General features: G+C 45.1%; 1 protein-coding gene across 1 annotated transcript; it reads left to right on the top strand.

Moving 5' to 3' along the window:
- The first annotated feature begins 16,801 nt into the window (after window positions 1-16,801).
- On the top strand, window positions 16,802-93,193 carry FNDC1 (fibronectin type III domain containing 1). The gene is made up of 20 exons (XM_064446967.1): window positions 16,802-17,013; window positions 46,053-46,262; window positions 47,963-48,061; window positions 49,904-50,018; window positions 51,252-51,439; window positions 52,091-52,198; window positions 55,493-55,681; window positions 56,479-58,845; window positions 60,634-60,749; window positions 62,517-62,628; window positions 63,588-63,968; window positions 68,735-68,800; window positions 70,627-70,791; window positions 72,809-73,039; window positions 74,513-74,621; window positions 84,148-84,227; window positions 86,320-86,349; window positions 88,599-88,760; window positions 89,821-89,943; window positions 91,415-93,193. Exons 1-20 carry the CDS (start codon window positions 16,926-16,928, stop codon window positions 91,528-91,530), a joined length of 5,055 nt encoding a protein of 1,684 aa, XP_064303037.1. The 5' UTR covers window positions 16,802-16,925; the 3' UTR covers window positions 91,531-93,193.
- The last annotated feature ends 44,317 nt before the right edge of the window (window positions 93,194-137,510 follow it).

Here is a 137,510-nt window from a genome sequence, read left to right as displayed (position 1 = left end):
TGTGTGTATGTGTGTGTGTATTATACACAGACTGGGCCAGCAGTTGGATAATGTATTTTTAAGTGCTACCCCTTCCAAGTATCACCTTGGCACACTCCAGATGTCTATGTTCACTTGCAAACCAAAGGAAGACTGATTCGTCTTGAAAATACGTTTTCTAGACACTTTAAAATTGCAGCTTACGAAAACACACTCCTCCCAAGGATGTTTCTTCATTTATAATTTCACATTGTGTAGATGTTTTGTGGATATGCCTTCTTGTAAGAACACTGCAACCGCTTGTCGGATGTGCCAGAAACAAATACGTGCCAGAAAAAAAATGTGAAAAGGGCGGGAGTTTGCACCACGGACAATGCAAGAGCTCGAGCACTCTGAAGCAACAGCAGATCTTGTCCTTCTGTTTCTACCCTGCTTATCAAACTAGTTGATTTAACATAATGAGATTGTTGTACCTACTGGGAAGGCTACTCACCATTGTGATTTCTTCTTTGTTGCCATGTGTACGTGGAGGAGGACCCTGAAACACTCATGTCTGCTTATTTTCAGCTTCAAATCCTTCCTTAAAACTTTTCTTTTTTATAGTACTCCCAAGAGACTTGACAGTGATTAGATCCTGAGTGAGATGGCCACCTCTTGGGCTGTCTCCATTTCTTCATGCTCTTCCTCATCTCTCTAGAGTTATTCCATGCCCATCCCATGTTGATGGTTATGGGTCTTATTTGTGGTATTTGTGTAGTTGGTTAGATGGGCTTTGAGCTACTGGTTCAGTAGTGGTTTATGTGTGTCTTTCCTTGCTCAAACATACCACCTAGTTGCTTTGTACTTCCCAGTTGCTCAGGAATTCATTTATCAGCAGGGCAGATCTTAATGCACAGAGGTATGATGAGCTGGGCTGCCACCATTTGCGATGATGTTGCCAAATGAGTTGCAAACCCTTGGTAGCTGGAAGCCGTGGTCCCCAATGCAGGAGCAGGGTGACAGCCCTCACATGGTGGGGCTGGACACACACAGGTTGGGGCTCCTGCAGCTGCTGGCCTGTCAGCGCCCACCCTGCCAGCAGTGGGGCCGGAGCCAGACCTTAGGCAGCTCCTGAGCTGCTCATCCCTGTGTATCCGCTGGCTTCTGCTGTGCCTTGGATGGGAGGCAGGAAACCCCTCCCCTGCTCTGACCCTGTTTCCATTTTTGGCCTCTCCAGGGCCTAACAGGCAGCCAGGGGTCCTCTCCTCCAGCCCTCCACTGCCAAGCTGCCCATGACATACTGTGGCTAAATTCAGGCACTGTGCTGTTAACGGAAAGCTGACAACATAGCTGAGCGTAGAAGGTGACAGTGCTATGGCCCCAGCAAAATGTAATGTGTTGTAACAGGCCTTTTGTGGGCTCTGACAGGGTAATACCTGAGTGCATTAGGACACCCTTCTTCTCTCATGGAAACCAGTTTGTTGCTTAATGTGTTCCACTCAAGGACAGCAATAAAAGAGGTTTCTCCTGCTATTCTTCCTTATTGTCTCTCCTCCTTCTCTTTTCCTTCCTCTTCATCCTTCCTCCTCCTCCTCTCCTTCCCCTTTCTCCTTCTCCTTCTCATTCTCATCCTTATCCTCACCCTCATCCTCTTCCTTCTTTTGTCCTCCTTTTCATCCCTCTCCTTCTTTCTTCTGCTCCTTCTCCTCCCCATCCTCCTTTTCCTGCTCTTCATCCTCCTTTTGTTTAATCTAATTGACCCTGACAAATGTCAAAGCAGTCTCTGTCATCTTCATGTGAAAGAAGCCTTCTTTTGCCCCCTCCATACCCAGCCAGTTGCCACCACTGCCACCACTTCCCTGGTGCACGGAGTTGACGCATCCCCTCAGACAACCAGCAGTTCTGTAGCCACTGATGTCTTCTCTGCACCAGGATCTGCACCATTAGCTGTCTGAAAAGAGGGCTGCCCTGCTCACAATTCCCACCTTTCTTCCTCATACATGCATAAAACCCCTTTCCGAGACCTGCAAAGTTAGCTCACTGGTGTTTCCAGCTTCCTGCCCTGAAAACAGCCCCGTACAGGCTTCCAAGCCAGCAGTACAGTTTTGGGTGAGTGGTAAGGGGAGGTTGTCCTGAGCAGCAATGCACCCTTGCCCCTGTGCCTTTACCTTCTTATGCAAGTAGGATGCAGGACGGTTCACCTTGGCGGCCCTTGACCTTCTCCTGGTACCTCCTGGCTGCCGGCACTCCCTGGGAAGGGGAAGCTGTGGCTGGAGGAAGGGGCAGCCAGGGCTCCCCAGCTGCAGGGCAGGTGCAGGCTGGTCCAAGGTGCTCACAACAGCCTGGGATGTGCCAGGTGGCAGGAGGAGGTGGTGGATAAGTGCAAGGAGAGGCCCAGGCTGGTGGTCGGCGAGGTGTTCAGCTGCCCATTTGAGCACTTCTTCATGCTGCCCATAGCTCTGTGCTGTCCAGACCTGGCGCTCTGGTTGGGCCTCTATGCGTCAATTATCTACATCTTTGCTGAACAGCATCTAAGGGAGGAAGTTGGTGACACAGACCTTGTTGACAATCCAGGGACCCCCACATCAGCAATATCTGCTGGTCTCTGCTCCTGCTCCAGTGTGCAGAGAAAAGAAGTTGTTAGCCATGAGCAATGCAAAGCTTCAAGGCTCTGGGGTGTTGCCTGGGGAGCTTCCCCTGTCCTCAGAGAAACTTTAACATTTCAACATGCATTTTTGTTCACTTCAATGAAATGAAAACATAAAATACTGAAATGTTTTGTGCAACGAGGTATTCCAAACTGTTTTGCTTAGGGACAGTTGAAACATAAAGTTTATTTTGTAGTATGACAGTTCACACCAAGTGAATAAAATGGAATGCATCATTATAAACCCACTTGAAATAAAACACTACGATCCATTTTAAAACTCTTTTGTTGACGCTTTGATGAGGATCAGTGCATTCTTCTGAAATATTTCAAGTGTAGTTAAGGCATTTTTCTACTTCAATACTATTGTCTTGAAAACTTGACCGTTTTCATTTGGCCTAGAGCGTTGCCTCTTCCTGCAATTTAGCCATTCACCAGAAGGTGGAGCTTAATGCCTTGTAAGTGAACTAGAATTTAAAGAATTTTTGCAAAGCCTTCTGGATACGAGAGCTTGAAATGGGTTTTCTCTCCTCCCTGTTTTGCAGAGGAAATCCTTCTGGAACAGCATGACAGCTCCCCAGGCCATAAAACCTCAAACTCGGGAGTCTTAATGGTCCCAGCCTGTCTGGTTCCAGCACAATTTCATTAAGCCAAAGTATTATCACCACAGACACATCAAAGTCCGGAATCCTTGTACCACGAATAAGAATCATTGTGTCCATGGAGATGCTACTGGCTTTCTTCAGGATTACTGGGAAACTAATGAGTGGGAGAGAGAGGAACGTTCACCTCACGTTTCTGCCCCGGTCTCAGCAGGCGCCTAGCGCAGTCCCTGCATAGCTGCGGGCCAGAAGCTGGTCAGCTTGATTCCTGGGTGGCAGGTCGTGATGCTGTGCTCTGTGTGCCTCTTGGCAATCTTGGGCTCACATGAGCTCTCAGGAAGTCTCTTTCTGGCACCTAAACCACTGCTGCCTTGCAGTGGAGAGTGCTCATGTACTGAGGTGTTAACTCATCAACTGCAATCGTTACGCTGCAGTAGCTTTTGCATAGCATGGACCCAAACCCCACAGTGCCTCAGGTGTCTCTGATATTGAACCTGAATCAGTTCTCTGTGAGGCCATGACAGAGCAACAGGGGTGGATGTGGTGGCCTGCAGTGACCTGTGTTACTAGGATGCTGTACAGCAAAGGGCTGCACGAGAAGGAGCTTTCTCCTGGTTTTCTGCTTAGATACAAAATGTTGCTTAAGTCCACTCCAGGTCATGCTACGTGATGTTTAGGTAGATAACTGGAAGCTGGTTAGCTTTGGCTAGCTGCTTAATGGATGTGCTCAGGACTAAGACTTCATACCAAACAGTACTTGACTGAAAAACATCATGTCCCTCAAATTTCCTCAGCTGTGGTTTGGGAGGAAGGATACCTGCCTTCCCTGCATAATGCAGGGATTGTTTAACTCAGAACAGCCCCTGTTGATAGTCCTCTTTTACAGGCCAGAAAGATACAGTTTGGGTTCAGATATCTTCAGTGCAATTTCATTTAGATCCTTTTCTTAGAGGATGTGGGCGGGATGAGGTATTGACACCTTCCCGATTTGTGAACTTTCTACTGAAACTGAGTGACCAGAGCAGCTGCTTTCTGCAGTGGCACCTCACACAACAGCCACAGAAATGTCTTCTGTGGGTCACACCAAAGTTTCACCTTGTTGTGGTGAAGAAATAGACTCTATGGAGAAAATTAACTCTATCCCAGCCAAAACCATGACACACCTAGATCAGTGTCCTGTCTTTGGCAATGGCCAAAGGCTGATGCCTAGGGAAGAGGATAAGAATAGAGCAAATGTATAGTAATTGTTCCCTGCAGTACTCCTCTGACAAGCAGTGATTTCCAGCTGTGGGATTCATTGAACTGGAGATGATGCCTTTATATCTGATTACCCTTTAGGACTTTGCTCAGTTCTAGTGGGCAGTTTTCCTAGGCCCTGTTTGTCCTAAGGCTAAACTCCCATCATCTCTATTTAGAGAGAATTTTGAAAACTGTTTAGCTGTAATGGACCCTTTAGAAATTGCTTCAGTGTTGAATGCATCAGGTTCTTTTAGTTAGCCATCTAGATGCTGGCAACACTGATTAGTGAAGAGCCGGTTCTTTCAGTTTTACACCATTCCAATGAATGGTGCAAAACCATTTGCTCAAGATAGCAAAACCCAAGAGAGGTGGACAAAAATTTGGCCTATTGACTCAGAATGAGTGGTTCAGTGGCCTCTCATGAAAAAGAAATGATAAACCATTTTCTGCATATTCTATTTCAAAACAATAGTTGTATCTTTATTTCAATTAGCGTGTGGTTTATTAACAGTGAAGGTAGTCCCACTGCATGTTCAAAACATTCCTCTCTTTTGCATCCTGAAAAGCAATCAATAGACTCATAGCAATATTTGGCACTTAGGAGAAGTTAACCACAACTAAGAGTGAGGTTAACATGGCAAATCCACTTGCTCAGGAAGTTCTTGAGACAAATCTGAAACACAGTGTTCCTGCCTGGCAGCAGAAAACAAATTAAGCATTTTTCTTAGCTCTTAAAATGCATTTAAATGCCAGCATTCTCATGGGGAAAATTGGTTTCTGAAAAGAATTTGCGTAAAAATTATCTTTGTACCCACTTCCCTAGAAAAGAGTTGGTAGTCCTTTATTTTCATAACCTATGTGCCAAGTATCTCAACTATGAGGAAACACTGAGTTCTGCATCCTACTTGCAGCAGTGGTTTCCCTTCAGGCAGCCTCTTCTCCTGCCAGAAAATTGATGCCAGTTCCCCTTGCAGTACAGTTTGGATGGGGTACTGCCACCCAGTGCAGCCCTGACTCTGAGGCACAGCAGCTCTAGACCTTGTTAATGCTGGTGCCACCAGAGCCCAGTGGAGGTTGAGGTCTTGTTCTTCTAGGTGTTACACAGCAGGACAAAAGAGATTAATCCTTCCAAGAGGTGCCTACAGGCAGAAAAAGGAAAGACATACAACAGCCAGGCATTGGAGATTGGTGAGAAGTGACCATGATGTGGCAAGGGTCTTTCAAAGGTGGGTGCCTGTGGAGGTAATCTAGATTACCTGCAAGTATAAATGTGAAGGGAATTAGTTAAAATCTCATCTCAATCTATCTGCATGGGTGTTCTAATTCAAAGAGACGATGACTCAGTTGTTTAAGCCAGTTTCACTTCACAATTTTTGTGAATTTTTCTGAGTGTCCCAATGTGGATAGGCCATGGTACAACTCTCTTTTCCAAGACAGGGCTAGAGGAAGGAAGGACAGAAGGAGGAAGAGTCACAGAATCCCAGAGTCACAGAATTGTAGCGGTTGGAAGTGACCTCTGGAGATCATCTTGTCCAACCCCCCTGCTTGAGCAGGCACACCCAGAGCAGGGGGCACAGGGGCGCGTCCAGGCGGATTTTGAATGTCTCCAGGGAAGGAGACTCTCGGCAGCCTGTGCCACTGCTTTGTCACCCTCACAAGAAAGAAGTTTTTTCTCATGTTTAGGTGGAACTTCCCGTGTTCCAGCTTGTGCCCATTGCCCCCTGTCCTGTCATTGGGCATTATTGAAAAGAGCCTAGTCTCATCCTCCTGACACCCACCCTTTAGATATTTATGGGTATTGATAAGATCCCCCCTCAGTCTTCTCTTCTCCAGGCTGAACAAACCCAGGTGTCTCTGCCTTTCCTCATAAGAGGGATGCTCCAGTCCCCTGATCGTCTTGGCCGCTCTCTGCTGGACTTGCTTGAGCAGTTCCATGTCCTTCTTAAACTGGAGGCCCAAAACTGGACACAGTACTCCAAATGTGGTCTCACTAGGGCAGAGTAGAGGGGGAGGATAACTGCTCTCGACCTGCTGGCCACACTCCTTTTAATGCAGCCCAGGATACCATTGGCCTTCTTGGCCACAAGGCCACAGTGTTGGCTCATGGTCAACTTGCTGTCCACCAGCACTCCCAGGTCCCTCTCAACAGAGCCGCTTTCCAGTATTTCAGCCCCCAGCCTGTACTGGTGCATGGGGTTGTTCCTCCCCAGGTGCAGGACCTTGCACTTGCTCTTGTTGCATTTCATGAGGTTCCCCTCGGCCCAGCTCTCCAGCCTGTCCAGGTCTCGCTGGATGGCAGCACAGCCTTCTGGTGTATCAGCCACTCCTCCCAGCTTGGTATCATCAGCAAACTTGCTGAGGGTACACTCTGTCCCTTCATCCAGGTCATTGATGAATATGTTGAACAGGACTGGACCCAACACAGACCCCTGGGGATCACCACTAGTTACAGGCCTCCAACCAGACTCTGCTCCATTGATCATGACTCTCTGAGTTCTGTTGTTAAGCCAGTTCTCTGTCCACCTCACTGTCCACTCATCCAACCCACACTTCCTTAGCTTGCCTGTGAGGATGTTATGGGAGACTCCCAGGAAGTCATTCTGCTTAGACAGTATCAGAAATGAGAGCTGAGTGCCTTGTTAAAGAGAAGAGCCCTGAGTAGAGATGAGACCTTCACAGAAATTTTTCACAGGCAGAAAGTCTATATGGGAGAAAGCAAGGTAATGTCAAAGGCTGAAGGATGATAGAGGCTGAGAATGGTCACCTAGGAAATGTCTGAAAGGTGAAAAGAGAAGCCTTTGATAAGGCTTTGATAAGGAGTCAGGAGGTGCTAGGCAGCAAGAGGGCAAAAATAGAGTTAAGAAAATGATTTAGAGTAATGCTCTGAAGGGAGTGGGTGCAAGAGCAGACAAAACTGGAAATGAGTCGTCCCAGGCCAGGTGTCTCAAATAAAAGTACCTTGTTCCTGTGGCAGAGTAAGAACTTCATCAATGCAAAGCTGAAGGGTAAAACACCCTGAACAACACAACAACTGCAGAAGAGCTTTGCCAGGGTGGTGCTATACTGTGTTTCCAAATTGGTGCTTCAAGTGTGCAAAGCCATCATACATTGGAAAAATCTTTCTCCTGAGGCAGCAGCCGCAGAGCTGTGCCCTTCACAGCATGGTGGTCTCGTGTTCGGCAAAGCATCCTCCTTGTTACCAGGCAGAGCTGGGGCATGTTGGTAGCATCTTCCAGTCCCATCCGGCAGCCCCAGCTGTGCCTGGGGGGCATGCTGCCCTCCAAGCTGTCCCCTGTGAGATCAGTCAGGCAATGCTGTGCCACTTCGGGGCCATCCATCTGAGCCTACACATCTGACAGAGATGATAACTGCATGGTCAGGGAAACCTTATTTGGGCGACGAGTTGCAAGAGCCAAATATCAGCAGTTCCTGCTGCCGAGCAGTGTAGCAGGAGTACCCGGCTCTTGTAGGGTGGCATCCAGGGCTTGGGGCAGGGATCTGGCCTTCCTCACGGTCGTGGTGACAGGAAGACCATTCATGAAGAAAACAGGCACGACCATTCAATGTTTTGGGAGTTGGCTTGTGCAACAGTGGTATTGTTTCCAGTCGCCAGGCTGACATGAAGATTTAGGCAATTGGGCTGCTTGGTGGCAGGGCTCTTTCTGAAGAGGAAGGGGAAGCACAAACATCTCACTGCTGCAGGAGACTTGCTTGAAGCATGTGAGGAAACAGGGGGGCTCCGGCTAATTCCTGTATACAAAATGAGTGGGAGGGAGGAGGCCTTGGCCAGGATCCCCCTTTAAAGCTAGCTTTAAATAGTCTGCGCTCTGCATGAGTCAGAGTGTATAATAGGTCTGAACGATACTCTGTCTTTATGCTTATCGTGGAGCATTTTGTAAAGCTCTTTGGGAAACCTTGACTTGAAAAAATATATAACATTAATTTTTTGGTGGGACGGGGAATCATTTTTTTGGGAAGATCTGTTGACCTCAAAAGAGTTCATTTGTTCTTCTTATCTATCTAATTAATGAAAAGTCATGTCTGGTCAACACTTTTTCAATTATCTGTTTAAGATCTGCAACCACAAATAACTCCAAATATTTTAAGTCTTTGTGAATCACCCTAGAGGTTGAAAATCTTTTATCTTTCTTCCAAATGTCAGTAGATACACCCACAGTTAATTCCAGGTATTAAATACCACAGGTTCAAAGTCTCCTAACTCTGCAGATCACCATCTGCACTTTACCATGTTTTTGGGATGCTGTTACTGAGGGATAACATGACCTCAATGATGTGAATGGCAGCAAATTTATGGGGTCATGCTGTGTAGCAACTGGAAGAATTAGTCTTGACTAGTGAGATGCCTCTCTGCCTTGTAGCTGACAAAATCAAACACTAGTTTGAAATTCATTGCATTGAGTGCCTGCCAGAAAACGCAATGCGATGCAGTTTATTTGAATTCCAAGTGGTCTGAGTAGGGCTGAAGCTGGAGTAAACAATATCCCTAAAAAAAACCACTGTGAGAGCAAAGAAGTTGCATTTATTAAGGAAAAAGTAACGCCAAGACATTGATCGATCTTAGTTTTTTTCTTGCCAAACGGACACATAACAATAGCCTGCTTTTTTAGCAGAAGGACCACAGAGAAGGAATATGCTCTACTGCTGTAAAAAAATAGTTGTCTTCTTACTCCTGAGTTTCCATGAACATGAATTTCTTGGAGGTGACTATCAGGAGCAGGCTGTCACTTGCTCCCTGGTCGGGGAGATGGCGAGAGTGAGGGAAAACGAGCTTGGACAAATCTCAAGTTTATAAGGGTCCAGCAGACTTATTAAAGTTGGGAGTTGAATCCTCAGAGGCGCTCATCTTTGCAAAGCATGCCTGATCCTCTCACAATCCCTGCAAGTGCTGAGCCTGGTAAGAGCCCTTTCCTCACAGGCCCAGACTTCCCTGTCCCCAGCTCTGTCCCTGTTCCTGTTCCCGTTCCTGTCTCAGTCCCTGGGGCTGGCAGCACAGGAGCTTCCCTGTAATCACCCCTCTGAGCTGCTGGCCATGGTGTCACCAGGCAAAGAGGAGCAGCCAGTAAGGGCAGCCCTACCCGTGTCCTCAACGCTCCTGATTGCTGGCAGAGTGCTGTAGCTCCTGCTGTAGGAGTTAAGAGGAGAGTGAAAATGGGGGTCTAGAAGTCCTAAACTCTCTGTCAGGTAGGCAGGCTGTGCTGCAGGGGCTGTTCACACAGCTCAGATGCCATCTACCCCTTGGTGCTATGGTGGAAATCACCTAATTTTGGCACAGTGTCACAAGTCAGGGGTTCATTCAGATCCGCAACCAATGTCTCCACTTGAGGCTTTTCTCCAGTGCAGTGTCTCAACATTACCACCAGCTGCAATATGGAGGAACAAAAGCCATGCAGGAACTGCAGCTTTGAAACTCCACGTGCTTTCCAGTTCAGTGATCTCCTGTTGTGGGGGCTCAGTGCAGAGGGATGAGGCATTTTTTCCTGTTCTAGCAGCAGCCATGATTGTGTCTGATTTGGAAGAACCCATGGTAAGAGCGGCCAAGCTGACACACTTTGTTAGACTGCTGCTTGCCAAGATTAAGCTTTCAGGACTGTTGTGGTTTAGCCCAGGTCAGCAACCAAGCACCACGGAGCCACTCGCTCACTCCCCTCTGGTGGGACGGGGGAGAGAATCGGAAGAGTAAAAGTGAGGTAACTCATGGTTTGAGAGAAAGACAGTTTAATAGGTAAAGCAAAAGCTGCGCACAGAAGCAAAGCAAACCAAGGAATTCATTCACCACTACCCATCGGCAGGCAGGTGTGCAGCCATCCCCAGGAAAGCAGGGCTCCATCACACGTAACGGTTACTTGGGAAGACAAACACCATCACTCCAAACGCCCCCCTTTCCTTCTTCTTCTCCCAGCTTTATATACTGAGCATGACGTCATATGGTATGGAATATCCCTTTGGCCAGTTTGGGTCAGCTGTCCCGGCTGTGCCCCCTCCCAGCTTCTTGTGCACCCGGCAGAGCATGGGGAGCTGAAAAAGTCCTTGACCAGCGTAAGCGCTACTTAGCAACAACTAAAACATCTCCACGTTATCACCACTGCTTCCAGCAAAACTCCAAAACATAGCCCCATACTAGCTACTACGAAGAAATTTAACTCTGTCCCAGCTGAAACCAGGGCAAGGACTCAATACTTTGTGCTGACAGTGAGCTTTAGTAGTTGAAATGGTCTTGAACCAGGTCAGCCAAGGTTGATTCTCTCATGGTGCCCATCATCGATGTTCACGTCAGTTAGTTCTTCTCCTGATAGTCCTCAGGGTGTGAACATTGATGTCCAGGCATGAGACTGGCAGAGGTCAGCTTCAGGCAGTCAACAGCGCCCAGGTTTGACAAGCTTCAGGGCTTGCTTCATTTACCCACCGTTCTTTTCAATGAGTTGTCAGTCCCACGGCTGGGCTCAGGCTTTTTTATTGCTATTTTATTGCTGACTAGTTGCAGTGCTGAAAGGTGTCTGGTGAAGCAGCAAAGGCTACAACTCTGTGGCTGAATTACATTAACTCAGTCTTGCCAAGAGATGAGGAATGGGGAATCATGCCATCGTGTTCCTACACTCACTGTTCTGACAAAATCACATTGTAGAGTAACACAGTGCTATCTCCATATCCATAAACAGTCCAAGGAAAACATCCATTTGCACTAGAAGCTGAGGCTGTTTAATGGGGAGGAGCAGAAATCTCTTACTGACACCCACGCTCAACAAGTCAGATAATTAGTCTCTATATAGGCAGAGTATGGGAAAGAGAAAATGGAGAATCAGGATTTGGAGGTGGATGTATTAATTGTAGGAATAACTGAGAGACTCCTCCAGAGGCAGACCGATAAAAAGGTGAGAAAAATGACCAAATGAAAAAATCTTAGAATAAATAGGCTGATATAACCATCTTCTGGAGGAGGCAGGCTGGGGTGCTATTCCTTCCCAAGGATGTAACCCCACAAACCCCCAGCTCCCAGCGCTCTCTCACTGTAAAACTATTGGTCTGAATGAAGCCAACTGCAACTGCCCTGCTCGCGCTGCTCTGCTTCACGTGGTCGCCTCAGCCTGCACCACAGCCCTCTTGGCTGGGTGGCCTGACCAGATGTCTGAACAGCCATTTTCATGGGGTTTGCTCTCTGGACCAAGGTGTGCTTGCACAGCACGTGCAGACAGAACAGCCCCTGCTTGGGGGAGAAGATAACAGCATTTGATGGCACAGGGCTGGAAACCAAACCGCCTTGCCTTGGCTTTGTGGGAAGGAGGACCTGCTAAAATGGAGCACAACAGAAGTAGTGCTGGGCATTTTGCCCCTAAAAGTCAAAACATTGGCATTTCAGTGAGGGAGATGGCATGGAAAAGACATGGTTTCAGACATAAACAACTCAAGAAGCAAGGAACACCAGCTCTACGGCTGCCTGAAAAACCTTAGTTGCTCCTTGTTTAAGTGCAGGCATTTGTTAATGACATAATCTCCTCTTCTTTCATTTTTGTTTATATGAGTCTACCAGATGGGCATACAAGAATTCAGACTGCATTGACATTCATCTGGTAATTTCATTTAATTCTAACTTAATCAACATTTCAGTTTCTTCTGACAGTGTTTTTGAACCTGTACCTAGAATAATTTTATTATTAAAACAATGGAAATCTTTCTTTTTGTTTCTGTGGGGGGTATTAATTAACAAATACAGTAAAGAAACTGTTTACAGACAAGTAAGAGCCAGAGGAAGAGGCAAAATTCAGCAAATAAATTATTGGCTACTAGTGATTTGCCCATAACAAACACATATCCTACCTGGTCTTCTTTTTGAAAAATGAGCGTTTATTTTATGTGATGCAGCTATCTGTGCTTCTCCCAACCTGTGCACATGCTCACGCTGAAACACGACAACGTGCAAGGAAGAGGGCTGGTTACCAGGTGCTCATAGGAGTTTTACATGGCTGGAAGGCATTTCCTGGCTCTCTTTCAGCCTCTTTTCTCTCTGTTAGTGGCCTTCAACAGAACCGTACACTTCAATTCAAAAGCATTACATGATTAATATGCTTAAAACTGTTTCTGTTCATCTTGAAGTAAAATAGATGCTTAGGCTTATGCATATAAATAGTCCTTGCGCTTTGTGCAGGTTTAATGTTAAACATGCAAAATGTTCACAGGACAAGGGTCTCAAATTATTTAAAAAAAGATGTGGAGTGATGATCGCCATTAGAAAAAAGTGGTCAGGAACTCCCTTACCAGTGTTTAATGCAGCATTCCCACTTCTGTAATGTAAAATAAAGCAAATGTCACCAGAATTTAGTGAAAGGCTGCTATGTTTTCACCTGGATCCAAAGCTGTGATTGCCACTTGTGTGGAAGCTAGCTCCGTCGACACTTGTCACAGCAGATGTGACTTTAGCTGCTGGGTGCTGAACCATGCCTGTATCACAGCCCATGCTACCACATCCATACCTGTACTGATGCTGGGGCCGGATCCTGCTTGCTTATGTCCAAGTGAGCTGCAGCCCATGCTCCAGATTGTGGAGGAGGGAAACTCTCTGTACAGAACCCTTGAGGTTGCTTATAAATATGTGGGCAATTTGGCTTACTAAAATTCTTCTTTTACATGCTTCTCTCTGTCTGTCTCTTCCATTTATAAACCTGCCTCTGCAAAGTGGTGGGATTACCACTTCTACCCCAGAAGCTGCAGCTATCTTCCCTTTGCATTAATGACAAACATTCTGGAAGTCAAGAGCGAAGAAGTTTGTTTGCCGAGTGCAAAAAGCTGTTTCATTAGCTGGTATAATTAGCAGAGCTCAAAAGAGGATGAAAGGAGATGAGGCAAGGAGCTCTGCTAGGTTGTGGCAGTTGAGGACCTGCTGCAATGAGTTTTTAAGAAATCCAGAAAGCAAGCTGCTGGTATGCTGCATCATCTTTGCTTGGGGATTCTCCAGCATACAGTGATTATTTGTCTGGCCCCATGTGGCATTTGCATACACAAAAGAGAAAGTATCAGCAATCCCAAATATCCCTTGTTTTGGTTTGGGCTATAATTTAATCTTAGATGTTACACTAATGTCAGATAGGCTGATTGCAGAAAATGCCTTTCCTGGAAAAAAAAAACCAAAACAACCGATTTCCACATTACCATAGGAACAAGTCCATACTCATTGAAACATTGTATCTTGGTAGTTTCATCCAGGCGGATGGCTGCACTCCTGCATATTCAATCCTCTCTCTCTCCTGGATGCGCTTGCACAGGATGGGCTGTCAGGAAACAACTGAAGGAAACATCAAACCTTTCAGATTTGTGAACTCTGCAAGGATTCACCCTTTCCAATGCATCTATATACCATTTTCCCTCCAGCTGGAAATTGCAGTGTTTTGCCCTTTTCAGAGGTATTTTAAAATGCTATTTTAATGGTATTTTAAAAGCAGCAAGTGGGCTTGAGCCTGCTGAGTGATGTCAGCTCCCACGGAGGGTGCCTGTGTTGCCACTGCCACCCATGACCAGCCTGGGGGAGATGGGGCGGCATGTGAATGCTGGAGGGGCGTGCTAAGGCTGGGCCTCCTGCCTTGCCAGGTACCCTTTGCTCCTGAGAGCAATTTCACATGTCCCTGTCGGGGATTACTGGCACAGCTATGTTGTTCAGTATCTACATCCACTGCAATTCCCAAATGGCCCCGTGTTCAATAATACCTTCCTCAAACAGAAATGCTCTTGCTACAGATTTTAGGCAGGATTTGGTTTTCTGTAGTGCTGAGATCCCAGACTCTAATAGATCTTTACTCAGTTCCATTTGTTAAAACTTTTGACCCAAATATTCAGATCTCTCAGTCTGGGTGGCTTTGTTTCCCCTAGCTGTCGTGCCTTGCTAGTGTAGTTTGCCTTCTCTCGGGAATAGCTGCTTCCCCATGTGAGAATTGCATATGTAGTTAACTAGTCGGTGTTCAAGTCAGCCCTTGACTCATAATCCAGAAAAAGCCTTTAAAAGTTGCACTCAGGACGCAGGTGGCATTTCATGTACAAGGTTAGCTAAGCTCAATACACCACTGCATGACTGACACTATTGCACTGCAGGCTCCATCCTTGAGGGGGCCCCTCACGAAGGGGAGAATCAAAGCTGAAGAGGGATAACGAAGCAGTGATGCTCAAGCAACAGGGGCAGCAGGCAGAGCAATGAGGGGAACAGTGAAAAGTGAGAAGAGGAGAAAGGTACCAATATTGCTTGTTTCAATGTGGAGCCAACAGGCTACAACAGGCAGCAATATACTGAACGTGTGGTATTATAGATGTGACCTACCTTGAGCTGTCTGAAACCCTGTCATCTAGAGACTCCCTCTTTTTAATATGCTGCTTTGTTTTTAAAACCCTCTCCCAGGCTGTAGCACTCAGGTTCTGGGAGGAAATACTTCAGGAGTGGTGAAAGACAGTCTTCTGCAGTCTTCTGGAGACCCCCACAGCTAAGGGCTGGGACTGGCTCCCTTTGCTTGCCATGGTGTGCCTATGCCGTCACGCAATTTGGCTTCCCGCTTCACTTTTGGGCCACCTTGTGCATAGCTGCTCAAGTGTCAGCCTGCTCCAGGGCTCCCGACCGGGATGCAATGGTCACCTTGCTCTGAAACAAAACCCAGGTGCAGTTCTGCAAGGGGCTGCCCCATTCCCAGTATGGATCAGCTGGCACCAGGTTTGGCTCCCTGTGCCCCACAGAGTCCCCCAACACCACTCCCACTGTAACATCACCAGGGCATGCAGCCCACAGCGTTTTTCTATGAAAGCACCATTCAGCTCGTCAGTTAACACAGTTATCCTCTCATTTTGGACACCACGAACTGATGAAAATGCACACATGTAACTGCCAGGGCCCAAAGGAGACTGCGTGCCCACTGTTAGCAGCGCAGACGGTGCCTGTGTGCTCCCGTGGGCAGGGGGTGCCTGAGCAGCTTGGGCAGGAGGGCTGGAGCAGTGAGCGGGGCCAGAGTCCCTGGAGCCGGTACGTCCAGTAGCAGAGGTGTAGCCTGAGACTTCAGATCCGGCTCTGTGCCAGCCCCCCACGTCTCAGCCATGGGGCTGTGCAGCAGCATGCCAGGATGGGCATCTGGGCAGAAGCAGGTGCAGAGATGGCACCTGCCAGATTCCTGTGTAAAGCCTGCCCATGTTATTTGCCTTTCTTTGAATTGTGCTTTTGCTTGTTTTGTCTGTTTGTTTGTTGGTTGTTTGTTTTTTTGTTTTTTTTTTTGACAGGAAATGTGGTGTTTATTTTTCCCAGTCCCTGCAGAAACTCTTATATCTTACCTCACCCTTCATAGCAGGCAAGAACTGTAAGGCCCCCTTTTTGATTTTTTTTTTTTTTTTGCCTAGTTTCTGCAGAGAGGACATTGTTGTGAAAATACGGGTCTCCTTCAGTGGTGCAGCCAAACGTAGATGGGGGTTGGAGGAAGCCAAAGGAGCCTGATTGAGAAGTCTAAGACTGGACTGAAGCAAATCTCCTGAGCAGGTGTGAGGTATAAGTACAGAAAGAACAAAAGATGATACGAAGAAGGAAAGACACTGTGTAGAAGTCCTGTACAGTCATTCATATTCCAGCTGCAAGGTGGTGGTGGGGGTACCCCCGGGCCTCCCCACTCCTGCAGCAGGAGAACCAATCGTTACAGCTCTGTGACTGACGTGCCGCTGCCAGGCAGCTGCTGAGGGCGCAGGACCCACGGGGGAAGGGGAAGGAGGTCAAACCCAAGCCAAGGCAGGGCTGTGCGGGCAGCGCTGCCATGCCACTGTGCTCCCCGAGGAGAGGCTTGGGCAGGACGTGGTGTCCACGCTGTCACCTTCACCCAGGCTTAAGCCCAGCCTCATGTGCAGCCTCGATGGATTGGGCAGGATGCGGTGTCCACGTTGTCACCTACACTCAGCCTTGAGCCCAGCCGCGTCGATGGCTTGGGCGGGAGCCCGGGGGCAGGTGGGAGGGATGGGCACCCAAACCGTGCGTAGAAGGGTGTCAGGCAGGCCATGCCTGCCTGTGCCCGCCTGGGTCTGGGTACCCACCCGGGCCGGGAGTGCGCGGTGCCGCAGGGGACGAGACAAAAGGGAGACCGGTGCGTGTGTAACACGCGTGGGCCAGCTGCAACTCCCCTGGGTGCTGAGGGAGAGGCTCAGAGCCGGCGATCTCGCGGGGAAAAGCTTGGTGCAGGAGCCAGGTGAGCGCACGCAAGGGCGGGGGATGCTGCCGGCACCTACGGCCGGGGCGGGCCCTGGGGTGCCGGGCGGGCCGGGGCCGGGGCCGGGGCGCCGCGGGGGGCGGAGGGCCGGCGCTCGCCTCCGCGGGGCCGCCCCGCTGCAGTCTCCCGGCAGCCCGGGAGGAGGAGACGGCGGGGCGCGCAGGAAGGAGCGGGGCAGCCCCGCGGAGACGGACGCCGGGCGGGCGGCAGCTCCGCGCCCCGCCGCTCCCGCGCCCCGCGCCCCCCGGCCCCATGGCGGGGCCCGCCGCCCCCCGCGCCCCGTCGCGGCCCTGGGCCGCCCTGCTGCTCCTGGCCGCCCTGCTGCCCGCCGCCGCGCCAGGTAGGCAGCCCCCCGCTCTGCCCGCCCGTGGGTGAGCGCCTGCTGGCCCACGCGTGTCGCTGCCGGCCCCTGCGCCTGGCGTGCCCTGCTCGCCCCTGTGGGGTGCCGCGCATGGCGGGGAGGTGTGCCGCGGGGCTGTTTCGGGGTGCTGCGGTGACGGGCGGCCGGGTGCTTCGGGGCGGCGCGGCGCGGCGCGGCGTGGGGATCGCCCCCCGGCCCGGGGACGGGCGCTGCGGCGGCGTGGCGGCGGGACATCCCGCCGAGCCGAGCCGGGCCGAGCCGAGCCGAGCCGCCTGGCCTGCCCCGGCAGAGGCACCTGCCGCTGCCCCGTGTTCGTGCCGGTCCCTCCGCTGGCGCCGGGGCGGGCGGACCGGCAGCTGCAGCGCTGCCCTCCCGCCGGCCGGGGTGGGAGACCCGAGGGGTGTGTGTGTGGGGGGGGGGGGTGGGGTCTGCAGAGACGGGGCGAACCCGGCAGCGATGGTTTGGGGGACCCCCGCGGGTCTCGGACAGCGGGACCGCCCGCGGGTCAGCCCGCGGCGGCTCGGCTGCGCTGGGGACAGCCGCGGGGCTGCAGCCTGCAAGGACCTCCCGGCCGAAGGCGGGCTGAGGGCGGCGGAGGGCTCCTTCCCTCCTGCCCTGAGCCCGTGTGTGCCTCATTCCCGCCGGCACCGGCTGCGGGTCCCGCCGACCCCTCCGGGGTCGGCTGAAGGGCCCCGCTCGCTCGGTTGACGAGGCAGACACCGGGCAGCCCCGCGCTGAGCATCTCTCTGGGAGGTCGGACGAGATCCCTCTTCCCTTCATTCCCGCCGCCGGCGGCCTCGGGATCGGATCCTGGCCCAGCCTGGGCGAGGCTGGGGCTGCTGTCAGGATTCCCCGGTCTCTCAGCCTCTGGTTTAAACTCCTCTGGAGGTGGGGTCGTGGTGTGGGGTGGCAGATCTTCTCCGTCCTTTCCCGCGTGGAAGCGGTGCGCGTTAACCATAGCCCCCGCGGCGCCGCCTGCACCGCTGGCAATGCCGAGTCCCGGATCTGCCCCTGCTTGTGCCCACAAGGTCTTTGCACCAGAGCACGGCGAGAGGCAGGTTATGGAGAGATATACGGAGGCATTTCAGCATTTCAGCGCCAGATTTTAACTGCTGGGGTTAGAGTGGCCAGGGCAGTACGGGGACACCTGCTCCCCACCCTGAACGCAGTGGCTGCCCCATCTCCAGCCCAATGCTGTAGCTGCAGAGGAGCCAGTCAAGGATGTTAGCATCTCACCCCCACGGCAGCTCAGGTCTGGGCAGGACCTAACGTCACCTGTGGCTCCTGATGCGTTTTAGTGTGCAGCTAGACAAACTGGAAAGATCTGTTTAACCTGGAGCAAGGAAAAGATCTTCAAGCCTGCTTGGAAGACCCTGCACAGCCCTCTCCTCGTGGGCTGCTGAAGGAGCATGGCTCGCAGGGAGTGCAGTTGCAGAGTAGTGGCAGAGCACATTTGCAGGAGTCTGAGAGCAGAGCAGCTTTGCTGGCAGGTGCCCATGTATCCACTGCTGTCTCTCCTTCTGTGATGTGCTGTGCCCATCCAGGTTAAGCCTGGGATCACTCACCTGGAGGTGGGTTTGTAGTAGCTCTGCTCTGTGGCAGTGGGAAAAGGAGGGGGAACCAGATCTGCTGTACCTGGGGCTGCCTTCTGGCAAGCAAGAGGAGAAGGAGGGAAGGGAGCAGGGGAGTTTGTGTGCTGATGGCATGGGCAACATCCATGGGAAATGTCATAGCCTCTGAGGAGAAGTTAGCTGTTGAGCACAGGCAGGCTTTTGCTCCTCTGACTGTGTAATGTCTAGAGCGAATCTAGGGGAGTCTGAAACTTTATGGATGTTACATCCAACATTTTCAGTACAGTCTTTCTTCATTTGCAGTCCCACACCAATATGCTGTAAAACCAAGCCAATTTCTGAACAAACCCAAATGTCTTGGCATAGTACTGTGCAGAGAGCTGTGTGCTTCCCAGCTACGGATCTCTGGAGCACACCAAAACCTACTTGAGTGGAGACGCTGCACTGTTAACCCCCAGAGGGGCTGGACAGGACTTGCGTGTGGGCTGCTCCTGCTCGTGTGTTCCTTGTCCCTGGTGGTGAGCTGGCCGTGCTGAATGGGCACCGCTTTCCTTCTCCAATCTGGGGTGGTTTTTAAGCGACTAAACCCAGACTGTGCCCTGAAGAAGTGCAGTCTCAGGCAGGAGAGCTAGTGGGTGCTGGAGTCCTTTCTCAGGAATTAAAAGCTGGGTGCCTTTGCTGCCCTTGGCCCTGCTTTCTCACCTTCTAGCCATGTTTTAAATGTTCCCTTCCCATTCTCCTTTCCTCGCCTTCCAGCACCCGCTCTGTCTAGGTGACCTGTCCCAAACTCACTCAGCACTTTGGAGCCTTTGCCTGAACGCCACGCCTAGGAGATGGGGAGGCTGCCTTGGCTCAGCAGAGGGGCTCTGACAAACAAAGTGAAAGAGCCCTTCATTTTCGTCTGTGGAAAGAAAGAAAAGATTTTTCCCCAGTGAGGCTCTGGCACTGGGCTGGTGCTGTCATTGACTTTGCTTCTGTTTATCAAAATGGAAAGTCAGCGTGGGGCCTGCGCCCAGGATTGCTATGTGCAGTCTCTCAGGCCAAGGAAGCGTAAGAGAAGGGTGTTGTGTTGGAGCCAGTGTAGGGGCAGTTCCCATTTGTGTTTTGCCAAGAGAGATTTTTGTTGCTTGCTGCCAGATCCCGCATGTGGAAGGATGTAGAGCACATACTGACAGCGGAAACCAGTCCTCCTGCAGAAACCCTCCTCGGTTGCTTTTATACAAAATATATTCAAGCACAACCTGTGGCCAGTGGGAGAAATTCAGGAGGAAAGTTAAGAACAGGCTGAGCTCAGAACAAGAGCTTTGCTGACAGCAGCACTAGCTCTCATTTTCCCTCCTTGTCTAGACTGTGTGACAAACAGAGAAAGCAGAAGGATCTCCAAGGGAATTTTCCACTTCATTTAGCTCTAAGGAATGTATCTTCTCAGTTATTTAGGACAATGCTGTAATGGTCTTAACTGTATAGCTCTGTACCAGCCTCTGGGTGTGTCAGAGGCATGAAAGCCCTTGTGCTGTCCAACTCTGTCTTTCCTGCTCTTCAGACAGCACATGGACCAAGGTTCGCTGGACATGTGATTAAGGTCACTAGCAATAGAACGAGAGGAAATGGCTTCAGGGTGCATCAAGGAAGGTTTAGATTGGATATTAGGAAAAATTTCTTTACTGAGAGAGTGGTCAGGCATTGGAACAGGCTGCCCAGAGAGGTGGTAGAGTCACCATCCCTGGAGGTGTTCAAAAAATATGTAGACGTGGCACTTCAGGGCATGGTTTAGGAGACATGGTGGTGTTGGATTGATGGTTGGACTTGATGGTCCTAGAGGTCTTTTCCAACCTTAATGATTCTATGATTCTATTCTAAGAAGATGCTTTCAGAAGCTGAGCTATACAAAAAGAAAATAGAGGGGGGCTGAGTAGACCATGGAGCAAAAGAAAGATGTGGCATGCTTTCTAGCTGCCTGCAGAGGAAATGGGATCTTGTCTGTATGACCCAGTGCTTTGAGTGAGCATTCATAAGCCCAAAAAAGATAGCTCCCTCCCCAGATACATTCAGTGTTCAATTGATATTGACATTTCTCATGCAGGACACTGAAATGGTAAATGTGGCTTGCGAGTCTCAAGGTAACTGAGGCTGGACTTAATGTCTGCTGCAAGTTGTAGCCATCTGCTGGTGGTCCATTATCTTCAGATCAATAAAGCAAAGCAGTTTTTTCACCAGGCTCAATTCCTGTTGCTCTTCTAGGACCCAAGGTTTCTCCAGCTGGCAGCTGTTTCACTGTGTCACCCAGCTCTCTCCAGCACTAGGGGAGTGCTCAGGTGTGTGGCTAAGGTGGCATCGGGATGTGCTGGCGTCAGGCATTGGGTCTCTTCAGTTTACACTGCTACAGTTCTGGTGTAACCAGGTTTGGAATGTTTTCCTGACCAAAGACCTCCAGAGTGAGCCTGTATTTGGTAGCCTGTGTGTGAGCCCAAATATTCAAAACCCTGCAGCAGAACCAGTGTTTTTTCTACTAGTTTTGAAATGTCAGGATCCGCTTATCTTGTTTAACTTGAGTTACCCATCTTCCTAAATTAGTATTCCTTAACCCCCCCTCACCTGACCAAGCAAACTGTTCATAACCAGGTGCATGCTTGTATCATGGGATCATTTACCGCTTATTGTATGTGTGATTTCTGCCAAGGGCGAGGGGGGAGTGTGGATGTTTAGCTATGCCTCCCATAGACTGCTAATGCACTAAGCAGGTGAAGCAGTCACTTCTCCAGAGGGGGTGGCGTAGAGGTTGATGTGCCTTCCTCTCGGGAAGCTCCGGGCTGCTGTTTTCTCCCTGAAGCGGCAGGCAGACTGCACTCTTGTGCAGCCTTGAGAGGGCAGTCCCAGCCCTGCAGACACTGCGCTGATCCCTCTGGCAGGTATCAGTGCTCCCTGTTGTGCTTTTCTCACCCCTCAAATTGCCACTTGTCTTTTCTGTTTTACTGCCCCGTAAAGCAATGATGATTTCACTGGTGTGTTGCACTACAGGATTGCTTTTGTTTCTCTGAGTGCAGTTGAAATTGTATTTGGTTGGAACTATGAGTGTTTTTGTTACTCCCCAAGATGAGACATCACTTCACCCCTGCAGCCTGTGCCCCTGCCTGGCATGGGTGAGAGGGATGGATGACTGCGTTGTGAGGCAGTGAAATCCAGAGTGGAGCGGCAGACCTTGAAGCTGGGGAGATCCTTTCCCTCTGGCTCATGAGGACCCCAAGTATTTTGTTTCGTTGTGGGCTGAGATCTTGCATTTTGGCTATGTTTGCACTGACACCATAGCCTCTGAGGAGTGGTATGGCTGACATTTTCAGGGCAATAGAGGAGTGATGGGTTTCTTGAAATAGGAGGTAATCTGGAACATCCTTCCCCATGCATGATCCAGTATAAAGCCTTTGAAATCACATTTACATTTTCTTATATTTGTTCGCTATACTGCTGCTTATTCTACTGCACTGTTGGCTGCAAAACCTACAGTCTGTGTTGAACAGTCTGTTCACAAACTGCAGTGCCAAAACAAGCACTGCCAGGATCAAGACAGTGGCTTAAAAAGCACAACATTTAAAAAATAAGAACTGCTGAAATCTTTTGATTTGCTGTCTGTTCTCTCAGTATCCGGGACACACGTCTCTAAGCTTTCCTCCACACCCTCGATGTTTAGAGATTTAGAGGGACGGTATGGTTTAGTCTGCATCTCCACTGCCTGCTTCTTACCAATGGGACATTTAGACCAGTGAGGGCATTTTGCACAGAGTCTGTACCTGGCTAGTTGGACTCCCAATACTCTGATCCCAGCTCTTGCATTTATTCTTACTTGCGGGCACCAGCAGCGTTTGCCTGCAGCACCTCCTTCGCTGGATTAGTTTCCTTTGGGGACGTACAAGCACCTGGAAAGTGTCAGGTTTCCCTGGTTCCTCTTTAAACTTCAGACAAGCTTGTAATAAAAAGGAGCTTGTTCTATGGTGGGCCACACAGTTGAGTGCTTAACTACTATACGGGTAGCAGAGTTAACAAGAGCAACATCAAACAGTGTTTACATGGTGGCTCCTCCATTGCATGGTCTTGGCTTGCCCGAGGAGATGGGAGGTTGTGCTGACAGCTCGTGGCCTCTGGACCCCAGCAAGGCCCTTGCAGGCTGCTGAGCTCCCTCTGCCTCCTTAGTCCTGGTGGGATCCTCGTACCCACCTCTCTCCAGACCTCTTGACCCCTGTCCTGCCCTCCTAAGGCATGCGGATCTGGGTTTCTGACATACGTAGCTCTACAGGCACCAGTTCCTCCTCCCCTGTTCCCCAGGACTGCTCTCTGGGGTGTAATGTAAAGCCTCCTCTCCTCCTCTGCCCCTCAGAGTTTCTGCAAATATATGTTCAAGATGCAGCATTTTGTACCATTCACAGCATTTTCAGAATGGTTAAAATCTGCATAGGTTATATCATGTTTCCCAAGAAGCAGTCGTCGTACCTCATTCTCATTGAACTCGTAAGCCCTGTCCCGCCATTAGCTCTTCATAAATTACATCTGCGCCAAGGGGTGTGGGAGCTCTTCCCGTGTGCGTAGCCTGGCTGTGTCACAACCCCATGCTGCGGTAAGAGCTGACCACACTCTGAAATCGGTCTGTGTGTGTGGCTCCATTTTGATGTAGGTGCTTGCATTTGGCAGAGTTGGTCTATATGTAAAGCAAATAGCCCCAAGGAGCGGAGAAACAAGGAAAGGTGGAAGAAAGATTCAAATAATGTAGAAATTGTGTGCTCTAAGAAGAGATCTTTTCCTAAACAAAAGGAATATTGATGGTTACATCAGATGAAATACTGAAATCCTGTTGTCAGGAAGGTAGTCCAAGCGTCTGCTCATCCTGGAAGAAAACCTAAAAGGTACACCCAAATTTAACTATGCACATATTAGAAAACAGTCTGGAGAAGTGTGCATTTTAAATCACCCCTCTTCAGCGTGTAACTTGATCATCAAATCAGCTCTTCATTAAACAGAGCAAATTATCCTCCAGGGACTGTGGAGTGTGTGCATATTTCATTGTTCCAGCACAGCTATTTCACTATTACTCAGTCATCAAGTCCTCCTGGGCATCTTGCAATGGTCCTGGTTCCAGCAAATCTTTCCGAATGTTGTATTCTGGTGTTAAACTGATTATTTTTCCACTGGAGGAGTCAGTTGTTCTTATTATATACATCTGCTGTAAAATAAGAGGCAGCTCTTCAAATGGTTATTTGTCGTCATGTTTACTGTACAGTTGGCTGTAATATTTTGGCTGGAACTTTTTTTGGGGGGAAAAAGTGCAGAACTGCTGGAGCTGGAATGCTAGTTTTTCCTCGTCTCTGAAAAAAAAAAAAGACAAAATTGAGTAATCAACATAATTTCTGTGGTACTTTGTAGTGAAGTCCTTTATCCCTCCTCTCGGAGTGGCATCCTTGGAAGGGCGTACATGATGGGAAGGGGTTTCGTTGGTAACAGGCAACAACTACTGAGTTTACCTTAAAACTCCCACAACAGAAAGCAGCAGATGAGACTGGCCAACTATGCTGCTGTGGCTGGCGGCTCATGATGTCCAGCGCCCAGCCTGAGCCCTGCCACCCGCTTGGCCAGCCCTCGCAGAGCCTCTGGATGCTTCTGCTGCTGAGGGAGGTGAGTGAGGGAGCAGCACGCCTTGCCCACCCCTGCCACTGCTCCGGCAACATCGGAAGCAGGGAGCCCTTGGGGTTTTGCCCTCTGGTCCCTGCTTTCCTGCACCAGAAGTAGCCAGGCCTCATGTTTTCAGCCTTGGGAAGCCGGCCCTTAGTTTTGCCTGCTGAGGCCCTTGGGCCAGAGCATCACAGCATGCAGGCTGTAGCCAGATAGGTGGAGGGCTGGATTTAGATGCTGTTATTCCCGCTGGGTAGTGTCTTGCTTCACATGGCAGCCCCACTGAAATACCTAACAGTGTCAGAGTCCAGCCCTGCCTGAACAGTTGAGGTGCACTTTCACAAAGTCTGGATGCCTTTCCCTTTCATTACCTTTTGAAGCCATATTGAGTTTGGTGACATAATTGTGTGGTCTTTAGCATTGGATGCTTTGGAGATGGCCCCGGAGCTCATGCATGGAGAGGCTGTAGCAGTGTGAAGCCGACAGCAGTCCAGGGACTTGGCAGAAGGCTTGCTGCACTTTTCAGGAGTGGGTGCTCTGGGTTATGTGTTTGCAGCCTTACTGTCTGTGTCAGCTGAGCTTCATGTTGGCTCCTCTCCTCCCTGTGCTATTGGTTTGATGTTTCTTGTCTCCCAGAGTAAATATATTATAAGCATTTTAAGATCAAATGGCAGTGATGGAGAGGTTCCATCTGGCTCAGCTGGACTGAGACTTCAGCCTGATCTCAGGTTGCATGTATTTTTAATATACGTATTTAGTAAGTGTCTGAGGTCTTATTAATGGGGAGGTGGGTTGAGGACCACAAGACCTGATTTCATTCATAGGTCCAAGGCAAACTTTCAAAGTGACATCTCAACTTTCCTGGGCTCCATTGCCCCTGTTTTAAAAATGAGTTGCGTGCTTTATCCACGCTGTGGTGCTGGAAAACTGCCCCAAATAAGCCACTCTTCTCTTCTACTTGAAACTTTTCAAACAAGAAATAATGACTGAAATCTTTTGTGAGATGCTCAGTAGTATCTCCACAGGGTTTTATCAAACCTCAGTGAAAGACTGTTAGTTTTGTACTGTTGTTGCACATAGCGTTCCTGCAAAGCAGTGAGTTGACTGTCCCCTGTGTTGGAGAGGGGTGCGTGGGCTCAAGTTCCCCTCTGTGACTCAGGACATGGGTTTTGATGTTGTCCCTGCTGTAGACTCCCTCTTGTCTATTGTGTATCGGGGTTTGATTTGTGATTTGCTTGCACATATGCTTATCTGCTATGTGTGCTGGTACTCCCTGAAATCACTGGACATGGCTGAAGGAAGTATATGCACATTATTTTGCTGTATCGAACAGCAAATGAAATTAAACAGGAAAATAAGCTCTTCTGTGATGGCACAGCAACAGTGCTGAAAACCTAGAAAGTCTAAAACTTAAATAGCAATATTAGCAAGCCAAATTTTCATGCTAGATCTGTATAGTAATGAATTTTTTTGTTTGCCATGTGACGATTGCTGTGCTAGGGTGCTGAGTTCCTGTTCTTCACTCTTAATTGCTACCGTAAGTCAAACTGGTCCTCCGAGTGCACACGTAATTTGGTGTCAGGTCACTGACCCCTCAGCGGGCACCATGTGCATCTTCATGAAAGCCCTTCCCAGTCAGGGTTAGAGCTGCTGGGTTTCAGCTGCTGAGTGCAAGGTAATACCTGTTTATTGCCACGAGATGTCTCAGACCGTACGTGCTCCTCAGCTGCCCTCCCAGCTGTCCAATCCCCAAGTGCAGGATGTGCCGTGCCCTTGGAAGTGCTGATTGCTGAGGGCCAGACACATCCACAAACACACTTGCTTTCCTCTGCAAAATAAGCTGCTTAAATTACCCTCAGGGAGGGATGACGAGTGGTACAAGGCATTGTGGTGTCCTGGTTGTGTTTGGTATCCTGCTGTGCAGGTTGGGCTGGAAACCTGCAGCTGATGATGTGACTTGGGAATGAGAATGAGTGTGAAACCTTGGAGGGGTGGAAATAGATTTCAGACCACCGCTTTAGTGAAGTTAAAAGAGAAATGGTTTTGTACTGGTTTAAGTCGTTCCTTGTGGTGGTGGCAAGGCAGCTGCCCCGTGTAGCACTAGCACAGGGCAGTCGTAGCTATGCGGGAAGGCTGGTGTGGACGGAGCTGTGCCTGCACAGTGCAGAGGGAGCATGTCTGGGAGAGGATGGTTTCCACACTCCCTGTTGGGAATGGAGGGAAGGAACCATCCATGTATGTGCCGGTGGAGGTGAGGGAGAAGGAAATACAAGAGAAAACAAGTTTTTTTTTCCTAGCACCAGCAGGGAGAGAGGAAGGATGTCAGCCCAGTGAAGAGAGCTGAAGTGAGAGCTCAGATAATTGGTGGACCTCAGGGTCTGGTGGGGGCAAGCATCAGAGTAGCTGATGAGTTAGTATGGATGTCTCTGAAAGAAGGTGGTGTGCCTGCAGACAGGGGGGATTATTTTTAGGACATTCCCACCATTCTACCTGTTGCTTTCCTTGGGGAGGAACAAGTTTTTTCTTAACACCAGAGCCTTGCAGAACAAGCTACTAATAACTGCAGTAAGGGTGGCAGAAACAGACCCTATGAATCCAAATATAAGGGCCTCCATAAAATTAGCCATAGGGTTTGCAAGAGTTTTGGCAATGAGAAAGGAGTCATTTTGCTTTTTCAGCAAGAGGGGCCTCCTGCAAATATATATTTTAAGCTGCTTGTGCTGTATAAATATAGATTTTTTAAAAACCCCACTTTTGTTATGGTTGCAAGCAGACCCTGTAAAAACTGAGAAGGCAAATAGTGAAACTTTGAAATGTCCGTAGGAGCTTTTGCATAATTTGAGGCCCCTTGTATCGAAGGAAATCACTGTGTTTCAGGAAGCTTTGCTGCTTTTAACAAAATGTTTGTGCTACTGAATGGTAGCAGATGGCTGACTGAGGAGACAGTAGCGAGTTGCTTAAGATACTTGTAAAGTGGTGCAAATTTCTTTGCCTTGCTAGTAGCAGCCAGCTTTGGTTTGAGGGATCCAAGCTAGGGATTTGTCTCTGCTGTCACTGCAGGGCTGCTTCCCCATCATTGGCCACACAGAACATCCAGATCCAGGCTGCCCATAACTCTGTTGAGTAACATCCCATGCATGCTGTGCAGGACTATTTGAAGCCCTGTGACAGTAGAAGATGCTTCTGTCATAGAAGTAAGGGCTGGTTTTCAGCAGGAGCTCATTATAGGGACTGGCCAACATTGGTGTCGGGATGTTCAGAGCTGACAAGCAAAGCACGCAGTTCTGGATGGGCGTTTAGGTATTTGAAAGCTTCATTCCTCTGAACTGCACTAGTACCAGCTCAGTGTCAGAGGGTCGCCTAGCAGCAGTCAGAGAGCGTACTGTATCAGTACACCCTTTCACTCCACCCGTTCTGCAAAATCTACCCCTTTGGGTGTTCAAGCAACAATCCATGAATAACACAAAATAGGAGTCCATGTGCACTGATAATGTATGGCTCCGGCAGGCTGCTACCTACGGCATGTTAAAGACTTTGGAAGTCTACCATGGTCCTTCCTGAGACTTGCTTTCCTGATTTTTGCAGAGGCTTCGTTGACTTGAAGGTTCATTTTCCTCCCCAGATGTCCCTCTTGCTGTATATTCCTCCATCCTCATGCATGGGAAGAAGCCGCAAGTTTTGCACCTCAACCTTGGAGGCCAAACTGTCAGTTGCTTTGTAAATATTTGTATTTTCAGTTGTAGATATTCCTGGGCTAGACCTAGGAAGGTGGCATGAATTCTCTTTTGCAAACCTGCAGAGCTGTAAGTGCGTCTTTTTTATATGTTCAGCTGCTTTTCAAGGGTATCAATTGGTAAAATCTTCGCTAGGCATCCCAGCTAGTAGCTGACCATGATGTGTAAACTGATGTGGTGACTGCGTGTGTTTGCTGCCATTTGCCTCAGTCATGTCTGCTCAGCTATGATAGGGGTAATGTGTAATGGGTAATGTGTAATACAGCCCAGGGCTTTGCATGAAGACATTGCTTTGAATAAGACTGCAGAGATTTGCTTTTTGAAAATGAAACGAGATAAGAAGTTCATTTATCAGTAATGAAGAACTGTGCGTAACCATTTCTTACCTGAGCCCAACCTAGTGCAGAGGTCCTAAGAATAGTGACACTACTATTCTGGCCATTTCCTTGGCATGCATTTTATCTAGTATCTATGAGTTTTGCACTTTGGGAGATTTGGAGTGTGTGCTGCCAGCTTCCCTTTCCAGGGTACAAAGCTACGTATGTACTTTTTGAAAGATCTTTTATAATAAATAATGTGGAATTATTATGTGTTATTTAGAAGAATCAAGACTGGTGTTATTTCAAGACATGAATTTTGAACAGTTTTATATTACAGGTAGATAAATACTGCTTTAGTATTTTTAATTTGCATTTTCCGTGAAGAGGTAGAAGCAAAGGCTGTTATTTTAGAATGTAGTTTTGCAAACCCTTGTGAGGAAACTTAATCTCTGAGAGATGCTAATGAAAGAGCAGAGACCAATGTTGAGCCAGTGTTCTGTTCTTAACAAACCTGTATCTTGGGAAACTCTCAAACTTTTCTGATTTATGAAAGGTTTGCAATGTGAAATAAAAATGGAGAGTTTTAACTTTTTTCTTCCTTCAATGCATGATGAAACTTGAATTCCTATTCTCTGACTTTGTGAGTCTGAGGCATTTTTGGCAGTTTCTAATGGAAAGTTGAACGTGCACTTGAACTAGAGATGGAATGGAAAGACTTTACGTAAACATGTGAATCTCTATTAGATAAAAAAAATCTGTGCTACTTTACAGGGTAAGGGAGCAGGTTTAGATATATTGAGGTGGTTTTGGAGAGAGATGTAAACCAACAGCCCCGCTGGCAAGTAATCCAGAGCCCTTAAGGCAAATGATTTGGTGAAGCCTGTGATATTCATAAAGGAATGAACCAAAAGCAAAGCCATGCCATCCAGATTGCCAACACTTTGGATTCAAAGCTAATCTTTGTTTCAGAAATATCTCACTGACCCTCTTTGTGGTTTGTTTTGTTTTGTTTTGTTTTGTTTTTTTGTGTGTGTGTATGTGTGTGTGTATGAAAGTCACGGTTTTCTGGGATTTTCAAAATCCCAGGTATCTAAAGAACAGTTGAAGCCATGAGTTTTTGGCTAGTTGTGTCTTGGTTAACACTTGTTGATGTTTCCGCAAGTGACTGATGTGATCTATTTGGTGGGTGTTAAAGTGTCCAAGATGAATGGATTTTTCAGAGGCTCTGTAGAGTGGAGATGTAAAGGTGAAGGTGACTGAGAATTGTCAGTTCCCCCCACAACCCAACACCTCAAAGCAATACAGAGAAAGCTATCATTTGTCTCCTGCTTTGAGGATCTGCCATAAAACGCCCTAGCAGCCAAGAGCGGAGTGAGGTTTGGAAGGAAATTAGGTGTTTGAATAGGAGTATTGAATTAAAAATACAATTCACATATAAAGTGAATGATACGAACTAAGCATATGAAGCTTTGTGCTGTATGGATGTGGGTAACCACTGCTTGATGAGGTTGGAGTTAAAGCTGGTGCAGAAAGAGAACTGTGCTGCCTGCTGTGACTTTCCATAAGCCTAGTCCATATCTCCCACCAGGATAATTACGCACAATGTTTTCATCAGCCTTTGAATGCGCAGGGCCTCATTCTTCACTTCACTGCCTCTGTAACGTGCCACTGATTTTAACGAGATTGCACTAACATGAAAGCAGAGCAATGGAGTGAAGATTTGGGTTCATAAGAAGTAGTCCAGGTGCACAGCGTAAAGATGCTGCCATGGTTTAGTTAGCATCCTAATGAGCAGTGCAATTTTAGTAGGTGTGTTTTCCTCCCTGGAGTTCTATGGCCATACCTGCAGGAAGCAGGACAGAGGTTGGCCCACCAGAGCACATGCTATGGCTCTGACTTGTGTCCCCTGCCAACCCACTTCAAAGCTAGCTCAGGCTTCTGGGATGCAGGGAGGGGAGCAGTGGTGGAGGGTATGCATGACAGCCTAGAAACAATACTCTCTTTTTTTTCACCACCTCGCCTGCGGGCATCCTTTGAGGCCCACCTAGAGGGGAATAGGCTGGCTTACCTCCAAGCCATCCATATGGAGGTGAGAATAAATGTGAGCAGGCTGCAGTGCAGTGACTCCCAGACCCAGGTCCCATGTCCAGACTGGGCAGAGGGTCATCCTGCAAGCTCCATGCTGGTGTCTGTGCTGGAGAGAAAGGCACCCCTGGGCTTGTGATCCTGCACAGCTGGGTCACCCTTCCCATCTAGCCATACCTGTGTGGGCATCAGCTGTGGGTAGAGGAGTATCAGTTTCATCTTCAACTTAAAGAAAGCTCTACATTTGTTCCTTCATGTGGAGACCTCTAAAGAAAGCCTTCCCTCAGTGCCAGCTTCACAGAATATGAGAAAGCCACTGAGATTAAGTCAGTCTGAGCAAATTTTTTGCCTTATTCTATGTTTTCCTGAAACCATCATGAATTTCAGATAAACAGAGCAGTGCTAGCAGATGATGTAATTTTTTTCTGCTGCTATGGTGGATTTTACCATGTGCATTTGTACCAGGGGTCAATTCTTTCTAATAGAAATAAGTGTAGAGGTTATGTCTCAGAAGTGGCAGCTCTCAGTGTGAGAGTGAGTATATTTGACAAGAGGAATAATATCCATCCTGGTGTAAGCTTTGTGCTATCTTCATGCTGCCTTCTGCTGTTGTGGACAAAATTGCCCAGCTATTAGAGGAGAATGAGAGTGTTGCTGCACATCATGGGTTGTGCAGCCAAAATCCTGCCTGGGTTCCAAGGAGCATTTCCAGCACCCCCATGACCCTGACAGCCTTTGAACTGTTAGGAAGACAAGGAACAGGCTGGAGCAGTGGAGAGCAAAGGGGAGCCCTGCTTTTCAGGAGCTTACAGTGGAAAGGCCCGTTGAAGCCCATGGGCTTGTTCTGGACACCAGTGACAGATGGGTCCTGCCCATGCAGGCAGATGCGCTCGTGTGTGTTCCCTTGGGTCTGCCCTGAGGAGCCATGGAAGTGCTCAGGGGGATTCTGCTGCCTCAGAAGTCTCTCAGGGAATTGTTTCTTCTCCTACCTTCTTCTCCTGCACTTAGAGAGGGCAATGCAAAGTGGGCTTAAAGTCACTTTCTCTCCACTAAGGAAAGTGTTACCCCTTGTGATGCCAATGGGCTGCTTTAACATTGATTAAACTGTGCATCCAAGGCCAATGCAGTTGAAGGCCCCAGGCTTTGTAGAGACAGCTGTGAGAAGTCCATAAGGATGGTGCATGCAGGCAGGTGGAAGTCAGGGATGTCCCAGGAGAGATGTGACTTCTGAGTATTCAGCACTGTGTGGCAGATTTCTCTTCTGTGGTGTCCACCTCTTCTCTTCAATGGACAGTGTATTTTCAATGCCTGAGTTGACAACAAAATATGCACAAAAACACAGTATGAGTCATGTGACCCTGATTTTAAAGAGGAGACTAACCAAAATTGTACGTCTGCTAGTTTTGCGGCAATGTTATACTTGCTTTTTACTTTCCTGACATGGTTTTGAGGTACAGTATGCTTCAGTTTAGACTGTCAGAAACATAGAAATTACCTCACTTTTGAGTAAATAAAGAATGTGAATATGAAAACAAGAACAAATTGGAGGTGAAAATAATGTGGAGACTACAGTCATGAACACAGTGTGGGAAGACACAAGCTTTGAAGGGGTGCATTTTGTTCCAGACAATGCCTTGTCACAGCATGAGCAGCTCGGTGTGGGTTCACGGTCTGATTTTTTCAGGCAGGTTTCCTTCCTGTCACTGAACTTCTGACTAGGGCTAGAGAAAAGGCTATACAAGGATTATCTAGAGGAAAACAAGCTCAGTTAACTTTATCCTGTGCTTTTGTCATGCTTGTGATTGCAGTCAGGTTAAATTAAGAGTTTACTACTTAAAGTGCCCTAAGGCTCTGACTTATCTCAGAAACAGGGCTTAAGATGTGGTAAGTTGATATTTGTGATATTTCTGCAATTGAATATTTACTGAAGACAAGGAATGTGAGTTCCTTGCCCACTGGGAAGAGTTGGAGCGTCACAGGAGCCGTCAGCTGAGACAGCCAGGAGTCCTGCGGTGCAGTTCAGTGCCAGCACTGGGAAACCTCAGGTGCATCTTGGGGAAGAAGCACTAATACTCCTTCCTTCCTGAGGACAAGGGACTGAAGGGATGTGCGTGGAGGAATCGGTTGAGATCAATGGCTTTATTAGCCCACTGACAGCTCATGCTATTCCTCTGTTGTATGGACAGTGTAAAAGAAATAGGTTAGCTTTGCTATAAACTTGTATTTCTATTAGATCAGTGAGGGTCCCTTCTTGCAAACCGAATTTCCAGTGACAGGCATGTTAAAGGAGAGGTTCTCACTGAAGCCAGGGAACTTTGGGTCAAATCTGGAGTACCACAGAGGTTCATTCCCTCCTTATCCCCTTTCATTTTTAAGCCTGGAAAAGGTTAGACTTAAAGTCAGTAAATAAAGATTAAAAGGATACTTGTATATACATCTGAAACTCACTCAAATGTTATAGACTTGATAGCTGTTTGTTATCAAAAGCTTAAAGGCTGTAAGCCTAATTCTGCTGACGGTGCCACCTAATCCAGCTGTTTTGCTGGATTTGTTTGCTGGACTCTTGAGGAATAGCTGGAGTCAGAGTTGTGGCTCTGTCCTGCATGGGAAGACAAATCCTTATGTTGTCTGTTGTTTTGGTAGTACCTCTGGCCGATATGGTTGGGCCATGTCAAAGAGAGCAATACATCAGAAATAAAATTGGTTTCGCCAGGTGAAGAACTTCAAACGCTTCAAACGTCAGGACCTTGAAAGATGCATTGAGGAGAATCCTAAAGCAAAATTAGAAAGAGCAGTTCTAGCAGGAAAAGCTGAGTAATACCAATGTGAGTTAGTATTAGACAGCCAGGTGGAGATGTATTTAGATAAAGGGATAGTTCGAGTGGCAGATTTAAAAGCCACTTTCCGATGCTGCTTTTGAAGTAGTCACTTTTAAAAACACTTCCAAAATGGGTCTGCCAAATGTTCAGCTTTTTCCATTTTTTGTTTATTAGGGAGTAGAGAATAATTAAACATTTTATGAGATACAAAGTACACTCTTCACTAAATGTCACTCCATTTTCTCCTAGCAATTGAAGATTTTATTGTAGAAGGGTTACAGCTCTACATACCGTATGTGATTTTACAGTCTGTGCTATATCCATCCATCTCTATCTCACTGCCTTATGCTTGGAATTTTTCAGAAGGCCTGGTGCTGGAATGGGTTTCACGTTTTATTTTCCCAGAAGTGGCTGGTGAGTCAAAGAGGGGGCTGTAGTTCTCCAGGAACTGAAACAGTGGCCTGATGTAAACCATGTGTTCTGGAGCTTGGGCCATGCGCTTTGTGTGGGTGGCAGCAGGGAGCTCTGGGGGCTGGAGCCGTGCAGCCAGGACAGCTCGCAACCCTCCTGCTCAATTCTTCTGGACTGTCGGGGTGGATTTTTTGTTGTCTTGATGGACCTGATGGAGAAATGACTTGCTGCCGCTGCCTCTCCCTCTCTCTCCAGAGTGGGAATAGGTTTCAAAATAAGCTGGATTCAGAGGGTGCTACCAGGGTTTCATCTGGGAGTGCACCAAAGAGCTTTGGATGAAGTCTTGATTCAAAGAACTTAAATGCACATGGTGAGGGATATTTTTAAGTGCTCGTGAGACAAACGTCAGACTCCAAGTGACGATCATAAGTTAAAAATACATGCTGTAGTGACACAATTAAGTAAAATAAAGCAAAGGGGCTTTTCTTAAACCATAGCTCTCCACAGCGTCTCTTGAGAAGAGTGTGAAAAGGGAAAGATGGAAAACACAATTTTTACTTTTTTTTTTTTTTAAATCATAACAGTGGTGAATCTGGGAGCTGTATGGCTCAGAACAGATGGTTTTTGCTGCTACTGCTTCAAGCCCAGTTGGAGGAACTGTTTCTATGAATTTTTTTGTTGCTTGGTTTATGCGTTCACCAAAGCACAACTTACTGAGTCTCAGATCTCCCTTGCCGGCTGTCATGTTTTTACCTTCTTGACACACTAGCTGTTTGTGAGATGTTGTCAATGCCTTTTGTAGTTGTCATTGGGCAGGTAACCAGAGGTGGGCTTTGATCCATCACTGTGTTTCTGTGGTTGGTACATTGTTGTTTGTGTCTGGGAGTCTTGGCTGACAAGCCCTTCCCAAGGCATATGCACTGGATGGCCACGCTGATACAAATGAAGCTTTTCCAACTCCTGTGATGACAGTTCAAGCCAGCCAGTCAGACCTCTAAGGCAGCAGGTTTAGAGGGCGGCTCGATCCTCATGGTGACTGACAAAAGGAGGACATCCTGCCAAGGAATGTGTAAACCACATACCTGTCGTCTCTGCGTCACGTGTGGTTGCAGTGACTGTGCACGTTATTGTTTTGATGCTGCTGTTCGGTTTGATGGTGGCAGTTCTTTGTAGTGCCTGTACCTGCCTGATGCGCAACATGGTCGCTGATTTCTTCTTGCAGTTTAAAGTATTTGGCTGTATAAATACACTAGCAGGGTTAGATGAACGACATCATGATTGGGAACAAGATACCAAGGGCGCAGTCTTCAGGGAGAAGAGACAGACAATTAAAAACCAATAAATCAATAGAAAAGAGTGACTTCCCTGTCAGGATGTGTGAGTTCCATACTATCCCTGTAGGGCATAGTATGGAAAAGCAATCTGACACCTTCTGTGCTTGTCCCTCAGGATCTAGCTTGGTTCTGCTAGCTCAGAGAAGCACGAGTTGTTAATCATTAAATAATCATGTTCAGCTTGAGATACAGACCATCTTCAGTAAGCCTGGAAAGCTATGACCCTTAAGCAGAGAATTTCCAAGGGAAAAAGAGCAAATCTCCAAAAAAATTACCAAGGAAAGAAATGCCATTTGGCATTACGTTTTCAGAGACATCCCATAGTGCCTCAAGTCCCTGGGTGCTGTGATGTTTCCCCTCTCTTTTAGCTCTGCGGTCACGTTTTCTAGATCTTTTACGATGTTTATAATTCTTCTTTTGACTTCCCTCAGTGGGCCTCTATCTTTCTTAAAACATAGTGGCTGGCTATGGGACACAGTTCTTACAGCAGTGAGTTTTCACTGCACAGTAGAGTAGAATAATGTCTAACTGGTCCAGTCAGAGTTACACTGATTTTTTTGGACAACATTGCGTTGTTATTTTGGTTAATCTGCGAGCAACTACAACCACCAGATCCTTGCCTTGAATACAACTGCTTTGATTGATGTTGTCCATTTGATGTTTACTTCTTTGCGGTGTGTTTTTTTTCTTTTTGCAGTTTGTATTGTCTGTTTTAAATTTTATCTGTAAGTCATATATCTTTGTTTTAAATCCACGTATATATAAATATAGGGAATATTAAGCCTGCAAGCACACACATATTGCTAGAATATCTTTATTATTATACGTATATCTTATTTTTCACAATTGTTAATGTTAAAAAGCCTTAAACAATAGAAATTCAGGACACTCAAAGTCCCCATGGCAGTGCTGAAATCCAGAGGAGCTAGGAACATTAAGTCCTCTGCCTGCATTAGAGGGAACAGCCCAGCACAGTTTCTGCAGCAGACCTAGTGGAAGCCTGTTCATGTGGCTGGTTAGTTAAGTAAAAAGTCAGTTAAATTGTTAAATTGTTATGATGATTTATGGATCAGCTACCAAGGTCTTTTTCATGGTCTGGAATAGTATTTGGAATTATTTTTGCTGGTAGATATTAGCATAGTAAAAGTATGTACATCTATCATTTCGGACGAGTCAGGAAGGGCAGGGATGAAGCTGGCGTCTGTACAGATGCCGTGGCATCGCACAGAGCTGTACCGCTCGCAGGTCTTCTGCCTTGTCCTCCAAGCTTACTGATGTCGAGCCATTAGGAAAACATCTTGGTTAAGGGCATGTGTTTGGCAATGGAGATAGGAAGCTTACAGAAGAGGACACAGACTAGTTTTGACTTTGAACTTGACTCCTCTGCCATGCGTGGGATGAATGAAGGTAATGCCCAGGGCTGGTGTATAAGAAGGGGATCTGTGATGCAAAGTATTTTGAAATACACTGGTTGTGGCCCTTTTTCCCATCTGCCCCTATAGCAGAAGTGCTTCTTAATCCCCCAGCTCAGCCCGGTACCGAGGTCGGCCACGGTCAGGGCATCCCTGTGCCTTTGCCGGCTGGTTTTGCATGCTCTGTCCCTGCAAGGAGCCCCCAAAGGTGATGTCACTCCAGTACCACCTTTCCTCCAACTCACTGAATGGGCAGGTGTTGGACAACACCCCAGATGGACACTTGCAGACCAGGGCCACAGCTGTGGTGTGCAATCGCAGCCCCTTTGGGGTTGCTGGGAGTTTTCACCACCACAGTGGCTTGGTCACCCAAGAAGCCCAGACAGGAGGTGTCAAAGGCAGCAGGTGTGAGAGATGAGGGTACCCCAGGCTCAGTTAGATAACTGAGTGTCCTTCAAAGGGCACTGATGCAGAAGGAATTCTGTGCATGGATGTCAGTGGGAGGATGTGAAGCCTTCAATAACTCACCGGCAGTTGTTTGTAAGTCATAATACATGTATTAATCATATAGAAATATGTTGTTGAGTTTGGAAAATGCCCTAGACCTGCTGTGCTTAGCATTCAGAGGGCTCTTCAAAGGGAGCACTGGAAACTTCTGTTGACGCTGTCAATTTAAAGAATGTCCTTCGGATGCCAGGTAACTCTTCTACAGATGTATAATGAATTGCTTTGCTTAAAGCAGACATTACCATTGGATACTGGTCCTCTGCCCAAAACTCCTGGCTGGAGCCTGGTGAATTATGGCACACTTTCCTTTGTGCTTTGCAGGAACTAAAGCGTTCCAGTCCCCGCTTTCTGCGCCAAGCAGAAGTGCGTGGAAATGTGCTGAGCGATTATATATTTTCTGCAAGAAACAAAGGATTTATGTGTCGCTTGCCTCCACTGCTTTAACTGATTGGCTTATTTCCAGAAGATCTGATGCTGAGTGTATAAATTAGTGGCATTAAAAAAGTTGATCACTCCGCATAGGGACAAGGTTGACAGTGCGTTTTAAAATGCTAGGAGACTTACCAACCCAGTAAGCCTGAGGCTGGATTTGTTCTCCCATTTCAGTCCTGCTTTCTCTGATCGTATACTTACACTTTTACATGTGTTAACTGCTGCAATCCTACAAAGAGCCCCACTAGACCCACTATGCTCTGTGCCATGGCTGGTCTGAAGTAAATCACTGAGCCTAGAGTCCTCTGGAGTTAGAGCAGTCAGCACATCTCGGTTCAGAGGGCCACATCAGCACTGTTTGAGCTGGCTCACCAACTGCAGGAAATATCTTTGTAGAGTGAACTCTTCTTGGGATGGCCCTGATCCAGCTCTCATTGAAGCTGGTGGAATTGCTCCCATTTTCTCAACGGAGCTTGGATCAGATCATCGACTTAAAAAAAGAATCTAGTAATACTTTGCCAAAGTGACACGGTGCATTAATTTTTGGGTGGAAAACAAGTATCTTCCTGTGATATTTTTGTCTGTCCACTTTCTTCTTTAATTTTCTGCTGATGTGGCTTTGGGATAGCTGTATGGAGATAGGTAACAGTGAGAGTATGTGAAGGCGAGGGGCAAAGCAGCCACCCCTATGTGATTTGTTGGAGGAGAAAGTTGGGGTGTTCCCTTTCCCTTGTGCCTCTCAGTTATGGTAAAATGCCGTTTTTCTTTTCCTGTTCATGAATAACAACTGAATTGAAATCCTTGAGTTGCACAAAGAACTATAGAGCTTTAGATGCCTGTGTCTGCTAGTAAAGCTCTGCTTTCTCCTTTTTCAAATACATTCTGTTTCATAATCTATTTCAAATCAGGTAAAAAAATAAAACAGTGTATCAGAATTGTCCCAACCCTTAAAGCCAATGCAGAAAGTGATTTACCTGCTGGAACATGGTAGAGCACCTTGCGGAAAACAATGCCCATTGTGGCATGAAGAAGGATGGGTAATCATGTTGCAAAGTGTTTTGGAAACAATAAACTCTTATCCTGGCCTGGACTGGCCACGATACATCCCTTGGTACATGAACACCGCTGCCTGGGTGCGGGGCTTCCCCCGTCTGGCTTCTCTGGTGCCTCCTGCAGGGCTGGCATCCCCCAGTCTTTCTGCATACCTGGGCAGATGCCTGTCCTGGCTTCACAAGTTGCCAAACAAGCACAATTGTAGAGGTGCCCAAGGATGTGTTTGCCACATGTGCTATGAACTTGAGTGTCACCACTCAAGCAGTTGCATTTAGGAGAGGCAAACACAATAGGTTTTAGGAGTGTGGATGTTTTATGAAGGGTCTTAGCTCACAAATGGAATAAATTTTAGAGTTGCCAGCTGAAGAATCAAAATGTAGGGGCTCTTTTTTTCTCTTCACTTATTCAGTATCATGTTTTGCTACAAGCACAGCTGACAGCTTCATGGTGGTAGGACTCAGACACTTATGAAGGTGCATGGTATACAGTAGTGTTATATCCCAAAGAAATAGCTCAGAGATCTAGGAACTGTAGCTGGCTGAAGTACTTTTCTAGCCCTGGTGGTGGGTTTTGTGGGAATGCTGCAGGATATTTGTAAACTGAGTTGCTGAGCACTGAAACTGGATTGCTCTTGCAGATTGGCAGTGGTGCAAGGTTATTTAATCAGAGGACAATTTGTTGTGCTTAGGAAGCAGTTAAGGACTTCTTAAGACAGGGATCTACTCTTTGAGGAGGGTGAATGAACTGAGAAGTTTGGCACATTTTATTTAATCTTCCATACTCTTTTGCCTGGTAAAGCAGCAGTAGTCTCAAACCCAGGTACAGAGTCAATCACTCTGATGCTTAGAACTTCATTTTTAAACTAACAAAAAACCTCACCACCCCCACTCCCACCAAAACAAAATAACAAAAAAAAAAAAAATCCCACCAGTTTGCTGTTGCAGTGTAGATTCTGATGATTTTCGGTCGAGTTGCTCATGACAGGATTTCGTTTGCTAGTTAGCATTTTTGGCCTTTCCTAATGAAAGCAGTTGATCACTTTCTGATGAGTTCGTTATCTCTAAGCAGCTACAGCTTCTCTCTTCAAGCTGTTACTTTGCCCAAGGCTAGGTCACTGTGCTTAACCTCCTGAACTTCTGCCTGAAGTGAAAAGAGAGGTTGGTAGATGTTTATAGACTATATGAATGTTGTCTACTGACTGTGCCAAATAGGTGTTCTCCCTGAAGCAAAACTCATTTTATAGGTCAAGTTTTCCAGTCCTGAAATAATGGCACATAGAAAGAAAATGTAGAAAAGTTTTTGCTGACCGGGGAAGGCAAAAGCAAACATTTTGTGCCTAGACTTGTGGTGTGAAATTGAAGTGCCTGATTTTTTGTGACCTCATATTTCAACTACTTTTTTGCACTTATATCTTAATAGGTTTGAGTTGCTTGGGGTATTTTCCCCCACAGTTCTAGAATGATTACTAGGGTTCAGTACTTCCCTTTTCTTCTGGAGATATTTTGTGTTTTCCTTTGCCAGATAATTGATGAGGCCCTCTGAAGAATCTGTGTGATTTGGCAAGTGCAAGCTGCCTCCTTGTGTGGTTGTTTAGAGGATCACTCCGCTTAGACCTCATGCTCTGGGCTTACATCATTTGTAAAATGTTCTCCCACGGTCCTGACACACAGAGAAACTTTGGCTGTACTAGTGGACGTTTCAACTGTAAAAAGTCAATACTGAGGCTTTAATCAGCCCTGCATTTTTGGGGCCAAGATGCTATACACAAATGCCTACAACTGTAGGTATGGTTGGATTTCTACACTGAAGAGAGCACAAGGGAGTGACCGTCTCTTTTTTCAGACTGTAGAAAAGGACTTGATTTTATTTTAATTGCAGGTGTCTCTTTAGATGAGGTCTGAAGATGTTTACCAGTTGATTTAGTTTGGCCAGAGCAAAGGTCCAGAAAACTGTTGAATCAATTTTGGAACAAAAAGTGAAAAAACCCTTAGTGATATTTACAGGGGCAAATAGCGGAGAGATGGGGAATAACCAACATTCAGTTCAATCAAGCAATTGGTAGCTGTTCCCAAAATTTACCAGGAAAAAAAAGGGTTTGGGAGTGAATGCATCTGAAGACTTAGCTTTTTCATTGCTACTGGTTTGGGACCTCATCCAGATTTTGCTGAACTCCAGTTGTGTTCCTGGTGTGCCAGAGTAGGTGTTAAATGGGGAACAGGCAGCTGCAGCACTGTATGCTTCCATAAAGGTCATATCTACTGTCTCCGATAGGAGAAGCCACAGGCACTGTAGTAGCTGCCAGCTGTGCAGCTTTCATGCTGATCCAAAATCTTGTCTTGGGACCTGTTAGGGCCATCTTCCACTGAAGATTTGGGCAACCTGCCCAAGTTTAGACTGTTGCAAAAGGTAGGGAGAGATGCCTGGCAGGATCAGACTGCAGCCCAGGGAAGCAGTGGAAATGTTCCTTGCTGCTCAGGGGCTCTAAAGTGTCTGGTGTCTTGGGCCATTTCTGGATGCTCATTTATCTGGGTTGGACTCAGCTGGCCTGGAAGGAGCTGTGGTATTGATGCTGGGGGAGTGAGCAACAGTGCAACGTATCCATCCTGTGACATGGGTTGTGTTATGCCAGGTAGTGAGCAAGATATTGGGTTTCTGTTTGTGCTTGGTCCTCCTGTTGGTAAATCTACCACTTTCTGTGTCCCTGGAAGTGCAAACTCCCAGATACAATCTGTGTCTTTTCTCCCACTGGGAGGATGAGGTTTTATTTACAGATCTCTGCACCACTGTTACTGAGATTGGTGTACTTGTATACCTAGTGGGTATTTGTGCTTAAGTGATGCAATTTTTATTGTCACATTAATCTGTTTGGAGGAGGCTGGAGGATTTGTGCAAGGTCCTGTTGAAGGTGGATGAAGGCCAGCATCCAGTGACTACAGCTCTGTCAAGTCCTTCCCTTATTTCCACCCATGATACTTCACTCTTAGCTTTTTCTCTGTTTCAGCACTAGATTTCTTCCCTGTCTGCATCAGATTTCCATATGTGTTCCTATTCCCTTGTCACCTTTTATATTATTCTAGTATTTCTTTCACTGACTTTGATCTCCCCTGTTTCAACTTCTCTCCACCCCCACCCCCTTTCTCTTGGACCTATTCTTGTCTCCCTTGGTCTAGGATTGAAATCATGCCTTGATTTTTCAAGAGGTTTTGCTTTCTTTAGCCCAGCATGACAAAAAAAAAATCCACTGTGTAGTCTCTTGAGCAGGTTCAGATCTTTCCATCTCCACATTCACATCCAGCACATAAATGTGCAGTGAATGGGATCCTAGTGAGGCAAGAATATCATGGGATGTCCTCATAGTGCTTGACCTGTGGTGACAGCATCATCTAATTCTTTTTTTATTTGCTGTGTGATGTTCAAGACTATTGTTCCTGGGGAGTTCAGTGTCCCCACAGGAAGGGGCTACTTTGGGAACTGAATGACTTGAACAATGCATGGGATTTATTTCTTCCTCCTCCCACCCCTTCCATGATAAGTGTAGCTTGTTTAGGACAATGTTTTTGATCTTTTTTTTTTTTTTTTTTGAAGATGAGTGAGCCTGGCCAGCAGGACCAAACTCTGGTCTTTAGGACACAGTGAGCTTTTCCTGTTGCTCAGCCTCCACAGTCCCAGGGTCATCCTCCCTGTGGAAATCCAGGCTATTTCCTGGGGCCAAGAAAAGAAAAGGGGACCTGGGCAGGAGAGTGCACAGGTGTAGGGGCTGTGACAGCAGGAGGCAGTGGCTTGCTGTCCCATGGGGGATTTAAGGAGTGGAAAATGTCCTGACTTGGAAACATTGGTCCTATGGCATAGCTGAGCCCAGCGGGACAGCAGCCCTGCAGCTGCTCATAGGAGGTGGCACAAGCCTAGCTTCACCTTCTGCCTCTGTGTGGCTGAGATCAGGGTCTTCAGCCTTACCCCAGATCAGGCCGATGGCTCCCTGCTTGTGGGCTAGAGCAAGGTGGGCAAGCTCCTTCTGCTGGTCTTTTTTTTTAATGAGAATCCCTTTCTTGTCAAGCCTGGCACAGACTTCACACAGTTCAGCAGTTACCAGCAAAGCCATTTAAACCGTTCTCTGATAGCTCCATCCTGGATACCTTCAGATTCCTGCCAGTCAAACTGTGACAAGGGAAGATAAATAGACACTGGAGCTAACTAGAGAAATGGGGACAATGGGCAGTGTGGTGCTACCATGAGCAAAGTGATCAAAGCCTTAGAAAGCCCTGGTTTTAAAATCTCAGCTGATCCCCTGCATTCAGCATTAGAGTTGATAAACTTCTCTTTGCCTAAAGCCACATTTGTTTTAGATTGAATACTTTCCCTATGGCTCTCCGGCTGGGCTGGTTCCTTTTGTATCCTTTGTCCCTTATAACTCTATTTTAATTCCAGTTGGAAGCTGCGGCTTTGACTGGGGGAGCACAGCTGATGGGCTGCAGCATCCCTCCTGGCCACCCTGGGCCGGCGGGCTGTTGGTTCTCTGTGGCATTCAGGGCCACCGAAAGGAAACCCTAACGGTGTGCTTGCATCGCAGCCCAGCAAGCCGCAGGCACCTGGGAGAGGGTGGCTGGTTGAGGGGAGGCATCACTCCCCTCCGGCCAGGGCTTGGCTGCTTAGGAGAGATGTTGAGATCTGGGGAGGTGGTGGCTACCTATGGCACATGGGCTACAAGGAGAGGCTGTGGGAGTGGGGCCCAGTCTGACAAACAGGAGGATATGATGACATTCTATAGCAGGCAACTGCTGCTTAATTGGGGGCTGCAAGGAAGCCACTTCTTGCTGGTGGCAGGCCACGTGTAACGCTGGGCAGCAGCCACAAGTTGCTGTTTGGGAGGTTTGGGTTGGACAGTAGGAAAATGTTTCAGAAACAGTGTGGCCAGCAGGAGCAGGGGAGTGATCGTCCCCCTGTACTCAGCACTGGTGAGGCCGCACCTTGAATACTGTGTTCAGTTTTGGGCCGCTCAGTACAAGAAAGACATTGAGTTGCTGGAGTGTGTCCAGAGAAGGGCAACAAAGCTCGCGAAGGATCTAGGGCACCAGTCTTATGAAGAGCAGCTGAGAAAACGGGTTGTTTAGCCTGGAGAAGAGGAGGCTGAGGGGAGACCTTATGGCTCTCTACAACTCCCTGAAAGGAGGTTGTAGTGAGGTGGGTGTTAGTCTCTTCACCCAAGTTACAAGTGATAAGACAAGAGTAAATGACCTCAAGTTGCATCAGGGGAGGTTTAGATTGGATATTAGGAAAAATTTCTTCACCAGAAGGATTGTCAAGCACTGGAACAGGCTTCCCAGGGAAGTGGTTCAGTCACCATCCCTGGAGGTATTTAAAAGACATGTAGATGTGGTGCCTAGGGACATGGTTTAGTGGTGGACATGGCAGTGCTAGGTTAACGGTTGGACTCGATGATCTGAAAGGTCTTCTCCAACTTAAATGATTCTATGATAAAAGCTTTCACACTAGGCAGCTGGTGCAGCCGTGGAGCTGGTCCACAGGGAGCCTGTGTCATCTCCGTCCTGGGAGATTTTGAAGACTGAGCTAGGGAAAACCAGGGCTGGCCTCAAGAAGTGTTGGAGGTAGTTTGTCTTTGAGCAGGAAGTTGAGAAGAGACCTCCAGGAGTCCTCTCCAACTTGCATTTGCCCTCTTTCAGTTCTCCATGGTGGTGCTGTGAATGAAGGCTGTGTGCCTACATGATCAGTGACTAATGTGTTTTTGAAATCTGTGTTGAGCAACTGCTCAGGAGAGCAAGAAAAAGAAACTGTGTGGGAGCAGGTGTTTTATTAATAGAGCATGTGACAGAACGTTCCTTGAAAAGTGGTCAGGGAGCCTCATGAAAGCAACCATATTTACTGCATAGTAAAAAGCATTTATTGTTTGTTAAACACTTAGGACCAGATCCACTGCTGTGATCCAGCTAGTATGCACTGCTCTGGCAACACAAAGTGTCTGTAAAACCAGCTTAATTGGCTGATTAATCTGGGTTTATAGCTGCATCATTTTGCTGGAGTGGTGAGGAGCAGCCAGAAGAGAGACGCTGCTGAAGTCCATGTATTTAAACTGATGATCCGTCTCTCTGTAGGCAAAATAAAAAGGCAAGGTTTACCATGCTGAGCTGCTGCTCAGTGTTTCAGTAGAAAAGCAGAGTTCCCTGGGAATGTGTGGTTCTCTGCATGTTATACACCTCACCAGCACTGAAATCGTGTATTTCTCACAGGGGTTTCAAGAGAAGCTCTGAAAACAGCTTTAAGAGTTGCTGTGATCCCTTCCAAAGGGTAATTTAATAGAAGAACATTTGTTGGGAGTGTGTAAGAAGATGCAACCTTGTCAGCAGATCAAGACCAGTAAGCAGTTTGGTTATAGAAGGTGTCACTGAGCAGAAATATTGGAAAAGGACCTGCTTTTGGTATATATAGGGACGTGCAGACATCAGACATACTTAAAGTAACATGTTTAAGTGCTGCTATGAATAAATATGAGCTCCTGAACTGGGGCTGGAAAGGGGATCTCACTATTACTCTGACAGGCGATACTTCGGTGCATTGTCTTTCTTTGTCTGTCCAGGTCTCTGGCAGCTGTTGCTGTCCCAGCCTCTTGTTCTCTTGACATTGCTGTGATTGCAGTGACTGGCTTAGCCAGCAAGTGAGAGGGTTTGAACACGTCGTGTAACCTCTGTGCTGGCACGTTCATGCAACCTTGTGCTTGGTGGGATGGCATTGCTAGAAGAGACTGAGAGAAACCTGCTTTGAGTGTGAAATGTAAAAGATAAGAGGCAAAAAATCCCTACAAGTGTGGGAGATCTCAGTAGTGACTGGTGCTGCCAGCACCTTTCTTCCTGCTGTCCGCTCTGCTTGCAGCCTGCGCAGTAGCATGGTGCAGGTCATACGCAATGGAGAATGCCATGAAAACTGGAGATGCCGTTCGGAGCAACCAAACTGGCTGCCTGAGTAATCCTTGCATCAGTGTCACTTCTTAAAAGAATGCTGCCAACATGCCAGCAAAGGTGAAAATTAATGACTTGCATAAGGTACCTGTTACAGTGCTGGATGCTCAAGGGGTTGTGTAATGGGAGTTTGGGAAGTCAAGAGCTGAAGCATGTGCAGAACAGACCTGTTGTTAAATATGAGGCTGTCAGACAGCAGAACCATCAGTGATGGATTTAGGAGAAGAGAACCTGCTTTTAATGTGGATTACTTTCTAAAGAAAGTTTAAAAATTGTGAAATAGTTCTATGCTTCATTTTACACTGACCTTTAGCACTGGTGTGCCTGAACTAGGGAAAGGGGATTTAACAAAAAAAAAGAAAAAAAAAAAAAAGGAAGAGATTGCAAGACATCCCCAGTTTCTGGCAGGAGTCCTTGTTTTACGATATGTTTTCACTTTCAGTGTCTTGCATCAGTCTGTCTGAAAGAGCCTGGGAAAAGATGCTATTGAGTATTGTACATCCCACTTGGAAAACTTGTCATTACTGCAGTTGTGTTTTATAGCAAAATTAAAAAACTATAAAATTATGCCCTTTATTCTGATGTTATTTAATAGATGTACTTGCAACAGATATATTGTGTCTGTTATATAATATAAAATATGCTATATAGCCCGTAATAGGGCTTCATAATAACTGTGATGGGTTTTGTGTGTGTGTGTTTGCTTATTTTTTGAAGAGAAGGACATGCCAAACAGACCTCTGAGAGTGCGCACCCAGTCTCCAGACGGCAAGTTATCTTTTCGGTGGAAGCCGCCTTATGGAGCAGGCTTCAGGGGTCCACGCAGCAGATCCCAAGGTTACCTCCGTGGGTATGGAGAGAGCAGCCGAAGGATGAGCTATGCTCCACTTCTGCAAGAGCGACAAAATCAGGAAGCGAGAAAACTAGGTGAGTCAGGTTTTCCTGATGGTGTCTAGCTGAGCTTGCACACTTCTGTAATCCCTTATGGCTCCTAGGTGACCACAGATCACATGTTGTTGTAGCCACCAAAGTGACTTCTTCCTATAAATGAAAGTGCTCACTATAATTGCATTCTGTCACATGTTCTTAGCAGACAAATATGATGGCCAGGGTAAAAAGTGTAGCACAACTTGATGCTGTGTCAAAGAGACACCATCTGTGAGCTGCTCTCATTAATAGCAGAGGGAAGTGCTGGGGAGAAGAGCCATAGCTCAGATTCTCCTTGCATGCAGTGGGACCACTCTGAAATCCATTGTGTCTTGTCCACTTCTTACACTTTGTGTCCCTACATTATTTCAGGCCAGTGGAGAAAAATTAATGCGTTAATTAGATGTATTCATGCTTACCATTAAAACTGTTTCATGGGCCCTGTACTAGAGTGTTACACTTGTGAGTCCGTGCTCTCCAGTTCCTTCATGAGGTCCTGGTCACCAAAGGCTCCTGAGACAGTCAGGTTGGCCTCTTCTGTGCTCCCTGCCCTGCTGCGCTGTGATGGTTTTCACTCGTGTCCTAGATCACCTGCCCTGGATTTAAAGGGTTTCCCATCTAACGGTATCAACGGGGTTTGCAACAGTTTTATTTTCCCAGAAGCTGAGCATTTCCCTTTGTGCTATTTGTGTCACTTGCCTGTGTTATGGCTGACCTGTCTCTATCCTGATGCCCGAGGTCCTCTTGCCCAAGTGGGCGCTAGGTCTGCACTCATGAGTCTTACTTTGCCTCTGTGCTGTTTGGGTGTGTTTGCTTGAGGCTTGGCTTCTTTCTCTCAAAACTCCTGTAGGCTGGAAGCCCGTCACACAGATAGTCTGATCTTGGGTTACAAAATGGGTGATGATTCCAAAATCACACGTGGCTGCCAGAATTCCTGGCTTTGCAATGTAAATATCTATTTCCCCTTCTGCTGTGTCGGTATTATATTAAACACACATCTTTATCTCCGTTTCTCCAAAGAGAGGGAACCCCTCAGTCACATTTATCAGTTATTCCCCCTTTTCCTAACTTATTGCTCATACTTATTTCCCATCCCTTCTCTAGTATTAATTTTTTCATCTTTCTATGCACTGCTAACGAAGGGGATACTCTGGCATCCGTGCCAAGGTGACAGGGTTGAGACAAATACGTGTGGGAGATGGTCTTCTGTTTGTTTGATGCCCAGCACATACCACTGCTCTGCAGTTTGGGAGCCTGTCCAGGCAGTACAGAAGTCAATGGAAATCTTGTCATGGACTTAGTGGGAATTCAGTAACAAACTTAACCTTGATGAGAAATACTGCGTAACATAGTTTGGAGCATCTAATTCTTGTTTTCATTACTTTTATAGTATGTTTTTTTTAAAAGGGAGAACAAATGTTGTTTAAATAATCAAATTATCGTGAGAACTCAATCCTAGAATGTAGGACTCTCACAGTTGTCTCTTCATGTTAATAATTTGCTTTTCGGCTTATGAAATACCAACTTCACTGTTCTTACTGCATGCATATTGAACACACTGACATAAGTGCTGTGACTAAATAAATTAACTCCTTTTTTATCTCAGAAAAGAATAAAACAGAGTTCTGCATGAAAAGACAAATATTTTTTTAAATGAAAAAAGTTACAGGAAATCCTCTGTTTTTCCTCTGCATGTATAGCCTCTGAGTCAGTTCATGTGGTTTCGCTGCCATCAAGGAGCTCCCAAGGACGGAGCCAACCTGTCTATAGGTCATCCTTGACTAAAAGAAAAGTCACAGGTATGTTTCTTTCACATCTGCTGTCAATTCATGGAGTCATTTGAATGCAGTGAGACAGTGTTGTGATTTTTAGACTGCAAGTCTTTTGGTGCTGGAGCTACTAGGTTTTTCTCTGTGCATTAAAGAGCTTGATGGATGTCTCCGATTGTTTCTCTGATTCAAGCAGGATTAATAAAATGATACAGCTCTCTAGCATGGTTGGTTGGGTTTCTGTTGTTGGGTTTTTTGTTGTCTTTTATTAATCTCCTCCTCTCTAGCTATTGGCAAATGTTAGGCACTGCAATTGCTGCACAAGAAGACTTGATTAAATCAAAGCCAGGACCTCCACAACAGTATGCCTTCTCATCAAATCTCTGCCCCCTTTTCTGAAGGGATGATTTCTGGAAGCCTAAACCTGGTCAGCAAAATTTTCACTTCCTTTTGGAAAGAAAGCATTTCATACTGCTGCCAAGGTTAAAATGGATAAGAGAGATTCTGAGTCATCTCCATGCCATACTGCTTTCTCACCCCCTCACATACGATGAGAATGCCATGGGGGTGGCAGAGTGTTTTGGGTATTTTGATGGTGATGGAGAACACCTTTGTCAGAACGGAGAACCATGGTGTACTGAAATCCCACCTCACACCTTTTCTGGGGAGGTGATGCCATCTACTCCTCATGATCACTTTCTCTCTTCAGGTGCTCCCATGGCAAAACTTTGTGAATAGGTCCCCTAAGCCACTCGTGAGTAGTAGATGGGTCCTCTCAGCCACTTTCATGTAGTAGCCATTTGGCTTGGAAAACCTGGAATTGTCTGAGAATCCTCAGCATTAAAAACCTGATTGGAAGAAGTGAAATGTGCTTCCCTACTGCCTTCTGTGCCTTCAGTGCTGGCCTTTGGGGTAACGTGCCACCTGCTGAAGAGAAGGGCAGCCTTTCTCTGGACTTCAGTCATACATGAGTAGGATCCCTAGCGAATGAAATCACAGTCCAGAGTTTACTGGCTCCTTTCCTTTCCTGAGACATCAATATTTTTCCAATGTTACTATTCTGTAAAACTTGGGCTGAAAAGCTGCACCTTGTGCATTCTGTGCCTCTGGAAGACTTGGGAATAGTCGCTGTGACATTAATAGGAAGAGTAATAAATCTTTCATGGGGTGATAGGTAGACTAGACTGGAAAAACTCTGATGGACTGATAGAAAAAGGAGCCTCATCAAAATCAAAAACCTCAAAAAAAAAATTAATTTCATTTAATTTTAAAGTTTTGTAAATTATTTGCAAAAAATATTCTGATATGTCAAAACAGCCCACTTCAATTATTTTTTTCTTTAAAATTTTTTTTAAATTTTTGCTTTAAATACCATAAAAAAAAGAAAGCTGAATTGAAACAACATGTTTGAAGCACTCAAAAGTGTAAAATATGCAGGAATTCTCCCTTGTGAAGAATTTTGACAGTCCTTGGTTTTATTGTCCTTCAAAATGAAACTAGATTTTAAAATATCAAAATTTTTCATGAGGCAAAATTTCTGCTCTCCAGGAAGCTCTAGCAGTGAGTTTGCCAGAGATGATGAATGTCAATATGTTAATAAGACATTTGGTATAAGTAGCAGTTTGGGGACTGATAGAATATTGAAAGACTGTAGAATATATTAGTACCGTGGTCTTGTAAGCAGACAACTAACAGAAGAAATGATGCTTCCATGGGGTACCACCAGTAATCAATGTACTTGGTTTCCACTACCGCTGTATTTCTTATTCATCTGTGCTGTGTGGGTATTGTAATGTTAGCTGAAGACAGTTACTGTTTTTTATGAGAACTCCAGTGTTGTAATTGATATACTTTTTTGGTTTGCCATTTCAGAGGAGGAAGAGGTGGAGGTGGCGCAAGACATAACTGTTCGAGTTATGTCCTCTCAGTCTGTGCTCGTTGCTTGGACAGACCCACTGTATGAAAAACAGAAGGTCGCAGCAAATAGGTAGCTAGCCCCATGTTTTCTGAATGCATCCTGAAGGTGAACTGCTGCCAATGCACTACTGATTGCTTTTGCATTTATTTAGTTACAGGTTGATTATGAGAATAATTTACCTTAGGGCATAGGAATTTGTATATCCCTTCCTATGACAATGGCTGGTGGGGGATGCTTCAGAGAAGCTGTTAGAAACCTGACACGGGTGAATGTGGGGTGATGTTCCCTCCTTGCCTCCCTGTGCTGCAGTCTCTAGTATTTACAGGTCTGTTTAAGTGCTGGACTACAGGGATTTAGATCCCTCCTGATATGTTGTCAGCACCAGCTGGGGATGTTTTGCTATTCAAATCCTGGTATATCACCATGGTCAGCAAATCCCCATGTGTGCATGGGGAAAGAAGGGGTGGGGGACAGGGCGCAGTCCACAGAGACGAGGTGTTGAGTTGGGTTGTTAGAACAGACTGCAGCTTCAAGACAACCACACAGCAGGTGAAAGAGGCATCACTACAATGAGAAAGATGCCCGTCAGTGCCCCCTGCATCTGCTGATGCTCCAGAAACCCCATGCAGCTGAGGCTGAGCAGGCCGGGGGCTCCCGTGAGCAGGAGAGCTTGGCTCACAGCAGCATGCCACAGCAGTTGGAGACCAAAATAAACAGAGAAACAGGCTGGAAGCTGCCAAAGCTGTGAAAGTGCTGGATTGTGTTGCTCAGCCTGGGAACACTGAAGGGTTGTGCAACCTGGTGCTGAAACATCCCGAGGGGCACAGCAGGAGAAGTGGTAATTTTAGATGTTCTCAGTTTCATTGTGGAAGTGGTTATTGGGGCAGACATGTGGGAATCAAGCTGCTGGCCCTGCTCTGGGAGCAAAGGGCTCCCAGTGGTCCAGCCATGCTCATGGCCATGCGGCAGCGAGATGGTGGCATGGAGCTCCCCAGGATGCCTGGCTTGGTTTGGAAAGCCCTGTGGCTTCACCTCGGGCAGGAGTGTTTTGAGCAGGAGGCTGGAAAAAGTGGTCTGTCCCTTGGGGTGAAAGCAATCAGACTCCATTAGAGGAGGGCACAGGTGTTTGCTTAGAAGATGCTGGCTCTTGGTGGTGGTGGTAGTTTGTGGTTTGCGTTTTGGTAGGTTGCCCAGTAAGCCCCAGCAGGCTAGCTGAGAGGAAAGTAGCCCAGTCCCTCTCTGGTTCTGCTAATGCTAGGTTTTGACATGTGAATTTTTATTTTCATGTGTTTCTGATCCCAGGCAATACAGTGTTCGCTATCGGGAAAAGGGGGAATCGGCAAGGTGGGATTACAAGCAGGTGTCCAACCGGCGGGTGCTGGTGGAGAATCTGGTGCCAGACACCATGTATGAGTTTGCTGTCCAAATCTTGGAGGGAGAAAAGGAAGGCAAATGGAGCGTGTCCGTTTACCAACGGACCCCAGAGGCGGGTATGTATTCAAAAGGTCCTTGGGGTAACACAAGTTTTAGGGTTTGAGCAGTGAAATAGGGCTGACTTGAGGGAAAGACAGAATAAGTGGTTGCCTGGGGCAGCAGAGTGTTGGGAACACAGAAAAAGCCTCATTCCTGTTGCCTGTGTCCCTGCAGCAGTGTCCTGGAGAGCACACGGGGGATGCTCTTGTGGCACGACAAGAACAGGAGGAAATGCTTTGAGTATTTCTGGGGGACAGGTCAGCACCTTGGACCCCTGCAGCTGGGTGTGCCCCTTCCTTTGGGAGGAGCAGCCTGGCTGCTGTCCCTCTCTGTGGGCAGCAAATTCAAATCTTGCCTCCACCACGGAGAAGCCGTGGGGCCCCTTTGGTACAGGGAAGTGGCCCATAACAACTGAATTACCATGTCATTCCAGCTAAGCCACAGTAGCAGTCTTGCACAGACAGACTGTTCCTAAAAGTATGGAATAAAATTTCACAACAGGAGTCTGATACAAAGATGTAATACAGGCACACATGGACTGGAGCCGTGTGTGCTCTTCACATTTATCTTTGAATAGGCATTTCTGCTATGAGTAGAAGAGGCAAAAGGTGTATGCTGTGCAGGTCAGCTTTTCTTACTTGCCTCTTCTGCATATGGCTGTTTCACAGCTCCTGCCAGTGCCCCTGAAAATTTGGATGTATGGCCACTAAAGGGGAAACCAACCTCTGTAGCAGCATCCTGGGATGCTCTTCCAGAGAGTGAAGGAAAAGTCAAAGGTAAGTCATCACTGTCGGTTTTTAACCCCCTCAAGGAGCTGGTCTGCTTTAAGCCAGACTGCCGCTCTGCAGCAAGCTGGAACTGCTGACTGTGCTAGGATTTTTTCACTTGTTAATGGCTTATACACGTGCAAGATTTTATTGTTTCCAGCCCATTGTCACTGCACCACCGCTGGGAAGCCATCGTCACTGTGTGCCTGGGATGTCACAGAGCTTCCTGGGGTGTCATGTGTGCATATTTACCTCTTCTTCCATTAATAAGCAGGTTGAAATGGAGCTCAAGAAGAAAGTTTCCCAAAGGATTTCTAACAGTTAGTTGAAGAAGGAAAAGTTGGGTAGTTGCCGAGGAAGTGAGTGGGTTTATGTTGTGTTTTATTTCTAGTTTATCAGCTTAAAAAGCAAGTCCAAATGGTGATTGCAACAGATAACATGCATAAACCTTGTGCACTATAGCATTGTACATGGTCACAAAGATAATTTGTCAGTGGCTATTTACTTGCTTTTAAAAAACGCTTGCTGGGATTTTTTTTTTTTCCTTTTCCTCTGAAAATGAACAGACTGATTTATTGGCCACTTCCATTCTCCTGTGGTTGACAGGATTGTGTTCTTGGGTTATAAAAGTTTCTGGATGTGCCTTATGAGCACTGTAGCATCTCAGGATTGAAAAACCCTTTGGCTTGGAGAGAAGCGTACCATGACTGCATACAAGACCTACTTTATGTGTTCTTCAGAGCAGTGGTGGAATTCCTTCCTCTTTGAAGTCAGTAGGAGTCTTGACAATTGCTTCAGTGGAGCTGCAACTGTGTTCAAGAATTATTATTTCTTAAAGAAGGGTCATGCAGGGACTTTATCTGAAATTTCAGATCTGCTCCTAATTTTGAGCAGTCCATAGCCCTTTGTCCATTTTTTTCTGCTGATCTTTAGATGATTCATCCAAGGCAATCATTTTAAAGATGCCCTGTATTCAAGGCCTGAACGTTTATATGTGTCTAATGTATCATTGTTTTTCCTGAGTATAAAGTATTCCAGGAGAGGTCTTATTTTTAAACTAAATAAATGACAGAAATGGTATTTATACTGGCTAAATGAAATCACTGAATTAGCACTTCACAGTTGTTTTGATAGCACATGGTAATCAGGAATTTTTGTCTTTTAGCCCTTTTGTCTTTCAACCCTGCTTTTTATGTATTTATACCACATATTAAAGTAATGGGAGAAAATGCCCTCTAGTAGCCATTTGAGAGTTGCCAGAAGTTACACCAGTGCCTCCACAAGTAAAGCAACTCCTGTGTCTCTTAAAACAACAAAAAAAATCCAAAGCTTACCAATGCCTTCTAATACAGTGTTTGTTTTTTTTTTAAACTGAGCATTAAATGCATTTGGATATAAAATAGTAATGATTTTTTATTCTTTATTTTGATGATCTATGCATGGCTTATTTCTTAACACAATGAATATGGGCTCATATTCAGAAAAAATTAAGTTTCCTGGTTTTAAAGGTGTTATTATGTTCTAGAGTTTTCCCATCATGGCACTGTGACTCCTCAAGTATTATTGTGTTTCTTTAAATAGAGAGAGAAAACTGGCAGCCCTTGGAATTTATTTTCAAAACCCTGTTTTGGTCTGATACCTCTTAGAGAGGATTGAAAACAAAAGAAAGCCCGCACATGGCTAAGATCTTACCTACACTGCTTGGGGGTGTAATGGGAAGGCTCGTCTTCATGCCTACAATTGTTCTAGAGGGGTGAAATTTCTCTCAATACAGAAAGCTAATACAGAACACAGGTACTACAGCAATCCTAAACTGAAAGGTGAGAGTAGGGTGAGTTTCTTAAGTGGCAGCAAGGCCTTGCTGTGCTCTCTCTGCAGTGGTGCTTGACCCTGGCTATAGTTAAGCACAGAGTGTCAGATTTTGAATCTGTTGGACAGGCATGCTATTGCCACCATTTGGCAATACGCAGGGCTGTTATTTCCTTGTAGAAATATCTTTTCTGAATAAGAACCTTAATCATGCAGGCATGAATTTTACCTACTGGCCTGTATATTACAGCTAAAACCCCTCTAAGCAAAGACTCAGCTGGAAACACTTATATTTGACTGCAGTAGTATTGTTTCCAAGATTAAAGTAAGTGCTTTGGTGTTTTCATGGGGATGTCCCTCAGGCTCCAGCACTGCTGAGGAATGAATATATGGCCTTCAGAGCTGGTAGAGTTTCACCACAGTGGACAGGCAGAGCTGCGTTTGCATGACTAGCGTCTTAAAGTACAGTGCAATTATAGCTGTGATGAGGCTTTGTTGGAAATGTAGGATAAGAAAGTAATTAATAGTAATGAATAACATCACCTGATTTTAATATTGATGTCTTGAATGATAATTATGTGAATACACCATTTTTTTCTTCTTCCAAATAATTTCTGTGGGAAAGAAAATTTTGTAACATTTTTATTTGCTGTGGACATAGCTACAGTCAGCAATGCAATTGTGTGTTGTCCACCACTGTGAGCAAGTTATGTTTTGGAAGAATATTCTCTGGATCATCTTTGTTGATTGCAAGTATCTTGGTAACTAATCAGTAAGTTCAAAATTTCTCTTTCTCTGGGAAAGTCTAAAATCTGCTTGTGGTTTGTCAGCCATAACAACATGGGTATTCTGATTGTAGTGATCTGCACTACCTAACATTTGTACAGTCCTTCAGACTAGAATTCCACAAGTAGTAGGACAGTGCATATTTTCCTGGCAATGTTCATACATGTTTTCTGCCTCCAGTGCATTTTCTCTTTGTAGGTTTCCTCTCTTATTTCTGATTTACGTCAGTTAATTTTTTCAGAGGACTCTTTTTTTTCCCTTTATTAGTTGGCGTCCAGAAACAAAAAAATGTCCTCTGGTGCAGCACACCAAACCGTGCAGTAGTTGCTGCGGTAACTTTCTCATGTCCCCCACACCTTCTCTGGAAGTGCACACGGCTGCTGTCCGGCTCCTCTTGGTGACACTTCACTCTGACGGGCATTGTTGCTTGTGTGTTTTTACAAAGGTATAGCTAACATATTCTGTCTCCGTCATTAGGTCATTGATGTGATTTGGTTTTGTCTGTTACGATGAACAAATGTTCAACGTACCTACATATATATGTATATATCTCTCTCTCACGTCTTTATACTGAAGCTGTTGACTTGGCGTGCATTGCTCGTGTATTTAGTAATGCACGTTCTAATTCATCCTACCCATACAGTCTGTCCGCTGGAAACAGGACTGTTTTCAGTTTCCTCCTTCCAACCGTCTGCCAAATCATTTCAGAATACATTCTTTCATACGCCCCGGCTCTCCAGCCATTTGGAGCAAAGTCCATCACCTACTCTGGAGCTACAACATCAGCCATAATAGATGGTCTGCAGGCCGGGGAGCGCTATATTTTCAAAATTCGTGCAGCAAACAGGAGGGGACCAGGTCCTCAGTCTAAAGCCTTCAGTGTCGCCATCCCAGCAGGTGAGCACCAAACCATGCACCGATTGCATGGTCTGTGTATTCTTGCCTTGGTCCCAGTTATGCTAGCTCTTACTGACTTAGCTTCCTCTGCACTCCATCTAACCTGTAGGATTTTAATTCCTTAATACTGTTTCTGTTAGCGCTTTTCATCACTATATTGTCCAAAAAGGTGCTTGTAGATAAATGTTTGCCGCTCTGCAGCATGTAAAATGACATTTTGTGGATATTTTAACATCTTAAAAGCATACTGTACTCTATTTCCTGCATGAATACAATATGTGCTCTTGTTATCCAAAGGCCAAAGAATAGATGCTTTGGGTCTTTGGTTGTGCTATTCCTGACAACTCCTGCTCTTGAAAGTCAGAGTGTCTTACTCAGGTACTACTCCTTGCATTTGCTTCTTGCCAAAATGATGCTGTTGTGGGGACAGAAGATTTGCTGAGTTAACTAAAAATATGGGCCACAGCTCAGATGGGATAATGCAGTACCATGCCATCAACATGACTAAGCTCTCTGCTAAAGATTTTGTTCCACTGATAGGATGTTGCAGTCCCTGCATTTAGATATTTGATTTTACTTGCTCTAAGTTTTACCCAGGGTACAATAATTCCACATAGGTACCTTCCTACAGACCAAAACTTACTCAGCCAGACTCCACAGGCTGGTTAATACATAAATAATTGTTGTCTCATGTTCTCATAAGTTGTTTTGTTCTTGCTTCCTGGCTAGTTTCTTCTCTTGGTCACTTTTTTGTGCTGCTTCTGTTGTGGTGAATAAACACTTTTTTCCCCCACCAGCTGCTCATGAGGATTCAGTTGCTCAGCAACAAACAAATGTTCAAGATAATTCAGAGGCTAAAAGAACTGGGAGTGCTGGCTCATCTCCTTCTCAAACTTCTGTTTCTTCAAAAGTCCAGCCATCGCTTTCCTCTAAGCAGTCATCTGTTCGTTCACCTAATGTTAGTGATAAAAAGAGTCTTCTTTCTGAATATAAGAATAAAATATTGACTCGAGGGGTCCTAAGTAAATCTCAGTTACCTTCTAGAAAGACGGGAGAGCTGGAACCTGATCTCCAATCCACTGAGTTGACAGATGATCGCAGTTCCTCCCAAGAAGCTCCAACGATGCCACCAAAAGCCCAGGATCAGAGGAGGAATGTTAGACCCTTGTCCCCTAGTCGGCCACTCCACCCTGTCCTTGCCTCTGGGAGGACCTCTGTTCGAACCCACGCATCAGAGGTGTCACGGCAGATGAGTCCAGAGAAGCATGAGCCCCCAGCACTGTTGCCATCAGCAGCACAACACTCTTCTGCCTCACCTGTTCCTAAATACACAGATAATGAAACAAAGCAACTGAGGCAAAGCAACACTAATGTGCCTTCTAAAACCCCTTCCCATCCTCCGCCTGCCAAAAATAATGGTCTTGCGGGTAATGTGGAGGGAAAGCCGGACCCCGTGCTGGGGAAAGTGTCTTCTAAAACTTCAGAGCCTAGTCGCCTGGCTTTGCCATCAAATCGGCAGACTGCCATTTCTCATGAGGTTGTCCCAAGCCATTCCAGCAGGCCTGGCTCTCTACGTCATTCACATCAACCTTCTTCCAAATCAGCAGATTCCCATGCTCGTGATAGCCATAATGAGTTTGACAGTGAAGAAGCAGAGGACAGAGCAGGACAGCCCAGTTCTAGGTCACAGCAAACAAGACTTCCCTCAGGCTCCAGTTCTCGCACATGGAAGGATTCGAAATTAGCTGTGGTGGCAGTCTCATCGAAGTCTGCTGTTTCTGGTCACACGTCACCTCACTCTCGCTCCTCCACCAGTGCCAAATCAGAAGGAAAGGATGTTGATAAGAATTATAGGGAGGACTCAGAAGATGCAAAACCCTTTTCTTCTTCTCTGTCCTCTTCCAGGCAGTCTTCTTCAGCAACGTATTCCAAGAGGAGAAATCCTCAGGTCGATTCCGATTCTTACCTCAGAGAGACACATGGTGAAAAGTCACCCCGCTCTGACTCAGAACAACAAAGTCGAGCGGCTGCTCAGGAAAAGCATTCTCTTTTGCAGTCTTCTGTTTCCAAACATAAGCCTGAAGATCAGGACAATGAAGAGGTAAAAGAAATGCTTGCTCGATCAAAACCAAGTGTACCTTTGCCTAAAAAGACATTCCCCTCTCATCTTCCCTTGGAGAAGACCTCCCACTCAGAGCCTCCACAGGGAGCACAAACCAGTCCTTCCTTACTGCATTCAAGGGGCCGGCGCCTCCCATCTCATGTCTCATCCCAGAGTAAGGAAGAATTGCAGGAAGATGATGAAGAAGATGTAACAGCAGGCAGCGACAGAGCAAGCAGCCGCTCTGTGTTTCCTAAAGAGGTGTCCTCTTCTAGGGGATTACCTACATCTTTCTCTCAGGGAAGCTCAGGTTCGTCTCTATCAAAGCAACAGCAGCCAGGTTCTCAGGTACCTTCCTACAAACCAAAACTGACTCAGCCAGACTCCAGTTCTGCCAGTGAAACGGCAAAAGACAACCAATATAATCCAAGGTTGTCATCCACTTCTTTGAGACAAGCTCATCCTTCATTACCTACTCGCTCAAGGGTTGGTACAAGAACGGTGTCCCAAACAGAGAAAAAATATGGCCTGTTGACCTCAAAAATGTCCAAAGCTGAACTCCCTCGAAAAGTTCCTTCCTCCTCTTCATCTAAATCTCGTCAGTCAGTTTCTAATGAAGAGGACGCTTATTATAGTGAATATGATCAGAAAGAAGTGGAAGAGAAACCCACATCTTTGGCAGCAAAATGGTCCCCTTCTGTTTCTAGAGGCAACAAAAACACATACGATGACACTACTAGCAATAAAAGGAAATCTATGGACACTCTTCTACCTCACAAAGTAAGCTCTGAAGAGGAAGAGAAGGAAAAAACTCCAACATTAAAAATATCTTCTCCTGAATCACCAGAAAGCTCTGCCATAGTGTCACAGATTACTCAGTCCACTAACAAGCATACCTCATCTAAACCAAGCTTTGTCTGGCCACGTTCTTCTGCATCTACCAACACACACACTGTTTATCCAACAGTTTCTTCTTCTACTTTGTCCCCTCGCCAGCGACTATTGAACTCCAGGCTACGGAGCCCTTCCCAACGGCAATTTGTTAGACCTCCTTATAGACAAGGTATCTTGTCTTTGTTATAGTAATCTCACTGAATTGCGTTTTTCCTAAAACCAGCAGTTAGATGAAATGTCCTCCATCAGAATGCAGGTTCAGTTATGTAGTATGATGTATTACTTTTTATTTTGGTGGTTCTCAGGGAGCCCAGTTCTTGAGGACATTGCCTAATTGGTGTAACGTGGTGTCCCAGACCTTTGGTCCTGTGGTTTGATCTGCACAGGATTCCATGATCCACAGAGGAGGGGACAGAGAGGTACTAAATTGGAAAAAGGGCTATGTTCCTTATTGAGCAATGACTTCACTGAATGCTCACTGAAAGCATATTTGTACTCGGAATATGACAACCTCTCAGGTATATTGCTCTTCATCATACGGATTACTAAAAGGTTTTTGTGGGTTATACAGTGCTACCTTGCCCAAGCCTAGGCAGCAAGGTGTTTCCTCATGCAGTCCTGGCATTGTGTGTTTTCTTTAATTAATTTTTAAGCCACTTTCCTCTTTTTTCTAAGTGACAGCTCAGGGTTGCACATTCCTGTTCAGGACTGCTCACATCACAGTCAGACCCTCTAATACCTTTATGGCTGTGATTTACCCCAAATGTTAAAGGCTTGCTTTCTGGGAGAATACCTGCTGACCCTGGGCAGTGGAACAGAGGGTCCACTACATGTCAAGGTGTGTCACCTGTTGATTCCCCATGTCACCTATGGAGAATACTAGCAAGTCTCAGTGACTAGGTAGAAATATTTTTTCTCTCTCCAATACATGGACATACAAAATAGTGTTGAGTGACCTGATTGTTTCAGTAAATACCTTCTATGCTAGATGTAGATAACAATGTTTTTTTCAATGTGGCCTCACTGTTACACAGTGAGGACCATGCAGCTGGGCTATTGTATTTGCTATGCTTCAGTCAGACTCAGTGCTATATAGAGGTCCACTGGCTTGCAGAGCTTTAAGATAGGAGTGGACCTTAAATAGTACCATGCAGGATGAGATGCGTGGCATGAAAGAATAACAGATTTCTCTATGGAGGTTGTATAACAACTTACTGCTAGCCATGCAACTGGGAATTTAATAGCTGAGGAGTGTTCAGTTAATATATGTCTATATATTCAGTTAATATATGTATATATTTTCAAATATATTTTTTAGAGGCAAGTCTCTGAGCTAGGATGTGAACATTTCTGCCCTTTCTAAGCTGGGGGGCCTGCAGCTCAGTGCCACTGCTTCTCTACTTCTGAGTTGAGTGTGCCTCAATGTAGCCATGTTTTTTCAGCTAGAGGAGGAGAACCTTCCTTTTACAGGTTAAAAAAAGAAATTGAGGTAATTCCCATCCCCTCTCCTTTCAGTTTGTCACTACAGCATTGTATAAGGATAGAATTGAACAAGTGGTTGTGTTTAATAATGGTTTCTTCCCTCACCCCCCTCAAAGGTTTATGAAGATCACAAACATTTTAATGGCTGTAGTGCCATCTGGAAATGTTGTCCTGCTTTCTTAAAAAAACAAAAGGGAATAAAGGCACCAAATAAGCATGGTAGAAACAAACCATGAGTGTTTAGCCTCTTCAGAAGAAACCATTTCAGATGCTTGTGTCAGCTGTGGGGATCTGACAGTGTCACAACAGTTGCTCCAAGCAGAAATGAAATGCCTGGTTTCCCATTGTGGTGAGGGCTCTTTTTGCTCTCATTTAGTTCCAGAAGAGTCAGAAAATGCATTTCTTTGCATTTTAAAATGTGGTTTGTAGGATGCACAGCTTTCTTCAGAACAGTGTGTTTTCTTCTCTGTTTCAGGTTACAATGGCAGGCCTAATCTTACAACGAAAAATGGAAATGGAAAAATAATACCTGGTAATAATGGAAAACCAGGTGGACAGAGAGTAATCAATGGCCCTCAAGGAACAAAGTGGGTAGGGTGACCTCTCCAAATTCAAGATGCTTTGGCCTTTTATTGTACCTTAATTTACATTAAGAAAAGAAAGAAGAACAGTACCCTCAGTCAATGGAGCTGTAAAGTGAGGTTGTACTTAGTGTTCTAGTTTCCACTGTTCCATTGACATATAATGACAAATTCTGCATTTCATTATTTGAACACTTAAAATGTCTGATTTAAAGCCTGATGGCTTGAATTTTCAACTATAGCATTACTCCCATAAATTTAGTGAAACATCTTTTCCTCCAAATCAGTGGGACTTACGCTCCCCAGTGACTCAGGGCTTGTCTGCTGTGCAGTGTGGGTGATGATTGCCCGGGATAGCTGCTGTGAAAGATGCATTCAGCAATGCTTCTCCCAGACTCACACTCCAGGGAAAAGCTTGTGAGCAAGAGTATTGAAATGTAGTTACTCCATAAGTGTCACAACACTTTAAATGAACATCCGTAGGTATCTATAAGCATTTTGCTGTTTGTACAGACATGTTTCCAGTGGTATTTTCAGAAAAGCTCAAATGCCATTGATAGGAAAGCCCCACTAGGCACCTACAGGCCCAGACCTTGTCTTTTAAAATCCTTTCCAGTGAGTTTATAACCAACCAACACAGGGAAGGAACTGGTGTTTCCTGCATGTTTGCCCAAATGCTGAGCAGGAGAAGACCGTGACCAGCCTCACTGGCATCAGTAGAGCTGCTCACACACAGCATGCCACATAGAGACATTTATTTTATGGCCATTTCAATCTTACTGTTTGCATTAGAGGAACATAAAAAGGTGCATCATGTATGTCACATTCAAGGGAGGCATTTTGAAAAGCACGCCCAAAGCCCTTTAACTAGATTCCAGAAAGCGGGCTAGAAAGGTCCTTGGGAGACCATGGGGCATCTCTCTCTACCCCATGAGAGGAGGACATTGCTGCAAGCAGGACAAACACCTTGTAAAGCAAGAGGATCTATGTTGACATGTGAAGCCTGGAGGGCTTCAGAGACTGGTCTTATGATCTACGGTCCCTCCTGCTACAGTCTTTTCCCCAGCACCAAATGTAAGTCTGTTTTGCCAACCTGGAACTGCTGCTCACGTCTTCTTCCCAATTTCTTCCCAGCACTTAACACCTTTGCATTTTTGTGTTCTGTGGCTCAGTGTCTGTTACCTCAGGTTAAAGCAGTATACAAATCAGCTATTTTGGGTTGAAATATCAATGAGGACTGGATTTTAACTGCAGTTACCTCTTGAATTCAATCCAAGCTCTCAGGCAGTTTTGTTTTATGAGACTGAGGCCTTTCTTCAGTTTGCTACCCCAATTAAGGTCTTAGCTACTTTGTTTCCCCTGCTGTTTCAATCTAAATTAACTAGTTGAATTTTTTTTTTTTAATACTAGTAGACATATTTTTAGATTCTGTCTTGAAAGGAACTCAGGGTCGTACTCAAAACAGGATTACAGGAATCCACCTTAGGAGTTGCACTACCTGAGAAAATCAAAGGAGTTGCTCCTTTGCATGTGAGAGGTAGAGTAGGCAATGTGAATGTGGTTGTGCAACTCTGGAGCCCAGCTCCTGGGGATTTGCTTTCTTCAGCAGTGATTTTTCAGTGATTACTATACAATTACTGACTCACTTTTAAAAGTCTATGGGTGTTGTAGCTATTCCTGAACATCACACTTAGCATCTGAATTTCCCCAGGACTTCTATTGCTGTAATTTCACTTCTCCTCCTCCAGCTAAACTTGAGTCCATCTATTGCTTTTAGATTGTAGATCTTGACCGAGGACTAGTGTTAAATGTTGAAGGAAAATACCTCCAAGATTCCCAAGGCAACCCTCTCCGAGTGAAATTAGGAGGGGATGGACGTACAATTGTTGGTAAGTGACAGGTTCCTTCTTACAGAAAAAAATTTAGGTTTTGTGCACATGGTACAATTCTTTGGGCTGTTGAATGCTTCAGGCATCCCCAGGTCCCATGCGAGCCATTTGGAGTTGCTTGTACCTCAGGTCTCCATCAGGCAGTCAGCACATGTGAGGACCAGGGAGGCTTTGGGGCATCTTGTGGGCCTCTGGACTGTGAGGCAGCAAGAATCACCCAAGTCCATCTCACTTGTATCAGCATTAGAAAGGACTGCAGAACCAAGCCAGAATAAGGATTGATACTTTTTTGTGTCTTTGTATACATAGAAATAATTATTCCCCGCCACTAAAGCTGTACCAGCCATATGTGTGTGATTATTCTTTCTTCTGAAACTGACCACAAATAGTGAAAAACCCTGTGTGTGATCTGTGAAAACACTGCTGTTTCCATATCAGCCCACCTGTATAGATCTCTTGAATGCAAATTCAGTGTCTGCTGAACTGGTTACCATGAATATTTGCAGTATCCAGAATTTGGCACAACTGTTTATCTGCAGTGACAGCATCTCACCAGCTCATCCCAGTTTTTCTTGCACATATTTGACATGAGGGGACAGTATATGGATTCGTCATACCTTTCATCAACAGTTACGAGACTGACTTAGATAAAATGCAGGCGCTGTCTGCACATTGTGATTCTGAAGTGAAACTTCCCTGCAGTCTTCCCAAGAAGTGTTTATCAAACTGCTGATAAAAGTGAACACCACTGTGGTTTATCTGAGATTCTTCTGAACCATTTCTGAGCTTCCTTAGCCATAGCTCTTTCCTACAGAGCAACCTTCTTTGTCAGCTTAGTTACAGGAGGCTATAATCACACTTTCAGTGCTCTTGTGGTATCTGCTGTTGATAAATACCACGCTATAAGCCTGAAATTGATTAATGGTGAGATTTTTTTCTGTTTTTTTTTTCTCTCCTAGATGAAAAGGGTGCCCCAATGGTGAGTCCTGATGGATTACCTTTGTTTGGACATGGCAGATTTAGTAAACCTGTAGCGAGTGCACAAGATAAACCAATAATAAGCCTTGGAGGAAAACCTCTGATTGGTCTTGAAATGATTAAGAAAACAACCACTCCCTCAACTACTACTACAACAATACCCCCAACAACTACCACAACAACTGCTACAACCACTACAACAACCATTGCTACCACTACCACCACCACTCCTGAACCAACCACCACTGAACCACCCACTGAGAAACCACCCCCAACCTGTCCTCCTGGCACCTATGGACAGTACGATGATGAGGGCAACTTGCTGTTGGGGTTCGATGGCCTGCCAGAGTGCAATGTGGAAGGTAAGTTCCTTTTGTGCTGTTTGAACTTCTTTGGTCGTGTTGTTTGTACAGTGCAGTTACATAAATGTAAAGAAGGAAAGAATCTGCCTCTGAAGATTTTGGTCCATGTGGTAAGGTAGGAGCCGAGATTAGAGCAGGTGAAGAAGGGTTTGGGTGTTAAATGGTTTTTCATTGGAAAATGTCAACTTTCCCCCAAACGGAAGCTTTTCATGGAAGTATGTTTATTTCAGCAAAATTCTTACCTTGTGCTGGATCCAGTCTTGTCACACGTATTCACACACGTGAGCACAAGTGTAGGCAGTAGTTTTGTGGTCAAAGCACTCACATATAAGGAACTCCTCACCCCAGTTCAGGCCAGGGAAGGACCTCACAACACTATACATTTTGTCTATTTTGTGTTCATTTCTCACAATAAATTCTGAAAAGTCTCTCTTTTGAGCTGTGGTGGAACCAGCTTTTGCAAAATTACATTCTTGTTCTCTTGCCAGCCCTTGGAGATAGAGATTGTCTAGCAAGAATGTAGCACAGCACAGATGAAGCTGGGGAAAGACAACCCTGGCTCTGCACAGATAAGGGAGTGAGTTGTACACTGATTTCTTTCTCATCAGAAAATAAAACAGTGTTGATGCATGTCATTATTTCCCTGTTGCATTTATACAAGCTTAGGAAGTGGTGCCAAACTGAAATCCAAAATAAATAAATATAAATACACTAAAGTCTTTGGGCGCTAAGCCTGTTCCTACCATTTTTAACCCTTTCATCACCTGAATGTTGCATTGCAAACCAGTTCACTGCTTATTTTGTAAAACCAGATCAGGGAGCACCATGGAAGTCCTTATCCTTTCCATTTGTAGGTAATCCCCAACTCATTCTACAAATGGGCAGTATCAGCATGGCCCTAACCTAAACAACAGGTTGGCAGTCAGACACCTGCCACACACAGTAGCCAGTTTTAATGGGTTATGAAACCCCCTTACCTTTCCCCCATACACCTGGATCTCTGAAGCCAAAGTAGACTTACAAGTAGGTCATGTAACCATGGCCTAGGAAGCTGAACTATCGCTTTGAAGAGAGCAGAGGTATGGAAAGATGTGGCTTCAGCAACTCACAGTGAGTCTAAGGATGGCACCTTTGGAAAGGATCTCAGAAGCAGAAGACTGAAAATTCCCTTACCAGCTACCCTGGGTAAGTAATGAACCAGAGCTGTTAGTGCTTTTTACAGGTGGAATTACAATGATTTATAGTGTTAATGTTTGTCTGACAATTAGCCCCATGTTTGACAGTGTATTTATAGAAGTGTGCTTGCATATGTACATATGCATGGATGTGTACACACACAAACGTATGTATATAAAAATGACCATCATATTGTTAAATATTTATTTGAAGATTTTTGGTTTTCCCTTGGTGCTTCCATTGTTCTTACTTGTATTAACAAAAGTTTTACAAATATTTTTATATATAGTGACCCTGGTATTTTCAAAGGTGCCTAAAGGGGACCATGATTTTTGGCAGAGGTAGAGTCCTTCCCACTCCCACCAGCTCCTTTTGTTTACCTTAAATGTTGCTTACCTTAAACCCTGTAATGCCTCCTCTCTTTGGCCTGTGCTATTTGATACCTGAAGGACGTCTTCTGAGAATACATACTATAAGAACAGTAAGAGTTCATGAAATATGTCTGAGGTTAATCTGAGTGTAGGCTCCAGAAGCTGAACAACAAAAAGCTTTGTGGTATTATTTTTAGCACAGCTGTGGGCTGGGGAATTTTCATGTGATTTTATGAACATTTAAAAACATTCTGCTTGGGTTTTTTGCATTCTATCAGATGGGCTTGCCGAATCCTTGAACTATTTTAGAGGCATGAATGAAAAGTAGTTCTTTACACAGGCTGCGTGTTCAATTAGAATGGCCCTTAAGTCACTTCTAGACTGTCTGGCATTTCGACAGTATGTCTGCAAATGCATCACAGTGGAAGACTGAAAGGACAAGAACAAGTCTTATGAGGAGCAGCTGAGGGAGCTGGGGTTGTTTAGCCTGGAGAAGAGGAGGCTGAGGGGAGACATTATCGCTCTCTACAACTACCTGAAAGGAGGTTGTAGCGAGGCGGGGGGGTCGGACTCTTCTCCCTAGTAACCAGTGATAGGATGAGAGGAAATGGCCTCAGGCTGCACCAGGGGAAGTTTAGGTTGGATATTAGGAAAAACTTCTTCACCGAAAGGGTTGTCAAGCACTGGAATAGGCTGCCCAGGGAAGTGGTTGAGTCTCCATCCCTGCAGGTATTTAAAAGAAGGGTAGACGTGGTGCTTGAGGATATGGTTTAGTGGTGGGCTTGGCGGTGATAGGTTAGCGGGTGGACTCGATGATCTTAAGGGTCTTTTCCAACCTTAACGATTCCATGGTTCTATGATTCTATGACAAGATGGTGCTGGATTTCTACTTCTTACCCGTTATATAGCTTGAGCAATATTAGTCCTTACCAGGCAATTATGAATGTTTCTCTGAAGGGTAATTATTAGGATTATTAGGTGACCTGCCTCAACATTTGACAAATGCAGCAAAACAACCTGCCCATTCCATAGAGGAACTTGCTCGAAAAGAAAGCATCTTTGTGGTATTTATTTAATGATGGCTGTTTTGTTTAACAAGTGCAGTGTCTATTTCAAGGGGGATAAGCAACTATTACTTGAACTTTCAAAATATTTAAAGCAGTTTTCCCTTGACCATTTACAAAAAATATTTTTATGTTGTCTTTCCCTTTAGTCTGAGTCTGGAAAATACTCCAGATGATTTAATGAAGTACTTTTTCTGCCAAAGCTTGATATTTGTTGCTAAGTGCTTTACTCACAAACAGCCGGAGGCTGCAAGTGCCAAAACCCACCGCCAAATGTTCTACTTAAACTTTGGCAAATTCACTTACTCTCTGGCAGAATTTTTGCTTGACCCAGCAGAATTTATTGTCAACATTTCACTAGATTCAACAGTCTTTAACTTTCAAGAAGTTTGGCCACATAAGTGTGATTTGTCAGTGAAATCAGCTAAACTTTTTTCATGAACTCACAAGGAAAAAAAAGGTGGAGTCTTAACCACGTTACATGTGATAACATCAAGTGATGGTTGCGCAGCCTGCTGTCCTTTCAGATGTCAAAAGACTATGGCAAGCAGTCATAGCAAGTCTTAACCTCATTTGGTACAGGCAGGGCTCACTGAAGAGCTGCAGCAAAGGGTGGTGGAGCAAGCTGGAGGAGTGTAGCTGGTGTACATACAGAAAATTATAAAGGGAGAGGTTTTTGAGAAATACCCGTATCATTGCCATGCCACAGTGAATGCTAAAGAAGCACAGACAGCGAAGTAGAAGAGATTGAATAAGTACAAAAGTAGAAAATAAAGTTTGTTTTTGCTGGATTGTATGTAGGCCAAAGGCTGGCTAGCTAATAGGTGTGAATGAGTTGAAATCTGCCCATGAAGGACTTCAAATTTCTGCGTATCTGAGCCTCTTGATTACTTGGATGTAGTCAAAGGTAAGTGCATACATTACAGACGTTGGTTGATGCTGGCCAGCTGTGGTGAGATCTGCAGAATTCAGCAAAGGATCTACTTTGTTACTGACTAATCTCAGAAAGTCAAGTGGCTTCCAAGTGGATGATCTCCTGAAGAGTGGCTGCAGAAGTCTACCATGAGAAAATGTCAGATTTTGCTATATGAACTGACAAGAATTTTAACCCATTTCCTGTGTTTTTAAAGCTTATTTTGGCATTAGAATCACTACTGTGTATTTAAAAGAAACTTATGGTAGTAGGAAAAAACAAGTCTTGTACAATAATTGTTCACCCTACATAAAAAAAAACAGTCTGCAAAATCAAAATGTTTCAAGTATCCAGTGCTGGACACATGACCTGTAAAGATATTGAGATAATATTTAGGGATAGGCATCTGGGAAGTCTGTGGGTGCATTTGCATTGGTTTTGGGGTGGATTGGGAGAGTGTTTTTGAAGTGCACTTCACAATCATCTCTTCTTGCTAGGGTTTCGTTTGCATCGTAGAGCAGTCTCGGTGTGCACAAACTGAATTCCTGTTGGATGAAACTAAAGCAGAAGCAGTGCTTCAGGATGACACATTTGTGCCCCAACCTGTAATGGGCATTCAGTCCACGGGATCAGACTAGAGCTAGTGCAAAGTAAAACCCCAGAAAACACAGCACCAATTACTTCATTCTACAAATCCTTTCCTTCTGGGATATATTACTTGCTAACATAGACACAGTCTGTAAATGCCATGGCTCTGTTGCTGTTTGATTTTTATTCCCCTGCAAAAATACTGACTAGAAGTTCTCAGTTTATTTGAATTGCTTGGTTGGGTTTTTTTGCGTATAGTTTTCTCACGTTTGCTGCTCCTGAGATTATAAAACATTGTCAAATCCTGACCTGAGTGTTACGTGGTTGCTGGCAGCCTGACTTTGCTTCACAGCTGCTGGGGCCCAGGGCAGAGCTTCTGGAAGGTGCATTACTCTCGATTTTGAGTAGCAGCTCTGAACTCATTTTCCCCCATCAAAACTCCTGGCTACTGCAGTTAGCTATTCATCTGTTATTCTAAACATGCAGAGCTGACTGTCAGTGTGTTACCTGGAAACTAGGCAGTTATCTTATTTCTTTACAAATCAACTGGCTAAAGATTATTTTTTTTAAACTTAATTCCAGAAGTATTTTATTAGGAGGGTAGGGATGAGACCATTGAATTCTTATAGCATTTTTCTCTCTCTCCTTCAATAGATACGTTCTCAGGACTGGATTCAGATGTGACAGCAACTCCAGAGGCATATGTGATATATGATGATGGTACTGTTTAACTGTAAAAGTCTATTGCAAGTGGCATGTTTGGGGTTGGTTTTTCCCCTGCCTTCTTTCTTTAGAATTGGGTTTGAGGGGGCAGGTTGGTGAATGGGAGCTTAAGCAAGCAGTGGTGATCTGGAAAACCTGTCCAGAGTCCTGTGTCACATGTGAAGAGCAAGGGTGCAAAGGCAACTATTTCTGGACATGAAAGTCCCTCTCTATAGCAAATCCAAATAATATCTGAGTCCTGGAAACTTGAAATACCTTAGGGAGTTTTTAGCACTCTACAGCACTGTGAATATATTTTTTTGTCTTTTTTTTTTTTCTTTTTAATGTGTAGTTTTCATTTAAACTATAAAACATGCTCATACTGAATGAGATCAGCTACATGTAAAATAATTAATCTGCTGGATTCATGTGGAATTTAAATCAAAGAGATTTGAAATCAGATAAAAGGAGAAGAGGGAGAGATTTTTGCAAAGTTATATTCATGTCGTCTTGATATTCTAATTCAGGACACACAAAACTTAGCTGAAGAGGAAGCCTCAACTCCCAGCATTTAATTATAAGTTTGCATAAGGAATGCAAATTCTCAGTTGCTGGAACTAGCATTCACTTTCAGCCATCAGTGACTTCTGACGTTCTGCTCCTTTTAATCCTCAGATTCGTGTTCTTACCCTCGCATATTAAAGAGGATAAATACAGACCTCTGTTAAACTCAAAGCTTTTTAGTAGAATTTATGGCTCTAGAATAATAAAAAATTTTTTCTTTGTGGATGCAGCGCTGGGATCTTAAGTCAAACCAACAACAACAAAAAAGCATTTTAAAAGAGAGTGCAGCAGCTGAGGGGAAGATGTCATAGACTTTTATGCTTTTTATTTTGATCACTTCATACTGAGGCCAACATTTAGAATGTGGGGAGGAGAGGATGAACTAAGAACTGCACAAGCCCTACATTCCGTGTTCCGTACATCACCATGAAAGCGGAATATCCTCCGTGCACAGGTGTTTTGCCAGGTCTCCCCTTAGGTGCAGGTCACCTGCAGAAAACAAATGCTTCAGCAGTTTAAGCAGAAAACACTCAAAGCCATGAGCCGAGTCCCTCAGCCTGTATGAGGATGCAGCAGGGATGCCAAATGCTTCTTTCCCTTGATTTTGTATGTCAATCTGGTAGCACAGTAGCTTTTCAAAGAGTACTGGATTTAGTAGGACTGCCTATCAAAGAGGACTGAATATCAGGAGATTCATGTGGGCCAGTTTGCCTTCCTTCATGGCCCTAATGGAACCATGAATGGCAAGTACAAGACTCCATGCCTCTTAAGTTGCCGGAAGGCTTGACAGCAGCATGAACCAGCTCTAGCATTTTAGAATAATAACACAGAGTTTTCTTAAAAAGCCATTTTTTTTCACTCCCTTATCGCCTTCCTTTGGCATCTGAGAGCTGTGGCCAGGGATTCAGTTACTGTGCTGTCTTCTCTTGGGGGTTGTGAGGAGAGGTGATAGATGAAGCATGTTCATGATATTGCTGTATGAGTGCATTTGCTTATTGTCATTCTTTTTACCTGTGTAAGTGAGGTCTAAATCAGCAACAACACTAGGACCCTCAGGTAAAGACTTTGTGCTTGCTGTCCATCAGTTTAGTAGAAACCCTTGCCAGGCTGAGATGTGACTGACCCTGACTTAGAGGCCTGTAAGGAGTGTGCAGCAGCCAGGGCAGGGTACGTAGTACTCCTTTGGGACTGTGGCTGGTGACAGAAATGTTTCCCTTCTCATAGTTAAGCCAAAATAATGTGAAGCAAGCTAACATTTTCATCTTGTGTTTCCTCTGAAGACTACGAGTTTTTTGAGAGCACTTTGCCACCAACCACCACGACCACCACCACCACCACCACTGCTTCTACAACAACAGAACTGGAAGTTGTCTATCCAGAGACTAGTGTTGTTGGCACTGGCCCTGTGTCAGAATATGATATTGCTGGGAAGAAACGGTTCACTGGTAAGGATGTCCTTTGGTTTATGTAACTTACTACTAGCTTAAGGGCTGCAAAGAATTCTTGTTCTAGCAAGGTCAGCCCTTAAGCTGCGACCATCGTGCAAATATGTCCAACAGACTAGTGTGTGATCCTTGTAAGGACGGCCACCTGGGAAATCCAAAGAGCAGTACTTTGTTCATAGCTTCAATGATTGTGTGTGGACCCCCACTGATTTTGCTGAAGGAATGCAAACCTCTTTGTACTCTTTCAGTGTAAGTGCTCTGCTTTGTATTCTGCATTGTGTTTGGTTTAGCTGAGGTCAGTAAGAGAGCAAGAGTGTCTACTTTGGTGCTCAGTTCAGCACGATGGCGTAATTTTAAGTTCACACCAGTAGTTCAATCAGTGCAAGTCTCCATGTAGGTGTGAGTCTTCCTGGGTGACCTACTTCTTTTGCACTGACCCATGCAACCCCAGTGATTTCACCTACTTTGCACAAGCATGGATGTCAAAGGAGTGCTTCAAAGTCAAGGAATGAGTGGTATTTTGGATATGAACTTTCCAAAAAGTAAACCCAACTGACATAAATTTGACTTTGCTATTTGTATCTTTGCTCTGTAGAAAGAACTTGGTGAAGGAACTCCCCAGTACGTTGACATGAGCCATGAGGCTGGCTCCTGTGTACATGAGCCATGAAAGTGTGTAGGTAGGTGTTGCAGCTCTGATTTCAGAGCTGCTCTGCTTCTTTGTCAGAGAGGCAGCTGGGGGCCAGACCGGAGGGATTTGGAGGTAGTAGGGCACTGCATTGCAGCCTCCACCCCAGACTGGTGACCACCCCGCAGCCCATTAGAAACCTCTGGCATCTGAACTGAGGTCAGGTCATCTGCTGGCTCACCTTGCGTTTCAGATAGGGGAGCAGGTGATGGAGAGTCAGCTTTGACTCATGTCTTGCCTTCCCTTCCAATATCCAGAAGCTTCACGTGGCTTAGAGTGGAGCTCTGTTGCTGGAGTAAAAGGTTTGTTTTTGTATATGCCAAGACTTTTTCCAGTGCATCTTCAGTTTCCACGTCCAAACAATTTCGTGATGTTTCTATTCGGCGCTCTCCCTGACAGTGCTTCTTGATTCATTTAGCTAGAGAGGCTAAAATTAACTTCATTGCAAGATCTGGAAAAAATCCCTTTAGGGCATGAAATCCAATAAGATAAACCAAGAAATGTTGGTTTATGAACATTTCGAGGCACTAGGGGAATAATATTACCATTTCAATGAATTGTAGTATTGCAACTGAATAAACATTTCCAATGCAAGTTTTATAGTCCTTACTTTGAATGTTACAGTGACTTTTAAGGCAATAAAAAGATGGTTTAATCCTTTCCTGAACTGAAGTGCAATTCCAGTCAGTGTAAACCTTTCAAAAATAGAAGTTACAGGTTGGAAGCACATGCCTGGAAGGTAGGGACTCATGACTCATGGTCCCTTAGTACCCAGGGGACCACAGCAATAATCTCTTTGTTTAACCTGGTCAGACTTCACTTTGGAATTACTCTTCTTACTCCCTCTGTTGTTTTGCTCCAGCTTCAGGAATTTTGTATAAGAACAAACTGCTTAGACCTATAAAGTCTTAGATGATCTAAAGCCCTGGCAGGGATCTGTTCCCATGTGTAGAAAGGCAGAGTTTGGGTAACATTTTCACCCCAACTTCCAGAGCAGCTGGAAGTAGCGTGTGGAGAGTCCTGCAGTCAGACCATTCTCTTCTGCCTCTCATCACAAAGACAATCCTTCTGTCTTCGCATAATTGGGTACAATTGTGAGTGTGGGCTAGACCTGAATATTGACATCCCATTCACCCTGCTCATCAATCAAATAGAGTGCAAGCTGTGCTTTGTTGGCAGCATTGAATCGTCTCTGGGCTGGAAGGGGAGGAATTTTAAAATGCATCACAAAATTTGACTCTCTTCTTTTCAGGAAATTGCCAACCTGTGTGGTACTCTATGGTACCTACACACTGCTAACTAAATGCCACCCTTCCCTGTCTCTTCCAGCTCCTTACGTGACCTATCTCAATAAAGATCCAGCAGCCCCCTGCTCCTTGACAGAGGCCCTGGAGCACTTCCAGGTGGAGACCCTCGATGAAATCATCCCTAATGACCTCAGAGAGAAAGATCTGCTTCCCCTGAAAGCCCCTCACAACATCACTGTTGTGGCAGTTGAAGGCTGTCACTCCTTTGTCATCGTGGACTGGGCCAAACCTGCTCGAGGAGACATGGTATCAGGTACTCTCTTGAGGGTTGCTTTCCTGATGGGGTGGTGAGGAAGGGAAAGGTTTTCTTAAATGACCGCTTTTACTTTAAACTGAGCCAGCGTCTCATGAAGTTTTCACTCCTCTGCAACTTTCTAAGGGAGGTGAGCTATTTTCTGAGGAGCGAGGAAGGTCCCTCTGTCACCCCTCAGTGCCAGACTGACCAGCCCACATTGGTCCAGATATCTCAAGATTTTGGCACTGATTTTGTGCTTCAGTGGTTCTGAAGTGGTTCTGAAGGCACTGCTTCTTGCCTGGATGGTAGCTGTGATAACGCATTGCTCGACTGAGGACTTCTGCCTCCAGGTAGCACCCTCAGCTCCACAGCAGGCACCTCCCAAGCCTGCCTTGGGAGCATCTTTCACACAGCTTCAGTCTCCTCCAAACAAAGGTGACTGCATGACTGGAGCCGGTCTGGGTCCTGCTTGGCTGTGAGCATGGCTACAGGAGTGGTCTGCCTGTAGAGGGGCTTCTGGCTTGGCAGTCTTCTAGTCAGCTTTTTTTTGTAGGAAAAGAATGTATAAGAGTCGATTATCTCCAGTGGAGTCTGTGGCCCAGGCTATGCTTACCTTGTTTTACCGAAATTTTACTCAAATATCAGTCTGACAAGCAAGGATGGGTTCAGGGGTGGGATGGGTTCAGGTTCAGGGATGGGGAATATATTAAACAAATATATTAAATTAGATCTCCTTTAATGCCTTTAGACTGTTTGAGAGCCAGAGAGAAGTCCAACTTACTTCAGGAATGAATCTCAAAAGTTGCTGGAAAAACACTAGAGTAAACAACCAAAATATTTTAGAAATTAATCAACCTCTGTTTGTCAGTGGACCCAAAAGGTCTTCAGTAAACATTGGAAAAGGCCACTGCTTTGGTGCTAACATCCAGTTTTTGAGGAGCGAGCCTTGCCCGGCTCTGTAGCTGACAGCCATGGCAGAGGGGTGGGAGCTGGTGGAGCCGAAGCAGTGATAATGGTTGGGAAGGGAGAAGGTGGCACTTGAAAAGGCTATGTGGTGTCTGTCTCTTCATTTTTCACTGCTGTTGATCCAGGACCTTACCAAGCACAGTTTGCATAACTATTAGGTTGGGTTTTCTTTTTGTTGTTGTTGTTTTTCCAAAAATGCCTGGTATTTCTTACTACATTGGTTTCTGCACAGCGTATCACTTAAAACAGTGAATGGGTAGCCTCTGACGTCTTTTTGCCTTCACTGTGATTTAAATCAGAATTTGCACCTGGGTACCACCCTCTGACATAATGCTCCATCATTATTTGCTAATGACAGGAAATTCTTGTAGCCTAGGATTTTCCAGGAGAGTTAGGCATCGAATCACTTCCATATTCAAAGATGCTTCCACTCCTTTTAACCCATAAAATCTATCACAACATGTAGATATATAATTTACTTAAAATTTCAGGATCCTCACAACCACTTGTTTTTCCCATTTTCAGGCTATCTGGTATACAGTGCATCCTATGATGACTTTTTAAAGAATAAATGGTCAACCAGGACTACAGGGACTACTCATTTGCCAATTGAGAACCTGAAGCCCAACACACGGTAAGGATTCGATCCACTCTTTTTCAGTTCTGTTAGGGAAGTAGAGCAAATTTTGAGAACTGTCAATCGTTTTTCTTGGCCTTAGCATAAATGTTTACATCCAATCTAGATTTTACTCATTCTGTTTGACAGGAAATTGTTTTTTAAACCACACAGCTACTTACATGATATCTTAATGATATTAACCCTGGAGCAGATGACTTTGTGTACATATATATATGTTTGTATATATAAAAACACTTATCAGTAACAGAAAATCTTATTTTAAAAATGCGTTTTCTAGTCTTATGCATAACTGAATCAAATTCTGGGGGGAAGAGTATACTAAAGTATACCCTTGGTGTTATGTGCTGTGGCCATTTTCACATACTGGTGTGGCTAAGATTTGATACCTAAGGGCTGGTGGGGAGAGGTGCCTCTCTCTGGTTTGTTTTTCCTGTCTGTTCACATGAGTTATGCTGGAAGAGAAGGCTTGGTGGTATATAATGAGGCCGTGGCAGTTGCCCAGAAGTCAGTTTGGCAGGAGCTTTAGGTCTTTATTTTGCAAAAAATCTCACTGAAGTAGCAGAACAAGAATGCATGCTTTGCGTGAGATTGGAATAATTCATGGCAATTGGGTGGGAAGAAAATGGCCACAAAGGGACTACGTTAAAATTACTTCTTTTGACAGATGCTTGGTGTCCCTCATACTTTCCTCTCAAATTCTGAGCCTGAAATGCTTTTGGTGCTGCCTTGGGCTAGGTGATTGCTCTTCACATGCTGATGACTATAGTCTCTTAGACACTGGTGACAGTTGTTGCTCACATATTTGGTAATGGGGGAGATGCACTAGGATTGTGGGCTAGGACTAACGTGCCTCACTTGATGGTGAGCTACGGATCAGAGCACCCACTCCTAAGACAGGCACGTAGAGCTTGTGCCACGGCAACACAGAAGAAAGAACGGGTGTCACCTAATGTATCTTTTCTTTCCAAGATGATTTATAGGTGAATGGAAGATTCTGCAGGTTAAAAGCAGTTGACCGAGAACCTCAATCTAGAAAACAGAGTATTGTTTGAGCATGGCCTTTATCTAAAATCTTAATAGATTAAATGATAAAATAAGATAAAATAAATAACGAAAAGTCAGTGCAGTATAGCATTTGGGTCTCAGATATGACCAGGCATGTTTCTTCTGACCACATTACAGTGCTTCTCCACACAGCCCTGACTTTAGCATAGTTTCCCACATGCCTTGCCCCTGCAACTGCCTCTGCTGGCCCTGAAACATCCAAGCATGAAGAAATAACAATATGTGTTAAGATGGGGGTACTGCCCCTCTGTCTCCTCCCTGGAGATTTGCCTCCAACCAAAGAGTTCTGAGGACATGGCATCTCATTGGCAGAGCCAGCACCAGAGCAAGTTCAGCAGCAGCTCCTTAGGCAGATGCACCAGGGACACATCCACCAGAGGATACCTGCAGTGTCAATGAACTGGGAAATTAGCAAGCAAAAGGTGTATGGAGAGGCAGGATAAGCACACACAGGACACCCAGAAAGTTTTAAAAAAAAAAAAACAGAAATAAGATGTTACAGGAAAAGCTTTGTGTCATCGTACCCTCTCCTGTTCTGTCTACAGTGCTGTCAGTCCCATGCTTCCTGAGGCTTTTTCTTACATACCCAAGAGATAAAAAAGGCAACCTGTTCTGAAGATTAATAAACCAGACCTCAGTGCAAGTCCTTTAGTGTGGTTCATGGTGCATTAAAGCAATATTACTTGCACAGTAGAGGGCTGCAATTGTATGCTCTACATCTGCTAGTGCCCTTGTTATAAAACATCTTTGTTACAAAGGTATGGAGAGGGGTATGGGGCACAGTTTATCTGTGGGTTTCACCTGGTATAACAAGATGAAAGAGGTCTGAGGTCTCCTAAACTCTGTTCCTAGATAGTGAGGGAAGTAGGTGCAGAGCCTCCTGCCTTTGTACATCCACATCCTTGTGACTTGAGGACACCTTTTCCCTAAACCTCTCTCCTCCTGCTGCTAGCCCCAGTTCCTGCCTCCACATCCCAGACTCTAGTACATCCCCAGCCCTTTTTCCCTTCACCAGTTTTCATTCCTCCCCTCTCACCCTGTCCCCCACGCAGGCCAGAGAAGCACTGCCTGTATGCCCCAGCTTCCCCTGGCTGGGCTCCTCCGTCCCTTGCTTCTCTGCCATTTCCACTTTCCACCCACAGCTCCTCACTCTTCACTGTCTTTCAGTCAAGAGTCCCCGTCCTACTGCCCCAAGGCCAGTGTTGAAGGTCAGCGATAGCTCTCTGCTTCTTGTGCCCAACATCTCAAGGGCTCCAGGTCACCAGAAGGAGCGGTTGCAGTGAAAGCCCCCAGGAACCCTGCAGCTGCTGTCCAGGCCGTGCTCAGTGCAGGGGGGTTGGTGAGAGTTGAGTTGCCAATCCGTGACACATCCGCTGAGATGTACATTAACTCCAGGCTTCATAAGGTCGCAATTGGGCTGTATTTGAATGGAGTTTTATAGGAACAGCAAGGTTATAGGTTCATGCATCTCCATGAACCTAGTAACTCCTGTGTCGAATATTAAGGTTCTGTTTCAAAGTAGGGAGGTTCAAGCAAGTGCTATTTGTTTTAAGCATATTATTTCCCCAGCATCCTACTGAAGAATGGTATAATCCATTGTCCTCTGTTGTATGCTCTGTGGAGGCAATAAAAGCTTCATGTGGGGTCTGTGGTGGAGAAGGAGGGTTCTTTACAACAGCGAAATTGTATCATCCAATCTCATTTACATTCTCCAAATCCACAGACTGAATTGATTGCATATTTTCTGTGTTAAAAATAACTCCCTAACCACTGGGAAAAGACCCCATGCCTAACTAAGAAAATATGGCGTGAAATCTGAAGTTAGTCTAAAAATTTTGTGTTTGCTTTGTTAGTGCATTTTGTGAGAAATCTCTGATTAAGTCGGATTTACTGTATGCAGATGCTATTGACTGCTGGGCATCCCACGAGGGGTTACTGGTGGCACAATCTTGTGGCGTGCGCAGGGTATCAGAAATGGGTTGGCATCTTGGCAGAAGTCAGCCCCAGAGAAGATTTGAAGCTGTCAACATATCCTGGAAAACATCTGCCTGGTGTTTAGGTTTTACAAACAAAACAGAATTCTATGTTTAGCCCACGTCACAAGTTTTCTTCCGAGGCCTGGTCTGACCTCCATTTGAGAAGTGGAAGTTTTTCCATTACCAAAACCCTGGTCAGCTTCAGTAGGCACAGGAGCTGCTTCCTTGTGACATGCGAATGTAAACGCTAAAATTAGTTTAAACCATATTAAATCTTAAAAACAGCAGTCTTGACAATGTCCCTTACCTAACCTTAACTCTCAGCTGTCACAGAAGACTGATGCAAAGGGCTGGACAGCATCTGCTCAACCACTAAATCCAGTCTCCTGCAGTCACAAACATTACAGTCCTCGTCATAAACATTTCAGTCTCCTTCTTGAGCATGGTTAGGCTTTTTCCTGCCTTTTTGAAGGAAAGCTGCATCAGTGCCTGGCGGGAGTGGCTAGATAGCATCATGATTTAAAACACTGTCCTTTACCACTGTATTTCCATGTCTCAGCAAAGCTTCTACCCTGTCCACTTGGTTTTTGTTCCCTCCAGGGATATTTTGATCCCACAGTGCCTGCTACTAATTCCAGTGTTGTACAGAGCATTTCATAGGAGGCTCTCAAACATTTACTCAGGGCTCACAGCTGCAATCAGAGCCTGGATCTTATGGCTCTGGGGGCCAGATGCACCGAAAATTTCTATTTCCTTTCTATATCTCTGTTAAAGCAAAGCCGCAGTATGTCCAACAAGCAGCATCAGCCACAGCTGGCTGCTGTGTATCACTAGAGAAGACAAAAGAGGTAAGATGTCAATGAAACCCTTGCCCTGTGCAAGCTGTAGACAGGTGAGGCACATACCTACCTCACACCAGCTATGTAGGAAGCTCCTCTTCCAGCTCTGCTCTAGTGTCTTATTCTAACATTTGTTGTAAATATTCATGATGGATGTAGTGCTAGGCCATTTTTGATGGAGGGAGATACTTTGCACTAGCCTGTGAACCTGCAGGCAGCTGATTTACATGTTTTTCTTCTGGAGGGATGGTGCAGTTATGGGAGGAGGGTTTCAGCCCCTGCTGCCCTCTCCATGTCTCACAGGAAGAAACCTGCCTGTCCTTTCTGACCCCCTCCCAGCCTCTTTTCCCCCTCATCCACAGATCCTGCTGGGTAGTGGGTCTGTGGGGTGCTGTCACATTGGCTTGTCCCGTCCCGTCCCCTTCCTGGACAGCCCATGTCTCTCTTTCCCAGACACCTGGTCAGCCACACCAGTTCCCCTCCTGTGGGCAGCAGCTGCGTGCTCTGTGTGTACCCTCTGCGCATTCACCCTGGCTCTCACCCGGTGCTGATGGAGGTCCAGCAGCAGCCATTCCACCGTCCCCGTGGCTGGCATGCATCATGGTGCTATGGCTCCCGCCCTGGCTCTTACAGCTTGCGCAGATGGTGCCGCTGCGCACCCCACAGCTGGCTGGCGTCCTGCCACCTCAGCCTGCCACAGGACAGGGCACGGGGCTGCGGGCCCATGCAGCCATGCCTTCGGAGAGGCTGGAAAAAAGATTTTACAGCTAACTGTTTTTTTAAAAAACAGCTGCTTCCCTAATTAACATGATTTGTAGCTGCAAGTGCCAGCTATTTAATTCCAACAGAAGGGAGACACCTTGAATTAAATCATAAAATCATTTTGCTCCAAGGGACAGGTATGGTGATACGACTAGTCATATAGTCTAAAGGAATAAAAATACTACATATTCATTGCCCGGTTACAATTTACTATGTCCTTTCTTGACGTGTCATTAGTGGTCATATATAGAATCTCAAAGGAGGTTTATTTTTAGGAGGAAAAGCTTTTTTCTTGTCTGTATTGAACAACAAATGGTACTGCATCTGTTGCAGTTGTGATTCTTCTGTGCATATTGGTAACAATTCATTGCAATTCTGCCTAAGCAAAGTGTAATCAAAGCACAACCAACTTACACATTACAAGTTTTGTTCATGTATCTATGTGAAGAGGAACAGTTGAGTTATACTGATTTAAGATTTCTTGGCAAATTCTTCAGCTGAAGGATTCTGACTAATGAAAATGTCAGATGCCTGGACCTAGAAAGGCTTTGGCAATATCTTTTTTATTTGTCATGTCTGAGAAAGAAATATATCCTGACTGCATTATTTTATTGACATTCTTAATACAGCAATCATAGCATCGTCTGTGTTTAAATCACAGGTCAACAAGTCATGAGACCTGTCTCTCTTTCTGGCACAACTAGAGGCTTCTTGTGTATATAAAGGCTTAGGAACTAATTTTCCAATTTAGTAAAGGAAAATGTATTTATAACTTCATTGCTGTTGTGGTGGGTTGACCCTGGCTGGACACCAGGTGCCCATCTAAGCCACTCTCACTCCCCCTCCTCAGCTGGACAGGGGAAAGAAAATATAATAAAAGACTCATGGGTTGAGACAAGGACAGGGAGAGATCGCTCACCAATTACTGTCACAGGCAAAACAGACTCGACTGGGGGAAATTAATTTGTTACTGGTCAAATCAGAGTAGGATAATGAGAAAATAAAAACTAAATCTTAAAACACCTTCCCCCCCACCCCTCCCTTCTTCCCAGGCTTAGCATTACCCCTGATTTCTCTACCTCCTTCCCCGCCCCTCTCCGAGTGGCACAGGGGGACAGGGAGTAGGGATTATGGTCAGTTCATCACATGCTGTCTCTGCTGCTCCTTCCTTCTCAGGGGGAGGACTCCTCAGACTCTTACCCTGCTCCAGTGTGGGGTCCCTCCCATGGGAGACAGTACCCCATTAACTTCTCCAACATGAGTCCTTCCCATGGGCTGCAGTTCTCATTAACTGCTCTAGCGCGGGTCCCTCCCACTGGGTGCGGTCCTGCAGGAACAGACTGCTCTGGTGTGGGTTCCCCCATGGGGTCACAAGTCCTGCCAGCAAACCTGCTCCAGCGTGGGCTCCTCTCTCCATGGGCCCCCAGGTCCTGCCAGGAGCCTACTCCAGCGTGGGCTCTTCTCTCTATGGGTCTGCAGGTCCTGCCAGGAGCCTGCTCCAGCATGGGCTTCCCATGGGGTCACAGCCTCCTTTGGGCATCCACCTGCTCCGACATGGCCTCCATGGGCTGCAGGTGGATACCTGCTCCACTGTTAACCCCCATGGGCTGCAGGGGAAACTCTGCTCCTCACCCCTTTTCACTGACGCTGGTGTCTGCAGAGTTGCTGTTCTCACATATTCTCGCTCCACTCTCTGGCTGTAGTTGCACAGGGTTTTCTTCCCACTCCTTAAATATGTTATCCCAGAGGCGCTACCACTGCTGCTGATGGGCTCCAACTTAGCCAGCAGCGGGTCCATCTTGGAGCCGGCTGGCATCAGCTCTATCGGACATTGGGGAAACTTCTAGCAAATTCTCACAGAAGCCACCCCTGTAGCGCCCCTCCTGCAAGGTTTTCCTTGCTGTGCAAACCCAATACACTGTTTTTTCCAGACAGTCAGGCAGGCAACTTGAACAGCCATGTGTCCCAGGCAGGCTTCTGTGTATGTAACAGGACACCTGAATGCACAGGTGCCCTGATTACATAGGTAATCAGTTCCTGCATTATGCATTAGATACAAAACTGCATGTTTTTCCCCACTTAAATAGGTGCATGAAGTTCTTAGGCTGCTCTTTCCTATTTCATCGCACTTACAGATCCAATGGGAATGTTTTAAAGCTAGCATTAACAGACATGTATTACGTACATTGAAAGGGTTGCTCAGAAGGTGCCACTGTGTTGCAAAGGTGGTATCTAATTATACCTCTTTGGAAACAGTGGAAAGTCAGGCATCCTTACAGATGTTTTCACTATGCTTTGAAGCATTTCAGAAAAGATGTGGGCTGGAAAACATTTTTATCCTGTTTTTCTGAAGTACTTACACCAAGTGCTGGGCTAAGTTGGTACAGTTTGGTGCTGTGGTCAGCCTTCTGCTGCCAGCCCCTGCCCTGATCCAGGGGAAGAAGCTGCAAGTGGGTGAAGGAGGTGTGGATGGATGCAGGTGTCCCACAAAAGCATTGGCAACTCAGGGGATTAAAGCAGTGCTCAGGCTGTCGTGCTCTGCCTGGTTGGCCAGAAGTAGAGGAGCACATGGGAGCCTTTTTGCCTCCTCTGTTCTCTTTCTCCAGCCACGCTAAACACTCAGAAGCTTCAGTCAAGAAATCAAGGTCAATAGTTAAAACCATGGGCAAATATTTTTTGCCAGCAAGAGGATTGTGCTAGGCATGAGCAAAAAGCACAGCCTTGCTAAATTTCGCTATTTAACATGGTTTCTTTTTGCCACCGTGTGTGTGTTGTCTTTCAAAGAAAGCCATGAGTAATTTGTGAGCATCTTATAGTCATTAATTACAGGCAGAACTGGCTGCAGAAAGCAGGAGTGGAGCCGGTTTCTGGTGTCATCTGTGGGGCACAACAGGAATGGGGGCACATCCCCCATCCAGGGGTGGGCATGTGTCCCACAGGGGGTCTGACCATGGCTGTGCTCCAGGTCTGGCACAGATACATGGCTCCTGCCACGGATGAAGTCCAGAATATTACAATTCCTGTAGTTTCCAGATAGACCTCACGTAGAGGACCTGCCTGTAATTTTTATAGAGTGAACAAGAAGATGCCCTGACACGTACTCTGGAGGTAACCAGCTTGCTTCATGGCAAAAACCAGTGTTCACATGACTGCCATACTTCTGAAGAAGTGGATGCTATTTGCACATCTTTTCAGCCTTTTCATAGAGAGCAGTTTGATTTTGAGGCAAAGCAGTTCACCTTCGCCAAAGGGCTGGTTCAACCAGGTCCCCTCTGATTTATCAGTGGATAGTTCTCATGTGCTTAGCTGGTGCAGAGAGGGTTGTTTCAGGAGCGACCTCCAGGCCCTGCTCTGTGGCTAAGTCCTTGAGAGACAGATACTTCTGATGGTACAGATGGTACACACACGGTAAAAATTGAGTGGCAGACTAAAACCAGCAAAGTTCCTGCAACAGGATTGTGTTGAATTTTCCTGCTGCCTGGTAGGCTGTAAAGCATGAGCATCTTACATGGCATTAAACCACGTGTAACACTCTTATGTTGCAAGGGCTACTGTCATCTCTTGCGGACAGAGAGAAGAAAGGGGAGTGAAGTTTTTCATGTGCATGGTGTCTACACTTGGTGCATAAATTGTGCCAGGTGGTAGTAGCTTCCAGGGATGTCAGACCACCTTTGCTATGAACCACGCTGTCTCAGCCCAGCGTGGGCCATGCAAGTGGAGCAGCACTGGCAGTTTCTGTGCAGGATGGGGAGAGCTTTGCCACCAAGAGCAGCCTGATGTTTTTAATGGGGCAGGCTCACTTTCACCAGCTGAGGAGCATCAGGCCTGCTACTTGGATGGGACATTGCCATGGGAAGTAATCCAGGGCTCAGCAGCAACCACCCCCACAAGTAAGCACTTGCCCTATTATGTGGGTCATGTGTAGAGCTTTTGGAGATGTCTACTTTGGGATGAGAGGCTAAATCAAGATCCAAATGCTATGTGGATGATACACTGGCCCAGTAATTTTTTTTATTAATTTCTTTTCAAGAATGAAATTGTGCAAGCAGGCAAGAAAGGAAAACCTAAACTCAGGCACTTTAAAAATGCTGCGCTGGAAACTTTCACAGTAATCTTCCATTCTAATTGGTGTCTGCTGGACTGGATACAAAGATAAAAGGGAGAGAAAAAAACATTGAGCTGGGGGAAAAATGTCAGGGTAGGCATCAACTAAAAATCATTGTATTTGGAAATGAACTGAAAATGTGCTTACACGTATTCTTCTCTAAAGGTGAGGATAATTTTGCTTCTATGGAGCAAAGAATGGAGTTCTAGTGGCAAGTCATGGGCTTTGGGTTAAGCATGTGATTTAAATACTTTGGGGGAATCAATAAAGCAACGTGTGAAGCTTTCTCATATTACTAAGGTATTGTGGTCTTAATGCTGCTGGAGTTTTTACAGAAAGGTCAAAAGCTTAGCTTTTGATCTTGTAAAAATCTGATCCAGTTTTAGTTTGCAGTTCACACCACTGCTTTCGTAGGAGTTAATCTCGTTTAAAACTGTTCCTGAGATCAGAATTTAATTTCCTTGCAACTTTTAGTCTATTGCTGTTGGTTGTGTCATATAAAGTGGATGTAGTTGTGTGTGGTTTTTGGAAGGAGGATGATATAAATAAACGATCCAAAAATACGCATGAGAGCAATTGCAAAAAGGAGAAATTTGTCTGTAACAGCCAGCTCGTACTCTGGCTCAATATCCAACTTGGTTTAATGCAAAGGACACCTGAACGCAGTAGAATTCTGCTGGTTTGATTCTCACCCTGTTTTAATATTATTTATAATTTAGTCATTGCCATGGAATCAATGTTTTACTCTTATTTTTGCTCTCTTTTTGTTTCAGGTATTATTTTAAAGTCCAAGCAAAGAATCCTTTTGGTTATGGACCTGTTAGCTCTTCAGTCTCATTTGTCACAGAATCTGGTATGCTTTGCTTTTTATTTTAATCTCAAAACTGCATTCCTAATAACAGGTGTGGCAGGGCAATGACTGAAACCAACACAGTAATAATGGTGATCATCCTGAACTTGCTGCTTTAAGATTTTTTTTTTTAGGTTAATTCTTTGTTTTCAGTAAAGCTAGGAACATAATATGCACTCCTAATGCCACTGTGAAAATATAAGTGATATTAAAGTGAGCTTCAAGGGAACAGGAAGTTGAATTTAAAATACAAAAGACTACTAATGTTCCACAACACAGAAGCGGTGGGGAGTTTAATGTCTTTGATAGATTAACCAAACATTTAGCAAATTAGCCTCCTAATTGTGAACAGCTGAACAGATGGAAGCAGTTGTCGCTGGAAGAAATTTAGGAAAGAATTGTTCTATCAGACAGGCAAAGTTCTCCGTCCTTTTTTTGACAAGGCATGCTGCTTTTTCACAGGGTTAATAGTGCATTCAAGAGCAACTCACCCTTCTAAAAATAGTATGTTAAATGAGCTATTTTTATTCATTATTTCTTCTTCCATTGAGCCAGAGGCCAATGACTCCACTGAATAATAAAGGACAATTTTTTCAATCTTCACTTGAGTGAAAGGTCTGTTGTCTCTTGCAAATTTTGCCCTTTTGACGACATGGAGTTTGCTCAGTCTCTGGCTTTGCTCATTTGATTTCACCTTGTAGTGCTTGCTTCAGAAGCTCCATCAAGAGCCATGGAAGTAAGTCTTCACAGAAGAGAGACAAAAATGCAAGATAAGTAAATGGTCCTGCATAACATTTTCAGATTTTTTTTAAAGGAGTAAGAAGCTCAAGTATAAATCCAAGCATAATGTTTAACATTGGACAAATAAGGCGTGCTGTGTCTTGCAGGGACTTTTGCTGATTAGCTGGCTGCCACTACATGGGCCTGAATGCCTAGTTTTCCTATCCAAAATCAGCTACCTTGTGAGCTTTATTTAACAGGTTAAATCCACCAAATTTCAAGTTTTATTTGCAGCACTTATCTTTCATTTGTCATGTGGCCAAAGGTGGCTTTCCAGCTGGCACAAGGACAAAAGCAGTTGCTAAATCTAAAGCCAGACGGTACAGTCACAGTGATGGAGTAGGTCAGAACAGACAGAAACTGTTTGTTCAGAGTGCTCTTGTAGTGCAATTGAAAGATTTGAGCTGATGAGAATATTCAATAAAGAATGCCATCATAGGATCAAGCAGCTTATTGAAAACATTTGATCTTACTCCTGGTAACCCACTGAAGAGAACAGAAAACCGTTGTTCTCTTTCATCAAACTGTAAAAACTCCCTGGACTTTTTTTCCCCATCAGTAGACAAGCACCATGCTCTTTCTTCAGGTATTTTGTGCACAGTAAGGGCTACTTAAGAGATGACAGAAACTGCGATGTAATGAATACAGACAAGCTAATGCATTAGATCATGGGTGTTTTTTTAATCCTTACTCCACAACTATTCCATCCTTCTTTCTTTAAAAAAGAGAGTATTTCAAGTGAACAGAAGCTCCTGAGGTAGTCAACAGTGCTCCCTGCACTGCCCAGGGGCCTCCTGCAAAAATTCTGTCACTGTGACAAAAAGAGTTAGGATGATAAATTTCTCATATTTATGAATACCACTAAACAACTGGACTAAACATGATGGATATCTGAGACTGAGATTTGCATACAAGAGGTAGGTTACGTTTCCCTTTGGCAGGCAGTCCTACAGGTGTAACTTACACTATGTATTCAGAAGCCTGTAGTGAAACTGTCCCCCTGCTCTGAGAACCTTCTGAGAATAGGAAATCTGTTTTGAAGCTGGCTTTGAACTTTGGTACTAATCTCAGTAGAGTTTTTACAGTATCAGAATAAATACACAATCCTGTGGCAAGTTTCACCAACTAAGAAAACCAGTGGAATAACACTTATTAGCTCTACAAATTGAGGTGACCATGTAAATCCCACATTCATAAGGTAGCTAATGGCAGTTATTCTGCAACTGACATTCTCTTGAGTGACACTGTATGTTTCATATTATAAAACAAGATTTGGAACAGATTATTAAATTTTTTGTGTGTTTCATTCTTCTAGACAATCCCCTCCTCATTGTCAGGCCACCTGGTAAGTCTTATTCTGCTGTTTCTTTCATGAAGTGCATAAAACCTATACAAAACTGTTACAATAGAGGTGTTAGAAGTATATCAACACACAGTCTGAGTTACAGTTTTAAGCAGGAACAGGCAGTAATTCATTGTGCTAATTCACAAAACATTTTATTTCTTAGGATCCCTTATTCTGGTCTTTGAGGAGAGTTCCTGTAAAGATATGTTAGAATAAGCACTTGATTTTGGCCCATCTTTTGTCTGGTACAACAGCTTTAATTGCTTAGTGATAAGCGCTAAACTGTACTTCTCCTGTATCTGTATCCTTCAGTTGACTGAGCGTAGTTTGAACAGTGGGATCAGGTTTTCCTGTCTCTAGCAGCTATGCTCATCTATACTGATCATCATGCCCTTATAAATACTAGAAATTCAAGGATTTGTTACTGACCCGAATGATATGCTACAAAGCTATTGAGCTTGCTTTGCATTTCCAAATTTGCAATAAGCCAGTTCAGCCCCTAATCAGACGAGCTGATCTGCTGGTGCTGGGACCAGCCTTGCTGACATGTACATGAGTAGGGTAACCCCAGGCAGCACGTGCCCTTGGAAGAGGTGCAGGAAAAAAGACCTCATAGTTATTATGCTCTGTCAGATTTCCTAAGCAGTTCAAATCATTGGTTCTGGGGCTTTTTGACTAAACTGTTCATGAAAACAATGTCCAGTGTCACGTCCAGTGTCCACTCTCCCTTCCATGTTTTATTACACTTGTTAGCCTGTTTATTCCATGTCCTCTCAGATGCCTCTGATGACACACAGATAATGGAGAGCATGAGCACACTATGTTTCTGGCAGTCAGTGTGAGAGGCCCTGAGAGTGGTGGGCTTCCCGTGCCCCCAGTTGCCTCCAGGTTTTTTGCTGTCAGTTATTTTGTGGGTCTGTTCATGGAAAGGAGGTTTTAGAAGGTGATGGCTTTTGCAATTGTATTTTCTGCTTCTACTGGACAAAGAGAAAATATTTTTGTGTAGCTGCAGTCATAGAGATAAGATAGATGAAAAAGGGTGGCAGAGCTCTGGGACCCTGTGGAAATGAAGAGCCTCTGAACATCCAGACAGGACATGCTGAGTTTATCCTTCAGGATTTTTGGAGGTGGGCAAAAGTGATGGACAAAAGTAGACTGTTCACAGCAATAAAACTACATCCAAGAAGCAGATAGTTTATTGCTTTATTCTAAAGAGAAAGCTGTGGCCAAAATCCTGCAATCCTTTCACCATGGGAGTAATTGCATAAAGTCAGTCCAGTTACATTTGTGTCCAAACTGGTGGAGTTCTGAGCATTGCTGATCCAGGATTGCTTCTCACACGCAAGTGTTTGCAGGATTTGGTCCACGAGCCCAGTGAGAGGCAGGAAGAATGACTAACAAAAACCCCTTTCAACCTCACTTGTAAACCACCTCAAAATAGCACAGTAAAAACAGGGTTTTTTGCTGTAGCTAGAGAGAAAAATACCAGTTATCACATCGGAAGCTTTTTGTGTATTTATGTATACATTACTATAATTTTCAAAAGAAATTGTATTGTCTTGGTTAGTATAAAGCAAATTTTTAGGCAAGACAGTAGGAATATTTAGTCTTTTGCAATACTGTTAAGCAGTATCCTCTGCAGCAGTGCTACGGAGAGACTTCCCCAAGAAAGGTCTCACTTGTCTTATTGGAACCTCATCTGTTTTGATGTAATGTGGGAAAACAAAACAGAAAAGTATGTTTCTGATTGGATCATTTTAACCAAATAGCAAGAATAGACTTTAATTTACATTGCAGACTGTTACTCACTGGAGAATTTTTAACATCTGTTTTTTAGGAGAAGGAATAAGTTTTGTACTTAGTGTTAAAATGCAAGTGGCTGTATTTAGACAGTGTCAGTGTCAGACCTAAGATCAGGCTCTGTTTAGAAAAGAAACTGAGTATTACTAGGTACAGAAGATGTCTTACTAAAAACGGTGAGACTATTTGTTTACTTAAAACTGTGGTTCAGTACATATGATTTTGACAGTTATTATTGTCCACTGCCTAGAAGGGGTTTAATCAAGTCCCTTGATTTTAAATATTTTTTTGTAATATTTGTTCTTGAAGTAGTATTTCTGGATATAGAAAAGTCACGCATTAATCTGCTGCAGCATCTCTTGTAAAACATATTATCAGATGTTAACCTCAGCAAAACTCAGACTGAAATACTAAAGCCTGTCCTTAATGTTGAATTATCTTCCTCCAAGGTGGTGAGCCTATCTGGATCCCATTCACCTTTAAATATGACCCCACCTATTCAGACTGCAGCGGCAAGCAGTACGTGAAACGAACTTGGTACCGAAAGTTTGTAGGAGTGGTTCTTTGCAACTCCTTAAGGTATAAGATTTACCTCAGTGATGACCTGAAAGGTAGGCACCAAGATTAGTTTCCTGATCTATGATCACTTGTCATCTCCATCTTGCTTTCTTCATGTCCTCTGAGAAAGAAGTGTGTGACAGCTGTCTGGGAGTCCTTCTCTCGAGAAGGTCCAGTGTGATAGTTGAGGTGTCCCACTTTTGCATTAACGCTTACATTCTGGAATTAGTTTTCAAGCAGAGCTCTTTAGACAAAGGACAGGCAGAAGTTTCCCTTGAAAAGCCTGTGTGTTTTTTTACCCTGAGAAAGCAATGTGCTTTGTACTGTCAAAGTTCTGTTCCCCACACGTCTCCCTGGGAAGTCTCATGCTTGCTCCATAAGCAGGCGAGCCCCAGCTGCACGCAGTCAGACAGAGCAATACACCCTAGAGAGCCCCAGGGCAGATCAAAGTAGGGAATGGTGGAGGAAAGCCTGGTATTACAGTGACTGGGTGAGCAGTACTCCTAAGGGTTAACACTAGCTCTTATACAGGTGTATTTACTGAGAGTTAATGAAGAAAACTTTCCATATTGTTGATCTGGGGTATTGGGATTTCTCACAATGGCTTTTCAGATTATGCTGATGTGTTATTTTTGTTGCAATGCATTTGTATAGTTTAAAGGCAGTGTTTGAATATGCAATAAGAAATAATCAGGGTGGCAGGACCCACCTCATCTGCTAGAGAGAGAGCTCCACAGTTTTAAGTTTTCATTTAAGACTGCAGTCAAACTGATAGTATTAACAAGTGGAGTGTTTTTTACTTTCTCATGACACATTGAAATGACTGGTTTGGTTGAAATCCTTCCACCTGTTACCTGTGGTGCAGTGTCTGAGGACTTGCAAAATGCGGAATACTCCTTACTGAGCTATAACCCATTTCTCTTTTCCATAATTTCTCCTTCCATACTGTGGAGGTAGCGTTCTCCCTCTTTTCAGCCACAGTTTGTTCATTGGTAATACTGTGTTTGTCACTGTAGTACTTCTGCTTTCTCCCACATCTATTTTCCTGGTGGTAATGAGCACCCCAAACAAAAATACTGCTGAGTCAAATGATCTCTCTGTACCACCCTTCAGACACCTTCTACAGCATCGGGGATAGCTGGGGAAGGGGCGAGGACCACTGCCAGTTTGTGGATTCACACCTGGATGGAAGAACGGGACCTCAGTCATATGTTGAAGCCCTGCCCACCATCCGAGGTATGGCAACGCAGGAGTGGGGTGCTGGCCAGGTGCCTGTCATCCTGTCTGTAGGTTTAAGGGGTAGGGAGCAGGGCACAGAGTGAGGCTTTTTGTCCATGGCTGCTGGAAGCTCTCTGAGGAATTCTGCTGATGGGGTAGGTGATGAGATGGTTTTGTACTCAGGCCTAGCCAAACAGGTTATGGAAGTCCCAGAAGGACTTGTGTGTGTTGAGAGAGGGAGAGAGAAAGAAAGAAAGAGAGGGGCAGATGATGTGAATAATCTACAGGAAAACAAAATGCAAAAACAGAAAGAAAAAAATTGTATAGGTCTATGAAACCTTTCTCCCAATTATAAGAGATGCCTCATTGAATAGAGGTGCACACTCTTCCACGTGCCATAAAGGACTGGCAAATCTTTGCAAATACGGTTTTTGCAAATGATTTTTGACCAGTTCATTCAATGCAAAACACTTAGGAGTATGTCTAGTGGCTTAAGGTCCAACTGCAGGACTTTTATTCTTCCCTTGTAGATATCTCCCTCTGAATGAAAATTCTCACTTTGAAGGAGTTCCTCTGAGTAAACTGGCCAGCTCACATAGCCATGAGGGTGATGGCTTGCTCTACAAAATGGACCCAATCATGAAAGTCAGCCTATCTTTTCAATAAGTCAATTGATTTAAATTATTCAGTTGGCTTTAATGGTTTCCATGTTAATTGTTTGTTATTCTTTTCATGGTGGCGTTACCAGGAAGAAACTGAAATAGTCACTGATATTTATACATCACTGGGAAGTACTGCATTTCTCGGTTCAAAAGAGGGATGATTAATCCAGATGTGTATTACTAGGTCTAGAAGACAGAGATAGAGCGCACAGAAATTATATTACTGGCACAAGACATGAGTGTTTCAGATGTTCCAGTGCACGAGCTATGCGGATAAGAATGCTGCACTTCTCCTAATGCTTTAAGCAGTCACATTCTTTCAGCAAATGAAGAAAAAGGAGGAGAAAGGGCTTAACTCCATATTTACTTGCATGAAATGATACCTTTTTGTTTTATGAAAAGCTGATGTTTGTTGATAGTCTCTTGAGCCCTATGAGATAATACGATTTGATGGTATTTTTTGCCCCAGAGTCCTTCCTATATTTAAACTGACTTCCAAACTTCATAAACACAACTGAAATGTAGCCACCTCTTGGAGTGAAATGCAGAAGCACTTTGGCAGTGCGTAGCATTACACAATAGTTCAAGAGACTTTGAACAGTAAAACCAATCAAAACTACAAGAAATATGAAGGACCAGAATTAAATAATTCAAGAAAGATCTAGGCCAAATAGCAGGGCTAGCAAATACCCTTTTGACAAAACTCTGTAACAGACAGCTTCTAAGTTTTCTTTTGGGCTGTGGGATTGACTCTTGCTGCGTCTGTTACTTTTGTTAAATTACTATGTCTTTGTTTGAAATGCAAATGGACATTTTTCTCCCAATAGGATATTACCGCCAGTACCGCCAGGAGCCTGTATCATTTGGACGCATTGGACACACAACGCCCTACTACTATGTGGGCTGGTATGAGTGCGGCGTGCCCATCCCAGGGAAATGGTAGCAGTCTGCTTTCCTGTCCTAGGCAGACCATATTTTTCGAATGATTTCTACCAGAGGACTGTGAGCAACTGATTTGGAAAAGAAGAAAAAAAAAATATAAAAAAGATACACGAGGTCAACCAGTGAAGACCAGCTGCTCAAGAAACCCCTGTGAAGCCAAATATAGTCCCTATTTTACCAGCCTAAATCTGTGGTGCTGCTTGATTTCTGCTTGGAAGCAGGGACAGGATATAAGTTTGGTGTCCTACCTTCCTCCTCTGGGTCTTTAAGGCACGGAGAGGCGGTTGCAATGTGTGCGACCTATGAAAACTAGAACTGTATTAGCCATGAAAATTTGGAAATTTCTTATATCTTGCAGGAATGACCTAAGCATGCTGTGCTTGCTTAATGGGATGCTAAACTGTCCTTTGCTGCCCGCCGGGGCTCCCCTATGTAATTGTGCCACATAACCGGTCGCCCACCAAAGGCAATTCTCCTAAAGACTTACCCTGTGGGTTTGCCCACTGCTGGACTAATCACCAGGTCACAGTGTAAATTCACTTTGAGATATATATATCTATATCTATATAAATACAGTACTGTACATCTGCAGAGGTACTGCTTAGAGATGCTGAGTTTTTCTTGTTCAATAGATAAATATGTTTGGAATTTTTATGTAAAAGGTGCTGTTAATTCTTTGAGATATTGCTATGCACAATATATTAACCAAGGAAAGAGCTGTGTTCTTCTTGTGAGTACTGTTGATCTAACATTTGAATCATTGATCAAAGACCTGTGTTCCACTTCCTTGGCAGCCTTTGGACTGGACGTTCAATGGGAATCTGCCCCTCTACCCATGCGTCACACAGAGTGTCACTGTATAACAAGCAAAATCACATATTCAGCAGTTTATCAGCATGAGCTAAACTTTCTACCCTTTACTATTTCAAAGTTTTAGTGCAACTTTTCTTCAATCCATTTTCATCTTATTTAGTATGTTATTTATTCCTTGTCAGTATCTTCCACTTCACTGTGCGAAGGCATGGGATGAATAACTTGCAAATTAGAAACTGCTTTTAACTTATTTGCCCTCCAAAAAGAAGCCCAAGCCACCAATATGAGAGTCAACTAGCAGGAAACAACTTTGACTGTCACCTTTCGTAGGAACCAATTGGGTTACAGTTCATTTAAAGTACTATTGAAATCTCTTCCATTCAGATCAGAAGCTGACATGGATGAAAAGTATAATGATGATTTTTTTTAGCAGGCATTTGGAAGCATGCAATAATGTAGGATTTTAGTAGTCCTTCTGGGCAATCTAGCATTAATGGTTTACCCAGTAACTTTCATGGTCTTACCATTTCATGGTAACAACTCTGACAGCCTAGGAGAGTGGCAGCATACCTGGGGGATGGATCTGGTCTCTGGTCCATGTCTCACTCTTTCCAGCTTACATGCAGTGTAGGTCTAACATCTTTTCACTTGCTTCCTGTAGTTATTGTAAATCATATGGGAGAAAAAAAAAAAAAGGAACTAAAGAGATGGAAAGAGCATTTTATTTTTCATAGTGATTCAGGTTTTAACATTTTAGTTGTTCTTGCATACTTTTGCTTCAGTACAGTGCCAATATATGGTCTTGAGGTATAACTTTTTTCCCTAATAAACCTATGATACATGGTTCCATTTCTATGACATCCTTTCTGGTCATCTGTGTCAAGTAATCTGACAAAGTGACAAATCGTTAGCTTTCAAAAAGTCTTCCTTGGGAGAGGAGTAGGTGTCAACTTTTTCTAAGAGACTGGAAGCATGTGAGTGTGTTGTTCCCTTACGAAGGTGGTTAGCAACTAGCATGGAGTTACCAAGGACAAATCATGCCTGACCAGCCTGATCATATTCTTTGTTGAGATGACTGGCTCTGTGCACAAGGGGAAAAAAGTGGATGTTATTGACTTTGGCTTTTGTGAGGCACCTGACATGGTGCCATGTAGGCAGACTACTGGGATAAGGTTTGGATAGTTGGACTTAAAGCTAGATGTAAAATTAGCTGAGATACAAGGCTCAAAGTGTTGTGATCAAAAATAGTGCAAAGTCCAAATGACAGCTAGTTGCAAGTGCCACCCACAGGGACCAGTACAGGGCCAATACTGTCTAATGACCTGGGTGATGAGATATAGTGCATGGATGGAGCACATGTATAGAGTGGACCGTCAGCAAGCTTGCGGCTGAAACTAAACTGGGGCTGGGGAGTGGTTGATGTGCTGGAGGGCAGAGCTGATGATCAGAAGGACTTTGACGGGCTGGAGAAACTAGCTGTCAGGACCCTCATGCAGTTCGTCGAAGGGAAGTGAGAAGTCCCACACATGGGATTGAATAGCCCTTTGCAGCAACACAGGCTGGGGTGACTGTCTAGAAAGCAGCTTTGCAGGGAAGGACTTGGATGTCCTTGTGGACAACAGATTGAATGTGAGCACTCCAGAGATACATTCCAACCTAAATTATTCAGTGACTTTTTATGATTCTAGAGGAGGCATCCAATAATAAAATGGGCTTTTTTTCTTTTATTGAATCGAAGTCATGTCTTGGCCCAGATCCCAGTCTTCAGCATGCATGACTGGGACTTGTGCTGCTGATCCTGAAGAGCAGGGCCTGGTTTCACCAGTCACGGTTTGGCCTAGTGTTTAAAGATGGAAGTTCCCTCCTCACAGCCAATGCAATCTGCGTTTTCACCTGCTGAGACTACAGGTGGGTTTTGTCTCTGCAGAGATACTTTTCCTTCATTCCCTGCTGGAAATACCCTTGGGGTGTGACAGTCCCATTCAGGGATGTCATCGTGGGTGAGGAGCTGAGGCCATCATTTTTTCTGCAGCTTCAGCCAGGGAGGAACTGGGGGGTGCTGAGGGCAGGGGTGGAGGTCACTCTGCACTCCTCCCCTCCAGTGTTAATCTCCTCTGAGGCTAAACCAGCTGAAGCAGAGTCAGCAGTAGGACGCAGCAGGGAAACACGTGGAACGCAGTGGTATGCAGTCTATTCTCTTCACTTTGGGGTCTGGGTAAGTCCTCTGTGTTATATCAGGTGATCCAATCAACACATTTGCGTCCTTTGCCCCATGAACAGGGTAACACATTATCATAATAGTAGGTAGTTTCTCAAAGAGATTATATTATTTTTGCATACTACCCTTTGTTTATCTAAGAGGTGGTGGGATTAAAGAGGCAACTAAAGCCATGTGGGTTAGGAAAGCCACTTCCCATACAAATCCTCTCTGCAAGGCCCTGGTAGTGCCCTGACCAGTGAGCCACCCTCCTCTTTCTTTTCCCCCTTTCTGCTGTCCCAACACACTGGTCCTGCTGTGCCACCATCGAAGCAGCAGTGTACCTGCTCGGAGCCCTGCCCCATCCCCATTGAAACAGCTGTACAGCGTTGTGATTGCACTGCATGTCAGGGGACACTGTATGGCTCTGGATGGGAGAGGGACGAGTCTTCACCTCTGCCAGCTCTCTTCCCATGCCCCCCTCGCTGGCAAAGCCACATCTGCGTCTGGTCTGCAAGCCCTTGGCGCCAGCTTGGAGAATGCTGTGTCCTTTCAGAGGCTCTGAGGGGTGTTGCACCAACCCTGTCTTCTTGTCTGAGCGATTTTTGAGGGAATGGGATGGAGAAGAGGGAGGATCCCCACAGAGAGAAAATTCACACAGCTTGTGCCTGCATCGCCTCTGGTCCAAGTCTCTCCAGGGTGGAGAGATGCCAGGGCCCTGCCCGGTAGGGAATTGTATAGAGCTGGAAAAGAAAGGGAGAAAAACAACGGGGGGAAGGGGTGGGGAGGAAAAGATGGGCAAAGTTGTTGCTGGAAGCATTGTCTGGCACTGGTCAGTTCCAGATGCTAATCTCTAGTCACTGTACCATATTTCTGTGAGAAATGGGATTTCTGCCTCAAAGGCAGCAGGAACAACTGCGAGCATCCAGCATGTGAGAAATGCCAAGGGTTCTCGGGGGTAGCCAAAGCCCAGCATGTGGACCCAGGATGCGAAAAGAAGAGCTCTTTAGTGATCAAGGAAGCACTGGGCGTCACTTGGAAAGATAAATGAAGGCCTTCGCGGGAGGCAACCCAACACACTGAACAATGTGAAACACTCCTGGTGATTCCTCCCTACAAGAGACTATACGGTTTTCTGTCCTCAAAACCCATGTCATTTTTTCTTGCCAGGCAGATAGATGTTATTTATGTGAAGAACTGTCTTTCTCTGGCAGAAGAGAATGAGGTAAATGCAGAAGGGAATGAGGTCAATGCTGTGGCAGCCCAGCTCTGCTTCCCAAGGTGAGGCTGGCATCTATGGATGTCTAAAAAGTCCTATACCTGGAGAGCTGCCCGTCTGCCTAAGGGCTCTTAGCTGCTAACATTTGAAAACAAAGCCATGCCTTTTACTGCTGCTGCCTTTCTCATCATGCTTCTGTGTCTCATAAAGCAGGAAACACTCCCACAGTGCTTTGCCACATTGCTGTGCCAGCTGCACCGCAACAGTCGGTGAGAAGTATGGCCCTGGTGGGAATGAGCACTTGGAGTAGAATAACACCAGAATTGTAGCTAAGTGCAAGAATCGTGATGTCAACATCAGGATGTCAAGCGTCAAAGGCTATGACAACAGCCTGGGGGCCAGGTCCTTGGGTGCTAACAGTTGCCATAACTCAGTGCCAGTTTTGTCACCCAGCCCCAAACACAGCCTGACCAGCAGAAGAGCTGGAGGAACCTCTACGTGGCATGTGCCAAGGAAGGACATGTTTGTGGCAATGAAGGTCAGCCACCAACTGAGCTGCATTAGCAAGAACACAGTCAGTGGGCTCAGTACTTCTCTCTGCAGCACAGGTGAGCCTGCATGTGGAATACAATTGGCCCTCCAGTACAAGGCAAACTGGAGTGGATCAAGGAGAGGGTGACCAGAATGTTTAGGGGGCTGGTGTGCAGGACATCCAAGGAGAGGCTGAGCACTGGGTTTCCTCAGCCTCGGGAGGGGAAGGCTTGGCTGCTGGTGGTAGATCGAATTGATCTTCAACAGCCTAATGGGATTGTAAAGAAGATGGAACCACACTTTTCTGAGATACACAGTGAAAGGATGAAGGGCAATGACTACGAAATGCAACATGGGAAACTCCAGTAAGTATTAGGAAAATATTTTTATCATGGGGGTGATCAAGCACAAGGACAGCAGCCCAGAGAGATGGCAGAAACTCCATCATAATGGCCTGGAGAGGCCCGTGAGTAACCTGATCTAGCTTTGATGTTGGCCTTACTTGGAGCAGTATGTTGGACCTGACTTTCAAAGGTTCCTTCCAACCTGAAGAAGTGTACAAGTTTATGAATAATATCAACCACTACATCATGCAGCCAGACAAAACCATAACCAAAATTTCACAGAAACAAAGCAAAAACTCCAGGAAATTTTCACAGGGCAAAAAATTATCATAAACTCACAGAGTGGCTAGGGTGGGAAGGGAACTCTGAGGATCATCTAGTCCAATACCCTCTGCTGAAAGCAGGGACAGCTACATCAAGTTACTCAGGACTGTGTCCTCTCATGCTTTAACTATCTCCGAGGATGGAAACTCCACAGTCTCTCTGGCAACCTGTGCCAATGTTTAACCACCATCACACCATGAAAAGTATTTTTCTTTTGCTTCAGTGGGCTTTCCTGTATTTCAGTTTGTGCCAATTGACTTCTGTCCTGTCACTGGACACCACTGAGAAGAACCTGGCTTTTTCTTCTTTATGCTCTGCATCAGTGATAAGATCCCATTGAGCCATCTCTTCTCCAGGCTGAAAAGTCCTAGCTTTCTCAGCCTTTCCGTATATCAAAGATGATCCAGTCCTTTCATTATCTTCACGGCTCTTTGTTAGACTCTCTCTGTTATCCCTCTTGTACTGGAGAGCCCAGAACTGAACACAAAGTATTCCAGGTGTGGCCTCACCAGTGCTGAATAAAGGGGAAGGATCACATTTTTTTAAAACAAACACCTTCATTAAAAAAAAGAAGGCCTTTTTTTAATTTCTAAATGGAAGCTGTGAGCTGGCTCCCACAGGAAAGCATGACCATTTGTGAGGAAGTGAGGGAGGCTGCGAGGATAAGAGAGGGAAGGAGCATAGTGTCCTAGGCTCCTGTGAAGAATTTCTTACCTTGATTTCTTGCTGTGAGTAGCTTCTGCACATGTTTTCCAAATATGACTTGTGCAAGCTCACAGCTGCATCTGGGGATCAGGTCAAATGCAAGAGTTGGAGATACCCTCATGCTCATGCAAAAAACCCCTAGATGTCAGGAGATGCTATTTCGCCAGGCCTTGCAGCAGGACCCTACAGCAGGGGGTGAGTGGCAGGAGTGCAGATGACATGTACATTCAGAGTTGCACATACATAGCAAGAAAATTGTTTTAATGAGAGCACAGTTTTGGTTCAGGAGCAGCGCAAAGTCCATTCCCAGGTCTTAGAGAGAATCTGTAAGAAAGAGCCCATTCCTCACAAGATAAAACTTGCAGTCTGTCATGTCTAAAGCTTTGGAAGGTTCCAAGTCAAAACACAAAAAGGGCAAATACACAATGTGCTCCTGCTGTGCTTTCCCAGGAGATACTTTTCCTAAAATTGCAGGCACTGTGATTTTTCCCAGGAGTACTGTGGGCAGCAAGAACCAGTTTATCTTGCAGTAGGAATAAAAGCATTACAGACTATTTCCAGGAGGCTTTCAAACTCTTCTTGAACGTAATTGCAATACTGTTTCTGCCCACCCAATTGCTTTCCACACTTCATCCTTCTGGAGGCCTTTGTTCTGTGAACTGCAGTTCCTCTTCATCCATTAAGAATATGGGCTGTGTTTATTTACACTGCTAATAAAATCCCCATTAGCTTTTGCTGATTCTCTGTCAATAACCTCATTTTTTCCCTTTCATTAACCTTCTCCCTTCTCCTAACTGGAGATTCTTTCTTGGAGCTGAGTGAAGCACTGACTGTGTCCTGAAAGTATGGTCTAAGTTATGTTCAAAAATACTTTACAATGGAGCACTCAAAGATCAGTGTTCCCTCCTGACACCTGTGCATATGATCCATCTTGTCCCACTCAATGCCTTTTAGCAGATATTTAACCTGCCTTGCCCTCACATTTCTCTCCTGCATAAACAGAGCAGATGTTAATGCCACAACTCTGTAAGTCCCCCAAAACCGCCCCGTAGTGGCATTTCCCTCTTCCCTATGGTCAGTAGCATCATGATGGAATGAAGTGGAGGCAATAAGAGACAGAAAGGGAACTGAGATCGAATCTTATCCAGGCCTCCAGCTCACCTAGCATCTCTGTCTTCATGCTGGCACCTGTTCTGCCTGGGCCAGGCTGCAAAACTTCTGTATGAGCCCTTGTTACGCTGCCCATGGGTGTCCCCACTGAGCAGGAGTGCTGGCATCACACCTTTTGCTTACAGCAAACTCATGGGCTGGAATCAGAGTCACCTCCTTCCCCAAGACTACATGTGCCATCACACTGATTGGTGAGGATCATTTTGGCCAGCCTTGGAAGGCTGGTATTCATAGATCAGCTGCAGAGTGGAGGGAAGGGCTGCTCCAGATAACTACTCAGAGGGCCCTGGCTGCCCTGCTTTTTGGTTGGGACAGCCTTGAGGAAGGCAGAGGCCATCTGCAAAGCTGCACCCCTTATCCCACCAGACTTCCTTGGGCAGATGCTTGGCGTCCCATCCCCCAGGAGAGGGCAGGGTGAGAGCCAAAACCCATGTGACACAGTCACCCGTACAGGCAGAGCAGCCTAAAGGCACCAGCATACAGAGGAGAGAGGTCCAGAGGCTGCAAAGAGCAGATACACCGTGTGGTTTTGTGTTCTTTACCCAAACGGCAAAATATGTAAATACAAGTCAGCTGAGGTCCTGTTTAGTTTATGCTGCTAATCAGCAGTGAACAAACAAGAGAAAATGGTTCCAAGCTGTGAATATGTTACCATTTCCTCTTGCTAAATGTGAGAAAACCCAAGACCTACAAAATTAATAGTATTGTCAACACTGGCTTTAGGCATATTAACCTAAAAAAACCCAGAGAAGTAACTAACCAGAATGAGGACTCGTCCATTAATTTCAAGTAGCACTACGGGTTATTATTATCTCTGCAGTTCATTTTTTGGTACTTTCCTGCTCTGAATGTTTACCTTTCAAAACTACACACTGATAAGCTTGTCTGCTGTACTCCATCAGCGTGGGCTCCCGCACAGAGCATCCATGGTCATGCTGCAGCCCACCAGGTCTCCTGCCAGCTACCCTACTAGTTCTTGGTCTGCACAGGCTCAAAAGTGACCTTTCTGACAAACACGGCATGACTTTCAAAGTGATGGGGGAATCTTCCTCTGGTGGGAAAGTTGGTGATTCCCAGGTTTCCCACTTGTTATTGCACAGAAATGGTCTAGGTTATGTTGGAGCTTCTTATAACTGACCAGCTATTTTCCAGTTGCCTTTACTGCTGCTGCAGCTATCATTTTACATTTTAAGTTTATTTTTCTGGATTTTCAGCTATCCTGCTAGAAATATTCTTTAAGATATTTTGTTCCAAATGAAAATCTGCTTTGGTTTCTTCCTTTTCAAATTTTCTTTTGAAAAGAATTCTGGAATTCGATGTGCTGAGAAATCTGCTTGGACTATTTTTGTCTAAAAGTCCAACAGTTCATAAACAAGAAAAAACCATGTTGCCCAGAGTAAATGAAATGCCATTTATTCATAGAGCTATTGAATTCTTGTTTATATCTGGAGTATATTATAATCATGTCTATATCAATCAATTTATAATATCACATTGCATTTGATTAACCTGTAATGAAAACAGGATTGCTTCAGAAAGTAATCATATAAGGTATAGAGACAAAAAGCTGATAAGGATCTTTTGAATTGCATCTGAGGAGGAAAATGTATGGCACTGAAGTATAGCGTGGATATACAACACATAGTACTGTACAGCAAATACTTAGCGAGTCTTAATGATTCACTAATGTTTCTAAGAAGTGGATTATGCATATGTTAGAAGAGTCATGATGCTTATGCGTTTTGCCCAAGACTGAGTTTGTGTCCCTGGACAGAGTGAGGGCACAGGGTTGCTGTCATGCTGAAGACCCACCACAATGCACTTCTGCAAACTTCACAAGGTTATTGGACCTGCTTTAGAATCCCAGCAGAGGGAGGATAAATATCCTCCTTAGACAAGGGGAAGATATGCTAAGTGCCAACAGTGGGAGAGTGACTTAGTGCATGTGAACCCCATATGCAAGTTGCCAGAACTTGGAAAATTCTGAAAGCATTTGGAAATCCTTCACTGGTCCACCTACCGCTGCACTCTCAAGAGGTTGCACAATGGCCCTTGCTACTGCCAGTGACCCCAAACAGCTTGGAGTCAGTTCAGCTGAGTGATCAAAATGTGATGCACTTCTTGTGATCCTTCAAACTTCTGAGATTCCCAGGCCTTGGCTTGCTTTGCAAAAAGGGAGGGCTGAACCATGGTCTGCCAGTGCAAGCCTGTTTGGTTCAGGATACTTGCTCTGCCATCAGCAAAAGCAAGCTGCTGAAGACAGGTGTCTAGTCTCTCCATGCTGAGGGGGGTTCCTGTCATCCTGGTGCCTAACTGCAGTTTTCGATTGCTGTAATCCAAAGTTTCATTTATACAAAGAATCTGTGCACCTGAGGGGTCACAGTTCCAAAGAAGAGCTTCGGGCTTGTGAATAACATTTTCTTGAAATAATTGTGTAATGTATCAGTTGGGAAGTAAAAATATCATATAGAATATTGGGATTTTAATAGCTGTTGTGTAAAACAAATGGCATTGCCTAATTTGCCTCTCTCCATTCAAGGCTTTATTTGTTGGCTCTGTTATTGTGGAGGGGAGTGTGCCTCTGCACAGCATGCGTTCATTTTTCTGTAGCTATCAGCTGCTGTCAGCCACATCAAACACAACGCAATTGTTTTCCAAACAGATAAAAAGGCAAGAATCAGTATGGTAGCCACTTGTCCTCTGGGTTTTTTCTGACTTTGCCATGTCTCCCTCGTTTGTCCCTTTATGATGATAATATGTCTTTGGCATGCAACTAAACCTGAGGTCTTCTTATGTCCAACACCTGGTATTTAATTCAACAGCAGTACACCAAATGAAAGCTTTGGTCCTCTTGGATATCACCCTGCCAAGCAATAACAGGAAAGGAGACTGCAAGTCGTCAATGGGCCCATGTCTGAGGGTTTTCCTGTATAAGAGAATCCCCTGATAAATATTACCCTTTACTTAATGTTGCTTTATGTAATTACAGACCTATAAAAGGGACATTCTGGAATCCCCACTGACTCCTGATGCTTCACAGGGCTGGACTTGGATATCTTGGGAATCTCTCAGCATGGGTCAAAATCTGGCCATGGGTTTTTCCAGGTTTCACTGCTCATGGGATACTTGTGTATTGTTTAAGGAAGCACAGTTATAGGGAAAGCATCTCAGTATGGGGCCTTGTTTTCAATCTTGTGTCTTTTCCACCACCTTTTGTTTCTGTTGTTGTCACTGAGCCTGAAAAACTTTGTGAAAAGCCACTTTGGTACAGGATCCACACTTTTCACACACAGGGGTCTGTAGTTCTTTTTCAGGGCCTCAGCTAACAACCAGAATCACAGGTTCCTCTGTCATTTGGATACCCAGGATATGGGTTAGCCAACTACTAACAGCTGCAAGGAAACAGGCTGGAGCTGGAGAATCCAGAGCAGCTGATTAATCCCCACCTCCTTCCCTAGATTGTAGCAGAAAACCTTTTCACTTCTTGAAAATGCAAAATCTGCCATCTGAAAGCTGAGGTTTCCTGTTAAAAAAAAAAAACCAAACCATTAACTAGCAGTAGCTGGTTGTCTCAGTACTGGGTTGGGGACAAGTTATGGTTTCAGATCAGTTGTCATCCTCAGAAGAAGAATATTTAGTTGTCTTGAATTTGAATTGGTGTATAAAATTGGACAACTAACTGTTTATAGATGTAATAAAATAGATGCTTGTGTTTGGGCTTACATTTCAGTTTCTGCCTCCATGTGCTGCCAGGAGGGCAGAGCACCCATGACAATACACCCATGTGGTGTGTCAGCAGAGGTGTCTCTTGTGCCTCACCTGTGAGGCTCATTACCTTTAGGGCTGGAAGTGACTACAGAAAACCTAGTATTTTGGAAAGAGTCAACAGTGCTGTGTAAGGGCTTGTTTGCCATTTCCCCCATTCCTGACTGATTCTAGAAATATGTGCTAGTCATACAGCAAGCGTGGCTTTCTTTACATGCGTATTATCACGTGTTTCCCGATTTTATGAGAAATGTTTACTTGGCTTCTGTTATGTTGCTTTGTGTTTTATGATGTTGAACAGCAAGGTGGTTCTCCTCCAAGATCTGTGTAGATCTAATGGGAAGTAATACACACAGGTGTGGTTCAACAGAGACAGTTAAACCCCAGATGAATTGAAATTCTTCAACTTAGGTAGGAAATGGGGATCTTAATATCTGGAATAACCATAGAGAAGCCAACAGAGCAGTGCCAGGTTTACATTTGACTCCCTTGTTGTGCAGATGCTCCAGTTGTTGGCTGTGTCAACATGAACAGATTAACCTGCTCTTGAACTCCAGAAAGCATCTCAAGAAGTGGTGCATCCATATCTGAAGATGTCTTGCTTGCTTAGACTTGTCTTCCAGAGCTTTCAGCTTTTTATATAGAGCTTAAATAAGCCACATTCAGACATGTATTTGCTTATCCAGTTTGTCCCTGTGAAACTAGAAGGAGCTAGCCAGCTGTAGAGGGGCTGGAAGCCAGCTACAGAAGGAACTTTGCTGTTTCTGAACACAGTCAGTCAATTAGTCACATGCATTTTGCAATGTTGTATGATGAATACTTCATATGAACTAGCTGCAGGGGGAACTCCATATAATAAATGTTGGCACGATTACGAACATTTGATATTTTGCTCTTGTAGATGGTCTTTAAAACAAACTGCACTGTACTTCCAGAGTTTCTGAGCAAACAGGTTCAGACACTAAGTAAGTATAATCTAGAGTTGCACGAGAAGGAAATGGAGAGTAGAAGGGATTTCTCATCCTCCAGAAAATAAAAGGGGCAAAAAATTAATTAAGAAGGCTAATGTAGGTGTTCAAAGAGACCTTTTGCAGGTCTGCCATCAACAGAGGAGGGATGTGAGCTAGCACAGCACTGGGGTTGTGTCACAGGGATATGTGGGACTTACCTGAGACCATGGGGCTTTGTTTGACTGTAACCTATCCAGGCTCCTGGTGCAAGGTAGAAGAGCTGCCAAATGCCAGACCTTCATCGGAACTTTGTTTTCAGGAGCCAGAGGGTTTGTTTTTTCCTAAGTTGGTAGCATATGTGGTAGTAAGAGAGACGAAGGCATATAGGTTTGGTGAGACACATTCCCGTATGAGAAATGGTTGGAAGCAAGTAGATTTGAGTGTCCTTCGATGGCCAAGAAAATTGAGATGGGCCCATAGCAGACTGCAGCTGTCCCAGGAGAGACCTGGAGATGGAGAAGACCCAGCAGAGCCCAAGGACAGGATGGTTAAAAATCTGCTCCCCTTCTCTTGAAGTAGGTGTGAAAGAAGAGTAGCAGAAAACTTGGCATTTATTGTGTGGGAAGCTGATTTGTATGTGAGTGGAAGAAGAGTTAATTGTTGAGTGGGAGGGAGGCAGAATTTCACACTGGGAGGTTTTACTTATTTTATGGGGCTTGCTCTGGGCTGTAGAGCTTTTATGGGTCTCTGAGGAAACATCTGAACTGGCTAAAAGTTCTGCTGAGCTGGAAAGAAGACAAAAGTACAGTGAGCTAGAGGTAAGAAAAAATACTTAACCCAGTTTATATTTACCCTTTCTGTAATCCACACATTATTAATATGCTGGTATTTGCTTTTCCCCCTTCCCCTCCCCAATAAATGCTGAAGTGGCAGGACAGGATTTTTCTAAAGAACACTGCAAAAGTCCCTGGAAATCTTAAGCCAAAAAAAAAAAAAAGTTACATTCCTAGGGCCTACCATCTCCAGGATGTTGGGGACAGGGACAGAAATCTCTCAAGAAATGAAGAGTCATCAGCTTGGTTTGGGGTTTCAGCGGTTTCACCGTTTGGCCTGTGCTGAGAAGGCATTCCAAAATACACAACTCCTGACGCCACTGCCAGAGCTCTGCTCTCTCACCCACATTTTAAAGAGTCTTCTCAAACACATTAAGTAGAAGAAAAGGCCAATAGTGGAAAGTCTGAAGACCTGACAGAGCCAGAACATTTCCAAAGCAGGTACCTACTTGTTGCACCCAGACCGTGGCTGGCCAGTATGAGTTTGTGTCTGCTCTGTACTGCCAGTACAACACAGACTGGTATGGGGCAGCTTTAACACCATGCTTTTCAAGCCCAATCGCTTCCCTTTGCAATTGAGACATCCTATTCTAGGTCCAGCTCTCCCTCGCCTCCCGGAAGCCACAGGAAAATATTCTGAAGTAAGCAGTTTCTACAACTGTAGCTCATTTTTCACTTTATAAATACAATGCTGAAACTAGCATGCTGTTGAAACACAGACCCACATTAAATACCCTGTTTGGCACTTCAAGGTACTATAACACGCCCTTTAGAACTTCATGGAGCACAGCGACCACCAGCAGAGCCCTAGATCCTCCATGTCTATTAAGTCTCACTGTGAATCCACTGGTTACCAAAGACATGATCAGAGTTCAGCATCTTCTGACAGGGAATGCTGAGCTATCTGAAAACTTTTGAAATGTGGTATTTCCTTCAGAGCAGGGGTGAGGAACATTTTCCTTGATGAGAGCCAAACAGGCCCAAGCACTTTGGCAGGCCGGGTCCCTTAATGATATCCAGTAACATAATAACATGAGCATGGAGGGAAGTCAGATGGCTGGGGACCATAAGAATGACAACACAGGTCGTAGCTGTTCCCCAGCCAACCTGGTCACCCATGCCGTCCTTCACAAATTAGACCAGAAGACTCTGCTGTCATTGTTCCCCTAGTAATCTATATTATTCCTGCTTCTCAGCATCATTTGGACCAGGCTAATTTTAAAAGTTTAGTCTATAAAGTATTTTCTGATATGTAATTATATTACTTAATAGGGGAATAAAACCCTTTTGTGAACAGAACACAGCATTTTATTTACTCTGTAACTATTTGCTGGCCCAAAGCTTGTGTTACTCTGCTCTCAGGTCTGCTTCAGAAGGCTTTGTTCCCATGTATCATGCAAGTGCCAGATGAGAAATATCTGCAAAAGGAGCAACAAAACCACTGATGTGTGTGATGTATGTATGTGCCATATGTCAACTATGGGCACCTGATCAGATGCAAATGTCATATGGGACATTCCTTTCCCCTTCCACTGAAGCTTAAGTCTCACAGACATGAAATTGGTGCAGACACAGAGCTGGACAGTGTTTGCTTGTTTACCCAGCTCATTAGAGGAACAGTGGAAGCAGCTGACTTTTCATAATCTTGAATTAATTATCCAGCCTAATTCAGAATGACCATCCCAAAAGTAGTAATAACAAAAGCAGTGCTAATAAAGGTTTTGCTGCTGTACCTGAGATGGGAATTGCCTCAGTGTACAAGCACTGCACAGATGTGGAGTGAAGGACTCCACCTGTGCCCAAGTCTTTAGCAATACAACTGTCAGCCTGTTGGTCTGTCAGTCCATTGATGGAATGCACTCTGTCCTCAACCTGCTTTGGACTGCACAGCACCTCTGGGCAACTTGTTTGCCTCCCAGACAGTCCTCAGGGTGATAAAGCTTTTCCTTATATCCAGACTGAACCTCTTTTACTTCGACTTATGCCCTTCGTCTCTCATCTTCCCACACTGCACCACTGTGAAGAACCTGGCTCCATCCTTGATGGAGGATGCCCTCCCTATAGGTACCAGGGGCTGCTATCAGATCTCACTGAAACTGTCTCTCCTCCAGACTGAGCAGACCCAGCACCCTCAGCCTTTCTCCACAAGGCAAGTGCTTCAGCCGTGACCATTTCTCCAGTTTATTGCTGTCTTCCTAGTATTGGGGCACCCAAAAATGACACAGTATTCTGGATGAGGTCTATCAAGTGTTGAGTAGAAGAAACAGTCCCTTCCCTTGATCTGCTGGCTCTGCTTATGCAACCAGGGACCTGCTGGCCTTCTCTGCTGCCTTTGGACAGAAAGGGCAGAGAGAACAGTCCAGATTTTGCTCACATTTAAATTAGTCACTAACCTTATCCGGGTGGACCTGAGAGCAGAATTTGGATGAGATTAGCTTTCAGCCTCAGTACTTGAGCTGTGTCTCCCATCCTGAGCTGAGGAGGAGGGCAACAGAGGGATGCAGAAACCAATTTAAAAAATAGTTAAAATACATTGAACTACAAAACCCAATGAATTTTTAAACTGATAACTACTAAAACTCAAGGGATGAAAGTAGAGGAAACTGCTATTTATCTGATCCACACAGCTAAATCTGATTCTCAGCCATACTCTTAGTCCTTGCTGGGCAGGCACCTCTTCTCACCGAGCACCAGAACAAAGTCCATGGTACTCTCAGACTGAATCTTTAAATGCTCATCCATTTTCCTACACCCATAAGACTAATGCACATAACACCAGCTATGAGTTTGCTGGGGCTTGAGGAACCTGTACCACCCCTCTAGGTTTCCTTGAAAGCACTGTCCTGTGGGGCCCCCATGCTCCCTTGCAAGTGGGTCGCGTTCCCAGATGCATGATTATACAGAGTCCCTGGTTAAACCGAAGCTGTATCCACTATTGCAAAGCATGAAATGGATATGGAAATTCAGAGATGTGCTGAAACGCTGGCTTTACGAGGTCCATGACAGCCAAAGGAAAAAGTTTGTGTTCCTTCATTAAGCTGAGCTGACTGTTTAGATCTGTGATTCCTTCTTTACATACTTTGCACTTATGGTCGTGGTACTGCCTGTGAAACATCTGCACAGGCTCAAGGTCAGCTGCCCACAGCATCCAGGAGGCCTGGGAGGACAGATGCCACCGGAGAGCAGGGCACTGACAGTGGCATTACTGTGATCAGGGGCCTGGAGCAGTGACATGTTGCATTTTGGAAAACAAGAAGATTCAAGTTACAAATCTGCTGAAAGGTTGACTGGAATGGACCTGGAAAGGCTAGCCATTTCTGGTAATGTATCATATTCTTTCCATCTGCAACAAGCTTTTATTGCCATTTCAGCAAAGTTTGGTTAATTTCATTTCCAGTGAATTTTTGTTCTCCATGATGCTCTCTGCTTTTTGGGGGTCTGACTAACAGTAGAAGTGCTACAATTCTTTCCGCTGTCTTACTCTTTGTATTTGCAGCCAAATGTTGCTGATCCAGAAGGTTTACATAAGTATAATAAGCATCCAAATCTCTGCACTGGACCTCTAACCATCAGGGATTTTGCTGATCATTGCTAAAAAGATCCTTTTTGGGGACCCAGTTCTGCAAACACTTATGTGCATGAGCAACTTCCATAGATTTATTGACTCATGGGTATTTGCAGGACCAGATCATGAAATATTTGTTTTGCCTTCAAGAAATTTCCCACTTAATCCCTGGACTTATGTTTTCATGGATCCTGGAGAAGGTTTTGGGTCCTTCAAGATGAATATTTTGAACTCTTGTCACGGATGAGAATCTATTCCTGGACAAGGAGGCAGCAAGCACATGGGAGACACTGACTTAATTTAGAAGAGAGGTTGGAAAGAGAAGCATTTAGCTAGCCCTTAGCCTTAGAATGTGTTGTTTAATTATTGCAACTCACACAAAATAACTAAGTGTGACACTGTACCTCTCACCCTAAAGATAGTTATATCAATTAAGCACTTTTTTTAAACAGCAAATTTAGAGTTCTCTTAATTTCCATTCTTGAGTTGGAGTATTTTGCTCTCACGAGGTTTCCTCTGAGATTGCAAAAGCTGGGCTCAAGAAATAGAATACCACTGGTACACTTCTGCTACCTTGATTTCAGAAGTTAGAGGGCAAGCAGAACACCACGCACTACAAGAATTGTCCTCAGAGAGGCAAATTTGCCCTTAAGAGCTGACAGAGTTGCACCTGGGCAGCACTGTGCTCTTGTAGAGCAGCTCAGTGTTTCACTGTGCTAACTGCATCTGTCACCCTTGTAGGGCAAGAAGTGGGTCACTGATCATGGAGTTGAATGGGTTTCAGTACTTTCCCTCTTCTCTGCCTGTCATATAAATGACAATTAAAATGAGCCTGAACTAGTGACTCCCTTCAAGTGCAGCACAGAGATTAAGTGATTTATGTTTTTACAGGCTGGATGAACTGCAAGCAGCCCAGCAGGTGTTATTCACATCCCAATAGGTAGCTGTCGGCACCTGAGAGCAAGCTGATCTGGTGCCTTTTAGCCCAGCTTATTAACGCTGGTAAGGGGGAAGTGACTGGAAAGGAGCTTTCTCCTCCTCCCTTTCTTAATGATGCCAGCTTAGTGTTTAACTCCTTATTAACCACTTCCTACACATTCATTTCTGTACCCCCAGGCACTGGATGGGTTAGATCAGCATGGTTTGCTGTGGCTTCTGGGAAAAATAGTTGGAGCTGGCTGTAGTTAACATCTTGATAGCAGTCTGGCTTTGCAGGCTCATTTCTCATCTGGTGCCACACTGGCACTTCCCAAACGGCATTGCTGCAGCTAGGAGCATTATGGTTTGGTCTGCTCTGATGGGGGCAAAGAGTGGAGCTCTTCTGCTGTCCCTGCATTACAGCTACCCAGGGCTGTTCTGACACCAGCACTTGGCTGGAGCAGGAGCGTGCTTTTGAAGTGAGTGAGCATGCCTTCGTCATGCACAACATACAAGGATTTGTACCGCAGACTGGCCTCAGGGAGCTCAAACTGGTCTCCTGCCAGGTGAAATCAAGGTGAGATCAGTCCCTAGGAGTGCTTGTAGCGTGTGCCACTTCCTCATGGGTACCCGGTCCAGGCTGGAGCTGGGCTGAAGAAAACCCCAAAGCCACGAGTAGAGTGAGGCTGATCCTCAGCACTGACCCATTCTACAGATCCAACTGTGCTGCACTGCTTGTCAGTGCAGACGAAGCCATGGCCTCCTCCAAAATCCACCTTGGTTATGAAGTGCAGAGTTTTAAATATAGCTAAACATTCCTCGGAGTGATTACATACAGCAACACGAAAGTTAGGAAATAATAACTAAACATAATCCTGCACACAGAGAGTGAAGCTAGGAAATCTGGTTTGGATAAAGGGAGCGCAACCCTGAACTTTCACCCAGTTTCAAGCTGCACTTTCATGCAGTTTGAAGTAAAGTCTTCACCTCGCCTTCCTCCAACCTCCTGCTGAACCACTTCCACTCCTGACAGCCTCCTCCAGCTCTTCATTGTTCTGCTGATTTCAAACCCGTCGTAGCATCCTGTGCATGTACATGGTGTTTGGGGATATTTCTGCCACACTTTGAGATCTCAGAGCTACGTGTCTGAATTTTCCCTGTGGTGCCTCGTCTACTTCAGCAGGTGATCCTATCCTGGTGAAGAACTAAAGCCTGTGGAAATACTTTGACCACAAAAATTAAGGGCAAAGTCTTGCCTGTACTGACATTCATAGGAGACTTTCCATCATTTTTAGCTGGACAAGATTTCATCTCAGAGCGCTGCTTGCCTTTAGCAACACTGTGAGGGGTCAGTGTGCAGCCTCAAAGTTTTCAATAGGCTTCAAACCTGAAATAGGCAAGAAACATATGCTGGTCAGTATTGAAGAAATCTGTCAACCTGATATTTATTTTAGAACAAACAAAATCATTTCCCTCCTTTCCCCCACCCCAAATTGTAAAAACATTTTCATTGGAAAGAACTCAATGATTCCAAAGGGATTTTTTCACACAAATGTGAAGAGCCCCTCAGTGCTCACCTCGTGTGGTGGTAGTCATAGCATGCCCCTAGAAGGGGTGTCTCCAGCATCTGCAGCACAGCTGCTGACACCTGTCCAGCTGGGTGGACTTCCCATACAATCTAAGAAGAGAAATAGGCACATTTATAGAAAGGCTCAGCTCATCCTGAAGAAGGGGAGGGATCTAGCTCTAGCCAAACACCTGAGTGTTGGTGCCTACATGTTCTCTAGTGGTGGGACTCAGTTGCCTAAATGCAGGCCTCTTCCTGAGATGTTATAGTGTATCTTCTGTGGTCCCTAGACACAACCCTGGAAGGCTGTGCGTCACCCACGGGTCTTGTGTTGTGCTTGCCAGCCCCACAGGGTTCTTACCCTTAGACACCCATGTTTAGGCAAGGGAATGAAAGTGAACTGCATGGTTCTGTAGGATCTACTAGCTCCACGGAGTAGCTCTTCATTCAAGACTTTAAATGTTACCAGACATTTATATGGGGACATGAACGTCTAGATGTCCATATCTGGAGATAAATCCCACTGTAGAGGCCTAAGTTGGTCAGACCGCTCTTATCCTAAGGTTTCCTACAGCTTTCTATTGTCCTGTGTAGGGAGGTTATGTTGCACAAAATTACTTTTAGGCAGCAGTGTAGCAGATGGCTCAAGTTAGGTGAGATGAGTGTTTTTTGAGGAGAACTGAGGTCAAACTCTTTCTGTATCTGGTCCTGATACAGGCCTGGAACCATGCAGGCTACATGGGGAAGGTAGCTCTTCTGGGGCACCTTGCTCTCAGACCCTTTCCACAGCTGGGGAAAGGGCCAGGATGCAACCTCAGGAACTGGGAGTTAACCTGGGCACGGCCCCTCTCAGCAGCTGCTGTGAGATCACTGCACAGCCTGCAGTTGGCTTCCCTTTAGTCCATTTTTAATCTTAGCCATCACCTCAGAATTGCAGTCTCCATGCTTGGGGATCAGAGGTTGGCAATTTGAAGTGAATGGCTTGGAGTGCCAGAGGCTGGCCACACAGAAAGACACTCATGTTTATTATTTTAGAAGAGTTCATGGATTCTGAGCAAAGCCAATAGCTTGTAGGGCCCTTTGAACTGTCAGGATAGGTGACACAAGATACCTGCCTCTGGGGAAATATGCCAGGTGTTTGGTGCAGCTCTGAAACCCTACCATGTGGCATGGATTCAGAAAATCTTGTAATATTGTTGGAGGTAAGAGAACAAGGGGTCTGAGAAGCCAAAGTTGTGCTTGGCAGCACCACTAGTGCGCAGGGAGCATCTCTGGGAATTTGGAAACCTGCAATATAGTGGGAACAAAGCATTTGTCATCGTTACATTGCATTTAGGATATCAGATGCACAGTGAGAATAAATGCAGGGTAAGTGAGCCTGTACTCACTGATAGCCCGATGAGTGAAACCTAGAGATGACCCAGCCATCTCATGCTGTTACTTTCACGGGGTCAGAGAGAGGGCACCACCAATACCTTAGAAATCTCCACTTGTGAGAAGATAATTTCTGAAATAGAGACATTTTAAAAATAACACCAAGGACAACAAGCATGTTAAGGTTGAAGGACAAATTACAGGATGAATGCAGACACAGGGTTTCTCTTTTATTTCAGAATCCAAATGCCATAAGGTTTGTTACCAGCTTCAGACTTCAATTATTTGATTTTTTCTTGACTGGGAGAGGAATGATGAAAACCAAGAAATTAGTAATGTTCTACATCTGTTTGGCAAACGATTTCTCCTTCTTGATTTAAGCGTGTTCAGCAGCTCTACGTCTCTGCTGATCTGAGAATATTTAGTGAGCAGCAAGGGTGAAATACATTGACTTCTAAATAACTACATTAAAATTGCAATGAGAAAAACAGAAAGAGAGAAAACTTCAAAGTTACAGTTCTTGTATGGCTTGGCACATTCCTCTTTATTTATTATCTGTACTGGTATAGTGCCTGCATCAGGAAGAAGTAGCCTGCTGTGCTTTGGAAAGTGGGTAATAAATGTATCCCTGCCCTGTGGACCTGACAAGCAAAGTCAGAGAAACTACAGGGAGTGTAAAATTCACAGAATTCAAGTGACATATAACTGGGAGAATACAAGCTTTAGGTCAAGCCTGCAGAGGAGAGAGAGTGGGATCTTTGTAGGAAATGGGATACAGTGGAAGCTGTTTTCAACACCGATTTCCTTTATCACATTAAACAATAACTTTTGTTCTCGACATCTTTTTCTACTTTGGTGGTGGTTTCCTTTTGGAAGCAAATTGCTCAACTGGTTTACAGTCCAAGGGCCCATTTCTCCTATGAATGATGCATGCACAGAAAGGCCAAGTGGGAGAGGCTCCTCCAGCCCCACAAGGACTGTCAGGATCGAACATTCTTTTCTGACCAGAAAAGAAGAAATTTTGAAGCCCTGGAAAAAAAAATATGCACAGCAAATCCAAAGGAAATGAACATTTCAGACTGGGTGAGCAAATTCTCTATTTTCCAAATGTTTATTTTGATTTTGACCTTTTAAAAATGTTTCCAAATGTTTTTTCTTCTCAAATAACTTACCAAACCTTTCAAAAGGAAATGCCATTTGAAATGTTAGAAAGTGAATCCTTGGGATGCTGGAGAGTCCAAATATTCCAACTATCCCCAAACTTTCCTCTGCCCACCAGGACACTGCACAGGTGTGAGAGCTTTGTGCAGCGGCAGCTGCTCAGCGAGGTGTGGGGATGGCTAGTGGCAGGGAGAGGCAGGGGTTTGCCTGTGGCATGGCTCTTCTGGCCAGGCTGGTGCTGGCTGTTTCTGCAGAGGCCAGCCCCAAAACGACCCACACCCACTACCCAAGCGGTCTCCCATGCCATGCAGAAGGTATGTGCCAGTGTGGTTTTGACCTAAAGCCATATGTACTCATCTTTCTTCCAGCAGCTGTGTTTCAGCAGAGACAGCTGGAGGTACTTATGGTCCTGAACAGTCCTGTTTCGTTCCAGTTTGCTTCTGACCACATCAGCCCTTCTTAACAGATGAGTGTTGCTTCCTGTCCCTTTCAGTCATGAGCCTGATATTCACTCAGTGTATAGACAGGAGCTTATCTGCTCTCTGCTCATGTGGCCTGCCACTGTATAATTTGAGACTAAATTGGTAAGGGATGGTCTGCAGAACCGTGTGGAGTTGCTGTGGAAAGGTTCTTGGTTCTTGGAGAAAAATAGCCACCTGATGGATTTTAATGGTATGAAAGACTTCCTGAGCTGATCCTAGGACAAGATTCCTTAGCTTTAGGATTACACTGCAGACTGATATTTAAAACAAACAGTTTCATCCACTTCATCCACCTGCCTATCAGAAACAGTGATTCTCCAGCTGTCCTCCTCTGGAGCACAATTCATGACAGCTTGAAAGCTCTCAGCTGAGTTGCATCACATTCCCAGCACCTTCCAGGCATCCCAGATCTGAGTTCCCAGAACCTCTCTGCCCTAAATCCTTCCAAGCCAGGCTCCCCTACTCAGTGGTTTTGGCTGCCACAGGGACTTTATGGCTTGAACTGTGATGGAGCCTGAGTTCTGCTATAAATCAAAGGAATATTTTCCTGCCACCAAAAAAACAGGAAAAATGAAAAAAAAAAAAAAAAAAAAAGGATATGGTATGTTCAGTCTGGAAAGTTCTGTGACTTGGAAAGCAAGCCTAAGCGTTTAAGGAGAGCCTACCCAATCTTTATCACAATACCCCACCCTTCTGAACCGGGAAGGACGATAATGACAGAATGCATCTTGTCAAGAGCTACTGGCTCATAGGTGTTTGTTCCCATTTTGTCAAACAAGTGAAATCTTGGACTGCAGACATTTCCATGCCAGAAGGACTAAGCCTATCTCTGCAAGTTAATGGCAGAAACTCAAGTCAGCCAAAGGAGGATGAGTCCTTACGGTAATCAGCAGCTTTGTAACTCATTATCTCTTTCTTTCAACTCATAAGACTCTTTTCCCCATAAATATTTCAACAACCAGGAGAATGTGGTGGGAAACCAGAAGCGCAGCATGCATTCAGAAGTGCTCTCATAAATTTATCTCACACTGAAGTTGTCCTGAAGCCTGACTCAGCTGTGAATATCATCTTACACAAGCTGGAAGAAGGGGAGAAGAGCTATCCACCTTGCTCCTCCATTTGCCCAGTGTGACAGGTCTGCCTTAATCATATAGGCTGATGCACAGAAATGTAGGGCAAACCTGTCTCCCATCCCTCCATCTGGATAGCAGAAGTGAAGCCAGGCATATGCCCATTGCTGCTGCTGGTAAATGGAAATAATACCATGGCCTTTCACATTCTCTTGATGTGGCCACTGAGAAGCAAGTCTCCCAAACAGACCACTTCAGATGCTTAGATAGAAGCTCCACAGGCAAAAGGCCAGCACGTTTTTGCATGGAAAGAATTGCTGTGCTTGCTAACCTTTCCCTGCAGTGGATACACTGCTCCTAATGATCACTTATAGTTGTTAAATACACAGAATGTATCAAGAGATATTTTGTATGTCTTATAGCTCTTCAAAATGTTCTTTCTCTCTTTTACTTTTTGGTCTCACTTTCTTTATTGTGCTTCTCTTTCTTTGCACAGATATGAGTTTCTTCTCTGATCTTGTGGTTGGCCCTGAGCTGCTATTTCCTCTGTGTACTCCTCTAAACCTTTATACTCTTTGTTTATTCAGTTGCTTCTGTGTCTTCTTGCTTTTCATCTTATTTAGTAAGTAAGTCTTTCAGCCCCACTCCAATTTTCCAAAGCAGAAGGACCTACACATAGAAAAGCTCTGATACTTATGAGCTTTTACAGTGCACGTGGTAGGAGACTTGTGGAAAGTGAATTGCAGATACTGCCCTTGGAGGATGCCTTGCTTGAGTTACTGGCAGTTTGGGATCCATTCTTGATGTATGTATATATGGGGAGTCTGAAATCCAGATCTACCTCTGAGCCTCAGATCAGTTGGTTGTGGGGGCTGATTTTCTTCACCTGTGGTAAACTGGCCTAACTGTGCTGAAGTTGGTGCAGCCGTACGAACTTTCATCCCTTTTTTGTCCTTGAGTTGATTGATGACTGAATTATTTTGCACTACCACTTATTCTACATGGCAAAAAGCTTATTTTCTCTAGGAAACATTCCTCCTGCCTTTTCTTTGCTACAGAACTGTAGACACTGCTGGACTACTAGAGGTGTGTAACATTGAGCAGAAACATCAAAAGAGAGGCAGCAGAGTAGCCTGTTAATGGCGAGGCAAAGGAATGTGGTGTGGCTGGAGGGGACACAACATACAGTCATCAAAAAAATGCGAAAGATACACAACAAAGAGTCAAAGAAGATTCAAAAGAATCCCTGACTTCCATGTTAGCTCCACAGGGGCTTTTAAATCAGTTCCTGCCTGGGCAGAAGGCAGGTAGGCTGTGCAGAGCTCGTGGCACAGCACGCGGCAGCTGTGCCTTGTCAGGGGTTGCAGAGACAGTAAGCAACTAATAGGCAACATAATCATATGCATCATGTAATAACAAACAGGTTGTCAGATTTAAAGCTGGATGAGAAAGGAGTACAGGCCTTGTGTGGCCCAGGTGAGGGACATGACACCCTTGCCCTGCAGCTCAGGGCAGCTGCTGGCAAGAAGCAGGGCAGAGGCAAAACCTGAGGGTCTTCCCCTGGGCTGGGGAGGGTGGTGGGCAGGCTTGTGCCCTCCTGGGCTTCACATCCCCCTGCTGAGAGGAGCACAGCACTCAGCCCAGTTGGATGCCTAGCAGACATTTGGGCTGGGCTGGCCAGGACATTTCACACTGTCACGTCAAACATTTTGACAATGGTCCTGCAGAGACTCAGCAATGTCAGGTTGTTTTTACAGCAGCAGCCCCTGCGTGATGAGTAAGTTGATACTTTGCTAACCCTGTGGTATTTGGATTAAAAAGAAAGGAAGGGAATAAAAAAACCAAACCCTAGGCAAGCCTGAAGTGCAGGGCTTTGAGATTTCAGTCAGATGCAGAGCACAAAGCATCTTGGCCCCAGTGATGGCAGCACTAACACACTCCTGCTGATGCAGGGACTACGCACCCCACCCAGCCTGCCCCATGGACCTCGGCCAGACTCCAGCCATGTCCCACCCAGCCTGCCCAACGGACCTCGGCGAGACCCCATCCGGAGCCACGCACCCACAGCACAGGGTAGTCCAGGCTGGGAAGATGCTTGGGCCACTCCTTACTCTGAGTGGTCCCTGGGAAGGCTGATGAGCCTACAGGGGTGCAGTGGGAGCTTCTTTCAGCCAGGGCATTGGGAACCCACACTTTGGCTCATTTTGGCTGCACACACCATGCACAGAGAGATTAAATGTGCCTTAAGGTCCAGACACCCTGGGGCATTGGTGGCCACACAACACATGGCCAGCTGTTCCTGCTAGGGGTAAACAGAGCTCCTCACGGCCTTCCTGCTCTACACTTTAGGAAACAGAATATAAGTGAATACAAAACTTTCTGGTGAAGATTTTTGCCTATTCAGAGTGTGGCCAGCTTTTCTGAGTCCTTCCAACCAACTGGACAGTGTGCAGCAGGGTCAGGGGAAGTCAGGGGACAGGCAAGTCAAGACACAAAGGCTTAAACATGGCCATGGTTAGTCGATCTGGGTGCCACCCATCCCACTTTCCTGCTCCCCGGCAGTGGCAAGGACTAAAGGTTTATGTGCCCCATGGCCACCTCTACTGCATCTGCTCAAGGAGGTACCCTGGGGGTGAGGAGCTGGTGACTGCACAGAGATGAACCTGTGCCAATGAGCTGCCTCCATCGCTCATATCAGGCCTTGCTGGCTGACCCTGTGGAGGGGCAACCCCTCTGCTCTGGGCCTGCCTCCAAAGAAGGAAGATAAATCCTGCCCCTGGTGTGCTAGGAATCAGACAGTCATCTCCTGATTTTACAGCCAGGACATCATTCTGTGATGCTTTCCACCTTGTCCACTGCCTCTACAGGGCAGAGAGGGGAACACAAAACATAAGCACCTGAGGAGGAGGATCAGGGTTTGCCTATGACTTTCAGAGGCACAGGCAAATTGAAGAACAGTAGCTGTCCTAAAGCTACAAAGGGCCAATTCCTGTGTCACTCCAGCCCCAAAGCTGCAGCTAGAAACTTGTAAACAGTGTGGGGCATGGTGAGGGGCAGAGTACAGAACTATGGTGTGCCTGTGACCCAATGAAAGCTTGCTGAAGATCCTGAAGGGCTACTAGCAAATGCAAGTAAATGAGAGCAGTCTGAAAGCTGCTTTGTTTTGACAAGTTTTAGATCAAACCATGCCAGCCATGGGAATGGGAAGGGCACAAAGGATCATACATCTCCTTTAAATCCTTTCCTGTTTGATTTTATGGAGAACCTGGTTTTGCTGGATAGCAGGATGTCAGGACAAGGCACAGGGCCATAACAACACGTGATGGATTTAGATCAGCTTGTAGCAAGACTGGTCTGACCTCAGCTCACAGCCTGCTGTCCAGTATCCTGGTTTGAAGACACACAGCACTTTGGATGCCAAATTCTGGATCCAGCATGGTTCCCTAGGCCAGACCAGGAGCTGAGGCTGGTTTGCATTTGTCTTTGGCTGCTTCCATGCTGTCTGAACTCATACACATCTGTGTTTATGATGCATTATCAGACTGTTTGTTTGCTCCATGCCTCTCAAGTTTCATACTTATAGATCAAAAATACATCTTATTTTCATATGAGAAATGTTTGGAAAACTGACCAAAGTAACAGAGGGCTGTGAGGCCACAAAGGGGAAAAGTACCTCCAGAAGCAGCTAAAAAATGAAAGCCAAATCCACTTCTCCTTGAGGAGGTTATTATAGTTAATACAGAGGGGTTCTGCTCAGTTTTGGGCTGTTTCTGACCACACCTAATCATGACAACCTTCACTGCTTTTGGACAGCTCTTGTAACATCCCTGAGCATTTTCCCATTGCAGCTTGAGGTCATATCTGTATATATAACACCAGAAAACAATAAACCACTCATGGATTTGGTGGTCACATCCCAGTTACCATTATATTTTCTTCTACTTGCTATTTTATCCAAACCTCAAGGATGAGCAAGTGTTTCCCAAGGTCTGGGAGAGACAATACAGCAACTGTGTTACCTGTTGGCACAAAACTAGGAACAGGAATTGCAGTGGATGTGGCAGTAGGAGGTGGTTTGGTGACAACTGATGTGGATTTCAGCACATTCAGTCCAGTATACAGAGAATAAGCTCTCAAAGTTACTCTGGAAGGTTGCTTAAGCTGTTATTTCTTAAGACTGGTGTTTCATTTTACTAGGCCAGTCCATGCTCTCTTTTCCATAATGCAAAGTCCTTTCATGCCAGGATTTAAATCTTATGGGAACTTAATGCCTAGAAAGAGCGCACTGGGATTGTATATAGTGAGGACATGAATACTGGGTCAGGACTTAAAGTCATAGCTTAATTTAAAGACAGATTTGAGCCAGGCCTCAGCTGCAGCCAAAAGCACCTGGCAGAGGAATTACACAAGAATATTGCAGGAGGGGAACCCAGGGCTTCTTGGGCAAGGGTTGAGGGTGTTTATACCATCCAACTTTGGGCATCTGACCCAGAAATAAGACAGGATTGTCTTGACAGAGGCTTCAGAGGACAATCAAGACTACCTTGATGCCTCAATGCCACCATCTGTCCTCACACAATATTTCCTTAAAGCTATGTTGCTCGTATGGGAGTTATCCTTGCAATAAAGGATCAGAGTAAGTGAAGGAAATCCTGGACCCCAATAGTATCATTGACCCTTTGACATCACTTTTTACCTGGGAGAAGGCAGATCATGCTGAGCTCAGTGTGATTTAGATAAGGTAAAACCCTTTATCTAAGGGTTGTCTTCTTTGCTGTCAAGTATGAAGCAGCTCTGTGGTGACCAGCCTTGTGTGGATTTGGGAAACAGTGTAAAAAACTGTCAGGCTGGACTGGCTAGACCCTGCACGGGGTGTTAGAGACTAGGGTGCAAGTGCAAATGCCCAGGAAAGCTCAGGGGCGCTGAGCGGGTGGGTGAGAGCCAAAGTCGAGGGGCAAGAGGGCCAGTGTTACACAGTGGGGATGTACTTGCTGTTCACTCCATTTTATAGCATGCAATTGTCAGTCAGGATTCAAAGTTAGCAACTGTGCTCCAGACCTCACAAAGCAGATATGTGTTAAGCTTTGCACCCATTACAGGATCAGCTCTGGCATTCTTGTTCACTGTGAGCAACGTGCTACTGCCCATGACGAAGGGATGGTCTGCAGAGAATAGCAATGCCCAGGATGAACCAGGCAGGGAACCTTCGTTCTGTGTCAACTGCCTGGTGCAGGAGGGCTGCGCTGGGCACAAACTGTACTGCAGTCTTAGACAGAGCCTTACTCTCCTTTCATTGCCTTCCAAACCTTGATTTTTCACAAATCTGTACAAGCAGCATTAGTCCTCACATACACCAGTGGGGCAATGAGCAAAGAAACCTCAGTTATGACCAGGCGGCCAGCCAGGCAAGAAGAAAAAGAACAACTGTGGCTCCAAAAGTTGGGAAGGTTATGTAGAACAGATGGCTGTGGCAAACAGAAATTTCTAAACCTTTGTAAAACACCTTCCTTCTTATAATACAGATGGAGTTATGGGGAACTTACTGTGCTTGGTAATCAATCAAGCTGTTTAAAATAGTAAGAGAAAATATCAGTTGCAATGTCAGTGAAAAACATTTACAAAAGTGCTGATGAATATGATTTTAATCCCACATAAAATTGTGGTGAGAAAAAGGAAATTTCTATTGGATGGTCTCCATGGTAAACCTTTCTTTCTGCTTGGGTATTAATGCTCCCTTAATAGCTTCTGGTCTGATTATATTTTACAATAATGTGGAAAGGCACACCAGGCCAATTATGCACTGTTCTTTGTCCAGGTAGCTTTTCACATGAAAGGAGAACAGGAAATTAACGCTGGAAAAATAACAAAAAAATCTTGATATTGATTGGACTTTCCTGATCTTTTTAAACCTTCCCAAGTCCTAGAGAATAAGGTAGCAATGAGGGAGCTATTCCCCCACTGCAAAACTGTTACATTTCACAAGCAAGACCTAGCCCTGCCAAACCCTTGAACGGGACAGAAATTTCAAAGGATAGGTTAAGGTTCTCATTTGGTTTCTTTTCCTTAGGGAGAATGGTGGGTTGTAATTGAAATTTCACCTGAGTTTTGCAAAGCTAATGAAGAAGTAAATATAGTGAGGGAGTAAATCTCAAAAAAGTTTGAGTCTGGCTTCCATTTTTGTTCTCCTAAGTCAGGAAATTAGATTTCCAGGGGAACATCTACACCAACTGCAGCATGGCAGAGAGATACATACGCTTGCCTTGAATGAGGTGACCTGAGTACCACAAACAGTACAGACATTTTGGGACAAAGTTCCCCATCAACAGCTTTGCAGATGCCTGGCTCAGCTGAGGTGAAGCTAGCTGAGATGTCTCCCCCTTCCCTGTAGGCTGTGGGGCAAACATACTCCTCTTCAGACCCATCAGCCTTTTCCCCAAAAGCAGAGGCCAGTATGCGGACGTCAGTCTTTCCATGCAAAGGCCCCTGGGGACCTTACATTGAAGTCTGCAGTTCCCGGGAAGTGTTGTAATTACAGGATGTAAAGACACAGCAGACAAGTTCCTTACTGCTAGGACTGCTTTCCTGACTGGCTCACCCGCACTTACCCTGAACTGTTCATTTCCCCTTCAAAGTGCTGTATTATTTAAGGGCCTTTCATTGGCCAGGCTGGATCTTCCTGAAGGCTCACATGATGTCAAAGCAGAGTCCTGACATAACTGTGAAGTGCATGATGGTGCCAAGGAAGTAATACAGAAAATAGGACAATAATGACAAGCTGGGGTTTTGCTAATATTTGGTGAATCTTCATCGCTGATGACATACAGTGCCTTCTCACTAAGTCCATGTCCATACTCTATAGATGTCTGATTCGAAGAACTGTCAATTGACTGCAAAAAAACCTGTTGTAGGACAGGCCAATGAATTTAGTCAAGTTTAGTTAAATCCATGCAGTGTTTTCCATGGATATTTTCTTACACAGCTGCCAGGAATTTTACTGGACTCAAACTGACACGAGCCAGGTTTAAATCAATGTTAAAGACTCAGCTGGGAACTAGTCTTGGTCCCACTTATTCTAAATGGAGCACCTTAGTGTGCAGATCAGGCCTATGGAGCAGACTGCAAGATTTTGGTTCTTTTCTCTAAACATCTGTGGCTTAACATCTTTTTAACCTTGTTAGTACTCGAAGCCTTGGACAAATCAAGCAGCCACTTGTAGAATATTAGGCACAAGCTTCTGGGTTTGTCTACTTGCATCTGTCCTTTACTTCTAAATGCAGAGCAAGGAAAGGTCTCACTCAAACTTACACCATGGTCATACCCATCAAAAAGATTTTCTGCCGTGAGAAACATTTGTCAGCAGTGACTTAAAGCATTTTACTGTGAAGCTGATGTCACTAAGTCACTTACTTAAGCACTTTTGAATAATTGTCATCACCTCTCATTTTTTGTGGTATTCACATCAGAAACAGCATCATTTAGTTCACTAAGTTATGGGTCCCACTTGTTTTAATGACACAAGAAGCTCTATTTGCAAAGCAGTTATGATTGGGGTGTCTAAAGGAAAGATGAGAAAGTTAAGTACACAAAATAAAAGAAACTCAGCTTTCCCAGATTTAAATCTTTCTCACTTTATGCTTTGGTTATGAAAAGAAAACTGGGAGGAGACAGGGTTGGAAATGACAAAGCTCTTTCAAATTATAAATTACAGCTCGTTACAGGGGCACAGGAAAGACTATCAGCAGGGTTCCTATAATTTGTTGATGTAGAAAAATTTGGAATTATGCACATTTTTATATAGATACTCGCTTTGATCACAATGTGCTATCAAGGATTTTCATGCTGGGATCTGACCTCTTCTGCATGAGACCTTGTGCTCCCTAATACCGAAATGGCTTGTAAACAGTTTTAGCTGCTCTTGTGGGTGGAAAACCTATGAAAAGCCATGCAGCCCTGCGAAAGGCTCTTTGACTCCAGGCACCTGTTTCCCTTGGATTTGTTTCTTCACCTATTTGTGCAAAGTTTCAGTTTTTCTTCATTCCCTCTTTGCAATGGCTTTTCTGTAGAGAAACAACAGAGTAGAAAAAAGATCTCTTCCATAGTACCTAATTTGCGTTCTGTTCTGTCCCTCTACAAAGCAGTCTGTGACCACTTTAAATCTCTAGGACAAACTGAAGTTTATCAGGTGAAACCACAGGTGTTACTCTTATTATTTAAAAGCTTGTAACAAGTTGAGAGAACGGGATGTGCAAAGCTGCATCTTAGATTTCACCTTTTTCTTAGCATACATCTGCAGGGAGCCTTTGGTTTTTGTTCTCTGTGGTTGTTTTGTATTTTCAAACACCACATTCAGCATTAGATCTAGTACTGGAAAGAGCACACAGTGGCCCATTTGACAATTTAATATCGTTTATCTTCTGCATCTGTGTAATATCCATTAAAATGTACATTTGGCCTAGCACTGTCCAAGCAAAGGGCACTACAAGAGTCACAACTCTGCTGCAGGAAGAGGCAGAGATTCAGAAAGTCAGGTATGTGAGGGGACCAGCTACCAGTGGCATGCTCCTGAGGTGGCAATTCACACTAAATGAAGGAGGTGAAATACACTACCAGTCTACACATATAGCATGGCTATGAATGACCACAAGGAAAAGCCAAGCAAAAAATTGCCTCAAGATCATCTCTCATTAGCAGATTTTCTTAGATATAGGTAGAAGAGCAAAAGGGGAGATCGATCTACTGGAGGCAGCAAAAATCCCTGCCTTAGCTGTCTGAGTTTGGCTCAATGCAAATCAACCTTCATCATATTCCCCCAGGGGGGCAGAAGAGATTGAAAACAAAAAGATTAAATTTGGGTGTTCCTCAACTGCTTGAAATGTGAAATTGCTTTAGAGGACATCTCTAAAGAAAGCTGTGGGAGAAAAAACAATGCCCTTTATAAAATTGTCGTCTTTTTCCCAGACTGGGATGGCAATAGTCAACTTGATTTGCCTTGCTAAATCTCTGGGGCACTCTGAATCAGCAAAACCCACATCTGCTGTTAATTTGGACAACGAGGCACCATAGGGTCAGGAAAAGACCACCTGGGCTGCTGGATCTTGTCCTCTGGGCCAGCTGGTAACCAGGGCTGAGATGCTTGTGCTGGGAGGGCTGGCAGACCTCACGTGCCACATGCCAGCAGCCACAGCATACTGCCCAACACCTTACAGCAAACACAAGGCCTTCAGCAGGTGAAACCAGAAGCAAAAAAAAAAAGATCATGTGCCTCAGGAAAGCAAAAGGTAAGAACAAAAGTACCATCAGTGTCCTCAGGCCATGCAACTGCAGAGAATTTATGATGTTAAAATAGAGATGGGCATTTCCCCTTGGTCAAGAGTTGCAAGGAAACGGTCTGTGAAACAACTGGAGTTGCCCTTCTGCCATCTCCAAACTTGAAACCTAGAGGAAACAAATCCGTGTTACCGATGGTCACCGAGCTGCCTGCCACATCGATCTGTGCAGAAGGGGGGCTTGTTTCCCTTTCTTCACTTCAGAGGTCAGAAATAGTTAGCAGAGCTGTCCTGCAGGGACGAGGAGCAAGACTTTACTCCACATTAAAGTGCCCTGGGGCAGGGTATGATACACGCTATGTGTGCGCATGCGTGCCAGGCTGTGGCTACCCAGGTATGGTGCAAATTTGCCACGTGCACCCGAACCTGCCCAGTGTTCCCCAGCTGGATGAACTGGGGGGTGGAGAAATGCACAGTCACAGCCTGTCCCCAGCCTGCTCCCCATGGTTTTTTTCTTGCCAGAGGCATTCCATGTCTGTGTCCCTTGCATTCAAGGTCTCTGGGTGCCAGAAGTGAAGCGGGAGCTGCCGCTGCCTGCACGCTGCCTGACGTCGCTGGCTGGCAGCCCCTCAGCCTTCTGCTGTGTGGCCAGTGGGTGAAGTCATGCAATTGTCTGCAGCAGAGAGGAATTTAAGATACCAGCCCAGTTCTAGTCTGTAAACACATCTATCTTAGTGCTGTTGTCACTAGTGTGATTAAAAAGGGAAAAATGGAGAAAGACAAAATGTCTGTGGAAGACTAACTTGATGAAAAGGGAAAAAAAGAAGAACAGAGAAGAGCTTGATTAATGTACTTGTATCCAGGCCAAGGGATAGATACACTGAGAAGTGCTTTGATTCATTCCTATTCACTTCCCATTTTGATGCATGTTCACTTCATTGAGGAAGGGCTTGACTGGTTTATGCCATGTGCACACTACTGCTGTGCCAGTGGTGACAAGAAGGTGGTTACACAGACAGGATTTGCTCCGCCATCTCTCCTCCCCTGGCTTTCTCAAGTGGGATCCGCACAGGGATAGGAAGGGGACCCTGGTAAACCTTAGGGTTATGTCTCCATTCCCAACATGCTAGTTTCCAGTTCCTTGTGTCCCTGAAGTGACTGTGGCCCAGGATGAACAGGCAACACTGCCACAGCAAACGACGAAATGAAAACTGCTTTGCAGTCACTGGAAACTGCTTCGCAGTCACATTTAGGCATAATATTGTGCCTTTCCCAGACTTGCCATTAGTATGAAAAAATGGCATGCCCTGCAACAGCTCAGCAGCAATGAAAGTGCACAGCTCTGCACACTGCTTGGGGAGATCCTTCAACGTTGTGGCCTAGAAGAAACACCGAGCCTTTATTCAGAGAAGCTTAGCAACAGATAGTCTCACATTGTGGGCTTTCCTGCCTACCTGGATATTAACAGCAATGGATAAGGTGTGCTCTTTCCTGTGTGAGAGTCACTAAAGACTGAAAGCAATACCATTGAAAAGCTCCACAGGCAAAACTTGGCTGGATAGAGAAGGAATTACAATCTTTGTCACAAAACTTTGGCTTAGTTCCCAGACAGCTGTTGAATACTTTTTTTCCCGGCCATAAAATGTAAGGTTCTAGCGTTACTAGCTGGAAAATGCCATCAGGGTTTTATTCAAAGATTTTGCCTGCAGTTTTGCCTTGTTAAAATTTGATTTGTTTTCCACGTCAGGAGACTTTGTTCTAAGGCAGGTTTGACAAGCAGCTAGGCTGTCAGCAGGATTCCAAACTATTTTTCCAACTTGCCATTTACTAGAAAGATTGACTTCTCCACTCCCTTCCAGGCACCTGGGGGAACTCGGCTGCTCAGGTTAGCACAGAAGGCTGTGGTAGCCTTACAGTGAAATGTACAAGCCCTCAACCTACTCTTCTTGCAACATCACGTTAGTAGTGCATTGAGGGCCTGTTTCGCTAATTGACTCCAACCCTGGAAGACATCCAGTCATTTTACAAAAAGAGCATTTCATGGCTTTTGCTTTTAAAGAGTTTGAAAATGGCCTGGATGCCCAGAAGAACAGATGCTGAGGCTCATCAGTAGCTTGAAAGCAAGGAGCTACAACTGGCAGGCAGAGCTGTGAGAAGTTAACATAATGGAAAAAGCAACACATTTTCCATGTAAAACTTCTCTGTTAAGTAGAACACGGCTGCACAGATTTTTTAAGCATTAAATAGCCTTCAAACCCCATTCCATGTCCCAGAGAAGAGGAAGTATATGCAGGCCAAATGCTGGGAAGAAAGAGGAGGTGGAACTGGTGAATTGCAGTCTGGCTGCAAGGAGACCTTCACACCTTGGGCAGTCAGAGATACTGTGTTGAGTACACACTGTTGAACATCTTATCTGGCAGATGCAGACCACGGGACCAACTTCTGGCTGATGTGAGACTGTCTGAACCAAAGCATGTTTGTGCCAATGTGCTGAGCCATCTATTTTCACACCTCAGTTATTCGTGGCATAGTGTATGTGATCAGTCCTGCCTTCCCTCCCCACCCCAAGGTACATAAAGCTATTCTTGTAGGCTGAAATGCATCTAAAGGTCATTGCCTTGCATTGTCCAGCCAGCGACACTGTCCAGCTGGTGTGACTGGAAGAAGTCACTTGGAGGACAGTTTCCATTAGGGTGAGGACCAGTTATACAAGTGGAGGCTGTCTGACATGACCTTGCCATGCATCCCTAGGGAAGTATGTCAGACCCATCTCTCAAGGAGGCAGGGGCAGCAGCAGTGCCTGCCAACTCAGATGTTCTCAAACCTGCCAGCCTGGCACCTTGTCAAGCTTGAGCTGCCAACCATGCTGGGCACAAAACCTCCTGGTTTTGCCTTTCCAATACACATCCCTAGCCTATCATCAGAGAAAAACCCTGCCTGTTTGCTGAAGCTGCCTGCAGTGTGGCTTGCACCAGCCTGAGCATCCCACTCTTTTCCTTAGATGAAAGGGCTTGACAGCTCTTCAGTCTGACAGCTCATTCTCCCATGGTTTTAATGAAGCCTGAAATTGTCTTGCACTACAGTAGTTAATTTTGGACTGTAGAAGCAGCCAGCAAATGGGTAGAAAAATAAGGGGTCTTTACATTGCCTGCCAAATTGACCTCCCTTTCTCAGACACCCTCTCTTCTCACACAGCGTCTCAATTACAACTTATTTCTAATTCTCCTCTCCTCACTAGCTCCAGGTACCTCATCATCATCCCATGGAGGTCCACATGCTTCTCCCTTCCCCTGCCTGCCCATAATGCTTTCCCCTACTGCCTTTCCCAGCTGGTGCCAGACCCCACCTCCCTCCCTGCCTGGTCCACTCTCCTCCCAGCACAGCCCCAGCCTAGGCATGCAGCGGCAGCAGGCTGCTGGTTGTACCATGGCCAATGGCCCTGCCTGCAGAGCCAGGTCAGTCAAGTGGGAGATGTCAGTCTGAGTACATTTTCAAATTGCCTTCATTTTTAAATCTGACTGAATTACAGGGGTACAGCTCCACAGCAGAGACGACTCATGCTGTAAAGCAAACAACAGCCCAAGTAAGGCCAGGAGCCTTTCCATGTGCAGAAAATGTATTCAGCTCAGTGAAGCCACATGAAGCAATGTCATGCCAGCAAAGAAAGATTTCTCAGCAAAATGGAGCCAACTTTCTTTTACAAAACTGGTGACATCTTGGATACAGCATCAGAAAGAAGCTGCAAAGTATCAGGGCGTATATGACTGCCTGTTGATATCAATGTGTTTATATGTTGAGCACATTCTCTCATGGGCTCTTCTTGCCTTGAGATGAATTTGACAAATAAGAACTCCTCACAGGAAAGACAAGTTTTGATTCTGTTTGAAGCAGGTTATCAGAGCAGAAAAGGTAATTTTGCATGCAGGGCCAACTGTCAAACTGTGCTTTACCCTGCCCTGGGGTGGTAAAACAAAGTAAGTCTGTGCCAAGTTTGTGGCTGCCTTGCATCAAAAGCCATCAGGAAAGCAGCCAGGGCAGCACTGAGGCATGGGGTGCTAGGCAGAGCTGGGCAGGGGAATCTGCTCCGCTGTCAGAGGCTGCAAACACCTGCAGCTTTCATGGTGTGCTGGTGGGCTACTGGTCTTGTTGCTTGTTTTAGTCTGGGAAATGCTTCTTTGTGCTCCTTTCCCATGGGACTAATATTGTATTTTGCTAGGTATGATGACATTTTCAGGGATTCTGCAGATTTCTTTGTTAAATCAGGCCCTGGCAATCTCAGTGTTGAGGCCCCTTGTTGGTTGGCTTCCTCAGGCACTTCAATACTTCAGTAACGATTGCAAATGCATTGAAAGGTTACTGCTCTCCACAGGCCTGCGGAGACCTCCAACACTTCTGCCAGATTTGTGTAGAGTGCCTAGTTTTGCTTTTTTTCTTTTGGGCCTTTTGTATTTTAACAGTGTGGAAACATCCCTGTGGGGTCTTAGCCCCCAGCAGGCTCTTTGCATTACAGCTCCCACACTTTCGGAGCAAGAGGATCTGTGGGGGCTTTGAGATGAAAGACACCAGATGAGCTGCCAGGTGCAGAGTTAATTCTGTCCAAGGCCCTGGGACTTCAAAGAATGGAGACAAACCTGGAGTTGGGGAGAAGGATGGGGTGTGGAAAGGGGCTTACAAGCTGTGTCACTTGGCAAGGCATTTTATGGACACCATCATGTGCAAGCCTGGTGGCACGCTGCATCCAGGATTTTGCTGCTGTCCCATGCAGAACTTGTGCAAGTGACAGTGTGGCTGTTTCTGTGGTGTCCTGTTGGTACCCCTGAGGCTCATGGGCTACCCCAGCCTGGCACTCCTGGCCATGAACAGAGATGCCTCTGTTTGGAATTGCCAGCCATCCCACAGACAGGGAACAGACCACACTTCTGGAAACAAGCCCTTTCCACACCTGCCCTGTTCTGCTTCAGTAGGTAAAGCAAACCTTCTGTCCACATGTTAAAACCATAAGTGTGCTCTTTGCATGCACAGCAATGGCACTGTGGGCTGGAGTTGCCCCTTACCAGGAAGGGTTGGAGCAAACCCCTGGGCCATGGTTTCACCAGCCCCTGCAAGCAGTTTTTGTTTTGGGGTTTTTTTTTTGCAGTTCTCCATGTGAACCGCTACCTTGTTAATGTCCCAGAAAACAGAGATGGGGGATGTACTTGAGAGGCAGCAGAAGATTGCCTCTGGTTTCAACTTGCCAGCTGCTGATGTGCTCCTGGGGCAGAGGTGTACAGGGGAGAAAAGCCAGCCCCGGTGAGCCAGGCATTGGGGCTTCCCGTGCTGAGCTGTGGCTGATGCTGAAACCCAGTTCTGTGAGCTGCTCTGCACCTCCACCTGCCATGGCCAGCAGACACCTCAGCTCTGCAGGCTTGCACTGCTCCTTGGCCATTATGGCATGGATGTTATAGGAGAGGATCTTTCTTTCCTTTTATTTTTAATTTGCTGACAGATATGTTGTTACCTGTTAGCAGGGCTTGTTTCATAAAGCATTTGAGTGATGAGCTTTGCCTACTAGTGACAGTCATTTATCACAAAGCAGTGTTGTTTATGTGGCCTGCTGTGGCGCTCACATACGTTCTTTCAGTGCTGCAAGACCACAGGGCCTTTGGTGGCAGTATTGGAGTCACATCCCCAGTTTCCAAGGTAAATCTTATGCATGGGTATGTCTGCTTAACCTGATTTTTTCTCAACGTAACTGGTGCATAGCAAGCACTTTCCTGCCTCCATCACATCCTGTCAGCAGCTTCATCGTGCTCAGCTCTGGATAACATAATCAGTTTTTATCTGTGCATTTTTCATGCTCATTTTCCAAATGGCCCAGAGTGGAGTAATATGACTTCTTCCAGTTCTTCTCACAAGTACGTTTTACTGGCCACATTTAATTATGGGCCAATAGTTATCCCAGCAAGACACGCATGGATCAGAGGCACAGGGCTTGGATTCCTCACTAACAAAGGACGCTTGTTTTTGCAGAGGTGTTTCAGCGTGGAGGCAATCAGTATCCAGCTCTTAACACTGAAGAATGGCTGGTTTCTGGATGAGCCTCATTTTTTCCTGTATGCTGTATTCTCATAGCTCCCGACCAGACAGGAAAGTTTGTACTCCAGGAGTGGAATTTTTTGCTCTGAGGAGAAGTGGATTTCTAGAGACACATGACACTGGATCACAACATGCAAAGGACAAAACATTAATTTCTGTTTTAAAAATGTGCTGTTAGAAATTGTTCTCCTAGCAACAGAGCACCTTTGTTCGCCAACTGCTGAACCTTAACAACATGATATTTGTGCTAATTCCATCTGTTTCAGTTCAAGGCAAGAGTTACTAAATGAATCAACAGCAAGCAATGTGCCAGTTTCAGAGATTTAATAAGAAGTATAATATCACTGCCATGTAACCTGTCATCTCTTTGAAAAACTGAATTATAGTGATTGTTCCAAAGCTTCTGGATCATGTGGAAGAAACGTGCAAAGGAAGGGGAAACACTGGTATGAAGTGTTAATAACTTTATGCTGCTCACTGATACACTTTTGAACTTAATGCAGTTATAAACCTCCATTTTTAGGTATTTCCCCAAAGTCTTGGCTAATGTAAATAGAAGCAGCTGAATGGCTCGATGCACAGAATAAATATTTTCCTCCTCTTTATATAGTGTTTCTTTAAATAACTTTGGATCTCTGCTGGCTACACGTGCTTTCCTCAAAGAGGAGAAACTGAGCTAGGGTTTCTAAAGCCTGCAGAAGTGAACACCACCACAACTAGCTTTAGCCGTGGGCAAGGGTACATTGCCTACCTCAGTAGGAACCCCCCTGCAGCCAAAGGGGATTTTGTATCACCAGAGGCAATTCACATTTCTTCTGGAAACTCCTTCCATCTTCTCCCAGTTTCAATTGCTGATTTCAGCTAATGACAAGCAGCTTCATTTTCTTGCTCTATGGTGGCTGGTGGCCCTTCTTAAACTGTAACACATATTGCTTTGAAAAGAAATGAGGATGACAGAGGAAGTCACTTACTAGTGCAAATTTTAATACTGGCAGGTACCAAGGCTTTAGCCTTGGGTGCATCTTTTAATGCCGCTCTTCAGATTTCTTGTCCACTGATGGTTTCTAACACACAAAAGCCTAATGAGGAATGTGCTGGAAAAAGTTTTGAAGAGAACTGCCAAGCCTCAAGATGGACCTACTGAGGACTGCAAGGGTCTCCTCCTAGGGCTGCTCTACCTAGCTGCAGATTTTTCTCCTTGGGGTAAACCCATGGGACCAGAGACGTGCTTGTTGAGGAAGGTCTTGGGAATTTAGTTCGGGGTACAACACAAAGCACCTACAGCTGTACCTCTTCCCCCGGAGAGGGAGGACCTCACTGCCTTTGCAGACTCCCTCTTAATTTCTTCTGCAAACCAGCTGTGTAGGTCTGACAGAAGCATGCCGCATGCCTGGGCAGCCCCCCGCCAGCAGCACGCAACCAGATAAGAGAGGCGGAAAGTGAGCACGTGCAGAGCTGGGGAAGGGAGCGCATACCTGCGGCACCCCCAGAGGAGCAGATTTCACTGATGTTGTCAACTGTAAGCTTGTTTGTTATTATTGTTTGTGTCCTTTTAAAAGATAGACTACTGGGTGATATTAAGAAGCAGCAAGAAATTGTTATAAGCTTAAGAAGCCTCCTTTTGCAAGTGTCAGCCTGGCATAAGCAGATTCAAATACTCCTTCCATCTTCCCTGACATTGCCCTTCAGGAAGAAATGACTGTTTTTATATACAGTTGAGCACATGTCCATTCAGTGTGACTGGCCACATATAAGCAGTAGAAGAAGGTGCTAGGATCAAGTCAAAACCCTATTCCCTTATCCTCCCTAAAAACGTTACTGTTAAAATTTGCTGAAGAACTATTTGTAAAAGTACACAGAGAAAGTCATAGGTCAGGGAATGATTTTCAAATGCTCACACATTAAATAAAGTGAAGATCTTTAAAAATCCAAAAGTTAAGAAGTGTCTTTTTCCATAGGAAAGCATGGTCTCAGGCTTAAATATTTATTTATATTTAGAATTGACATTTAGAAATAAACACAGCTGAAAATGTCAAGAGTTATGGGACTGCATGATCTAATGTTGGTCATGACAGAAGAATTGGTAAACGCATCTCACCCAGCAGAAATAGACTGTGACTGGCATAATAAAATAACCACCTTCAGTCTCATTCCAGATGAAGCTCAATTTAGTCATATTGTTAGCTGAGCATTCCATCATATGGGCACTAATGACTCCAAAAGGACATTTGCGGAGAAATAAAGAAAGCAGCGGGGTACAAGGAAATTAATTCATATGTTCTCCAGACAGTTCAACATGTGCACTCTTCTCTCTGTACGTGAAGCTGTTGCAGAGATGTATGGCCTTTATGGCCAAAAGTCAAATTATTTTGTGTAAGGACAGGTGGACAATCAAGTACTAGCGCAGGAATGATCTATTTCTGAGCTTGCTCAGTGAGACCTGATTTCACAGTGTTCACCTGGTTTCATACCAGTATGATTACACTGATTTCCACAAGGCGTAAAACCACATTTTGGTCCTGCTCTGGCATCCAAAAGCTCTTCTGTAGTTGCCTGGAATGCAGTAGACTGTGACCATTTTCACTCTCTCACGTTTCAAGTAGCTTAAGAGAAAGTTTTGTCGGCAGAGCAGGTCCACATTACCTTAATACTTTCTGCCAGAGCTTATTACACAAACAATGTATTAAGTAGAGCATATGATAGGAATAGAGATAAAGTTGGTTAAAGGAACGTAACCTAAATTTATTCCCTGTCTAAACTGCTCAGTTTAGTTTCATCTCAAGGTGAGGAAGTAGAGATGGGCCACAGCTCACTTTCAGTGATGGCAGGTTGTTGTGACGTACACTCAGGAGAAGGTTGCTCAGCCATGAGTGTGTAACAGGCACAGCACACAGCAGCATGTAAGTGGGATGCAGAGTGTTTCCAATAAAACATTCCAATTCTACGAGCTGGAAAACAACTCTTCTGGATATCAGAAGGGCCTCGAGGCTAAATCCAAAAGGGAGTTAGGCAGAGCCACACATGGGCTAAAAAATAACACAGGATCGCGTGTGCCTGTTAAGCAGTATTTAATATTTGTAAGTAATGGCACGCCTTCTGAGTACCAGCCTGCACTACTGGTCTGACAACTGTCTTGCTCCTCCAACACTTTCCAGATTTTAAGCCCCTGAAATAAATTTTCGGGTCTTTTCCAAACCTATTTCCTACTTTTTATCACAGTTTTCCTATGTATTTTATAAAGCTGTGGCTAAGGAATAATTCTTTCCTATATCTTTCCTGCTTTGTATCATCACATACTGACTAATACCAGCCTCCATAAACTCCCCTTTCTAAGTTACTTTATAGTCTACATGCAAAACTCCATACCAGCTGAGTTAATAGAGTGTATGTTTTATCTCTCATGAGACAGTTCCCAGTAGGTTATAGGAAAGTATTTGTACTTCACAGTATGAAGGCTTCATAAGCATCCTTTTAATTGCACACTGGTACTCAGCAGAGATCATTCGAGGCTGCTCATTTTGGGCTGTGTGGCACTGCAGGCATAAATTTTTCGTTTACTCCCATCTGTTTTCAAAATTGTTTTTCCTGGAAAAGTGATAGGGGCTTTAATGAAGCCGGCAAGAGGTCAAAAACCAACCTCTCTAATTGAATGCACTCTTGGGAATTCATTTGGAAATAATACTCCTCACTTTTTTCTCCCTGTCTGGCTGCCAGTGTTGAACCACAGAATTATAGCAGCCCGCTAAAATAAGCTGGCTTGTGTGTCAGGTCCAGCCACAGTCATCTCTAAACCTTTCCATTTGCTGATACCAGAAGAATAATGGAAGGAAAGCATGCAGCTGGGGTGGAGTGTAAAGATGCGCTGAAGTGACTTGACATGTGATATGTGATATGAGTGACTTGATATGAGTGATATGAGAAATCCCTTTCTTTTGGCAATAAGACCCTGCAGTCCATACATGAAGGATGGAGTGAAAGGAAAGGGCTAATGACAGTTGTTTCAGGAGTAAGCTGTGCAATTCTCTCCCCCATCTAGGGCACGCAGAGTACAGCTTTCCCTCCAAGTGTCCCTGTTGGTCTCAGCTTGCAAAAACCTCAGACACTGAGGGAGACAAGCTTGTGGGTCTCCAAAACCGAACACAGTGGATGACAAGCCGTGCACAGTGCCCTCTGTCTCTGTTGCTGGTGGCTCTTGGCTAGGCAAAAGCAGGGGCACCACTGTGGTCTCAGAGGGAGTGGGCACATGCAGTGCCGTGACCAGCTGAGGCTGGCCTTACCCTGCCTGTCAGGGGCTGCCAGCTCACAGGATTGGTTCAGAGTGAGTGGGCTGCCAAGTTTGCCAAAAAGCTGCATAAACAGTAATTAGCATCTCCCATGGTAGCTTAGCTTACAGGGAACTAAAGATGGCTAAATCTCATACAATCTCCTGTAAACCATCCCTTCCACATCTTTGGTGCTCTACCAGCCAGAGACAGCTACTGAATGGTCCTCCATAACTCTGACCTCAGTGATGAGCTGACATCCAGACATGATGATTTTTTTTGTCACCTGCTGACAAGTCCCTTGAGACGTCCAGTCACCCACAGGCACAGCCACGGAGGTGCCAGCCTTTTTAAATTTCATGCTCGCAGACCAGGAAAGAAATGCCATCAAATTAGATCATTTTAGGGTGCTGCCAAGCTTCTATTAAATTGAAAAGCTTAGGTCTGAATGAACGAACAAACATATTCAGATACCAAAATGGATTGCATAGGAGTATTTGAGACTTCCCATGCTCTAGAGAAAATTTATTTTTAACAAGTGAGATTGGCCTGATGTGATTTCCTTCAGTCAGTTTGCTCTTATTTTTAAAAGCCTCTTGAGAATTTTGCTCTTGTAGAAAAACAGTGACGGATCAATGCTAAAGGAGTGCCAGATCTATAAAAGTCCAAGACATAAATGAAGCTTTTGTTAATTGTAGGAATACAGGGATTTATACTTCTAAAGGCTGTTTTCTTGCACTGTAAAATTAACTGGATACTTGAACATGGTCTTCACAGACTTATCTTTGTTGCTGTAATGACTCGGTTCTGTGGGACTTTATACCCCACCACTCCCAGCAGCATGGGAATGGTTTGCCATTAAAAGTGGTAAAATGACAGTGATCTGTGTTCCTGTCTTCTGTAAAAGCCAACACAGGCACGAGGACCCATGTCAGGAAACAAAGGAATTCTTCATTTCTACAGGAAGTTTAAAGCCGTGGTGACTCTCCTGCACGGCAGAGCTCTTGCTGCCCCCCAGGACACAGGTTGCCGAAAATCTGCTGCTCCCAGGATTTCCCATTTGAGGCCACCTCACCTTAACAGTGAGGCACAGGCTGACAGCCCAGTGCAGAAATGCCATTCCTCCAGAGTGTGATACATCATTCGAAAGCTACTCAGCCAGGCACCACATCACACGCAGGAAATCATGCTATTTGCAGCACTTGTTTTTTGTGAATTAGTTCCCAGTTCCCACAGCCGGTGTGGGCTGGGGAGTCCCAGCAGGGCTCTCCTGAGAGCCAGCACTTGACACCGTAACCTGCAGTTGGGGTCTGCTCATGCAAAGGTGCCAGGAAGATTTCATCAAAGTCTAATTGAAATAATTCCTAATTCACTGACACAGCAAAGTAGGCCAAGTACCACTCTGGGATTGCTCTAGGGCTAGTTATGGAGGGCAACAGACACCTGATTATAGCAAAATGGCCAAGGACCCACTGTGCATTTGTTCTCTGCTGGGTCTGCCACCTCTGGAGAGATGGGACAAGTGGTATGGGGAGGTGACAGCTGTGGGGATTGTCACTTGCCATTCTTTCTCTCTCTCTTTTTCTCTCCTGTGATAGGCATAATAAGGCCTTAGACTCCAGACCTGTCCCTCCTTCTTGGGGCAGCCACTTTTAATTTCCCTATACTGCTGAGAAGCCCAGCAGGAGCTTTGGCATGACTAGTCAGTCTGTGAAAATGCTGGCTGAGCTGTTTTGCTCCAGTTCTACAGCTGTCCTATGTGAGAAGATCAGTGGGGTGTGAAAATATCCACTTTTCTTCATTGCCCTTGAAAGGGCAACCAGAAGTACCTAGAGCAAAGATACATGTAAGGACATACCTTTGAAGAATTTCTAGGCGAATACAATCAGTCTTGAGTTGAAAGCAGAAGTTTTTCCTTTTGACCAAAGCGCAGATGCAACATGACTTCTTTGCCTATGAGCAGGGAGAGATGTGAAATGTTGTCCTTTTCAATAAAATCCAGCTGTAGGTTTTAGAAAATAGTCAGCAGCTCTGGGTCTTCAAGAGACACATGTTCTCACTGCAGCTGTGGGATCAACAGCTGCTCTCTGAAAATTAACCCTAGGAAAGTGGGACCAGTTCAGTGTTGGGAGCCCAGGCATGACAGATGTTCATCACATCTGCTTCTTAGAGATTCCAGTAGACAAAAACCCACCACCTCTCCGTCACTGAAGGCAGCATTTTCTCATCCTGGCAGTCACAATCTCTCATACTGATTCAAAACTTCCTTTGTTGCAAATTAGATGGATTTCTTCTTGTCCTCCATTTTAAGCTATATAGAGAAACTGGTAAAAGAAATGGAGTCCTACAAGGCAGAAGTGAAAGGCACAGATATAAAGAGGAAAACAGTCAGCCAGACAGGAATGTTACAGAGAAAGGTCAAATAGCTGCACACAATAAAAATAAAAATGAGTCAATAATGCAATTTTGGTATAATCTCTCAGTTTTATTAAAATAATTTTAGACTTAGTGCCTGCTCTCACCTATCTCACCAATAAATTTTACAGGAGTTCTCTCTATTCCAAGGACCAAATTGTAAGTAGAAGTTATGGAGCAGATCTTTGGATTTCCTTGCTGGACATATCTGCTGGGCTGGACAGTATGACAGTCAACTGCTCTTTGCACATGGTTATACAACCGGTTGTGCACAGCGGTTCCACAGAGACTATTTCACTGTTTCACAAAAGAAAATCAGGGTGGAGAGTGTAAAAAACTCAAGTCAAGATAATCTTGTTTGCTTCCCCATTATTCTCCAGGTGAATTATCCCTTCAGGGGAAGAAACTATATTGGTCTGTTGCAGTCAGTTCTTGACAAGATCGTGCTGATGGTTTTTTATCCCCTCATTCTCTTTTCAATACTCATTAGTTGTTTTGTTAACAGCCACGGTGCCATGGACATCACGCTGATGGCTGAGTCATTTAAAGAGCATATGACTGTCTGCTTCCCGCTGCTCTCTTTTGATGAAGGGGTCTGGGTCCTCTGGGGCTAAGACAACAGATGCTAGTGAAACACCTGCCAAAAGAGCAGAAGGAGATGGAGTGATGCATGTGGTGGTATTCAACACCAGAAAAATAATAAATCCCAAAGCCTGACTGTTTCATCACTTCATCAGAAAGCCACAACATAAATAGAGATCAGAGAGTATCATAACACATTCTCGTGTGGCATCCCAGGCTTACTGCAAGTGTCCTTCCAAACCAGAGACTCCTCTCCAGAATGATACTGGTTTGGGCAGTGGCTCTCGGTAACACAACTTTCAGTGCAATAGGTGACATGTGCTCTGAGTCACCCAAGTACAGCATACTTACCTGGCTCACGATAGAAGCCATTGTGCTGTATGTCCTGATCTG

Source organism: Phalacrocorax carbo, chromosome 3, assembly GCF_963921805.1.
Source record: "Phalacrocorax carbo chromosome 3, bPhaCar2.1, whole genome shotgun sequence".
In the NCBI taxonomy this organism is placed as follows: Eukaryota; Metazoa; Chordata; class Aves; order Suliformes; family Phalacrocoracidae; genus Phalacrocorax; species Phalacrocorax carbo.
Note: the sequence above shows the minus strand (reverse complement) of the source record. Positions and strands in the feature narration are given on the sequence as shown.

Excerpts from the sequence above, each read along its gene's own strand:
- FNDC1 (XM_064446967.1), top strand. The coding sequence starts at position 16,926 with ATGGCGGGGCCCGCCGCCCCCCGCGCCCCGTCGCGGCCCTGGGCCGCC. Across the intron at positions 68,801-70,626 it reads ATATGTGATATATGATGATG|ACTACGAGTTTTTTGAGAGC; the intron begins GTACTGTTTAAC and ends TTTCCTCTGAAG. Across the intron at positions 84,228-86,319 it reads CTCATTTGTCACAGAATCTG|ACAATCCCCTCCTCATTGTC; the intron begins GTATGCTTTGCT and ends TCATTCTTCTAG.